Source organism: Numenius arquata, chromosome W (assembly GCF_964106895.1).
Source record: "Numenius arquata chromosome W, bNumArq3.hap1.1, whole genome shotgun sequence".
NCBI classification, from domain to species: Eukaryota; Metazoa; Chordata; class Aves; order Charadriiformes; family Scolopacidae; genus Numenius; species Numenius arquata.
In genome coordinates this window covers 12449693-12593871 of record NC_133615.1, presented here as the reverse complement: position 1 = coordinate 12593871, position 144179 = coordinate 12449693, and the positions used below count along the sequence as shown (strand labels likewise).

Sequence of the window (144179 nt, the reverse complement as noted above, 5' to 3'; positions counted from 1 at the left end):
CAAACTGACCAAAGGGATATTCCATACCATATGATGTCTGCTCAGCAATAAAAGCTAAGAGAGAGAGGGGGCATTCGTTATGACATTTGTCTTCTGGAGCAACTGCTATGCACACTGAAGCCCTGCTTCCTGGGAAGTGGCTACACATTGCCTGCTGATGGGAAGTAGAGAATAAATCTTTTGTTTTCCTTTGCTTCCATGTGGGGCCTTTGCTTCTGGTTTATTAAACCATCCTTATCTCAACCCACATAGAATCATAGAATGGTTAGAGTTGGAAGGGACCTTAAAGATCATCGAGTTCCAACCCCCCTGCCATGGGCAGGGACACCTCCCACTAGAGCAGGTTGCTCAAAGCCCCATCCAGCCTGGCCTTAAACACCTCCAGGGATGGGGCAGCCACAACTTCCCTGGGCAACCTGTTCCAGTGCCTCACCACCCTCACAGTAAAGAATTTCCTCCTAATATCTAATCTAAATCTCCCCTCTTCCAATTTAAAACCATTACCCCTTGTCCTGTCACTACATCTCCTGACAAAGAGCCCCTCTCCGGCTCTCCTGTTGGCTCCCTTCAGATATTGGAAGGCTGCTATGAGGTCTCCCCGGAGCCTTCTCTTCTCCAGGCTGAACAACCCCAGCTCTCTCAGCCTGTCTTCATAGGGGAGGTGCTCCATCCCTCTGATCATCTTCGTGTCCCTCCGCTGGACATGTTCCAACAGGTCCATGTCCTTCCTGTGTCGAGGACTCCAAAGCTGGACACATTATATCTGTATGGATGTATATGTACATATATATATATGACAGGGGAAATTGATGACATTTAATTGGAAACTGTAAGATCTGGGCATGGCATAGATGGTATGGAATAAGGGGTGGATAATGTCCTGGTTCCGGTGGGGATAGGGTTAATTCTCCCCAGGACCTAGCAGGGACACAGGTATTCCATCCCATGTGAGCCATGGCCAGGGGTAGCCGGGAGCTGGCTAGGGGAGGGGGCAGGAAGTCGCTGCTGGGGGGCGGGCTGGGGCATCCTGGGTCCGGTCTGCAAGCGGTGGTATCATAATCGTGGTTGTGTATTCCTCTCTCAGTGTTATTGTTTTTGTTTTCTTGTTCCCTTTCTTGTTCTGTTAAACTGCCTTTGTCTCAACCCATGAGTTTTGCCTTTTTCTTCCGATTCGCTCCTCACAGCTGGGGCGGGGGTAGGGGGGGGTTGGGGAGCGAGAGAGCAGCTGCTACATGGTACCTTGTTGCCATCTGAGGCTAAACCACGACAGGCAATCAGCACACTGAAACTGGATTTATTGTCTTGCGGAACCAAGGCTACATTGATTGTAAGAAAGAGAAAGAGAGGCTAAATGACAGTCTGCACGTAGCAGATTTTTAGAGTTCCAAATGCTGCTGTTATTTCTGCCATTTCTCCTCTCCACAGTTTTTTTTTTATTTAAATTGAGGCAAAATATTTTGGGGAATATTGCAGCTCATGACCTTCAACTATTACATTGAAATGCCTGCTTATCACACTTCTCTCTCCTAAGTTAAAATCTTTCCAACATTTTCTAAGTAAATCTGTCTGCTGTAAAACCTAGAAAAAGGTTCTCGCTATTTAAATTCTTCCAAGAGCTGTTAAAAAATAACTCTTTGGGTAAAGAGAGGTAAAGACACCTAACAGACTAGTGTCTTCTCCCTAAACTTTCAGCAAGACTTTAAAACTAGTATCTGCATATGATCTAATTTGAAGCTGTACCTTGCACTTACACTACCATAGAGTTCTCTTGCTAGTTTCTTCTACATGAGTTTCTAGCAATCAGGCAATCTTCCATGCCAGTCTTTTTGCCTAACTTCTATAGCAGAGCCTTAGCTAAGTGTTCATGTAGCACATTGACATTCTCCATCCCTGTTTTTTTCTAACAATTATGCTTGCATTTGATGCTGCATAGACTTGTCCCTTCTGTGAAAGGAAACACTTCTAAAGAAGTGTTACTAGGGCTTATTTGTTACAACTTGGTTTTATTTTTTAAAAGTCCATCCTCTATAAAACTGTGATCGACTTTATTGGGACAGAGAGCTGATCAAGACACATCACTTGGTTGCCTACTCAGCATTCAAGCATTTTGGATTGAGAGAAACCTGATGGATTATCATCTCAGCTGATCTGAGCACTCCTCGCCACTGTCTGGGGTTGGCATAAACATTGCAAATTCCACAAGTGACAGAAAACTGAGAGAACCAGGACTTGAAGGAATAATATCAAGTCAGTTTCCTTACACAAGATTTTTTAAACACAAGTTTGTCCCGTACCTGCTGACGCGCGGAAACAAACCCTACAACTCGAATAGAGTTATAAAGCAGGCATGTTTATTGCGGCGCTGGGTGCAAGGGGGATTTCTCCTCCTAACTTGCACACTGGCTCGTAAAACAAGCATCTATTTATGATAAAAAGCATACATATTCATTAATGTGGGCTAGGTTATTATAATTAATTCTAAGAAAAGGCGTTACTATTCTAATTATTTCTAGGAACTCATTATCATAAGTCTCCTCCCCTTGCCGCATGCGTACTGTCACCTGGTGGTCGTGGGCCAGGGTCTTCTGGAGGAAGGCTCATAGTCTTCTTCACTGTGTACTTTTACCTTTGGCTTAGAATGCTGGGTTGGCTGGACCCCAAACTGTGAAACTGGTCCCGACCAGATGGACACTTTACCCAGACAATTGGGTTCCTCCTTAGCGTGCAGGCTGTTCCTACTATCTTATACACAAGGCCAGCTCCTTATCTTGGAATGCTGGGCTCCTGGGCTCCGAGCTCTGTTCTTTGCCAAGCTGTACTAAATCTACACTAACGACCTTTAACCATTCATTCTCCGAATCAAGTCCCCCCTTTTCTTTCACCTTTGTAAATTCTTTTACAATTGCCTGTAACACACTTTCCTTCTCCATCTGATTTCTACAATACTTCCCTGACTCCACTCGTTCACGGAGCTGATGCTTCTTTCATTGAATGTATTCATCTTTGGGCCCCCTGGTACAACACATAAGACATCTAGCTACTGCACACACTAAAATTCCTAACACAAGTATTGCTACTAGAAGGATAAACAGTTGTTTAAGCCAAGCCAGGTTAGGTAACCATGAGGTTAACTTTTCCCAAAGGTCTGAAAACTCGAATGTGGTGTCATCTTGCGCAGTCTGATGCAAAATCTGAGTTTTAGCTATGAACTTGCTCCATCCCCAGGCTATTGTCCTATTCACCGGCCCCCTGCGTCTATATTCCCCGTGTTCCCAGGTACAATTGTTACTGCTAATTAACACAACAAGCTCTTCTTTCAACACTTGTAAATCAAATCTGGGTCCTAAGGGGTAGATATTATCATCGTACTCACAATACCTGTTCAACTCATTTCCCCCTCTTGCCCAAAATTTGGGCCAGGTTCCGTTGGCACAGTTCCAATCGCTTGCTGCCACCCCATATAGAGGCAATTTCATTTCTCCTTTGGGTAGGGTAGTACATACCCAACAATCTGACAGATTAGTAGCCCTTACCAATGTTTCCAGATTTCGTGAATATGTATTCATATCCCATGTCCCTCCCCCTGAAATACAAAGTCCTGGCACGTTGATGACTATTAATGTCATTAATGTCCATCTTTTCGTTGGAGGCAAAGTTTCAGGGGTCCGGCCTGCGTTGATGTCCATTGGGGTTCTGGAGCTCTCTTGACTCGAGTCCAATGGATCCAAGCGGCTTGTTCCTTAATCTTTATGGCCGTATGAGTGGTCAGCAGTACCTGGAAGGGACCTTCCCACTTTGGCTTCGGTGGTGAATCTGTAAAAGACTTGACATATACATAATCCCCAGGTTCGATCTCGTGTACTGGTCCATCCAGCCCACGAGCTCTTGTTCCCAGAACCAGTTTTTCTACCCCTCAGAGCTGTTTTTGTAAATTTATCATGTAATCTGTCAATATTTCATTCCCCATCTCTGTGGATGTCCCGTCTTGTACACTATATGGTCTCCCATAGAGTATTTCAAAGGGGCTCAAACCTTCTTTGGTTCTGGGTTTTGTTCTTATCCTGAGAAGGGCTAATGGTAATGACTGAGGCCAGGCCAAGTTAGCTTCCTGGCCTAGCTTCACAATCTGCATTTTGATTAAGTGATTCATCTTTTCTACCCGACCACTCGATCGTGGGTTGTATGGGGTGTGAAGTTGCCAATCTATACCAAATAATCTGCTTACTTTTGAAACAACCTTTGCAGTGAAATGAGATCCTCAGTTCGAGGAAATCATTGCGGGAACCCCAAATCTTGGTATAATTTCTTGCAACAATGCTTTAACCACTTCTCTCGTTTTATTGGTTCGGCAGGGAAACGCCTCTGGCCATCCTGAAAAGGTATCAGTTAATACCAATAGGTATCGAAACCCCCCTTTTCTTGGAAGTTCTGAAAAATCAATTTGCCATTGTTGTCCCGGATAGTTTCCCTTCCCTATTTGGCCAAACTGGACTCTGGGACCTGTCCTAGGGTTGTTCTGTAAACATACCTCACACTGCTGAGTGACTTGTTTGACAGTGGCATATAGATTCCGAGCACATATTAGCCTACTCAGGTATCTGTCCTCTGTTCCCCAATGGGATTTCTTATGTTCTGCCATGACTACAGCCCATAGTAACGAGAAAGGCACTATTATTTTTCCCTGTGGGGTTCTGGCCCATTTCCCTTCAATTTTCCCATTTAAGTCTTTGATCAATTTGTGATCGTCCCTAGAATATCTAGGTTCATCGTCAATTTGTATCTTACCATCTGGGACCAAGGATTGTACCTCTGCATTACCCATCTCTGCTGCTCTTTTGGCTTCTCGGTCTGCCAGTGCGTTGCCCAGTTCCGGAGCGGTATTCCCTTTTTGGTGAGCTTTGCAGTGCACAATAGCCACTTTGGTAGGCAGTAATACTGCATCTAAGAGCTTGAGAATTTCTTCAGCATGTTTTATGTGTTTCCCTTGTGTAGATAAGAGTCCTCTTTCTCTCCAGACCGCCCCGTGAGCATGCAGCACCCCAAAAGCATATTTAGAGTCTGTCCAGATATTTATTCATTTTCCTTTGGCTAGTTCCAGCGCTCGGGTTAGTGCTATTATCTCAGCCTTTTGGGCTGATGTATTTGGGGCCAGGGCTTTGGACTCTATTACCTTCTCTGTGGTGGTTACCGCATAGCCAGCTTTGCGTATCGCCTGTTGAATGAAGCTGCTCCCGTCGGTGAACCAGGAATCCTCTGCATCTTCCAATGGTTCTTCTTTCAGGTCTGGTTGACTGGAGTACACAGCCTCGATTGTTTCCAAGCAGTCATGGGTCACTGATTCTCCTTCGGTTCCGCTGAGGAAAGAGGCTGGATTGACAATGTTAGTTCCTGTTATTTCTACATCATCTTGCTCTATCAGGATAGCCTGGTACTTAAGAAACCTCTGAGGTGAAAGCCAATGCCCCCCTTTTACTTCCAGTACTGCTGAGACGGTATGCGATACCATAACTGTGATTTTCTGGCCTAGTGTGAACTTACGGGCCTCTTGGATGTTTATTACCACTGCTGCCACTGCTCGGAGACAGCTAGGCCACCCTTTACTTACTCCGTCGAGCTGTTTAGAGAAGTATGCCACCGCCCTTCGATAGGGTCCCAGATTCTGAGCTAGGACTCCTAAGGCCATTCCTTGCTTTTCATAGGAAAACAACCAGAAAGGTTTAGTAGTATCGGGTAATCCCAGGGCAGGTGCTTCCATTAACCTCTTTTTTAACTGATGGAAGGCTCTGTCCGCTTCCTTATTCCACACAATATTTTTTGAGTTAGATTTTAATAACTCATATAGCGGCTTTACCAAGAGTCCGTAGTTATATATCCAGAGACGACACCATCCTGTCATTCCTACAAAGGTCCAAAGTTCCTTAGGTGTCTGTGGTCGAGGTGTCTGGCAAATGGCCTCTTTCCTCTCCTTCCCTAGTGTCCGTTGGCCTGCGGTTATTTCATATCTCAGATAGGTCACTTGCTGCTGGGCTATCTGTGAGAAACTTTATAGCCATTAAGTCCAAGAAAATTTAGCAGGCTCACAGTCCATTCTAGGCATGTTTCTCTGGTGTCAGTGGTAATATATTGTCCACATACTGCAATACCACTCCTGTCCCAGGCGGGTGTTTCCACTGTTCTAAGTCTTTGGCTAGCTGATTTCCAAAAAGTGTTGGACTATTTTTAAAGCCCTGTGGTAGCACAGTCCATGTAAGCTGTGTTTTCCTTCCGGATTCTGGGTTTTCCCATTCGAATGCAAATAAAAGTTGGCTCTCTGGGCTCAGAGGCAAGCAGAAAAAGGCATCCTTTAGGTCCAAGACAGTAAACCATGCCAATTCAGGTACCAATTTAGTTAGGAGGGTGTATGGATTTGCTACTACCGGATGTAAATCCTCAACAATTTTGTTGATAGCCCTGAGATCCTGTACTATGCGATAGCTACCATCCGGCTTTTTGACAGGTAATATTGGAGTGTTATACTCTGATTCACATTCTTTCAGCAGCCCATACTCGATGAACTGGTCTATAGTTTGTCGGATCCCCTTCCTATCCTCTATCCTGAGGGGATACTGTTTGACTCTCACCGGTCGTGCTCCTTGTTTGGGTTTTATCACTATAGGGGAAGCACTTTTTGCTCTCCCCGGCACTCCCGAGGCCCATACCCCCGGATAAATTTGGTCTCTAATCTCCTCAGGCACTCCTGGAGTAATGGGAGTTCCTATCAGGGCCAAACTTAATACTTCAATTAGTTGATCTTCTCTTATCCAAAGTTCTATTTTTCCTTTTTTGAATTTAATTTCTGCTCCCAATTGTTCTAATAAATCTCGCCTTAGCAGGGGTTTTGGGGAGCTTGGCATATATAAGAATTTGTGTATCCCCAATTGTTTTCTCAATTTGAACCTAAGAGATTTTAGAAAATATGCCTTTTCATTCTGGCTAGTGGCTCCCTTTACTGTTACAAAATCAGTATCAATAGGGGTCAGGGCTTGATTCAAGACCGAGAACGTTGCTCCTGTATCTACCAAAAATTCTATTTCTTGTTGCTTTTTCCCTAGCCTTAGAGTAACCAGTGGATCCGCTAGGGTAGATTCCCCAGGTCCCCGTCAGTCCCCCTTTGCCTGGACCTGTATCTTTCCCTTCTCAGAGGCCTTTTAGGTCCCATATCTCCAAATCCTTTACTCTCTTGTAGCGCCGCTACTAACTCTCACTTATCTTTCCTTCCGTCTTAACACTCTCCACGCTTCTCTGCTTTCTGCCAGCCTCAACTCTCTCCGGATATCACTTGCTGCAACATCTCTTCAACTTTCCTTTTCCTTCTTTCTTATTACACTGTTGGGTCTTGGGGAGCCACTAGTCCACAGTCCTGCTGATATTTGGTTCCGAAGGGTGAAAAACATGTCCACATATGAAGAATTACTTTACTGAGAGAGTGGTCAAGCACTGGAACAGCCTGCCCAGGGAGGTGGTGGAGTCACCATCCCTGGAGGTATTTAAGAAACGTGTAGACGTGGCTCTTCAGGGCATGCTCTAGTGCCCGGGATTGTTGGTTTGTGGTGGGGTGTTGTGTGTGGGGTTTAGTTGATGGATGCTGCTTTTTTTTTTTTTTTTTTTTTTTTTTTTTTTGGGGGGGGTGTTGTTGTTTGTTTGGTTTTGTGTTGTGTTTTTTTGTTTGTTTGTGTGTTTTTGTTTTTTTTTTTTTTTAATGTGGTTGGACTCGATGATCTCAAAGGTCCCTTCCAACCACTAAGATTCTGTGATTCTGTGATTCTGTGATATGTGACTTCATCCCACTTTCCTTCCCTTCTAAGGAATAGCATTAATTGTAATATAGTATTGTAATTAAGGGTCCCGTTAAAGGGCCATTTCTCCTGATCATCAGTGCAAGCAAAGCACTTTAAGATAAAAATAGGATCACAAACGTTATCCGAATGTCCAAGACACTGCCGCTCAATATCCTCAATATTTGGTTCACACAATGTTTCTTTACAGTCTGTCATATGCTTCGTTCGTCTCCGGCCGCTCTCCTCGCGGAGAACATGGAACCGCGGATCGGAACTCCACACTCGCTCCGCAGCAGTGCCGCGTCTCAATCGCTCATTTCACTCATATAATAATTTCCACCTTATATTAGACAATAACACGGTAGTGGTACCTTATGACAAATACAACAAGTGACAAACAGTATTACAATTCCACACACTGACACAAAAACCAAAACCGAGGGATCCCACACAAGCATAACCCAACCGTTAGCCCAAGCTTGAGCATACCCTGGGGCGAGTATGCCGACTCTTTACCACGTGTAGGATGTCTCCTCACGACTTACAGGTCCCCCTTAAGAAAACCCTAAACATACCTGGTCCGCAATAGATGGTCCTTGTCTGTCCCCGCGGTGATCTGGATGAGTGGGGGAGTCCTCCTGAGAAATCTCGGGGGCGCCCAGAGGAGTCCTGTCCTCAGCAGGTCCCGCAGCCGGACAGAGGGGGTCCCATCTGGGGTGCCAAATTGACGCGCAGAAACAAACCCTACAACTCGAATAGAGTTATAAAGCAGGTATGTTTATTGCGGCGCCGGGTGCAAGGGGGATTTCTCCTCCTAACTTGCACACTGGCTCATAAAACAAGCATCTATTTATGATAAAAAGCATACATATTCATTAATGTGGGCTGGGTTATTATAATTAATTCTAAGAAAAGGCGTTACTATTCTAATTATTTCTAGGAACTCATTATCATAAGTCTCCTCCCTTTGCCGCATGCATACTGTCGCCTGGTGGTCATGGGCCAGGGTCTTCTGGAGGAAGGCTCATAGTCTTCTTCACCGTTGTCGTGGTTTCGGCTGAATTTACCAAAACCGGACCAACAGATAGCCCTTCCCCCCCCTTCCCCCCTCTAAAAGAGGAGAGAGGAGGAGAAAGAGATAAGGAGATTCAGAAGTTTAGAATGAACTAAACTACTTTAATGAAGAATTAATATTGAAATAAAAATAAAGAAGAAAATAATGAAATACAGGTTAGGCGTGGACCTGCTGGAGCCAAGCTCCTAAGAGAAAGATCTGGGAGTCCTGGTAGACAGCAAAATGACAATGAGCAAGCAATGTGCTCTTGTGGCCAGGAAGGCCAACGGAATCCTGGGCTGCATAGGGAAGAGTGTGGCTAGTAGGTCGAGGGAAATCATTCTCCCCCTCTACTCTGCACTGGTGAGGCCAAAACTGGAGTATTGCATCCAGTTCTGGGATCCCCAATTCAAGAGGGATAGGGAACTACTGGAAAGAGTCCAGCGAAGGGCAACAAAGATGATTAAGGGATTGGAGCATCTCCCTTATGAAGAAAGGCTAAGAGAGCTGGGACTCTTTAGTCTGGAGAAGAGAAGGCTGAGGGGAGACCTTATTAATGCCTATAAGTATCTCAAGGGTGGGTTGAAGGAGGAGGGAGCCAGACTCTTTTCAGTGGTTCCCAGTGACAGGACGAGGGGCAATGGGCACAAGTTGGAACATAGGAGGTTCCACTCAAATATGAAAAAGAATTTCTTCACGGTGAGGCTGACAGAGCCCTGGAACAGGCTGCCCAGGGAGGTTGTGGAGTCCCCTTCTTTGGAGATTTTCAAGACCCGCCTGGATGCAGTCCTGAGTAGCATTCTCTAAGCAATCCTGCTTCAGCAGGGGAGTTGGACTAGATGATCTATATGGTCCCTTCCAACTCTAAAATAAAATTCAGTGAAATAGATACAATATATACAAAACCGTATCAAGCTCCCAGGATGACAGTCACATCACCGGCAGGCACTGTGGAAGTCCCAGACTGGACTCAGTGACGAATGGGAACTGGATTCCAGCTCTGGAGTCAGGAACACACGGATCGGGATCAAAGGCAGATGAACAGACAGAGTCCTCTCTGGACGTCGGCCATCGCAGGAAGGGGGCTGACCCTTTGATCCCTCAGCCTTTATACTGAGCATGGGGCAGATGGGATGGAATACCCCAGTTGGTCAGGTTTGGGTCACCTGTCCTGTCCGCTCCTCCCCACCGAGGTGACCCCTCTACGTTTTTTCCGTTTCCAACCCTCTAAGGGGGCAAATAACGAAATTGGCTGACCTTGGTTGTTATAGCAGTAAGTATAAGCAAGGGCCTCCCTGCATACCATTCCTTGGCATGGAGCACAAACATTGGGCTTATCATTCTGAGAACGAGCAGTTTCCTCCACAATATGCCGTTAATTTCAGAGAGTTAGAGGAGGCCTAGCTAGGATGTAAAGTTACAGAACAGAAAATTGGTTCGGTTTTACTTCAAACCGGGACATTCCACCCCTTATTCCATACCATTTGCATCATGCTTAGATTACAACTACTATCATCTCTAAAATCTATACATACATACATATATAGATAGATATATGTAAATCACTCAGTTATAATTTATCTCTATATACAAAAGCTTAAGTCCATTTCACAGCAGATCAGGTTCTCAGGGTAGGAAAGACAGTGTGAAATTCATTGTGGTTCGTGCCCATGGGTAACATGTCCATCTCGGAGAAGTTTTACTAGACGCCACTTGATCAATCCGGCTAGGTTTCATCCTGAAAAACACTTATAGAACACTGTTAGTATTATAAACAACTAACATCATACTCGGAATTAAGTATTCTCACCCAGGGTCAAATTCCCTTGAGGTATACATTGAACTTCTCCATTCTTCAGCATCACCCACCAAGTACATCCAGGTCCTTGAGCAAAAACGGTCCCACGAATGGGTTTGCCTTTGCCCGAGGCAGGAAAAACCCATACAGTTTTCCCTAGCATATTCCTTTCATGCACCACAGGGACTTTATCCCCTTCTACAATATGTAAAAGGTCTGATTGAGCAGGACCACCTCGATTGATGGATCCCCTGGTATTAACTAACCAAGTAGCTTGCGCTAAATGCTTGTCCCAATTTTTAAAGGATCCACCACCCATCGCTTTTAGGGTAGTTTTTAACAATCCATTGCATCGTTCAATTTTTCCAGAAGCTGGTGCATGATAGGGAATATGATATATCCACTCAATACCATGTTCTTTTGCCCAGCTACTTATAAGATTGTTTTTGAAATGAGTTCCATTGTCAGACTCAATTCTTTCTGGAGTACCATGTCGCCACAAGACTTGCTTTTCAAGGCCCAGGATGGTATTCCGGGCAGTGGCATGGGGCACTGTATAGGTTTCCAACCATCCGGTGCTTCCTTCCACCATTGTAAGCACGTAACGCTTACCCTGGCGGGTTTGAGGGAGTATGATATAGTCGATTTGCCAAGCCTCCCCATACTTGTATTTCAACCACCAACCTCCATGCCACAAAGGTTTTAACCTTTTAGCTTGCTTGATTTCGGCGCATGTTTCACAATCGTGGATAACCTGCGCAATAGCGTCCATGGTTAAATCCACCCCTCGGTCACGAGCCCATTTGTACGTTGCATCTCTTCCTTGATGACCTGAAGTGTCATGGGCCCATCGAGCTAAGAACAATTCACCTTTATGTTCCCAGTCTAAATCTGTCTGGAAAATCTTAGCTGCTCGGTCCACTTGCTGATTGTTCCGATGGTCCTCAGTGGCTCGACTCATAGGTACGTGGGCATCTACATGGCGTACTTTCACGACTAGTTTCTCTAGCCGGTCAGCAATATCTTGCCATAATTCAGCAGCCCAAACGGGTTTACCCTTGCGCTGCCAGTTGCTCTGCTTCCATTGTTTTAACCATCCCCACAGAGCATTTGCCACCATCCATGAATCAGTATAAAGATAGAGTATTGGCCACTTTTCTCGCTCAGCAATGTCTAGGGCCAGCTGGATAGCTTTTACCTCTGCAAATTGACTTGATTCACCTTCCCCTTCAGTAGCTTCTGCAACTCGTCGTGTAGGACTCCATACAGCAGCTTTCCATCTTCGATGCTTTCCTACAATATGACAAGATCCACCAGTGAACAGAACATACTGTTTCTCATTATCTGAGAGTTCATTATATGGCGGGGCTTCCTCAGCACGTGTTACCACCTCCTCTGGTGGCATTGTGAAATCTCCGCCTTCAGGCCAGTTTGTGATCACTTCTACAATTCCTGGACGATTTGGATTTCCTATTCGAGCTCGCTGTGTGATTAAGGCAACCCACTTACTCCAGGTAGCATCGGTGGCATGATGAGTAGAACGAACTTTACCTTTGAACATCCAACCCAACACTGGCAATCGGGGTGCCAGGAGGAGCTGTACTTCAGTACCAATTACTTCTGAAGCAGCTCTAACCCCTTCATACGCTGCCAAGATTTCTTTCTCAGTTGGAGTATAGTTGGCCTCAGAGCCTTTATAGCCTTGACTCCAAAATCCCAGGGGTCGACCTCGAGTCTCCCCTGGTCCTTTCTGCCATAGGCTCCAGGTAGGGCCATTATCTCCAGCTGCAGTATACAGCACATTTTTAATGTCCTGTCCTCTTCGGACTGGTCCAAGTGCTACTGCACGCACAATCTCTTGTTTAATTTGCTCAAAGGCTTGTCGTTGCTCAGGACCCCACACAAACTCATTTTTCTTTCGAGTCACTTCATAGAGAGGTTTCACAATCTGACTATAACCTGGAATATGCATTCTCCAGAATCCCACAACGCCTAAGAAGGCTTGTGTTTCCTTTTTGTTAGTAGGTGGGGACATAGCTGTTATTTTGTTAATCACCTCCATTGGGATCTGGCGACGACCATCTTGCCATTTAATTCCCAAGAATTGGATGTTTCGTGCAGGTCCCTTGACCTTACCTCTTTTCACAGCAAAACCTGCTTTCAGAAGAATCTCAATTACTTTCTTACCTTTCTTGAAAACTTCTTTTGCTGTATTACCCCACACAATGATGTCATCAATGTATTGCAGGTGTTCTGGAGCTCCACCCTTCTCTAGTGCAGTCTGGATCAGTCCATGGCAAATAGTAGGGCTGTGTTTCCACCCCTGGGGCAGTCGATTCCAGGTATACTGGACACCCCTCCAGGTGAAAGCAAACTGTGGCCTGCACTCTGCTGCTAAAGGAATAGAGAAAAAGGCATTAGCAATGTCAATTGTAGCATACCATTTGGCTGCCTTCGACTCTAGTTCATATTGCAGTTCTAGCATGTCTGGCACAGCAGCACTCAGTGGGAGTGTGACTTCATTCAGGCCACGATAGTCTACTGTTAGACGCCAGTCACCATCAGACTTGCGCACTGGCCATATCGGGCTGTTAAAGGGTGAGCGAGTCTTGCTGATCACTCCTTGAGTCTCCAGCCGACGAATCAGGTTCTGAATGGGAATCAAAGAATCTCGGTTAGTGCGATACTGTCATCGATGCACCGTGGAAGTAGCAAGTGGTACCTGCTGTTCTTCAACCTTCAGCAATCCTACCACAGAAGGGTCATCTGAAAGGCCAGGTAAGGTAGACAGCTGTGTAACACCCTCAGTCTCTACAGCTGCTATACCAAAAGCCCACCGATACCCTTTCGGGTCTTTGAAATACCCTCTCTTGAGGTAGTCTATGCCAAGGATGCACGGAGCATCCAGGCCAGTCACAATAGGATGCTTTTCCCATTTATTCTTGTTCAAGCTCACTTCGGCCTCCAGTACAGTCAGTTCTTGAGATCCTCCTGTCACTCCTGCAATAGTGACTGATTCTGTCCCTCTATGATTCGATGGCATTAGGGTACACTGTGCACCAGTGTCCACCAGGGCTCTATACTTTCGTGGCTCTAATGTGCCAGGCCATCGAATCCACACAGTCCAATAAACTCGGTTATCCCTCTCCTCCTCCTGGCTGGAGGCAGGGCAACCCTAATGCTGAGGACAGCATCTCCAATTGCAAGGTGAGTTCCTGTCTGGACAGGGGCAGTGCATATTCTGAACTGGAGCAGCCATATTCATGTAACCATCCTTTCTTCTGTTTGCTTTACCTTGCAACTCAAGCACTCGTGACTGCAGGGCTGAAGTAGGTTTTTTATCCCATCTCCTCATGTCCTCTCCATTATTGCAGAGGCAAAGCCACAGGAAACCTTGGAGCGAGTCCTGTTTCCCTTTGGTTGGTCTCATAGGAGGGCGTTTTTTTCTTAATGGCTGCAACTCTGGTCTTAACTGCAGCTTGGGTCTGAGCAGGCACCTCAGTCTGAGCTGCAACTCGGATCTGAGCAGGAACTCGAGCCTGAGCTGCAACTTGAGTCTGAGCTGGAGAAGAGTAAGATTCTCTCCCAATCTCAGCAAGTTTTTCAAGCAGTTTGTGAAAAATTGTCTCGTTTTGCTCAACTATTGCCTTGGTCATTTTCTCCATTGTCTCATTCTGTGTCTTAGTTATGTTCTCAGTTTGTTCAGCCACTTTCTTAGTCAGGTTTTCTATTGCTGCAACACCGATGGGACGAGAGAGACTATCTTCATACTGTCGCACCCTATCAGCAACCTCATTTACAGTTGGTGTATCAGTATCAGATGCTCCCCAGACCATTGTTGACAAAGTGTGGGAATACACTGATGGTGCACTCTGCACAAACTTTTTCAACAAAGGTCGTTGACATGGCATTTCATCAGGATTTATAGTCACTTGCCAATCGCCATAAATCACTTCTCGAATAGCCAGTTCTCTCAGGTATTTAATACCTTTCTCCATGCTGGTCCATTGCCTTGGACGGCATTGGATATCATCTTTAAAGTGATATCTGCTCTTTACAGCTGATAACAGTCGCCTCCAGAGACTGAGAACCTCTGCCTTATTCCCAATCGCTTTATCAATACCTCCCTCTTTGGCCAGATTTCCCAGCTGGTTGGCTTCTCTACCATCTAAGTCTATGGAATTAGCTCCACCGTCCCAGCATCGGAGCAACCAAGAGAGAAGTGGCTCCCCATCATGACGAGTAAAATCCTTCCTCAGATTTCGCAAATCCTTTAAGGACAAAGAGTTAATAATTACATCTACATCTGAGGCATCATCCTGTATCGAGGCTGGCTGAGAAGGACCCTCTCCCCTATCTACCTGAGAAGGAGCTCCCCAACTGGTTGACTGTGTTGTAAGAGGGTGCTTTCCTTTATCTACACCAGACGGACCCTGTCCTGCATCTTCATCAGAGGAACCCTCTCCCGAGCTCTCTAGCTTGGGCATGTCCTTGTCGTAAGGGGCAGGGGACCGAGCCGACCTCTTTTTCTGCTTCCCGGTCACCGGGGCAACTTGTGCCGGTTCTGCTGGCGCTGGGGGAGCGGCAGGGCTCGGTTTGGGAGCTGGAGCAGTAGCAGCGGTGGCTGTCGGGGCCGGAGCGGCCGGTGCAGCTGCGGGCGTGGGAGGGGGCTGGCGATGGAGATGTGGGGGGTGCGGGCGGCGGAGCCACTTTTACCGCCGGCTGCTGAGTGACCGGGGCCGGGACGGGACGGGGCGCGGCTTGGGCCGGGGCCGGAGCCGGAGCCGGTGGGGGGGCGACCGCTGCCGCTGGGGCCGGTGTCGGCGGGGCCAGGGGCGTGGCTTTCGCCGGGGCCGGAGCCTTGGCTTGGGCCGGTGGCTGTGGGGGAGCAGCCGATGCCGTTGGCACCGGTGTCGGCGTGGCCTTGGCCGGTGCCGCTGGCTTGGCTTGGGCCGGGGCCGGGGCTTGGGCTGGAGCTGGAACCAGAGCTGGAGCTGGTTCTGTTTGTGTCTGAGCAGCAATAGTGCATGTCACGCAACGCTCACTTCTGCACTGACATTTCATAGCAAATACTGCCTGCATTACATTCAGTAAAGCCAACAGCACCATTACAATTAAGTGACCGTAACAATAATCACAATCATTCTCCAAAGAGCCCACAGGTTTTTCATCCCCTAATTCCGTTGGTATCACTTTGGGATAATCACTAAGAGGCAAGGTAAACTTTCCCCAGCGAAAATCAAGTGTGGTTAGCAACAGAATCCATCACATGATGCCCAAGATATGCAGGTACCATAGCAATCCAACTGACCACATTATACATCTGGAGGCACATCCACACGAATACAGCACGCTTGACCCACCGCATCCAAACACAAAAAACAAATAAACCTTTCAATATATTCGGCCAGTTTAACACCACTGTGTCAATGAACTTCATACAAAGCTCTCTAAAAATACCATATACAATAATCTGTAGGTACGACATGATGTAAGCTGTCGGTTGTCCCTAAGCAAGCTGGAATTCAAACTATTCAGGCAATCTTATCAAACCACAGTCGTCGCGCCCCACGTTGGGCGCCAATAAATCTGTCGTGGTTTCAGCCGAATTTACCAAAACCAGACCGACAGATGGCCCTTTCCCCCCCTTCTCCCCCCCCCAAAAAGAGGAGAGAGGAGGAGAAAAAGATAAAGGAGATTCAGAAGTTTAGAATGAACTAAACTACTTTAATGAAGAATTAATATTAAAATAAAAATAAAGAAGAAAATAATGAAATAGATACAATATATACAAAACCGTATCAAGCTCCCAGGATGACAGTTACATCACCGGCAGGCACTGTGGAAGTCCCAGACTGGACTCAGTGACGAATGGGAACTAGATTCCAGCTCTGGAGTCAGGAACACACGGATCGGGATCAAAGGCAGATGAACAGACAGAGTCCTCTCTGGACGTCGGCCATCGCAGGAAGGGGGCTGACCCTTTGATCCCTCAGCCTTTATACTGAGCATGGGGCAGATGGGATGGAATACCCCAGTTGGTCAGGTTTGGGTCACCTGTCCTGTCCACTCCTCCCCACCGATGTGACCCCTCTATGTTTTTTCCGTTTCCGACCCTCTAAGGGGGCAAATAACAAAATTGGCTGCCCTTGGTTGTTATAGCAATAAGTATAAGCAAGGGCCTCCCTGCATACCATTCCTTGGCATGGAGCACAAACATTGGGCTTATCATTCTGAGAACGAGCAGTTTCTCCACAATATGCCGTTAATTTCAGAGAGTTAGAGGAGGCCTAGCTAGGATGTAAAGTTACAGAACAGAAAATTGGTTCGGTTTTACTTCAAACCGGGACAACCGTGTACTTTTACCTTTGGCTTAGAATGCTGGGCTGGCTGGACCCCAAACCGCGAAACTGGTCCCGACCAGATGGACACTTTACCCAGACAATTGGGTTCCTCCTTAGCGTGCAGGCTGTTCCTACTATCTTATACACAAGGCCAGCTCCTTATCTTGGAATGCTGGGCTCCTGGGCTCCGAGCTCTGTTCTTTGCCAAGCTGTACTAAATCTACACTAACAACCTTTAACCATTCATTCTCCGAATCACTGCACAAGCTACTCCAGGCTCCACAACAAGGACTGTCACTACTCCAGCTGCTTCAAGAAGTATCACTGCTACTCAGATTCCATCAGAACCGGTACAAGTTGCCCCAGTGACCAGGAAGGAGAAAAGGAGGTCAGCTCGTCCCCCTGCCCCTTACAACAAAGCCTAGCTCGAGCCAGATAGCATGGCAGAGAGTTCTTCTGATGAAGATCCGGGAGAGGGTCCTTCTTGGTCAGCATCAACACAGAAGGAATCAGATGCAGAGATAATAATTAAATCCTTCACTATGAAGGACTGGAGAAATATGAGGAAGGGGAAACACTTATCTCCTGGTTGCTCCAATGCTGGGATAATGGGGCCGATACTACAGACTTAGAAGGTAGAGAAGCTAGGCAGCTGAGAAACCTGGCCAAAGATGGAGGTATCGATAAAGCAATAGGGAAAAAGATAGAATCGTCTAGGTTGGAAGGGACCTTTAAGATCATCTAGTCCAACCATCACCCTAACTCTGATAAAAAAACAAAAGAAAACCATACAAAAAACCCCCCCACATTACTAAACTAAGCACCATGTCAACCCGTCTTTTGAAAACCTCCAGGGATGGTGCCTCAACCACTTCCCTGGGAAGCCCATTCCAATGCTTAATAACCCTTTCAGTGTAAAAATTCTTCCTGATGTCCAATCTGAACCTCCCCTGGTGCAACTTGAGGCCATTTCCTCATTTCCCATCGTCTGTGACTTGGGAGAAAAGACCGACCCCCGCCTCTCTACAACCTCCTTTCAGGTAGTTGTAGAGAGCGATAAGGTCTCCCCTCAGCCTCCTTTTCTCTAGGCTGAACAACCCCAGCTCCCTCAGCCGCTCCTCATAAGACTTACTCTCCAGATCCCTCACCAGCTTCGTTGCCCTTCTCTGGACCCGCTCCAGCACCTCAATGTCTTTTTTGTGGTAAGGGGCCCAAAACTGGACACAGCACTCGAGGTGGGGCCTCACCAGTGCCCAGTACAGGGGGACGATCACCTCTCGAGTCCTACTCACCACACTGTTCCTGATCCAGGCCAGGATACTGTTGGCCTTCTTGGCCACCTGGGCACACTGCTGGCTCATGTTCAGCCGACAGTCGACCAACACCCCTGTCGCGACGGAGGGAAGACAGGGCCACTCAATATGAGTGATCAGCAAGCTTCGTTTATTGATTCACACAGTTGCCTTTTATGTCCTAACATAATTAGCTCATACATATTACAAAAGTTAAGCTCATGATTGGTTAGTTCTTAGAAAGATCAACTCCGCCCTTGGTTCCTTCTTTACAGTTACTTTCATCCTCTTTTCCCATGCCTGAGCAGCTGCAACCTCCCTGTTATCATACAACAATTATAGTCAAGGACAAGGTGTCTTTACCAGCCCAGTAGTTACGGGGGCTGAATCCGATGTTTCTCAAGCTTTTGCTCGGCCAGCTGGATCATGTCTACGTAACCCTTCTCAGCTAGCCATTCTCCCACACACCCCCAGGTCCTTTTCTGCCAGGCAGCTCCAGCCACTCTGCCCCAAGCGCTGCATGGGATTGGTGTGACACAATGGCAGGACCCGGCACTTGGCCTTATTGAACCTCATCCCATTGGCCTCGGCCCATCCATCCAGCCTGTCCAGATCCCTCTGCAAAGCCTTTCTACCCTCCAGCAGGTCGACACTCCCACCCAACTTGGTGTCATCTGCAAACTGACTGAGGGTGCACTCGATCCCCTTGTCCAGATCACTGATAAAGATGTTAAAGAGCACCAGCCCCAGTACCGAGCCCTGGGGGACTCCACTCGTGACCGGCCGCCATCTGGATTTAACTCCATTCACCACCACTCTCTGGGCCTGGCCTCCAGCCAGTTTTTAACCCAGTAGAGAGTACTCCCATCCAAGCCATGGGTAGCCAGTTTCTCCAGGAGGATACTGTGGGAGACTGCATCAAAGGCCTTACTGAAGTCCAGGTAAACAATGTCCACAGCCTTTCCCTCATCCACCAAGCAGGTCACTTTGTCATAGAAGGAGATCAGGTTTGTCAAGCAGGACCTGCCCCTCATGAACCTGGGCTGGCTGGGCCTGATCGCCTGGGCGTCCTTCATGCTCTGCATAATGGCACTCAGGATGATCTGTTCCATGACCTTCCCAGGCACCGAGGTCAGACTGACAGGCCTGGAGTTCCCCAGATCATCCTTCCGACCCTTCTTGTGGATGGGCGTCACATTTGCTAGACGCCAGTCAGCTGGGACCTCCCCAGTTTGCCAGGACTGCTGGTAAATGATGGAAAGTGGCTCAGTGAGCACTTCCACCAGCTCCCTCAGTACCCTTGCGTGGAATAATTCCTGAAATATAATTTTTATTAAAAATATATAGCATTGTTCACACATTAAGGAAAGGTATAAAATCGAAACGTTTCCAGGGTGGAACACAGCAGCAGCTGGTATGCGAGGAATCCGCTACATCTATGACTCCCTGAACAATATTGCTTGCAAAAGCAACACGGAGGATGGAGCGGAGTGAAGATTCCACGGCCAAGCTCTGTGATTACACAGCAGATATGGGAACAAGGTGATCCTATGGAACTGATAAGCGGCATGCTTGCTACCCTGAGCCAACAGTCTGTCAAATTTTGATGAAATGCTGTCCTTTGTGTGAACTTTGCTCATTATAATGTCATTATAATACCAAAACACACCTCCAGCCCGAAGGCTACCCACCTCCAAGGTGCGACCACTCCTCCTTGAGTCTGTGCCCTGAATTTTTCGTAAACTATACCTTTAAATGCGAGGTGAGAGAATTTTACACCAATCATAATAAAGGTATTTATGACTAGAGTCACTCAAACTCCACCTTGAAGGTAAAAAATAATATAAAAATAGCCCGAGAAAGGGGGGATGCTAGGGAAGACACCATCGTGAACAAGTCAGGGAGGACCCCATCATGGACTGCCTCTGACTTCCAGGACCAGTCGAGGGACTGAGCCTTTCTTCCCCCCCATAGGGACGCCTGTGGGTAAGACTTAGACTATACCGAGTGCTTCCGTGGGGAACTTAGAAATCTCTCTAGAGGGTTACCTGTTACATTTATAGCCAGGCTGTATTGTTTGTAACTTTGTCGCGCGCTTTGTACCATTAACGTTTTTTTTTACTTGCAATTGCTTTGCAGACAGTGTATTTATCACCGGCAAACCATAAGAACCTTTATATCTGTTGCTTAAATAAACTGCACTGCTTAAGTAGCTAGCCATTTTGGTTTCTCATTGAACGCGACCAAACACTAGAGTGCGGCCGTGCTAGTTCATGAGCACGACTAGACTGAAGGTGCAGTCCACTATTAGTGTATCCAGAATCGTGATAGTTTAAAATATATTAAACGCGACTGGACTGATCGTGGTGAATTGGGCATCGCTCAGAATTTAAACCCAGCCGCCTCTAGCCTCCCACCTCAGTGAGGAGTGTTAGAACGCAAGGGGGTTTATTTTCTGCCAAAACTATTTTGCCTCTTGATGCAACACCTTGGGTGGATCCCATCTGGCCCCACAGACTTGTTTATATCCAGGTGTTGGAGCAGGTCCCTCACCACCTCCCTTTGGATTGCGGGGGCCTCATTCTGCTCCCCACCCCTATCTGCTAGCTCAGGGGTCTGGGTACTCAGGGAACAACCTACTCTGCTACTAAAGACAGAGGCAAAGAAGGCATTAAGTACCTCAGCCTTCTCCTCATCCTTTGTCACTATGTTACCTCCCACATCCAATAGAGGATGGCGATTCTCCCAAGTCCTCCTCTTGTTACTAATATATTTATAGAAAGTCTTTTTATTGTTTTTAACATCCAAGGCCAGGTTAAGTTCTAGTTGGGCTTTGGCCTTTCTAATCTTTTCCCTACATAGCCTTACAACACCTTTGTAATCTTCCTGAGTGGCCTGCCCCTTTTTCCAAAGGCCATAAACTCTCCTTTTTTCCCTGAGTTGTGACCCTATCTCTTTGTTCAGCCAGGCCGGTCTTTTCCCCCAACGGCTCGCTTCACAGCACACAGGGGCGGCCTGCTCCTGTGCTTTTAAAACTTCCTCCTTGAAAAACGTCCAGCCTTCCTGGACTCCTTTGCCCTTCAGGGCTGCCTCCCAAGGGACTCTGTCAAGCAGGCTCTTGAAAAGACCAGTCTGCCCTCCGGAAGTCCATGGTGGCAGTCCTGCTGGCTGCCCTCCTTGCTTCCCTGAGAATTGAGAACTCTATCATTTCATGGTCACTGTGCCCAAGACGGCCTCCAACCATCACATCCCCCGCAAGTCCTTCTCTATTTACAAACAGCAGATCTATCAGTGCTCCCCCACCAGCTGTGTCAGGAAGTTATCCCCGACACACTCCAGGAACCTCCCAGACTGTTCCCTCTCAGCCATATTGTGTGCCCAGCTGATATCTGGTAGGTTCAAGTCTCCCACCAGGACAAGGGCAAGCAATCTTGAGACCTGTCCCAGCTGCTTATAGAATATTTCATCTACCTCTACATCCTGATTGGGCGGTCTGTAACAGACTCCCACCACGATATCAGCCTTGCTGGCCCTCCCCCTGATTCTTACCCATAGGCACTCGACCCTACTGTTACTCTCAATTAGTTCTCAACATTCATAACCCTCCCTAACATACAGGGCCACCCCTCCTCCTCTCCTTCCTTGCCTGTCCCTTCTGAAGAGTTTGTAGCCATCTATTGCAACACTCCAGTCATGCGAGTCATCCCACCACATTTCTGTGATGGCAACTACATCATAGCTTTGCTGCCGCACAATGGCTTCCGGCTCCTCCTGTTTGTTGCCCATGCTGCGTGCATTAGTGTAAAAGCACTTCAGCTGGGCTACCGGTCCCACCACCTTTTTGGCGTAGGAGACCTTTCGATGAGGCCTGACAACTCCTGTGCAACTTCTTACTTCAACTACCTCAGGAACTGCTGGCTCTTCTCCATAACACTTTGACTGCAGTGCAGTGTCACCAGCATGGCTCAGGGAGCCAGGCTGAAGGCCCTTACTAGCACCCTGTCCCCCTAACCCTGATGTGTTACTGCACAGCTTGCTACAGACAAGCCTGATATTATTAACCCACCCCCCCTCAAATCTAGTTTAAAGGCCTGTCAATCAACCTCGCAGTCTCTTGGGCAAGAACCCCCTTGTCCCAGTTTGAAGTAAAACCGAACCAATTTTCTGTTCTGTAACTTTACATCCTAGCTAGGCCTCCTCTAACTCTCTGAAATTAACGGCATATTGTGGAGAAAACTGCTCGTTCTCAGAATGATAAGCCCAATGTTTGTGCTCCATGCCAAGGAATGGTATGCAGGGGGGCCCTTGCTTATACTTATTGCTATAACAACCAAGGTCAGCCAATTTCGTTATTTGCCCCCTTAGAGGGTCGGAAACGGAAAAAACGTAGAGGGGTCACCTCGGTGGGGAGGAGTGGACAGGACAGGTGACCCAAACCTGACCAACTGGAGTATTCCATCCCATCTGCCCCATGCTCAGTATAAAAGCTGAGGGATCAAAGGGTCAGCTCTCTTCCTGCGATGGCCGACGTCCACAAAGATGGCCGACAGAGGACTCTGTCTGTTCCTCTGCCTTTGATCCCGATCCGTGTGTTCCCGACTCCAGAGCTGGAATCCAGTTCCCATCCGTCGCCGAGTCCAGTCTGGGACTTCCGCAGTGCCTGCCGGTGATGTGACTCTCATCCTGGGAGCTTGATACGGTTTTGTATATATTGTATCTATTTCATTATTTTCTTCTTTATTTTTATTTTAATATTAATTCTTCATTAAAGTAGTTTAGTTCATTCTAAACTTCTAAATCTCCTTATCTCCTTCTCTCCTCTCTCTCTCTTTTTGGGGGGGAAGGGGGGGAAGGGCCATCTGTCAGTCTGGTTTTAGTAAATTCAGCCGAAATCACGACACCCCTTCCCCCTTTGAGACAGGTGTCTCCCACTTGATGTTAACAGACCCGGTGCTGTATAGGCGAATCCGTTCTCAAGGAACCCAAAGTTACGGCAGTGACACCAGCCACGGAGCCACGTATTCACAGAATGGTATGGGGTTGGAAGGGACCTCTGGAGATCATCTAGTCCAACCCCCTGCCAAAGCAGGTCCATCCAGAGCAGGTTGCACAGGAATGTGTCCAGGCGGGTTTTGAATGTCTCCAGAGACAGAGACTCCACCACCTCCCTGGGCAGCCTGTTCCAGGTCTCTGCCACCCTCAAAGTAAAGAAGTTCCTCCTCATGTTCAGGTGGAACTTCTTATGTTCAAGTTTGTGCCCATTTCCTCTTGTCCTGTCACTGGGCACCACTGAAAAAAGACTGGCCCAGTCCTCTTGACACCCACCCTTTAAGTATTTTTAGGCGTTGATCAGATCCCCCCTCAGTCTTCTCTTCTCCAGACTAAAAAGACCCAAGTCCCTCAGCCTCTCCTCATAAGAGAGATGCTCCAGGCCCCTAATCATCTTTGTAGCCCTCTGCTGTACCCTCTCCAGCAGTTCCCTGTCCTTCTTGAACTGGGGAGCCCAGAACCGGACACAGTGCTCCAGATGGGGCCTCACCAGGGCAGAGTAGAGAGGGAGGATGACCTCCCTCGACCTGCTGGTCACACTCTTCCTGATGCACCCCAGGATGCCATTGGCCGCCTTGGCCACAAGGGCACATTGCTGGCTCATGGTCATCCTATTGTCCACCAGGACTCCCAGGTCTTTCTCCTCAGAGCTGCTCTCCAGCAGGTCAGCCCCCAACCTGTACTGGTGCAGGGGGTTATTCCTCCCCAGGTGCAGCACCCTACACTTGCCCTTGTTGAATTTTATCAGGTTCCTCTCTGCCCAACTCTCCAGCCTGTCCAGGTCTCGCTGGATGGCAGCGCAGCCCTCCGGCATGTCAACTACCCCTCCCAGTTTTGTATCGTCAGCAAACTTGCTGAGGGTACACTCCATCCCCTCATCCAGGTCATTGATGAATATATTGACGAGGACTGGACCCAGTACTGACCCCTGGGGGACTCCACATGTTAAAAACCTCCAACTAGATTCTGTGCCCCTAATCACAACCCTCTGAGCTCTGTCTTTCAGCCAGTTTTCAATCCACCTCACTGTCCATTCTTCTAACCCACACTTCCTAAGCTCACCTATGAGGATGCTGTGGGAGACTGTGTCAAAAGCCTTGCTGAAGTCAAGGTAGACAACATCCACCGCCCTCCCCTCATCTATCCATCCAGTCATGCCATCGTAGAAGGCTATCGGGTTAGTCAGACATGACTTCCCCTTGGTGAATCCGTGTTGACTACTTCCGATAGCTTTCTTTTCCTTCATATGCTTTGAGATGATGCCCAGAACGAGTCGTTCCATCATCTTTCCAGGGATGGAGGTGAGGCTGACCGGCCTGTAGTTTCCCGGGTCCTCCTTCTTGCCCTTTTTGAAGACTGGGATGACGTTGGCTTTCCTCCAGTCCTCGGGCACTTCGCCTGATCTCCAGGACCTTTCAAAGATGATGGAGAGAGGCCCAGCAATGACTTCTGCCAGCTCCCTCAGCACTCACAGGTGCATCCATCAGGACCCATGGACTTGTGGGTATCCAGTTCACTTACCTGCTCCTTAACTTGGTCTTCCTCCACCAAGGGAAAGGCTTCCTTTGTCCAGACTTTCTCTGTTTCCTCTAAATTCTGTGGCTCCCAAGGGCTGGCTTGAGCAGTAAAGACTGAAGCAAAGAAAGCATTTAGCAACTCCGCCTTCTCTGCATCCTCTGTCACCATGGCACCTGTCTCATTCAACAGCAGGCCCACATTTTCTCTAGTTGTCCTTTTGCCTCCGATATACTTGAAAAAACCCTTGTTAACTTTGACATCCCTTGCAAATTTTAATTCCAAGGAGGCCTTGGCTTTCCTCATTTCATCCCTGCATACTCTAACTGCATTCTTATAATCTTCCCAAGTGGCCAGTCCCTTCTTCCACACACTATAAACTTCCTTCTTCCACTTGAGCTTTTTCAGAAGCTCCCTGCTCAGCCACGCAGGTCTCCTGCTTCCCTTGCCCGATTTCTTGCTCTTAGGTATGCACCGATCCTGAGCTTGGAGAAAGCGGTGTTTGAATATCGACCAGCTCTCTTGAGCCCCCCTACCTTCCAGAGCCTTATCCCATGGGATTTCTCCTAGCAGTTTCTTGAAAAGGTCAAAGTTAGCCCTCCTGAAATCTAAGGTTTCAGTCCTACTTATTGGTTTGCACATACTGCCCACAATCCTTAACTCTATCTTTCCATGGTCGCTGCAACCAAGGTTGCCCCCAACCTTAATGTCCTCCACCAGTCCCTCTTTGTTTGTCAGCACTAGGTCCAGTAGTGCTTCTCTCCTTGTTGGCTCCTCCACCACCTGAGTCAAGAAGTTATCATCAATACACCAGAGGAACCTCCTGGACTGTACATGCCTGGCTGTGTAGCCTTCCCAGCAGATATCAGGGTGGTTAAAGTCCCCTACAAGAACCAAAGCCTGTAACTGCAATGCTACTTTGAGCTGATTGTAAAAGGCTTCATCAGCTTCCCCATCCTGATCAGGTGGCCTGTAATAAACACTCACAACAGTGTCCCTCACATTGGCCTGCCCCTTAATCCTCACCCACAAGCTCTCAACTCTCTCTTCATCTGACCCCAGGGAGGGCTTTGGGGACATCTCCTCACTCTCTATCCATTCCTTAACATAGAGGGCAACACCTGCACCCCTCCTTCCTCGCCTGTCCCTTCTGAACAGCTTGTAGCCATCAATAGCCACACTCCAGTCATAGGATTCATCCCACCAGGTTTCAGAGATGGCCACTATATCATAGCTTTCCAGCAGCATGGTAGCTTCCATCTCCTCCTGTTTGTTGCCCATGCTGTGTGCATTTGTGTAGAGGCACTTCAGCTGGGCTGCTGGCTGTGCTGCCTTTTTAAGGGAACCTCCCTTGAGGTGTCTCACAGGTGTTTCTCTGTTTATTTCAACTACCTCAGGAGCTGCTGGTTCATCTCCATAAGACTTTGACTGCAGTGCAGTGTCACCAGTATGGCTCAGGGCTACAGGCTGAAGGTCCTTACTAGCACCCTGTCCCCCTAATCCTGATGTGTTATTGCTCAGCTTGCTACAGTCAAGCCTGATACTATTAACCCCCTCCCCCCTCACATCTAGTTTAAAGCTCTTTCAATCGACCCCGCAATCTCCTGCGCTAGAACCTCTTTCCACCTTTTAGAGAGGTGCCTCCCATTTGCTGTTAACAGGCCTGGTGCTGTATGGGTGAATCCACTGTCAAAGAACCCAAAGTTATGTCAGTGGCACCAGCCATGGAGCCACGTATTAATTGACTGTATTTGTCTGTTCCTCCCAGCATCATTGCCCGCAACTGGAAGGAGTGATGAAAAGATAACCTGTGCCCCAGACTCCCTTACCAGCCCTCCCAACTTCCTGAAGTCTCTTTTTATGGATCTTGGGCTGCGAGTCACAGATTCCTCTGTGCCTACATGGAAAACCAGTAATGGATAATAGTCTGAAGGACGTACTAAGCCAGGAAGTTTCCTGGTAACGTCCTTAACCTGAGTTCCAGGAAGAACGCAGACTTCCCTCTGAGGAGGGTCCGCACAGCATACTGGTCCCTCCATCCCCCTTAGGAAGGAGGGATAAACACTCTCAGTCTCTTGAGGTGACTGCTATCAGCCGTAAAGGGCAGGTATTGCCTTGAGGCAATTATTGCTTTCTTTACTGATCCATGCAAAATCAATTGTCTTGTACATGTAGGATTTTTCCTGACTTGTTGATGGAACACCACCATCGCAATGACTGCCAGTGTCAGGATCAGAGTAATGATGTATGTAGAGCCATTAAAGTACATAAAGGTGTTAACATTCTGAGTCAGCCTTCAACAAACCCTAGATACTGTGCCTCAAAGTTAGTCTATGATTATTACATGGGAAAAAAATCACATTTGAATACCAAAGAGTTAATAGGCCAATTTTACTCTCATAGCAATTTCTTTTAGGTAGATTACAGGCTCAACCTCTCTTTTTGCATTTAAATGAAAGTTTAAATAATTTCTTTAGAAAGCATGTAAAGAAATCCAGAATTCACTGGTTTTAAAAGTGTTGCATCAATGTAGACTGTTACTGTTTGACATCAAGTATACAGGATTTCAAAATTCAACAATAGCTCTGAACCAAAGGGTCTTCAGTGCTTCAAACAGCTATTCCCATTTCTTTGCATCATTTGGACCAGGTTCTTCAAACTGCAGTGTCAGCATTTCTGAGGAAGTATTTGAAAAGTCTTTTGAACAGTTCAAAATGGTTGAACATTTCCAAGAAGCTCTTTCAATGTGTCCATCCAATTAAGCAGGATTTTGTGACCATGATTCAAAGCCATACCCTACCTACAGCCCTTGTTGAACCTTTGTACAAGACATCTGAGAAGCCATGCACCTGGCACGCTATTCATCATACCAACGGGAGGAAGGGAATAAGGGAGTAAATTTGTGGTTTACCAAATAAGCCTCAAATATGAAGGCTTTCTCGTTACCTTTGCATGTGCATTTCACTTTCCAGACAAGACAGGTTGTCCTAACCCATTCTGAGGGGCAGGGATGGAGGAAAGGAGAGGCCATGCACCTCCTCCCTTTGGGTACCATCCACACGGTACCGAGTAGCCCCGAGAGAGTGTTACCAAACGGGGCTACTCTAGCCGAGCCGGCGGTTCGGAGCTGCCCGGACGGGTGCCGCTCTCTGAGGGGAGGCATCCTGCTCCCGCCACGGCCGTTGGCAACATACGCACGCGCTTCCCCGTCTGCCACGCTGTTCCTGCCATAGGCATGAAGCCCCGGGCCTCCTTGCCCCCGGCTCCGGACTGGTGCTGACAAGCGAGGGCAGCGGGACAGACCCCTCATTCCTCCCCATCAGCTCAGGCGGTGCGGCGAGGGCGACGGGCGCCCAACAGCCCTCACCACAGCAGGTCTCTAACTCTCACAGCCCACCTCCCCGGGAATGGGCTCATCCAGCTCTCCTCCCTCCCCGCCCCGGGAATGGGCTCTTCCAAGCCCTGCTCCCTCCCTGCCTCCTGCTCGCCTTAGGAGCAGACGTTCCCTTTCTCTTTCAGGGCCGTTCCACCCCTCAACCTCACTTCCGAGGCAGCCATTTTGGGAGGTCGGTGCTCCGTGGCTCGTCGGGAGTGGGTTCGTGCTCAGGTCGCTACGGCTGGTGACAGCGGCGGGGGGCAGCTCGCGAGCTGGCGAGTGTGAGGGGGGGGCTCCAGGGGAAGAGTCGCCGCTTAGCGATCATAGCGCCCACCTGCCTCTGCCATGTCGGATTTCGATAGCAACCCCTTCGCCGATCCGGACCTCAACAACCCCTTCAAGGTGAGGCTGCGGGTGGCGGCCGACGGGGGGCCGCGAGCTGTCCTCGGTGCTGTGGCGGGGACAGAGCGAGCTGCGCGGAGCCGCGGGCGTCCCGGGGGGGGGAGGGGCGGGCGGGCGGGCATCGACCCCGCTGCGTGTGAGAGGGCCGCTCCCAGCTGCGGGAGGTGGGAAAGGGCCAGCGCTGCGCTGTAGCGCTGGCCTCGGGGGGGCTGGGGGGGCGCTGATCGGTAGCGCCATAGGCTCCTGCCTTCCGCGGAGCTTGGGGCACGATGGCTCTTAGGGGGCTTTGAGGATAAGCAGCGCTGTTGGAAGCCCTAGAAACGGGCACAGCCGTTTCACAAGTTCAGGTTTCTGTGTTTCATCTTGCCTTCTGTTGCTAAAATAACAGAAACTGCGTTTCTGGTGCATTATTTTGAAGGGGAAAAAAAGAGTCTCTTGATTTTGGCGGTAATGTATGTTGTTATAATGTGTGCATAATGCTACAATATTTTTTTCCTCCTATTTGACTGACCCAGATAGTTAAGTTTAGTAAATTTACCCCCTTTTTCCTCTCTTGCCTTTTCCCAGCTTCCATCAAGCTTACCTGCTTCTTTACATTATTTCTGAAGCATGCAGGGTACTGATGGCTAGGCATAAGTTTTACCCTGCATCTCAAAATGCTGTGTTGTAATGTATTCTAAAGCTTTTAGTTTTTGTATTAGTGACCTGTCATACAGCTGAGATTTGTTTCTTTACCCACTGTTCTGGCTTCAGTTATCAAGATGAGGTGACCTCCTTGGATGCTTCCCCTCCTTATCTGTTCTTTCTTTGCTATTTGAATCCAATTCAGTAAGTAATTTATTGAGCTACTTTAATAATCTTACAGAACTTTTTTGTGCCTCACTTTTATTTCATGCTGACACTTTAAAACACACACATACTATATGGCAGTGAGTTTAGGATGTCAGCTGGAATAACTAAGCCTTTTAAAAATTGAGCTGTCACACTTCAAGCATGCTTTTGTGCAGGTAGCTGCTGGAAGCATAGTTCAATTATTCATTGGAGTCTGTCTGAAACATTGTTTTAGTTTTTATGGTCATAACATTTAGTAAAGTGTATTCTTTAGGCTAGACACTGTGTTTTTTCTTCATGTTTTACACAGTGCAATGACCTTCTAGATGAACAGCAGCCCTGGTTGAGGTTGCCACCAACAATAGTTTGGACTGGTACCAATGGCAGTGAACACTGTTCTTTTAAATACCTTTTGGCACCAAGTAATGAAAAGGTGTCATTGTTCTAGAATATGTCTTCAGCAACAAAAGTATGTGATGCTTTTCTTTGCTTTTTGTAATAGTGATGAAAATAACATGTAGCAAAATTTGTGTATAGATACGCAGAGTGGTTAGGGGTATTGGAAGCAGTAGAGTTGCCCCTGCATGGCTCATCAGCCCAGGTAACTTGTCCTATGTAGTGTTTCTGTAACCTAAGCTAGGGACCTACCTCGACCATACTTACAGTTTGAAGACATTTCTTAAAGTGCAATTTTTTATTCCAATTTCTCATCAGGGAAAGACTTCTATTTTACCTGTCAGGCAAAATCCACATTCTACTTCTCATCTGCAATGCATTATGATAAAAGGACTCTATAACGACTTCTCTGTAACTTGAAGTTCACTGTTAAACATGGTTCTGGATTTCTTTTACTTGTAGAAATTGTTTTAGGAAAGCTGTATGCTTTTCCTTTTTTTTTGAGCTCTTTTTTTACTACTTTCAATCTCTGCTGACTTCTGTTTCATCCCACTGCCAATAAAAGGTAGTCTTGCATACCTTTACTCATCCACACGTTTACTTGAAGGGGCAGAAGGCCTCATGTATAAGCCAAACCTTGATTCTCATGCCGTTGGCATTACAAATTTGAAATTAGTGAGTATTAATGTGTGTCTGTATTTCAGTTTTGTTTGACTATGTGTTTTAAAATACTTTGTCAGATGGGCCCTGACAACCTAAGTCATGTTGTCTGAACACCTTATTCAAATGTATTTATATTTTTATTTGTGCTTGATAATTTTATATATGATTACTTATTTTCCTTACCTTTGAAGCCACTTCCTGTGCTTGTATAAAATCACACACTGGTATGACAGAGAAAGGAGAGGGGGGCATCACGTGGAAGAGGTATTGCCAAGGTCTAAAGATAGATCCTGCTTTTTCTTAAATATTTTTGTTTTACTAATTGTTTGTGATCTACTTGTGAGGTTTCCTGTGACTATTCTCATGCCTTTTAATTAAAAGATTACAGCAGAGATACTTACCTGATGTTGAATCAAAAAATATATTCTCTGAGAAGATAAAGGGAAAGCAGAAACATCTAGTTTGCTCAGTATTTTGGGTAGTTAATTCCTTTGGAAATCTAAAATTAAATTATGTTTCTGCTTTGCTATCTCCTGGAAGTAAAGGAATTTAGTTTGTAAAATAGGATTTCTTGTTTCAAGTATTTGCTTGCTTGGATTGATCATAAAATGTTGTTGATTTTTTAGATGGTGGCTATTTAATCTCAGCTTTTTTTTTTTTTTTTAATGTGGCCCAAAGGCTGATATGCTTTTGAAGTCATAGTGTTCCTCTGTAAATAGCCATCTTCTGGATGGTGTACCAACCAAACCAAGATGTGTTTTGGTTTGAAAGGCAAGAGGTAATGAAATAGATAAGTAACATTCTAAAGTTAAAAAGCTTTTGATTGCATTGAAGTTGTACAGAAGAAAATACATCCATGTACCATTCAAATGAAGACATGATAATCCTGCTATAATTTAATGTAGTAGCATTGTGAAGAAATACATATTTGGTGCAACCAAATGAATATCACAGATGGAAGTGGGCTAATAATGAAAGTTGTTGTGGTGTTTGTGGTTTTTTTTTTTTATTTATTTAGTTTCACTGAGAAACACTTGTCATAGCTTGTGAGCATGAATTCACGCTTGGTAAAGTTCTCACTGACAAATGGTGCAGTCCCACAGCACCCAAGCAGGGTTAGCAGAGCAGGTCCAGTGATGGTAGCTACATTCAGCCAAGAGTCCAGAGTGTTAGACAAGTCCATAGTGAGAAGGCAGATCCAAGCCCAAGTTAGAGAGTCAAGTCGGGGTCAGGATCAGGCCCAGCAAAAGTAACTAGGATCGGCCAACAGTCTCATGATGACCAGGCAAGTCCTTAGTGATGAGGCGGGTCTGACCACCTAGGAGGGATTTGAGAGTCCTTAAGGCCCTGACAGTTTATTCTTGAATAGACTAAACCAGTATGAAATAAATTTACAAAGGTGAATTTCTAAAGTCAGCTTAAACCTTTTCCTATGTAGCTGCCTCCTTGGTGTTTGTGTGTGTGGCTGCTTTTTTAAAATTTCTTATTTATTTATTTTTTTATTTTTTAAGTCATAGGACAAGGGATAGTTGTAGTCTTCCATCTTGGAAGATGATACAGAGGTTCTGAAACTTCAGTCTCTTGAAATCCAATGTAAGTTTCACTGACTGAAACAATTTGGCAATTCATCTACTCTAAAAATGTGTTGCTGTGTTGTTTTCTTTTTTCTTTTATAAGCAAATTATATTACTACTAAGAGAAGAAATTATTCTTTTTTAAAGTATATTTATGAATTTCACAGGCCTTTGGCTTGGCTGACAGACTGTAAAAGTTTTGGAGGGATGGTTGTTACAGTCATCCAAACATATGAAACTGTTACTTCTGAGTGACTGTGGAATTGTGACTTTAAAAAGTGGATTCTGTGATGAATTCTGTTGGGTTGGTTCCTCTGATGTGATTGGAGCTCTGAGCAGGTGCAGATATTTGATATTATAGAAATTATGATAGGACTGAAAACTAAAATAGATTTGTGTTTAAATGTGAATGGTGACCTTCAGGTAAAAACCAAACCACTAAGTGATATACATGAAGATTTGAACAGAATGCCCTATGTCTGTCTTGTTTAGAGTACAGTGTGGAAGGACATGATTGTGGAAACCCTCAAATGTATGTAATGTTAATTGTATGAGTAGTTTCTTTGGGTGGGATTAGGTATCCAAACAGTGGTTAGTTTTGAGTTGTTGCTCCTAAAAAGACGTGGGTCTTCTGTAGTTCTGTCATGACTGACATTCTTGTGTGGATGTCTGAGGTACTCTTAAGATATCTAAAAATGGTGTTAGGCACCTGAATTGCTCCCACTGAGGTCACAGGATTACTTGAGTCACTAGAGCTAAGTATATGTTAGAACTTAACTTTACTACAGAGGTAGTTACAGTTATAATTTGGGTATTACACTTAATCTGACTCGCATGAGCACAAATTAATTTTCTGTCTGGTTTGGCAGGATCAGGACTCTAATTACTTGAAGTATTTCTGCAGTATTTGTGCTTTAGAATTAAAAAAAAATTGTTGTGTGCCTGTATGCATAACTTATTTTAAATTCTTTTATATAACTATAAAATATACCCAATGAAGTTGTCTGTCTTTAAATTAGTAAAGGACATAAAATACAAATATTTTTCTGACTTAATCTGTTTTCCCTTCATGACTTCAAAATTTATAAATTCCCCAAATCTTGCATAATTTAATGCTGAACATCATGATGTTGGAAATGTTCTTTAGCTGTCCTGCATGCTAGTTAGCTTTTGAGTACACTTCATCAGTGCTATAAATGCACTGTAATCTATTAAAACTGTGAAGTGTTCTAATAGATATTCAGTATCAGTTATAGCTGCATTTTTTTCCCCCCAGATTTTCAGTAAAGTGTTAGCACATATTGCATTAGTATTGCAGTATATATTGAGACTTTAACATAACACACCTTTCAGAGCTGAGGAAGGGGAGAGTTTTGAGAATAGTGATGAGAGAGATGATGCTTTCTTAGCCATCCAGTACTCCGTTGCAAGATGGGACTGGTGGGGGCTTGAGGACAAATTTGGCCTTGTGAGTTTATGAAGTCCTTGGTTTCAGAGGTGGGGAATTTGCCTTGCTCAGTAGCTCAGAACCCTTCATAGCTCTGCGGCTGTCAGATAAAGCGGCCTATAATGGGCACTGCTTGAAAGCCAAGTATAAGAAACCCCAGTTGGCTACTTCTGCACTATCCTATTTAATATTTGTGTCCTGACAGTGATAGGGTGAAAATTTTGAATATCATTCTGTGAGGGGAGTGGGAAATGGCTTATCAGTGAATAAGATGTTAAACTTAAAATTGTAAAAGAACTGTTCTAGTGGTTACTCAGATTTCTTTATTAGAAGTACAGAAATAGTCTTTATTTTGCCTTTAAGTCATTAATTCCTCTGGGTGTTACATGTGTAACCTTTGAGGACAGTTCTTTCTTGTAGTAAGTGGGTTTTAATCATAGGTTAAAATATACTATTGTAGATTCAAGGCATTAAGGCTTGCTTTAACACTGTTAAATGTGAACTGTTTATACTGCTAATGAACTATTAGGATAGTGAAACATGAAATCTCAATTAAGATGCTGTTTGTGAAGTTTCTGTAACTCTACTCCTTCTTGGGCCTGGGATGATATAAATAAAGCATGAAGAACCAGCAGTCTTCGACACTGCATCAAACATGAGTAGCTTCTTGAAACTTCTTTTCCATGTGCAACTGCTTGTGGCATGAAGAGGGAGGAAGTCTTTGGGGAGTTTAGCTGTTTGATTTATACCAAATGTTTACTGAACATGTGTAAATTGCAACCTCAGAGGCTTAATCTGACTGAATGTAGACAGTGTTATGGGACTGAAAAACACATCCTTCATGTGAAGGCTATATTATTTTCTAAGTGTCAAGTCCTAATTTAAAAGCTGAGATCCAACAGTTAATGTGGGAGGAAAAAAAGCTTTGATGTCCATTGGTGGCCAAATGTTTTGGGTTTTCTTTTCCCAATTTTGTTCTCAAAAGCTAAACTTTGTTAGAAATCTTTCCCCCAAAATGCACGAGGGCATATTGAAAGCAAAGGATGAGGAAAAGGTTGAAGTACTTAATGCCTTCTTTGCCTCAGTCTTTAGTAGTGGGATCAGTTGTCCCCTGAGTACCCAGCCCCCTGAGCTAGTAGACAGGGGTGGGGAGCAGAATAAAGCCCCCATGATCCAAGGAGAAATGGTGAGTAACCTGCTACAGCACTTAGGCATACACAAGTCTATAGGGCCAGATGGGATCCACCCAAGGGTTCTGAGGGAGCTGGCAGAAGTGTTCACCAAGCCACTTTCCATCATTTATCAGCAGTCCTGGCAAACTGGGGAGGCCCCAGTTGACTGCAGCCTAGCAAACGTGATGCCCATCCACAAGAAGGGCCAGAAGGAGGATCTGGGGAACTACAGGCCTGTCAGTCTGACCTCGATGCCTGGAAAGGTTATGGAACAGATCATCCTGAGTGCCATTACGTGGCACATACAGGGCAACCAGGTGATCAGACCCAGTCAGCATGGGTTTATGAAAGGCAGGTCCTGCTTGACAAACCTGGTCTCCTTCTATGACAAGGTGACCTGTTTAGTGGATGAGGGAAAGTCTATGGATGTTGTCTACCTAGACTTTAGTAAAGCCTTTGACACCATTTCCCACAGCATTCTCCTGGAGAAACTGGCTGCTCATGGCTTGGATGGGCGTATTCTTCGCTGGGTAAAAACCTGGCTGGAGGGCTGGGCCCAGAGAGTGGTGGTGAATGGAGTTAAATCCAGTTGGTGGCCAGTCACAAGTGCTGTCCCCTAGGGCTCAGTATTGGGGCCGGTTCTCTTTAATATCTTTATCAATGATCTGGATGACCTGACCTCAGGACTGACACTCAGTAAGTTTACAGATGACACTAAGTTGGGCGGGAGTGTTGATCTGCTTGAGGGTAGGATGGCTCTACAGAGGGATCTGAACAGACTGGATTGATGGGCCAAGGACAATTCTGAGATTCAGAAGGCCAAGTGCCGGGTCCTGCATTTCTTTATTCCCTTGGGAGAAGAGGCCAACACCCACCTCTCTACAACCTCCTTTCAGGTAGTTGTAGAGGGCAATGAGGTCCCCCCTCAGCCTCCTCTTCTCCAAACTAAACATGCCCAGTTCCCTCAGCCTCTCCTCATATGACTTGTTCTCTAGACCCCTCACCAGCTTTGCTGCCCTTCTCTGGGCACACTCCAGCACCTCAATGTCCTTCCTGTAGTGAGGGGCCCAGAACTGAACACAGCACTCGAGGTGAGGCCTCACCGGGGCTGAGTACAGAGGCACTATCACTACCCTACTCCTGTTGGCCACGCTATTCCTGATACAGGCCAGGATGCCGTTGGCCTTCTTGGCCACCTGGGCACACTGCCGACTCATGTTAAGCCGGCTGTCCACCAACACCCCCAGGTCCTTTTCTGCTGGGCAGCTTTCCAGCCACTCTTCCCCAAGCCTGTAGCGTTGCCTGGGGTTGTTGTGACCGAAATGCAGGACCCGGCACTTGGCCCTATTAAACCTCATCTCATTGGCCTTGGCCCATTGATCCAACCTGTCCAGATCCCTCTGTAGAGCCTTCCGACCCTCAAGCAGATCAACACTCCCACCTAGTTTGGTGTCATCTGCAAACTTACTGAGGGTGCACTCCATCCCCTTATCTAGATCATCAATAAAGATATTAAACAAGACTGGCCCCAAGACTGAGCCCTGAGGGACACCACTGGTGACCGGCCGCCAACTGGATTTCACTCCATTAATTACAACTCTCTGGGCACGGCCATCCAGCCAGTTTTTTACCCAGTGAAGAGTATACTTGTCTATGCCATGATTTGCCAGCTTCTCCAGGAGAACGCTGTGGGGGACGGTGTCAAAGGTCTTACCAAAGTCCAGGTAGACAACATCCATAGCCTTCCCCGCATTGAGAAGGTGGGTCACATGGTCATAGAAAGAGATCAAGTTGGTTAAGCAGGACCTCCCTTTCATAAACCCATGCTGGCTGGCCCTGATCATTGGCTGTGGTCATTGCCACGGAGACCAGCTTCAGGGCAGGTAAGACTGCGCTGGGGAAGGGATCTGCAGCAAAAAGGGCCAACGAGAAGCTCTTTTGGGGGCTTTTTGAAGCCGGGACAAGCCCTCTGCTTGTACTGGGGCTGTCAGCTGGTGGGCGGTGCTGCTGAAGGAGCCTGGGCGGAGCCACCACCACCCCCGGTTGATCCAGCCACCGGGTTATAAGAAGCCTCAGGGAGTAAGAGCACAGAGTGAGCACCCTGTGTGCGTGTGTGCGTGCGCACGTGCGTGTGTGTGTGCGTGCGTGCGTGCGTGCATGCGTGCCCTGGCAGGTGCCTCAGCAGGCTGCAGTCTGTACGGCAGGGTGGTGAGCCTCTATCAGTGTACGAGGTAAGTTCAATCCCTCTAAGTGGCCAGAGGCTCATCCCCACTGACCCTCGAGTCGCAAGGTGTCAGTTGCTGGTAGAGATCCAGCCATGGTTGCTACCCGGTCGAAGACTGTTGTTAGAAAAGCTGTGGGCACCCAGACAGAGGCCCCACGCAAACATGTGGGCATCCAGGCCTCTGGCTGCAGAGAGTGCCGGAGCCTGGCACTTGCGATGGAGGGTAGTGGGGACAACACCTGTGTCAGATGTGAATGATCTGCTCAGCCTGGTGGCTGAACTGAAGGATGAAGTGGAGAGGTTGAGGAGTATCAGGGAGTGTGAGAGAGAGAGATTGACTGGTGGGCCCGCTCCCTGAGAGTAAGGGAACAGGTTGAGGCCCCACATAAATCAGAGGACCCCCTCCCTTCTTGTCACCAAGCAATAGGAGGAGATCTCAGAGGAGTGGGGGAATGGAAACAGGTCCCTGCTCAGGGAAGCAGGTGAGTCCCCTCCCGGCCCCTCCCACCTTCCCAGTTAGCCTTGCAGAACAGGTACAGAATTCTGCAGGAGGAACTGGCTGTTGGAGAGGAGGATGGTACACCCAGGCTGGAGAAGTCAGAAAGAACAAGTCACCATAGACCCGGTGTCACTGCTAGCTCCAAAAGGAAAAGCAGATGGGTCATTGTTGTGGGTGACTCTCTACTGAGGGGGGCAGAGGGACCAATATGCCGCCCTGACCCACTTCACAGGGAGGTCTGCTGCCTCCCTGGGGCACGGGTTAGGGACGTGTTGGACAAACTTCCTGCCCTGGTAAACCCCTCTGATTATTACCCCCTGTTAGTATTTCAGGTGGGTAGCGAGGAAGTGGGTAGAAGGAGGCCAAAATCAATTAAAAGAGATTTTAGAGCCTTGGGACGGCTGCTTAAGGGATCAGGAACGCAAGTTGTGTTCTCCTCTATCCCTTCAGTGGCAACCACAAATGAGGAAATTAATAGGAAGAGGCAACAGGTCAACTCGTGGCTCTGGGACTGGTGTTATAGGCAGGGCTTTGGGTTTTTTGGGCATAGGCAGCTATACGAGACACCTGGCCTGCTGGGGGCAGGTGGGATGCACCTGTCCCAGAGGAGGAAAAGAATTTTGGGGTAGGAGTTAGCAGGGCTCATTGGTAGGGCTTTAAACTAGATATGAGGGGGGGAGGGGAACTAACTGGGCCTGTCAGGATTAAACCCAAGGGAAGCACACCAAGGCTTGGAGGATGCTGGAATAGTGAGGACTCTCGCTCTGTCGGAGTGGGAGACGGACCCGGAGTAACGATGAGTCTCAATATGAGTATGGTCGTTCTCACTTTATTCAAGTTCACACAGAGTATATAAAGACAGACAAGCAGAGCACGCGCTAGCAACAATTATACGATTGGCTTACAGTCTCTGTTCACGCGCCTAGAGCGCTCACACAATTAGTGCAGACCTCTTGTCCACACGCAGCAGATGTTTCTCTATCTCCCAGAGGCAGTACCGCTTATCACTTACTTATCATGTAGCTACTTCTTCATACTTCTGTTTCTCAAGGACAGTTCACAGCCTCCTCCGGGCTCTCATCCCTATCAAAGACTGGGTTGCTCATTGTAATCAAGTCATGCCCTTTTTCACTCAGCCATTCCTCCACAATTCCCCCTTTTTGTTTTTGAGCAATCCAGGCTTGGTTTACTACTTTTAACATAGCTCTCTTAATACAACTAAGCACTAAACATAAGCATAGACCTATAATCACAAGAGTTATTATAATGCGCAAGCCTTCAACAAGCAAGCCTACTAACCATTGTGGCATATTCCCAAACAAGTTAGTCAGCCACCCATCTAAAAACCCATGGTTTTGATGAATTTTGTTTGCATGCTCTTTTAACCACTGCAACTGCTTATGAATTGATTCGCTGTGATCGGACAAATTCATACAGCACATGCCTTCAAAATCCTCGCAACCATGACCTTGAGCTAATAGCAAAAAGTCAATTGCCACTCTATTCTGCAAAATTGCGTGGCGTAAGCTATTTTGATCTCCTAACAGAGTTTCTATTACCTCAGTGGTGACTTTAGCTTGTTTTTCAGCCCAACAAGCTAACCGTCCTATCTCCTTCAAAGCTCTGCCTGCTGCTGCCCCAGGTACAAACATGGATAAAAACACTCTCTCAGTGGGATTGAGTAAGGTAACTTCATCATTGCAATTTGGTGGGAGACCCGTGACCGCCCGTTTTGTACGTGCGGCGTTTTCTCCCTTGGTCACATTTTTCCACCAGTTTTGATTTGGGGCTAACAACGTTAATTTGCCAAGATACCATGGACCACCTATCGCATTTTTCGGAATTCCCTGCCATGCCCTGTCACCACATATCAAAAACACGTCTGGCGGCAAGGCTTTCGGGGTGCCATTGTTCCAAATTTGTTGTTCCCCTTTTGTTCCAACCCCAAGGGCTCCCAATCCTTGTTTTGATGTGTCATTTGTGCCACAAAATGCACCTTTATGTCTATAGTCATAGTAGTTTGCTTTCGGTGTGACGTTTGTCCACCCCATCCAATTAAATGATCGATAATAATTTACGCCAGTAAAGGCAGGTCCTCCAAAAAATATGCAGGTTTGAGTCCAGTTCTGGGAGGCATTTCCAATTCTCATTGATCCTAACAGTTCTAATTCTTGAGGGTCCCAAGGCAGCGTAACATTCAGGCTATTAAGGAGCGTGGCACTACAGTTACTAACACTCTGAGAATTAATACAGTTCTGCTTACTATACTTGCTAAAGTCTTCTACCTTAAAACCAGGCACTCCTATCAAACATGTCCGAAAAGGCTCTGTAGCAGAAGCAAGCGATAGACAAAAGGCTTGTTGTCCTGTCTTATTCGCCCAGGTAACCCACATGTTTTCCCTAGGTTCAATCTTGTGGAGGGTCATTACGCCGGAATCAATATCCCCAGGGTCAGGATCTTGAACATCTTGGTTGTCAGGCGGATCATGTCGAGTCAGAGCAGGTTTTACAGCTCGACTAGGTACCCACACTGGACCGCAATCTGTGGAGACACATATAACCTCGACCATTAAATATAACAGGAACAGGCCCCATCCAAATTCCAGAGACTGGATCTCTATACATCACTTTGAGTTGCGGGAGTATTGTTGAACTATTGAACTTAAGGTTTTGATGGTGAATCATCACTGGCGGTTCCTCTCGATCACCCATGAGACAGAGAAAGTTCAACGTAAAGAGCACACGATGTAGCCTTTGCTGAGCATCTGTCTCTACTCCCTTTTGTTTACCTAGATAGTCCTTCAATACTTGATGAGTGCGTTCCACTAATCCTTGTCCCGTAGGCGAATGTGGGATCCCTGTCGTGTGATCGACTCCCCATCTTAGCAAGAACTTTCTAACCTTTTGACTAACATAAGCAGGCCCATTATCAGTTTTAATGCGTTCAGGCACTCCTAATACAGCAAAGCAAGCAAGCAAGTGTTTACATACATGATGTGCCTTTTCTCCGGGCAATGCGGTTGCCCAGATCATTTTTGAAAATGTATCAATGGTCACATGTACATACTTCAAGCGACCAAACTCTGGGATATGTGTGACATCCATCTGCCATAACTCTAACGCCTTTAATCCTTTTGGGTTCACTCCTAACCCTATTCCTGGGCCATGGCTCCCACATTTCGGGCAGGCTTGGATAATGCCTCGAGCCTCATTTTCTGTTAAATTAAATTGTCTTTTTAGCCCTTTTGCATTTTGGTGAAAATTCTCATGACTCTGCCTAGCTTGTTGAAATTTATCCATAGGAGGCACATGACACACTGGACTAACCAGGCTGTCAGCAAGTTGATTGCCCTGGCCTAATCCAAGGTCTAGCTGATGACTACAAATACGGATAACGCAACAGGCAGCTGTTCTTTGGTCAAGTATAGATCGCAACCGAATAAATAAACTCCCCAGCCTAGGATTAGCTGTCTCTCTAAGTAGAGCGTCTTCCAGGCGTGGCACTATTCCAGCCACATATAATGAGTCTGTTACTACATTCAAGGGAGTGCTTAGCCAATTGTTCAAGGCCCAAACTACTACGGTTAGTTCCAATGTTTGAAGGGAATCTCGAGGTTGTCCCTCTATGATATGCTGACACCATTGACCTTTTTCCTGCCAAACACAGGCTGCACGCCGCAAGCGTTTGCCTGCATCTGTATACACAGTGATACCATCTGACAATGGGTCTCTCTGTACCTTGGGTCTTTCTAGCCATTGATTTCTTTTTAGAACTTGCCATAATTTCCCTTGTGGCTGTTGTGAATGCACTCTCCCACTGTAGCCTAACAAGGCTTCTTGCATGGCAGCGTCATTGCGCAGCCACCATTCTAAATCTACAGCCTTAACAGGTATGCTAATATCCTCTGGTTCTTTACCACTGATTTCTATGATTCGTGATCTTCCTTTTCGTATCAATTCACCTACTGCTTCAGTTCGCGTTTGAATGCTCGTTTTTGGTTGTACACTTAAGAATACCCATTCTAAGACATTGAACACATTCTCTTTTGTTACCTTCCCTTCGCATTTGTCAGTGGCATCACCAAAGAAGGAGAAGAGAGTAGCAAGTTCCCCCTTTTTGTTTTGCCATTGACAAATGACTGCATATGGTGAATCTTTCCCATTACATATTATCAGAGACACTGGCAACATTAAAATGCGTCGAGATGACCACGTCGATTGCAGTTTTTGTGCAATTTGTTGTAGTGCTGCTTGCTGCATCACTGTCAGAGTAATGCTGTCGGCTGGATGATTGCTTCTCAATAATTCTGTTAAGGGTGCAATGTCAGTATTGGAAATACCAACACAGTTCCGCACCCATTGAATGTCTCCAAGCAGGGTTTGGACATCAGTCAGTGTGCGCAATTGAGTTGCGAGCTCGGTTTTTTGTGGTCGAATCTTGGAGTCTATGATAGACCATCCGAGATATTTCCAGGGAGCTGTGCGCTGCACCTTTTCGGGTGCGATAACAAGGCCTTTTCTTGATAATACGTCGGTTAATTGCTGCAAAGACTCTTCAGTGAAAGGCTCCTTTTGGTAGACTGGCTAGAATTTGCTTGGTGGTCTTATTGGCATTGTCAAAAGCCAATACTTTGAACATCTGTTGTTTACCGCTGTCATCTAAATCAGGGTGATTCATGATTGCTTCCCACAGTCAGTCAACAAAGTTACTATATTTTTCTGTAGTTCCTTGCATCATGGTACCAAATGACGGAATAGTAGATCCTGGGAGGCCGAGAAACGCCTCTAGGGCAAGTTGCACCGATCGCTGTAATAGGTTTGCTGGAAACGTCAATTGTACTTCCAAGTCACTAAATTTTCCGTGCCCTGTGAACATCTCTGCCGTGACTCCACGGAGGGGGTCTCCCTCCCCTTGTCTTCGAGATGCTTCATTCATAGCTCGTTGTTGCCAGGAGGATTCCCACAACAAATATTGTGTTGGAGTAAGCAACAGTCTCATCAGGTTACGACAATCATATGGACACATCAGATCAGCAGAAAAAATCCAGCTGACAATTTGTCGGGTAGCCTCAGATTTTACTCCATAAGTTGAGATGGTGGTGCGAGCTTGTTGTAAAATTTTCCAATCATGTGGTTCCCATTTGCCAGTATTGTTTACATGTACAACGGGACACGCGAGAGGTGGAGTTCCGCCCAAACTAGCGGCTGCTCCCCACTGTCCTTCTAGTATAGCGTCTCTAATAATGCCATTCCAGCGTGCAGTTCTCGGAGGTGTTGAGGGATTCACTAGCCATGGAGGCATGTTATCATCCTTCCTCGCCACACGTAAATCTAACTCGTCGAGCCACCTTAAAACTGTCTGTAGCAGTTTGTCTGTGGACAGTTTACGACTCTTGTCCGGGGGTGGAGTTGGCGGACCAGACGAGTCACTGGAGGGGGGTAGCGGTGGATACAAGGGAGGCGGAGTTGCTGGAGGCGGTGCTGTGGGCGGAGGGCGACACGCTGCTCCTCCCAAATCGATGAGATCAGTAGACGTTTCAGGCCCCTCCCCTGCTGGAGTTTTCTGAGGAGGCGCTTCCGCATTTGCATTACTTTTCTGTTCTGGTTTCGCATCGGTCACTTCCGCTTTTCCCGAGTTTTGCAAGGGGTTCAGCGGCAAGTCTTTACTTTTCTCAGGAGGGTCAGAGTCCTCATTAGCTCGAATTTCAGCAACAGTTTTACACACAGTCCCGGTCATTCCCTTTACCGCGGGCAGCCCAAAGAACCGCGCAATAGGTCCAGGCTTACTTTCAGGTTTTAAGGCGGCCGCTCCTGGACCTAACATTTGAGCAGCTGCACAGGCTACTTCCCGCTCCGCTTTCATCGCTTTTAAAGTCTCTAGCACAGTATGCCACAACCCACGGACGGCTTTTATCTCTTTCTCCTCTTTTTCATCCCCCTCGATTGTTTTTTGCCACATCGTCCCTCCAAAATCTCGCCATTCCGAAACAGAAAACAGCATAGGTGTGTCAGAAAAATGACCCCATCGCTGTCCTAATTTAATTAACTTTATCAACAGTTTCGCCGGTACTTCATTATCTCTCTTAGAGAGGATTCCAGCGAGTAGCATGGAACTTATCAACAGTTTCGCCGGTATTTCACTCCCTCTCTTAGAGAGGATTCCAGCAGGTAGCGTGGCCGCAGCTTCTACTTGCATCACTGCGCCTGGGAGGCGAGAGGCCACCTCGCACCGTTGTCTGCTCCCGCCTTTGCGCCCGAGCAGCACTTCTCCCAGCCGTGGTTTCCCACTCCCCTCCTCTAGCTGCTTACCGCAGACTCGGAGAACTCAGTCCCGCTGAGCTATGGATCTCTGTGCATCCTCTGCTACCAGATGTCGGAGTGGGAGACGGACCCGGAGTAACGATGAGTCTCAATATGAGTATGGTCGTTCTCACTTTATTCAAGTTCACACAGAGTATATAAAGACAGACAAGCAGAGCACGCGCTAGCAACAGCTATACGATTGGCTTATAGTCTCTGTTCACGCGCCTAGAGCGCTCACACAATTAGTGCAGACCTCTTGTCCACGCGCAGCAGATGTTTCTCTATCTCCCAGAGGCAGTACCGCTTATCACTTACTTATCATGTAGCTACTTCTTCATACTTCTGTTTCTCAAGGACAGTTCACAGCCTCCTCCGGGCTCTCATCCCTATCAAAGACTGGGTTGCTCATTGTAATCAAGTCATGCCCTTTTTCACTCAGCCATTCCTCCACATCGCTCTGTCATTTCATTTGAGAAAAGGGATAGATGTTTAGAAACTTCTGCTTGTGAACAATGGGAAAACCCTATCCCGAAAGGGGAAAAGGTTACTAGGCCAGGAGTTAGCAAGGCTCATGGGCAGGGCTTTAAACTAGAAGGGAAGGGGATAAAACCAGGCCCACTGATAATGAGCCTGGGGGTAAAGGGCCAAGGATGGGGGTGAAATCGGGAGCCCAGCTCAAGTGCATCTACGCTAATGCACGTAGCATGGGCAACAAACAGGATGAGCTGGAAGCCATGGTGCAGCAGGACAGCTATGACGTAGTCGCCATCACAGAAATGTGGTGGGATGACGGTCACGACTGGAATGCTGCGATGGATGGCTATAAGCTCTTCAGGAGGGATAGGCAAGGAAGGAGAGGCGGGGGTGTGGCTCTGTACATTCGGGAGTGTTTTGACTATATAGAGCTAGATTCCAGTGATGATAAAGTTGAGTGTTTATTGGTAAGGATGAAGGGGAAGGCTAACAAGGGGGATTTTGTGCTGGGAGTCTGCTATAGACCGCCCAACCAGGACGAGGAGGCTGATGAAGTATTCTATAAGCGGCTGGCTGAAGTCTCGCAATCGCCAGCCCTTGTTCTGGTTGGGGACTTCAACCTGCTGGATATCTGCTGGAAATCTAACACAGCAGAGAGCAGGCAGGCTAGGAGGTTCCTTGAGTGTATGGAAGATAACTTCCTGACACAACTGGTAGGAGAGCCTACCAGGGGAGGCGCCTCGCTAGACCTACTTTTCACAGAGAAGGACTAGTGGGAGATGTGGAGGTCGGAGGCTGTCTTGGGCTTAGCAATCATGAAATGGTCAAGTTTTCAATTCTTAGTGAGGTAAGGAAGGGGGTTAGCAAAACCTCCACCTTGGACTTCCAGAGGGCGGACTTTAGCCTGTTCAGAACCCTGGTTGGGAGGGTCCCTTGGGAGATAGTCCTGCAGGGCAAAGGGGTCCAGGAAGGCTGGACGTTCTTCAAGAAGGAAATCTTAAAGGCCCAGGAGCAGGCTGTCCCCATGAGGCGCAAAATTAATGGGAGGGGAAAATGGCTGGCCTGGTTGAACAAAGAGCTTTTGATGGGACTTAGGGGAAAAAAGGAAGGTTTACTGCCTTTGGATGAAGGGACAGGCAACTCGGGAGGAGTACAGAGATCTTGTTAGGTTATACAGATTAAAAATTAGGAAGGCAAAAGCCCAGCTGGAACTCAACCTGGCCATTAATATAAGGGACAACAAAAAAAGTTTTTAGAAATACGTCAACAAAAAGAGAGTCAGGGAGAATCTCCATCCCTTACTAGATGCAGGGGGGGAACATTGTGACCAAGGACGAGGAGAAGGCTGAGATACTTAATGCCTTCTTTGCCTCTGTCTTCAATAGTCGGACCAGCTATCCCCAGGGTGTTCAGCCTCCTGGGCTGGAAGATAAGGATGGAGAGCAGAACAACCCCCCCATAATTCAGTAGGGTAGTGATGGTGCCTCTGTACTCAGCCCCGGTGAGGCCTCACCTCGAGTGCTGTGTTCAGTTCTGGGCCCTCACTACAGGAAGGACATTGAGCTGCTGGAGCGTGTCCAGAGGAGAGCCACCAAGCTGGTGAGGTGTCTAGAGAACAAGTCATATGAGGAGAGGCTGAGGGAACTGGGCATGTTTAGTTTGGAGAAGAGGAGGCTGAGGGGAGACCTCATTGCCCTCTACAACTACCTGAAAGGAGGTTGTAGAGAGGTGGGTGTTGGCCTCTTCTCCCAAGGGAATAAAGACAGGACCAGAGGAAATGGTCTGGAGTTGCGGCAGGGGAGGTTTAGATTAGATATTAGGAAGAATTACTTTACTGAGAGAGTGGTCAGGCACTGGAACAGCCTGCCCAGGGAGGTGGTGGAGTCACCATCCCTGGAGGTATTTAAGAAGCGTGTAGATGTGGCACTTCAGGGCATGCTCTAGTGGCTGAGATTGTTGGGTTGTGTGTGTTTGTAGGTGGGTGTGGTGTGTGGTTGTGGGAGTTTTTGTGTGGATTTTTTTGTTTTAATTTTGTTTTTGGTGTTTGGCTTTTTTGGTGGGTTTTTTTTTTTTTGTGGGTGTGGTGTTTTTTTTTTTTTTTTTTGTGGATGGACTCAATGATCTCAAAGGTCCCTTCCAACCAAGAAGACTCTGTGATTCTGTGATCCCTTGGCTGCCCTGCACTTGCTGTGAGAGCTCACTCAAGATGGTCCTCTCCATGATCTTTCCCAGTACCGAGGTCAGACTGACAGGCCTATAGTTCCCTGGATCCTCCTTCCAGCCCTTCTTGTAGATGGGCGTCACGTTGGCCACCCTCCAGTCATCTGGTACCTCTCCTGTTGACCAGGATTGTTGATATATAATGGCTTGAAGAACCTGGGAACAGTTTGCCCAGAGAAGCTGTGGCTGCCCCATCCCTTCAAGTGTTCAAGGCCAGGCTGGATGGGGCTTCGAGCAACCTGGTCTAGTGGTAGGTGTCCCTGCCCATGGCAGGGGGTTGGAACTAAATGATCTTTAAGGTCCCTTCCAACCTAAATCATTCTATGATTCTATGTGTTGACTTGTTGCTTGTATACATATGCATATATTTGCAGAACTTTTTTATTTTCTAGGATCCTTCTGTTACGCAAGTGACAAGAAATGTTCCTCCAGGGCTTGATGAGTACAATCCTTTCTCTGATTCAAGAACAGTAAGCACATTTATTTATTAATAATGCTGTTAATCTTTTTAGGTAAGATTTGTGGAGTTTGGGACTGATGTAAAACATACAGCTTGGGGGACAAGAGACAGGAGATCAGCCCCACAGAAAAAGATCTGGGGGTTTGGGTTGATGGCAAGTTGAATATGAGTCAACAGTGTGCCCTGGCAGCCAAAAGGGCCAACCGGGTCCTGGGATGCATCAAGCACAGCATAGCTAGCTGGTCCAGGGAAGTGATTGTCCCACTCTATACCACGCTGGTGCGGCCTCACCTCGAGTACTGTGTGCAGTTTTGGGTGCCTCGATATGAGAAGGACATCAGTCTACTAGAGTGTGTCAAGAGGAGGGTGACCAAGATTGTGAAAGGTCTTGAGGGCAAGACTTAGAAGGAGCAGCTGAGATCACTTGGCTTGTTCAGAATCTAGTTGGAGGTTTTTAACATGTGGAGTCCCCCAGGGGTCAGTACTGGGTCCAGTCCTCGTCAATATATTCATCAATGACCTGGATGAAGGGATGGAATGTACCCTCAGCAAGTTTGCTGATGAGACAAAACTGGGAGGGGTGGCTGACACACCAGAAGGCTGTGCCACCATACAGCGAGACCTGGACAGGCTGGAGAGTTGGGCAGAGAGGAACCTGATAAAATTCAATAAGGGCAAGTGTAGGGTGCTGCACCTGGGGAGGAATAACCCCCTGCACCAGTACAGGTTGGGGGCTGACCTGCTGGAGCTCTGAGGAGAAAGACCTGGGAGTCCTGGTGGACAATAGGATGACCATGAGCCAGCAATGTGCCCTTGTGGCCAAGGCGGCCAATGGCATCCTGGGGTGCATCAGGAAGAGTGTGACCAGCAGGTCGAGGGAGGTCATCCTCCCTCTCTACTCTGCTCTGGTGAGGCCCCATCTGGAGCACTGTGTCCGGTTCTGGGCTCCCCAGTTCAAGAAGGACAGGGAACTGCTGGAGAGGGTACAGCAGAGGGCTACAAAGATGATTAGGGGCCTGGAGCATCTCTCTTATGAGGAGAGGCTGAGGGACTTGGGTCTTTTTAGTCTGGAGAAGAGAAGACTGAGGGGGGATCTGATCAATGCTTATAAATACTTAAAGGGTGGGTGTCAAGAGGACTGGGCCAGTCTTTTTTCAGTGTTGGAAAATTGCATTCCTCATCTGAGTAGATTGGTCTGCAAGAAGGTCAAGAGCCTCAGATGTCTGGTTAGTTATAATTTCAAAAACAGCTTGTAATCTATTTATCCTATTTAAATTATAAATGGGGTCTCTTGCTCCAGAAATCACCCCGTGGGGATTCCATGTTGCTGGTCCATAATATTATATAATTCGTTCAGGTGGCCATTCATCTTTTCCCCATGATTGGGAACCCCCTTTAGTTAGGGGTTTATCAACTGATTGTCGTTCTCTTATCAAATCATCATACACATTAACCCCTAACTCGTTTCCTTGAACTTGTGGTAATAAGAAAAATAATGGTCTAATATATCCTATATAACATATCCCTGAGCACTTTGAAGGTAACCTTCGGTAGGCGTGTTGCCCACAAATCCAGTAATGGCCCTTCAAAGCCCAAGTCCCGTTAGCAAATGGGCCTTCCCATGTTTCATTATCCTGTGGTATTTCATAGTATAGGGTTTCTTTTGATCCCAATGGTCCTACTGCTATACTGAAATCGCCATAGGAATCGCAATAATCACATTCCAAGGCTCCCGCATCTGGGTGCCGTTTACAGTTACATCCCCTATCGTTCTTAGTTCGATTTGTAGCTGACCAAAATTTTCTAAAATAGGTCCTAGTTCCATTTGAGTTTTGCAAGCCCCATTGATAAACCCTTATTACATGATTTTTGCTAATGGTATTGTCCCGCTGACAAGCCAGGAATAAAGAATCTCTAAATCCCCTTTTCGCGTAATTTCTCTCGCAACTGCTTTACATCCACTGTGCCAAGGTTCTTTGAAAGAGCACTTTACCCAGGTGCCATCTATAAGCTTTACATGTGTTTGGTTCCATCTTCCTCGGTGTCTAAAGCAATTATAAGGTCTACAATAAGGATCATAACAACCCATTCCTGGTGACAATGTCCACCCACATCCACTTTTACCTACATTTTTCCCTCCCAGCTTGGTTCTGTTCAGACAGTAATTTCCTTTTCCTGGGTACTGTATTTTCCATGTACCTCCTTCTTCCTTCCAGAACCCAGTTCCATTATGCACTATACTTAAGTCACTCACCCACCATTTAGGCTGGACAGGCTGGGCTACCCATGGCCAATCTTCAGCTCCTCCTGGACCTCCATGGACCCAGCAATTACTGAGGTTAAAAGCCTTGGCTACCTCTTCCCCTAGAGTCAAAAATTGGTTTCCCCATCCCAGACTTCGATTTTGCCAATAATATAGAAACGTGATCATTACTAAAAATTTCATTTTGAGCTTATCTTTCTACGCTTGATGTGGCAAGTGAATATACGGAAACAACTCAGTGTCTGCTCACCAGTTGCTGGAAGTTCAAATAAGGGAACTCCTTTCCTTATGGATCTGTACTGTAGACCCTTTGGGTAAACACACGGAATTCCTCCTGAGGTCTACCCAATTGCTACTGGTCTGATCCACTCTTTATAAGAGTTAGTTTTTGTCTCCCACCGTAGACTAGGACAAATTTATTTATTTTTTCAAATCAAGGTCTGGTATGGCATGTGCTTCCACTGCTCAATGCCTATTGGGTTGCAGCCAGTAGCGGAGTTCAGAATTTCTTGTTGTGGCAAACACAGAGATCAATCTGATCTTGCCCTTGATTTTAACTTATCAAATACTACTAATCGGGTCTTTTTCTATGGAAGGTTAGCCGCAGTTTCCCCTTCTCTTTCTCTAGCTCTGAAGTCCAGTTTTCCGGGGCCTTGGACGTCTTGACTCGAGTATGATGAGTCCACCCGTGTTTGGCAGTCTTAACTGCTGTTTCCATGGTTAATAACGCTTGGTACGGTCCCTGCCACTTTGCCACCAGTGGTGCTTCTTTCCATTCTTTAATTAGGACCCAATCTCCTGGTTGGATGCTGTGGACAGCAAAGTCCAAAGGCAGGGTCTGTGCCAGCTGAGCTTCCCATCGAAGAGATTTCACAAGAGACAGTATCCTGGCCAGATTTTGTTTCAAGTAGACGTCACTTATTTCTACCTCCCCACTAGGTCGAGAGTTAGCAGAGTAAGGGATTCCAAACATTAATTCAAAGGGGGATAATTGAATGTCTCCTCTGGGTTTGGCCTGTATTCTAGCTAAAGCTAATGGTAGAAGATGTATCCATGGCATTTTGGTTTCCAAAACTAATTTTAAAAGATACTTCTTAATCTCCCCATTCATCTTCTCTACTTTCCCTGAACTCTGAGGCTTCCACAGAGTATGGAAATCCCATTGTATTCCTAAGGCCACCATAACCCCTTGAAGAATTTTTCCAGTAAAATGAGTTCCTCTATCTGAGTCTGTTGCCTCTACCATTCCATATCTAGGAATTATTTGTTCTAAAAGTACTTTACTAACTGATCCTGCAGTTGCTGAAGCAACTGGAAATGCTTCTGGCCACGCGGTTAGCTGGCATACTATTACCAAAAGATACTTAAGTCTTCCTGCTTGGGGCATTTCAGTAAAATCCACCTGACATCATTGGAATGGGTGTACAGCCCAAGGTCATCCTCCTCTAGCAGCTTCCCTTGTAATGCGATTATTGACCTTAGCACAAATTAAACCACCCTCAATTCCTCTTTTTGCTAAAACAAAAAGACCCAAGGCAGCGTATGTTTCGAGGAAGGCTTCTGCTAACCCTCGAGAACCCCAATGACTCCCCTCATGGAGTTGTTTTAATATTTGCAGGGCCAAGGCCTTTGGTACCCATTGTTTACTGTTCTTTGTAAACCAATTATTCTCTCTTTTTTCTGCTCCACTATTTTTAATTCTCTCCAGCTCCTCAGGTGGAAAACACATCTTCTCTGGCAGTGGTGGAGTCACTGGGAGCAAAGGGAGGATCCTAGATACTTCTGGCAAAAGTGCTGCTTTTCGAGCTTCTTCATCTGCCAATCGATTACCTATTGCCTCCTCCGAGTATCCTGTCTGATGTCCCCTGACATGTACTATAGCCACTTTCTTTGGTAAATTCACCACCTCCAATAGGCGAGTAATTAAACCTTCATGAGCTAATGTTTTTCCTCTACAGGTTAATAACCCTCTTTCCTCCCATAATTTTCCAAATGCATGAGCCACCCCATATGCATATTTTGAATCTGTAAATATGTTTACTGTTTTTCTTTGGTACAATTCACAGGCTCTTATTAATGCATACAATTCTGCAGTCTGTGCTGACCATGTGGAGGGTAGCTTCCCCCTTCTCGCAGTTCTCTTCCTTTTACCACAGCATATCCTGTAACTCGTTTTCCTTTTATTACCCTTGAGGATCCGTCAATAAACACATTTTCCCCATTTGGCCAAGGGGTATCCCTTATTTCTTCCCTAGCCTGTGTTTGAAGATCTATTACTTGAACACAGTCATGCATTTCCTCTGGATCTCCTCCCTCAGGACCAGCTAAACAGGAGGCCGGATTAAACCCTTCCCCGCTTCTTAATTCTAAATCCTCTTGTTCCATTAAACAAGTTTCATACTGTAATAACCTAGCACTGGTCATCCATTTAGAAGCTCTTTCAGTTAACAAAGCTTTAATTTGGTGTGGTACTTTAACAATGAGAGCTCCTCCTGCTGTCAGTTTTCGAGCCTCCATTACCATTAAAGCCGTGGCTGCACTATTTTGTAAACAATGGGGCCACCTCCTGGCCACAGGATCTAACATTTTAGAAAAATAGGCCACTGGTCTTCAACTGCCCCCGTGTTCTTGCACTAGAATCCCTTTAGCATGGCTTTGTTTAACATCCACATATAATTCAAATTCTTTTTCCCGGTCTGGAAGGGCTAGAGCCGGAGCTTTGGTTAACTTATTCTTTAACATTTCAAAGCTCTGCTTCCCTTCTGGTGTCCATACTACAACACTGGGGCTGTCTTGCGTTAAGAGATCATACAGGGGTCTGCCTAAAGCAGAAAAGTCCTCAATCCAGATCCTGCAATATCCTATTAGTCCCAAAAATTGTCACAGCTCCTTTTTAGTTTTAGGTAATGGCACCTCTACAACCCCTTGAATTCTTTCTGGATCAACACACCGCAAACCTTCAGTCAAAATATGTCCCAAATATTTAACCTTCTGTTCCACTAGTTGTGCCTTCTTTTCAGATACTCTAAGCCCTTTCTTAGCTAGAAAACTAAGCAATTCCACGGTGATCTCTTCCACTGCCTCCTCTTGTTCTCCTGACAGGAGTAAATCATCTACATATTGTAACAACCTAATCCCTGGGGTGGAGTAAATTCTCCCAATATTTCTTGTAAAGCTTGCCCAAACAGAACCGGTGCTTCTGTGTATCCCTGCAGAAGGACTGTTCACATCAATTGTTGCTTCACTAATTTCCCCGCTTCTTCCTGTTTCCACTCAAAGGCAAAATATTGTTTACTATCATCTGTAAGTGGGCATCCCCAAAAAGCATCTTTTAAGTCGAGCACTGAATAATAGTGGTGTGAGGTGGGAATTTGGTTCAGGATAGTATAAGGATCTGGAACCGTAGGATGCCTTGGCTTAATAATCTTATTTATTATTCTTAAATCTTGTACCATTCTATAGGTACCGTCAGGTTTCTTAGCTGGCAGGACGGGAGTATTATAGGGAGACATACACGGCTCCAAAAGACCTGCCTTTAGTAAGGACTCAATAATGGGTTGCAGTCCCTTTTTTCCGTCTCTTGAAATAGGGTATTGCTTTTTAGAGACCACTTGACCAGGCTGTTTTAAAGTAACCTGAAGAGGTTCCATATCTAGTTTTCCATATTTCCCTGGGACTGCCCACACCTCTGGGTTTATTTTAGCATAAGCTTTCTCAGACAATTTGCACAAAGTCACAACAGTACTTGCTTCTTCGTCACCCTTTATGATGTTAATCTGCATCCCCAATTTAGCCATCAGGTCCCTCCCCAATAAATTGCAATCACAATTAGGAACAAACAAAAATTCATGCATCTCAAACTTATCTCCTATATCTATTAATAGCAGCTGGATGAAATGTACCCATTCATCCTTTCCACTTACTCCTTGGATAATTAAAGATTCTCTTGACAACTGTCCCCCCTTAGGCACAAAGTTTAAAGTAGATCGAGAAGCTCCGGTATCCACTAGAAAGTGTACCTCCTCCCGATTTGGACCCACCCGACAGGTTATTAAGGGCTCCAAGGTGGTGGCTCCCTGGAATAGTGGGAGCCCCTGACACCCCTAACAATCCATTTCCATCAACCAGTGGACTTCCTCCTCATTAGGATCCACCTGCCTCTATGGGCACTCCCTCTTCCAATGTCCTTTTTTCTTACAAATAGCACACTGATTTCTTCCCAGCTGAGGCCTGGGCTGACCCCTCCCCACCAAGGAAGACAATCCTGACAGTTACCCCTCCCCTTCAACCCTGGGGGTCTCGGCATTTTTTCCTTAGGAGGCTGTAAAAGCTGTGCCATCACCCTTGTCTTTGTTTTTGCTCTCTCTTCATCCCTTCTTACATACACCTGCTGTGCCTTTCTAACCAACTCGTCCAAAGGCCTGTTTTGCCAATCCTCGTCCTTCTGTATTCTCCTCCTTATGTCAGGCCAGGACTTGGTGACAAATTGTACCCTCAACAGTATGTCAAAGGCCGGTCCCTCGGGGTCCAACCCTCTCTGTTTTCTTAAGGCATTCCTGGTCCTTTCCAACCAGTGAGAGGGACTCTCGTCTCTCTCCTGTTCTAGGGACATAGCCTTTGTCATATTGTTAGTTCTGGGAACTGCTGTCTTAATTGCTCTTATCAAATAGGCTCTGTAATCCCAAAGGCGGATTAGGTTAGCCTGATTGTTTAGATCCCAGTTGGGGTCCACCTGGGGGATTGCATCATCAACCACGGGTGCATTCTGCCCTGCATTCCCTGCTGCCTGTGGGTGTTCATCTTCCCACAACTGACGGGCTTTTTGCAAAATCATTCGTTTTTCCTGTGGCCCAAATAAAATTCCCAGAAGAAAATCCCAGTCCTTCCAGGTATAATCTGCATTCCCTAGATATTCATCTACCTTTTCCCCCACCCCTAGGGGGTCATCCAGATATGGGGGTAATTCCTTTTTCAACCCTCTTATGTCCTGAGTTGTAAGGGGTACAATTACAAACCCAAATCCCCCCCCTTGTCTGCCCAAAGGGACCTGGCAAAGAGGCATCTGATGAATGCCTGCCTCCTGGGTTTTAGGCACCCTTGGTGCTTCATATTGTGTTCCCCTTCTAGTTCTAGATGGGGACATAATCTCTTGCTCATCCTTCCCTCCACTGTTGTCCTCTTTAAGAGGAGCTGTAGGGATGGTTTCTCCCTGATTTTCTTGATCTGGGATTTGGGGGTATAAAGGCCCAGCAGCTACTCCTGGGGGACCTGGAGGGGCTCGGTGATAGGGCGGGGGAAGACACTGAAGAACATCCCATGTCTCCTTCTCTATCCCCTTCCCCCCCCACCCCATTTTCTGACTCTCCCTTATTTCTTCTCCCTCTGACCACATAAATTCCTGTCGGTGGCGCTCTTAACCATATTTCCCCACATGCTTTTTCAAGAAGTCCTTTCTCAGCATCATTCAAATACAAGCATAAACATTGACAAAGACTAACATCATCTGACCCAAGAGGAGGCCATCTAAAACCTTTTTGCAAATTATATTCAGGCCAGATAAAATAACAAAACTTTACCATTGTTTCCTTAGTTACTTCTGGGTGAATGTGTAGATCTCCCCAAGATCTTAACATTCTCCCCAAGGGACTTTCCGGGGGTATTTCGGGATCATCATCCCGGTTGTTGAGACCCATTCTCGACTTTCCCTTACTGCCCTCCCTGGGCATCCTCCCTCTTTTACTCCCCGAATTTCCCATAGTACTCACCAGTGAGGTTTCCAACGGTCTCTCCCTGCAGACCTCTTCACGGACCCCTGTGGTCCATTGCTTGTCTGTCTCCTGAACAGTCTCGGGTACCAAATCAGTCGTCCAGTGCCAGCAGCCGTCGAAGGGAACTGATCACTGAAATTCTGGTGAGGCGTGCCGTCAGCTCTGTTCGTCGTCTGCCATCCCTGGAAGGTGGAAGGATCCTGGACGAGCCCCTACTTGTGCAGAAAATCCTGTAGCCAGAGGTCGATGTTCATAAAGGAGACAGAGGAGTCCTGCAAAGACTTTATTCGAATAAAGGGAGAGTCCACTGGGGCATTCCCCCGTGGGCTCTCTCGATTTTCCGGAGGACGCAGCCTCCATTTTATCCTAATTCCCCAGCTGCATGTAACCCTCTTCCTTTTCCCATTGGCTGAGATACTTGGAAGGTACACACTTCCCAATCCGCCTATTACATAAAAGCTTAACTTTTGTGGTTTTATAGTTGTCTAACTTTTGCATTTTCAGTTAATTCCCCTATTTTTTGGTTATCTCACTCCTGCAGTTTCAATTAACTCTCCTATTCTTTTGGCTATCTCACTCCGGTAATTTCATTTAACTTCCCTGTTTGTGGAGACACTCTTATCCGTATTTTATCACCTGTTTGCGAAGACACTCTTATCCCTATCTTATCCCCCCCATACTCCTGGTGAATAAACTACTTCACACACATGGGAAAAATCTATTCAAGAAAGAACTTCTTTTGAGCATTTATCTTCAGCCAACCTCCTCTCTTCAGGAGAGGTCATACTAATTTGCTTTTTCTCCTAGCATGGCTGTGACAGCAAGGCATGAAATAAAAAGATCTATACCAGAAGTATCATTTGGGGTAGGGACAAAAAGGGGTGCTGTAGAGAAAGGTTGGTTGAATTTCAAGATATAAGTATCGTATCATAATCTGTGTCCCGGTTTGAAGTAAAACCGAACCAATTTTCTGTTCTGTAACTTTACATCCTAGCTAGGCCTCCTCTAACTCTCTGAAATTAACGGCGTATTGTGGAGAAAACTGCTCGTTCTCAGAATGATAAGCCCAATGTTTGTGCTCCATGCCAAGGAATGGTATGCAGGGAGGCTCTTGCTTATATTTACTGCCATAACAACCAAGGTCAGCCAATTTTGTTATTTGCTCCCTTAGAGGGTCGGAAACGGAAAAAACGTAGAGGGGTCACCTCGGTGGGGAGGAGCGGACGGGACAGGTGACCCAAACCTGACCAACTGGGGTATTCCATCCCATCTGCCCCATGCTCAGTATAAAGGCTGAGGGATCAAAGGGTCAGCCCCCTTCCTGCGATGGCCGACGTCCAGAGAGGACTCTGTTCATCTGCCTTTGATCCCGATCCATGTGTTCCTGACTCCAGAGCTGGAATCCAGTTCCCATTCGTCGCTGAGTCCAGTCTGGGACTTCCCCAGTGCCTGCCGGTGATGTGACTCTCATCCTGGGAGCTTGATACGGTTTTGTATATATTGTATCTATTTCATTATTTTCTTCTTTATTTTTATTTTAATATTAATTCTTCATTAAAGTAGTTTAGTTCATTCTAAACTTCTGAATCTCCTTATCTCTTTCTCCTCCTCTCTCTCTCTTTTTGGGGGGGAAGGGGGGGGGGAAGGGCCATCTGTCGGTCTGGTTTTGGTAAATTAGGCCAAAACCATGACAGTCTGTCACTGAGGGTCAAGGACCATGTATCTGTGAAGTAAAGTCTCTCTAAAAAAGTCGACTTGGTTCCTCTGGCCAAATGTGGGTGGTATATCATGATATGATATGATATGATATGATATGATATTATGCACTGATGCCTAGAGGTTATTGCAGTCCTCACAATGCAAGTCTGAGTAATTAGTGTTAGAGTTGGAGTTGGACTAGATGATCTATATGGTCCCTTCCAACTCTAAAAAAATTCAGTGAAATTCAGAGTTACACCCTTAAAAAAACCAGAATTGCTAACCATCTGTCTTGCTGCGAATGTCTTGTCAGTCTTATCTAGGTTGTAAGTCAGTCAGGTATCTCTCTTCCATACCCAAATCCCTAAGCTACCAACAGCACTTGGACAGGCAACCAACACCCCATTGCCAGACATGTATGACAAAAATAAGTGTCAAGTCATAGGTTGCAAGGGACCTCTGGAGGTCATCTTTTTCAATCCCCGCTATTCAAAGTTGGTCACTAAGTTGCATTGTGCAGCATCTTGTCCTGGTGAGTTTTGAATATATCCAGGGATGAAGATCCTGTGACCTCACTGGGCAACCTGTCCCAGTGTTTGGCAGTTCTTGCAGTCAATTTCCCCCCCCCCCCCCAATATCGAATTAGTTTGCTGTGTTCCAACAAGTGCTGTGTAATAAAAGCAGCAGCATCTTTTCCCGGCAATCCCATGCGTATGCTGATGAATAAGGGAGTTCAGAAATGAAAGAGATACATTTTATATATAGTAAATTATGTATCAATTAGGGCAGAATTCTACAGCATTAGTCTGATATGTGGATAAGCCAGACTGCTTCAGTATGAGATTAGGAAATGAAAGAATTCATATAGGGTGACTGTGACACTCTTCTCAGGTAAGAAACACTGATCAAGTCTTATTTTAAAATTTTCATTATGCCTGATGTGGGGCCAAGTCTTCTAGGTTCCAGAAGGATGGACTGAACTGTTAAATTTGAGAGGAGAAGGGAGAGGCTTGATTTCTGCTGCCCTGAAGCCACCTGAGAAGCCTATGTCTATGCATCTACTGTGCCTTCTTTTGTCTCAGTTTTTGGGATGCTCTGGTATGAACTGCATAAGGTGCTCATCAAGCTTAAAGGAGTTACCTGGCAAATGCCATATTCACTGGTTTCTTTCAAAGCTGCCTCAGCAATTTTTATTCCTAGAAATCCTATGTCAATAAAAATCTAAATAACAGAGACAAAAGTATACTGAACGATGAGAATTCCTGTTCTGCTTATTTAATAGTTCTAAATCTCAGTGTCTTTATGAAATGTCCATTACTTCTCAAAAGTGGTTCCTGCAGTTACCTAGTTTGACATCTTCAGGATTTTGATAGTTATTGTGACTCTCTCCCACTTGCATCTTTTGTGCTGATAAAACATTTGAGGTGACCTTTAGAAAGTGGATGTTTGCTTTTGGTTCTTAACAACAAATCAATTGCTCCTATAACTAGCTCTAATCTGACCACTTGGTAATACTATTTCCTCAAAGATTTACATTTACACTTACTATATACAATTTTTGTCTGTATTAAATTGATGTCCTTTGCCAACCTTTTAAAAATGTAAATCTGAGCTATTGCTTTCCAGGATGGCTTAAAAATGCCTCCAATTTTAGACTACTTACATCTTCTACAGCAGCACTTACGCCACTTCAGACAATTTTTCAATACAACAGCTTTCAAATACTTCTCCATTTCAGACTGTGAAGAACCTACTGTATGGTAGCTAACATACCAAGAAGGATTTTTACTGGAATTGTTTTGGAGGTATTTTTATGAAGCTAGCTTAATTCTTAATTATGAAGTTAGGTTAATTCTTAATTGAGCTAACTTCAGAGATGACAATTAGAGCAAACCTATGCTTATGGTATATTTCGCATTTGTGAGACACTTGTGCAAATGAACTTCTGGAATTTTGCTTTATATTACCTTTTTAATTGTACAAAGAACCATCTGCCTTACTGTTTGTCTACTAGCCAATAAATTATTATCTCTGACTTTTATTGAGTATGTTTTAATTGCATGTATGAAGCAACATTTATTTCAAGTAACCTGTTTGCATTAAGGCTTAGCATAACCTCTACTCTCCCTGGTTCTTGTTTATTTGCCTTGTATGCGTTTTTATTGAACTTCTGTGATTTTTCCAGTGATTGCTGAATACTGGGAAATATATTTATAGGACAAAATAAATTATTTGTGCCTTTATGAAGAAATAGTTTCTGACAAAATGTTATCACAAATAACTTTTTTCCTGTACCCTTCCCTTACTACCTATGTCAGTCCAATAATAATCAATCTTATGTGTTAGCTGGACTCTCTTTAAGTCCAGGCAGTTATCCAGATCTGCTGTACAATGCTAGAGCTTGAAGATGTACCACCTTTGATTTCTCTTGAGTACTTCTTGCTTCTAGGAAAATCCCAAACTGTATTGCTATGGGTTTTTTGGTGGGGTTTTGTGTGGTTTTTTTTGGTTGACGCGCGGAAACAAACCCTACAACTCGCAGAGAGTTATAAAGCAGGTATGTTTATTGCGGCGCCGGGTGCAAGGGGATCGCTCCTCCAAACTTGCACACCGGTTTGTAAAACAAGCGTCTATTTATGATGAAAAGCATACATATTCATTAATGCGGGCTGGGTTGTTATAATTGATTCTAAGAAAAGGCGTTACTATTCTAATTATTTCTAGGAACTCATTATCATAAGTCTCCTCCCCTTGCCGCATGCGTACTGTCGCCTGGTGGTCGTGGGCCGGGGTCTTCCGGAGGAAGGCTCGCAGTCTTCTTCACCGTGTACTTTTACCTTTGGCTTAGAATGCTGGGTTGGCTGGACCCCAAACCGCAAAACTGGTCCCGACCAGATGGACACTTTACCCAGACAGTTAGGTTCCTCCTTAGCATGCAGGCTGTTCCCGCTATCTTATACACAAGGCCATTTCTTTATCTTGGAATGCTGGGCTCCTGGGCTCCGAGCTCTGTTCTTTGCCAGGCTGTACTAAATCCACACTAACAACCTTTAACCATTCATTCTCTGAATCACCACTGAAAAAAGACTGGCCCCATTTTGCAGATAATGAGGCAAAGGTCATTCATCTGGCACAGTAGCCTTTCGAAGAAACAGAGAACTACGAACTACACAGATTCCTGTTATCTTGTCCTTGCCGAAGAAAAGCAGAGCTGTCCTGTTTCTGTAGATTCATCATCCAGGCGTCTTAAGTTTTCTCTCACATGAATCACACAAGAGGTAAGCAGGTGTTAGCCTTATCAGTTCCTTGAGCAGAAGGCCTGGTACTTGCTAGTGTTTGAGACATTCCTCAGGAAGGCTTAGAGGGCCTCCTCCCCCTCCTTTATCTCTCACCATTTGTGTCATGCTTCCCTCAGGCTACTTCTCTCAGTCTTTGTTTAGGGGAAATTACAGGTCATCTCTTACACTAGCCAAATCTGGAAACAGGAAAAGCAGCAGCTCTATCTGTAAGCCTGGGACAGAGCCCTCAGAGGGTCTGAAGGTGTGCTGGACTAGGCTCCAGCAGCTGGAAAGGTCCCCAGGTCTGAGTCTGCTGGAAAAGGTAGCTTTTATAACATCTCTTAACAGCTTTTGTCTCCCAGCCCCTCTTGAGTTCCTTAGGATTCCAGGATGCACAGCCCCTGCTAGAAATTACTGTTTTAGTTTCTCTTCTTCCAGGGAGCACATGCTCTTACCTAGGCATGTGCATAGTGGACAGCAATTCTAACACTGTATAGATGGCCAGCTAGCATATAGTGGAACCTAAACAATGCAGAAATCTGAATCCAAAGAATCTTATACATAATTAGTTCCTTATATTACTGTCATCTATCATATATGCTGTTGGCTAGCATCTTTAGCTAATGAGCTTTCTGATCAGTTCCTTTGTTCATAAGCATATATGCATGTTCCAGTCATTAGCAGCACTGCAGGCTGTTTGGACCACGTGTCTTTCAAGGATAAGTATCTTTGAATTAATTGTTCAAATATTTTCTAGTCTGCCAATCCAACTTTAAACATTATTACAGGTGTCTGTGAAGGGCTACTGGAGTCCTTACTCTGGAGATTGTGGGCAGTCTTGCTCATTAGTCTAGCAGGGAGCTGCTTAGCAGTTATGCTTTCAAAGCTATTGTTATTTAGCCACAGAGCTACAATAATCAGACTTTTGGGGGGGGGGTTGTAGCATTGCTCTGGCCTACAATGCATAATGCATAGAGTTTTTGTTCAGTAGCTATTTGTTACTCTGGTGCAGGGTTTGTATCTTATGTTTGAAGCAGATGATAAGACTCTTGATGGTTGTCTAGTTTTTGTAAGAGTTCTTGTACAAGAGACCTTTGTCCTTATCACAGAATGCTCTGGCATAAGGAATAGCAGTACTAACTTAATAGGAACAAGTGGTTGTAACCGGTTCTTTTAGAGAGATTCCAACATACAAACAAGAGCTCACATGAAAACAAAATGTTAACTCAGCTTTATTGTGAAGCCTTGATAAGCAATTCCCAAATGTCCCAAAAGTTACTTAGGAGAGTCTTACCAACCCAAAGACAGTAGCAGCACCGCTGAGCAGCAGGATGGCGAGGAGCCACATCGGTATGGCCAGGGGAGGTAGGCACAGCACCTTCAGGGCGTCCCCTGTAATTTCAAAGTGCGCTCATGTCTCTCTCTCTCTCCGCTCCAAGACACCCCCCCTTATATCCTGCACCAGAGTGAGTGGGAAAGTACTAGCTAGGGTCGCTGCACATGTGGCCAGCGCATGCAGCGAGCCTCACCAGACTCATGCTCCAGCTTGGCTAACAGCAGCTGCCTGAGACGTGACCACATTGTTGCACCCCCTTCTTGTTGTTTTCCTTCTTTGAAGGTCAGGTTCTCATGGGTACACACATAGTTTTGCAACAACAGTACTGAGTTCCCTTGTTTTTCTCAGCGCGTATACTGGACTTAGTTTAACTAGTAAGTTTCACGGAATCACGGAATTGTTGGAGTTGGAAGGGACCTCCAGAGATCATCTAGTCCAACTCCCCTGCTAAAGCAGGGTTGCCCAGAGCACATCACTCAGGGCTGCATCTAGGCAGGTCTTGAAGATCTCCAGAGAAGGGGACTCCACGACCTCCCTGGGCAGCCTGTTCCAGGGCTCTGCCACCCTCACCGAAAAGAAGTTTTTCCTCATATTTGAATTGAACTTCCTATGTTCCAGCTTGTGCCCGTTGCCCCTCGTCCTATCACTGGGAACCACTGAAAAGAGTATGGCTCCATCATCCTTCAACCCACCCTTTAGGTACTTGTAAACATAGATAAGGTCTCCCCTCAGCCTTCTCTTCTCCAGGCTAAAGAGCCCCAGCTCTCTCAGCCTTTCCTCATAAGGGAGATGCTCCAATCCCTTAATCATCTTAGTTGCCCTATGCTGGACTCTCTCCAGTAGTTCCCTGTCTCTCTTGAACTGGGGAGCCCAGAACTGGACGCAGTATTCCAGTTGTGGCCTCACCAGTGCAGAGTACAGGGGGAGAATTTCTATCGTGTCTCACTCAGACCATCCTCTATTATCCCTTACACAGTGGTTCTCTGTCTTAAAAGATCACAGAATAGGGAAGTCTTTCACAATGCAAGCTCTACACAAAGAAAGATGCAAATTGTAGTTTTCTCCCAAGCATATTTAAGTATAAAATAACATCATAGTAGGGCTATACTGGTCTGCTTTGGTAAAGTTCAGTTGATAACTTCAGTCTAGGCAGTAGTAATTTCCTTGTTTTGATAGATACTGGTTAACATTGTGTATGATAGAGAGATGTGGAGAAAGTCAGAGGAGATGACAAACAGGAATAAGCAGGTGAGGATTTTGGGAAAAAACAAACAAACAAAAAGAAAAAAAAAAAAAGACCCCACAAAATTGAAAAAAACTGAGCTACTAAAATCTTCTTGTAAGATGTGTTCTTACAGGTAATGACTAAGTGACCGAATTGCTACTGGTAAAACTAGATACTACAGTACATACTGGTGGAATAGTTAAGTAATAGATTGTGGATACTCAGTTGGAAAATTTAATATGGTACATTGCTTCTCTAGTTAACCAGGTGATATAAGCCTTTGTTAAGTAGAAAGCTCTGGAAGAAATTACTAATAAATTACATCATGTTTGAGAATATGAATAGATCACTATTAAATTCTGCAGTTCTCTTAAACAGTAACTGTCCTTATTCATATTCCTGTCTGAACAAAATTAAAATTCTATTTACTTTCTACTGATCCATAAAATTCCATGTGTGTTTATAGCAAGTAGTGCAGTGTAAAAATAAACAAGCAGAACGCTGCACCACAGAATATAGTTATCTTCTTTTTCCTGAAGGTTATAAATATTGCAGGCAGCATATCAGATTTTCAGTTTATCAGCAACACTTCCTTTAAAACAACTGGATTAGTTCTTACAGAGTTAATGAAAAGATGTTTATTAGAATAGGAGACTGTTTCCCTATAAAATGTCTCTTGTTTTCTTAGCCTCCTCCGGGAAATGTGAAAATGCCTAATGTACCCAGTACCCAGCCAGCAATAATGAAACCAACAGAAGAAACACCTGCTTACACACAAATTGCAAAGGTTTGTCTATAACTTTCAGGCACTAGGTTATATAATCATATAAATAGACTTCTGGAATAGTGTCTTGTATAAATAAGCATTGCTTTCCTGATGATTTATGAAAATTAATACTGCCTTTAAGTAATCAGTTACTGCATGAATTCGTGTACTATTAGGTCAGTCTTCATTCATAACTGGAGATGCTTAATTATGGAAAATAGAATGTTTAATTTTTGTTTGTTTTTTTTTTTTTATCAATATCTAATGATGCTTGTTTTGTTCAGGAGCATGCCTTGGCCCAGGCAGAACTGCTAAAGCGTCAAGAAGAACTGGAAAGAAAAGCAGCTGAACTAGATCGCAGAGAAAGAGAAATACAGTGTATCAATCAACAGGGGGGTATGCATGAAAAAATACTTCTTTAAATTGCAGAAACCACTTTTTCTTAGAAACTGTTTTAGTTTTACAGTGACATTGTGAAACAGATAAAAGAGGATTTTTTATAGTATCTTCAGGAAAAGAAAATTCATCTCCTTTGGGACAATGTAAACAGTGAATAAAAACTGGTCTGGCCTGTGCAAATTTTCACAGCAAAAATTTTAAATGTGACCTATGTTACATGTTACTCTCTGCTATCAGCTATTTGTATTCTAGGTTAATATCCAAGTAATGCTATTGAATAGAAATGGAGCAGTTTGAGAAGTAAAAGTAGCTTCAGAAGTAACATCTCTGATTTCTCTTTTGTAAGTATTTATAGCTGTAGGAGAACTTTCCTGTTTTGAAACATTTTCTTATCTTTTGCTATGTTACAGACACAATATTCTGTGCAAATATCAGAAAGATTTATTTTTTTATTAATCTTTTATTGTTTTTTCATATAATACTTTGGAACCCATAGTCAAGATCCGTATATCATTTTGCACAAACTGTGTGTTGTGAGAAACTATCAGTTTTCTTACTGCAGTTTCACAAATGAGATGATTTACATCCTCTTAACTGAAGATACTTTGCTAGAAGTAGATCTATGGGAATATTCCTTTTCAAAAGGAAGAACTTCAGACTGAAGTTAGAAAAACAAAACAAAACAAAAAACCCAAAACACTGTGTGCAAGGTTGACTTTGTGTGATCTTTTCACTTCTATCTAGAATTCTGACTGTTGTATTTCCACTGTGCTGTTGTTTTTTTTCTCCTGTGGAAATTGGAATACAGAGCAGTACAATTCCAGATTGCATAATCACTTAGTAATTCAAATTCTTAGGGAACTTTATGCCAGTCATATGCTGGGATCTCGGAATGAGGAATTGCTATTCTTCTTCTAAGAAAAAGAATCATGGTGATATTGTCCTTACATTAAACCATTTTTATTTTCTCAGTATTTATTCTTTTCAATCTCTTTATTAAATCTCTGTACCTCTTCTCCCAGACAATGATTTTTTTGGCTGTTTTTTCATTTCCTTCTCCACATGTTGCTCTTCATCTAATTTTGCTAACTTATATTGATGGTCTGGATTGATTACTTGTCTCTTCCAGGCTTCAGAGACAGTTTTGTTCATCTATATGGTAGGGAACACAACTGACTCCCCATGCATGTTTCAGGATATTTCTAAACTGGGTATTTACTGTGTTATTAGGTTACAGTTGTTCACATCAAAGTTCTTGAAGAGTCCATGAAGTATCTAAAAGATTCTTTAGGAAGGCTGAATGGAGACGAGAGCGCTTTTAAAGCTTTAAAGAGGATATTGGGTTTTTGCCAAATGACTGTGTAAAAGATGCTGCAAATTAGAAATTGTATGTTGTGACTGAGGAGAACAATATTCTTTTCCTTCTGGCTTTTTTTTTTTTTCTTTTGCACACTCATTCAAACTCCTTTGGAAACACTGTAGAGAATTTTTGATTGGAGGGCAAGGTCTTTTGCAACAATACTCTAGCTATTTGTATTCAATTTAGGATGCTGGCTGCACATCTAGGACACTGTCGTCATATGCAATTGACTGCAGTGCAAAGATCAAACATGCAGCCACCCAGGTCTCACGCTGCAAGGAGTGCCCACAACCTTACACAGCTAATGGACAGTAGTAGGGGTGTGAAGTGTGACCAGGTGGACAATCTGCTTAGCCTGGTGGTAGAGCTAAGAGAGGAAGTAGAAAGGCTAAGGAGGATCAGGGAGTGCAAGAAAGAAATAGATTGGTGGAATCATAGTCTGACCTCTCTGAGAAACAGGGACAGACACCAGAAAAAAACCAAGATGAAGGGGATCCCGTATCCTCCCCCTGTCAGGCTGAAGGCGGAGGCCAAATGGAGAGCTGTGAATGGAGGCAAGTCTGTGCTAGGGGCGGCAAGCAAACCCCCTCCTTGCCCACCTCCCCTACCCAGATGCCTCTGTACAATAGGTATGAGGCTCTGGATGAGATAGGCCAGCCTCATGGATGATGTAGAAGACAATCCAACTACACCAGAGGAGTTGACAGGACCGGAAAGGCTTACCCCTTCTTTAACGACCACCTCCACAAGGAAGAAAAGACGGGTTGTAGCTGTGGGTGACTCCCTTCTGAGGGAAACAGAGGGTCCAATATGCCAGCCAGACCCTCCTCTTAGGGAAGTCTGCTGACTCCCTGGGGCTCGGGTTAGGGACATCACTAGGAAACTTCCTAGCCTGGTACGGCCCTTGGACTATTACCCACTGTTACTCTTCCATGTGGGTGGCGATGAAGTGGCAACACATAGCCCAAGGGTGATTAAAAGAGACTTCAGGGCCTTGGGACAGTTAGTAAGGGAATCTGGGGCACACGTTATCTTTTCTTCTCTTCTTCCAGTTATAGGCAGTAACATTGGAAGAAGCAGATGTGCTCAGTCTGTCAATACATGGCTCTGTGTCTGGTGTCACTGCCACAATTTTGAATTTTTTGACAATGGGATGGCCTACATGGCACTATACCTTCTGTATGCTCCCTCTGTAAATCCCCTGCTCTAAAAGCCTTGATAAAAAATGTTCAGTGGAAGAGGCAGAAAAATTAACAGATATTTAGTGCCTTGGATCTGTTTGGACAGAACTGTCAGCTTCATCTTGTCTGAGTGGGGAAAGAAATAATAAATAATGCCAAGTGTGTAAGCTTTGCAAGTTTTCTGTTCTTACCAGATGAACTGCTAATAAAGATACGGTTGAAGATAGAAATTGCAAGCAAAACCTTGTCAGAATTTCAAATAAAGGTGCCTTTAGGTTAGTCTTGGCTCCACTTTTGGAATATGGTATCTCTTGCATCCAGAATTTGAAATGCTATGATAAAGGTTTGTTGTAGTTATCTCAGTTGAATCTCTGAGTCTATGCTTGGTATGACTTTTGTTTGGCAGAATGTGTGCTCTAGTCTGTGAGCAGATCAGCATACAGGAAATCCAAGTGTCTGATACTGCGTTGTCCTTTGTGGTGTCCTCACTCTGTCACACAACTGCAACAAAATATATTGATGCTGTCGGGCATCTTCTTGTAACAAAAAAGTAGTTTAGACCATTTTAAATAGCTGCCTTTCTTTAGGCTTAGGGGCTTTTAGGTAAGGCTTTGACTGTAAACTGTATTGGGAACTTGTTCAAAGTGTTAGAGATATCCAGGTGTTACAAATATCAGGATTCTGAGAACGGAGAATGCTTTTCAGTCCTCAGTCTTTGTGTTCCACAAAGTATGAGAATATGGTGGAAATGTGCATTTAAAAGTCAAGAAACTCTGAGAAATTATTTTGTGAAGAGTTCTCTTTTCTCATTACTTTATAGGAACTGTCAGATACCTGCTTAGTCTTTTGCATAGATAAAATATTGTACTTTCCTTGATCTGTCTGCACTTCATTGTATTTTATTTCTGAAGTTTATTTTCAGTATTGTGTGAGGATTGCTAATAAAATTCTTGGGTTTTGGTAGCCCAAGTTTTCCATACACTTATGAAACTTTTGCATAAAACAATTTGAACAAGTCCAAATTCATATCTCTTTCTAGTATACAGAGATTAAAACTGTATTATTAACTGTATTTTCTTTTTTTTTCGTTTTCTTCTGATTTGCAGGTAGAAAAAATAACTGGCCACCTCTTCCTGAGAATTTTCCGGTGGGTCCATGTTTCTACCAGGACTTTTCTGTAGACATTCCTGTAGAATTCCAGAAGACAGTAAAGATTATGTACTATTTGTGGATGTGTAAGTATTTAAAAAAACCCAACACAAAACAAAAAAACAGAACAACAAAAAATAAACACAACCCCCCCCAAAAAAAACCCCAAAGTGCCTGTTCGAACCTGGTAATACATACCTGCTACTTTGGCTTTTGCAACATCTGTAACGAGAAATTGTAAATCCAGAAGTCAAATGTTGAAGTTAAATCTTTTTGTTAGCTTAAATTTTAAAAGTATTGGGTTATTTTATAGAAAATTCTGTAGAATAAAAAGGGGAGGGGATTACTCTAAGGCCCCAAACCCTAAGTTTGGTTATAGTATATTGTAGTTTTCTTTTTTAAATATCCCTGTTGTTGTAAAATGAACTTTGACCATTTATTACCTTAGAAATAATTTTACTGTTTTTTAAAAATGCTGGATGAACCAAATGTACAAATGCCATGATGTTTGCTTCTTCTGCCTTGTCCAGTGTGATGGGAGCCTAACAAATACTCTGAGACTGATGAAATTCCAAAGATTTAGGTGCTTTGATGCTGTTGAAGAAGAGTTCAGGAAGACCCTCCTGCCAAGTCATGAAGTTCAGGCTGGACCCCCTTGCTCTCTAAACTCCTTCTCAGAGAGAAGTCTAGGTGCAGCTGGATCCAGTCTTAGGCTCCGACTGTAGAAAAAAAGTTTAGACCCTAGGTTCTGTCATAGAGTCGGTTTAACACAGCTCAAGCTGGGTGCCTCCAAAGAGGTACCCCCTTGGTTATTTTCCTGTGCTTTTTAAAGCCTCACAATCTGTTACATAAGCTGTTCATGCACCTGTTCACATGACAAGTGTGTGTCTTTTGTCCAATTGAATTATTCAGTGGTCATGTGTCCTCTTCGATGACTGGCATTTTGGTGCAGGCTCCTTTACCTTCTTACACAGTTTCATGATTTTTGTCCCATCTGCACCTGGATTTCATCTGTCTTCTGACTCTGGGTAGAATGGTCCCTTTCTTAGTTTCCTTTCCTTTGATCATAACGGTCTCTCTAATTCATATTGCTAAGCATAATGCAATATGAATCGTTAATATTACTTATGCAATTTCATTATGTTAGTTAAGTTATAATATATCAAAGTAATGCAAAACTACTAGCCACTCTTCTTGGACTAAGAAAGAGTTCAGCCTAAATTCACTGTGTTGCTAGGTTACAGCTTGTGGTCTAAGGCTTCACCGGTCTATCTACTCATGCTAAGCAAAGCACATGATTTGAATAATCAAGTTTAAGATTACTTCAGTTCCCAACAGATGCCATTAATATATTTTTAGTGGACTAAGGGAATGTGAGTTTCAGAACTTTTCTGTAATTTTTTCAAGGCTCCAGATTTAGTTAGCAAATCTGCATAATTTTACCTGTTAATCTGGACATTTTATTACTGTGATTGAACCATGTAATTGAAATACGTAAAATGAGCAGTCAGCATTGAATCAAGTGAATTCCACTTCATTGTAATCCACAGCTTTCTGTATTCATTGTTGGGTCATTAATCTTTAAATAGGTAACTAAATCCACTGTAGAAGGTGGGACTCGTCACACTCATAAATCTGACAGACAAGATTTAAATGAAATCTAAGATCAAGTACTCCAAAATTTTAAGACAGTTACTAATTCTGGCCATTTGCAGGACTGAGTTCTAAAAGTGCCGTATGTTTCAAGCAGAAGGTGAAGTTGGACAGTGAGAATGGGAATATTAACTCTGTTTTTCTTTTTCCTTCTTATGGCAATAAATAAAGGAAGCAGCGACATTATAGTATTTCAAAATGTATATGAGCTGTGCTCTTATACTAACATGACAGATTTTCTTCTAGGTAGACCGAGATTTTAACTGAGTCCTTTTGCTCTTTTCCTTCTTTAGCTCTTGTACTCTTTGACTTAGGGATTACTCAGGAAGGAAGGAAAAAGGCATAATAATGGAAAAGAAAGACAAAAATCTATTTCGGGCTTATAAAACAAAAAAAAAAAGATTGAGTACAGAACTTTGTGCCTTAGGGCTGGCTGTTGAATCAGTCCTTGTGACTCTTCTTTCTGTCCTGGTTTGGGCCTGACTGGCCACTGAAATGAACGACAGATGCTGTCCCCCATCTCTCCCTGAACAGAGTGGAGGAAGAGAGAGACTTATGAGTTGAAAAGAAATTAAACTACTTTCATGAAATATTAATAATAAAATGATAAAAAGAAAATATAATAATAAGAAAATAATTAAATATATACAAAACAATATCAAGCTCCCAGGATGACAATCATGTCACCAGCAGGCACTGGGGAAGTCCCAGACTGGACTCAGTGATGGACGGAAACTGGATTCCAGATCTGGATTCAGGAACACACAGATCAGGATCAAAAGCAGAGTCCTCCTTGGATGCCAGCCACTGAAGAAAAAGAGGAGTGACCCTTTGATCCCTCAGCTTTTATACTGAGCATGAGGCAAATGGGATGGAATACCCCTGTTGGTCAGTTTTGGGTCACCTGCCCTGTCCGCTCCTCCCTGCAGGTGGCACCCCTCTATGCTTTTCTGCTTCCAACCCTCCAACAGGACTGTCGTGGTTTCGGCTGAGTTTACCAAAACCGGACTGACAGATGGCCCTTCCCCCCCCCCTTCCCCCCCCTAAAAGAGGAGAGAGGAGGAGAAAGAGATAAAGTAGATTCAGAAGTTTAGAATGAACTAAACTACTTTAATGAAGAATTAATATTAAAATAAAAATAAAGAAGAAAATAATGAAATAGATACAATATATACAAAACCGTATCAAGCTCCCAGGATGAGAGTCACATCACCGGCAGGCACTGGGGAAGTCCCAGACTGGACTCAGTGACGAATGGGAACTGGATTCCAGCTCTGGAGTCAGGAACACACGGATCGGGATCAAAGGCAGATGAACAGACAGAGTCCTCTCTGGACGTCGGCCATCGCAGGAAGGGGGCTGACCCTTTGATCCCTCAGCCTTTATACTGAGCATGGGGCAGATGGGATGGAATACCCCAGTTGGTCAGGTTTGGGTCACCTGTCCTGTCCGCTCCTCCCCACCGATGTGACCCCTCTACGTTTTTTCCGTTTCTGACCCTCTAAGGGGGCAAATAACGAAATTGGCTGACCTTGGTTGTTATAGCAGTAAGTATAAGCAAGGGCCTCCCTGCATACCATTCCTTGGCATGGAGCACAAACATTGGGCTTATCATTCTGAGAACGAGCAGTTTTCTCCACAATATGCCGTTAATTTCAGAGAGTTAGAGGAGGCCTAGCTAGGATGTAAAGTTACAGAACAGAAAATTGGTTCGGTTTTACTTCAAACCGGGACATTCCACCCCTTATTCCATACCATTTGCATCATGCTTAGATTACAACTACTATCATCTCTAAAATCTATACATATATACATATATAGATAGATATGTGTAAATCACTCAGTTATAATTTATCTCTATATACAAAAGCTTAAGTCCATTTCACAGCAGATCAGGTTCTCAGGGTAGGAAAGACAGTGTGAAATTCATTGTGGTTCGTGCCCATGGGTAACACGTCCATCTCGGAGAAGTTTTACTAGATGCCACTTGATCAATCCGGCTAGGTTTCATCCTGAAAAACACTTATAGAACACTGTTAGTATTATAAACAACTAACATCATACTCGGAATTAAGTATTCTCACCCAGGGTCAAATTCCCTTGAGGTACACATTGAACTTCTCCATTCTTCAGCATCACCCACCAAGTATATCCAGGTCCTTGAGCAAAAACAGTCCCACGAATGGGTTTGCCTTTGCCCGAGGCAGGAAAAACCCATACAGTTTTCCCTAGCATATTCCTTTCATGCACCACAGGGACTTTATCCCCTTCTACAATATGTAAAAGGTTTGATTGAGCAGGACCACCTCGATTGATGGATCCCCTGGTATTAACTAACCAAGTAGCGTGAGCTAAATGCTTGTCCCAATTTTTAAAGGATCCACCACCCATCGCTTTTAGGGTAGTTTTTAACAATCCATTGTATCATTCAATTTTTCCAGAAGCTGGTGCATGATAGGGAATATGATATATCAACTCAATACCATGTTCTTTTGCCCAGCTACTTATAAGATTGTTTTTGAAATGAGTTCCATTGTCAGACTCAATTCTTTCTGGAGTACCATGTCGCCACAAGACTTGCTTTTCAAGGCCCAGGATGGTATTCCGGGCAGTGGCATGGGGCACGGCATAGGTTTCCAACCATCCGGTGCTTCCTTCCACCATTGTAAGCACGTAACGCTTACCCTGGCGGGTTTGAGGGAGTGTGATGTAGTCTATTTGCCAAGCCTCCCCATACTTGTATTTCAACCACCAACCTCCATGCCACAAAGGTTTTAACCTTTTAGCTTGCTTGATTTCGGCGCATGTTTCACAATCGTGGATAACCTGCGCAATAGCGTCCATGGTTAAATCCACCCCTCGGTCACGAGCCCATTTGTACGTTGCATCTCTTCCTTGATGACCTGAAGTGTCATGGGCCCATCGAGCTAAGAACAATTCACCTTTATGTTCCCAGTCTAAATCTGTCTGGAAAATCTTAGCTGCTCGGTCCACTTGCTGATTGTTCCGATGGTCCTCAGTGGCTCGACTCATAGGTACGTGGGCATCTACATGGCGTACTTTCACGACTAGTTTCTCTAGCCGGTCAGCAATATCTTGCCATAATTCAGCAGCCCAAACGGGTTTACCCTTGCGCTGCCAGTTGCTCTGCTTCCATTGTTTTAACCATCCCCACAGAGCATTTGCCACCATCCATGAATCAGTATAAAGATAGAGTATTGGCCACTTTTCTCGCTCAGCAATGTCTAGGGCCAGCTGGATAGCTTTTACCTCTGCAAATTGACTTGATTCACCTTCCCCTTCAGTAGCTTCTGCAACTCGTCATGTAGGACTCCATACAGCAGCTTTCCATCTTCGATGCTTTCCTACAATACGACAAGATCCATCAGTGAACAAAACATACTGTTTCTCATTATCTGAGAGTTCATTATATGGCGGGGCTTCCTCAGCACGTGTTACCACCTCCTCTGGTGGCATTGTGAAATCTCCGCCTTCAGGCCAGTTTGTGATCACTTCTACAATTCCTGGACGATTTGGATTTCCTATTCGAGCTCGCTGTGTGATTAAGGCAATCCACTTACTCCAGGTAGCATCGGTGGCATGATGAGTAGAACGAACTTTACCTTTGAACATCCAGCCCAACACTGGCAATCGGGGCGCCAGGAGGAGCTGTACTTCAGTACCAATTACTTCTGAAGCAGCTCTAACTCCTTCATACGCTGCCAAGATTTCTTTCTCGGAGTATAGTTGGCCTCGGAGCCTTTATAGCCTCGACTCCAAAATCCCAGGGGTCGACCTCGAGTCTCCCCTGGTCCTTTCTGCCATAGGCTCCCGGTAGGGCCATTATCTCCAGCTGCAGTATACAGCACATTTTTAATGTCCTGTCCTCTTCGGACTGGTCCAAGTGCTACTGCACGCACAATCTCTTGTTTAATTTGTTCAAAGGCTTGTCGTTGCTCAGGACCCCACACAAACTCATTTTTCTTTCGAGTCACTTCATAGAGAGGTTTCACAATCTGACTATAACCTGGAATATGCATTCTCCAGAATCCCACAACGCCTAAGAAGGCTTGTGTTTCCTTTTTGTTAGTAGGTGGGGACATAGCTGTTATTTTGTTAATCACCTCCATTGGGATCTGGCGACGACCATCTTGCCATTTAATTCCCAAGAATTGGATGTTTCGTGCAGGTCCCTTGACCTTACCTCTTTTCACAGCAAAACCTGCTTTCAGAAGAATCTCAATTACTTTCTTACCTTTCTTGAAAACTTCTTTTGCTGTATTACCCCACACAATGATGTCATCAATGTATTGCAGGTGTTCTGGAGCTCCACCCTTCTCCAGTGCAGTCTGGATCAGTCCATGGCAAATAGTAGGGCTGTGTTTCCACCCCTGGGGCAGTCGATTCCAGGTATACTGGACACCCCTCCAGGTGAAAGCAAACTGTGGCCTGCACTCTGCTGCTAAAGGAATAGAGAAAAAGGCATTAGCAATGTCAATTGTAGCATACCATTTGGCTGCCTTCGACTCTAGTTCATATTGCAGTTCTAGCATGTCTGGCACAGCAGCACTCAGTGGGAGTGTGACTTCATTCAGGCCACGATAGTCTACTGTTAGACGCCAGTCACGCCAGTCACCATCAGACTTGCGCACTGGCCATATCGGGCTGTTAAAGGGTGAGCGAGTCTTGCTGATCACTCCTTGAGTCTCCAGCCGACGAATCAGGTTCTGAATGGGAATCAAAGAATCTCGGTTAGTGCGATACTGTCATCGATGCACCGTGGAAGTAGCAAGTGGCACCTGCTGTTCTTCAACCTTCAGCAATCCTACCACAGAAGGGTCATCTGAAAGGCCAGGTAAGGTAGACAGCTGTGTAACACCCTCAGTCTCTACAGCTGCTATACCAAAAGCCCACCGATACCCTTTCGGGTCTTTGAAATACCCTCTCTTGAGGTAGTCTATGCCAAGGATGCACGGAGCATCCAGGCCAGTCACAATAGGATGCTTTTCCCATTTATTCTTGTTCAAGCTCACTTCGGCCTCCAGTACAGTCAGTTCTTGAGATCCTCCTGTCACTCCTGCAATAGTGACTGATTCTGTCCCTCTATGATTCGATGGCATTAGGGTACACTGTGCACCAGTGTCCACCAGGGCTCTATACTTTCGTGGCTCTAATGTGCCAGGCCATCGAATCCACACAGTCCAATAAACTTGGTTATCCCTCTCCTCCTCCTGGCTGGAGGCAGGGCAACCCTAATGCTGAGGACAGCATCTCCAGTTGCAAGGTGAGTTCCTGTCTGGACAGGGGCAGAGCATATTCTGAACTGGAGCAGCCATATTCATGTAACCATCCTTTCTTCTGTTTGCTTTACCTTGCAACTCAAGCACTCGTGACTGCAGGGCTGAAGTAGGTTTTTTATCCCATCTCCTCATGTCCTCTCCATAATTGCAGAGGCAAAGCCACAGGAAACCTTGGAGTGAGTCCTGTTTCCCTTTGGTTGGTCTCATAGGAGGGCGTTTTTTCTTAATGGCTGCAACTCTGGTCTTAACTGCAGCTTGGGTCTGAGCAGGCACCTCAGTCTGAGCTGCAACTCGGATCTGAGCAGGAACTCGAGCCTGAGCTGCAACTTGAGCCTGAGCTGGAGAAGAGTAAGATTCTCTCCCAATCTCAGCAAGTTTTTCAAGCAGTTTGTGAAAAATTGTCTCGTTTTGCTCAACTATTGCCTTGATCATTTTCTCCATTGTCTCATTCTGTGTCTTAGCTATATTCTCTATTGCCTCAGTCTGTGTTTTATTTTGTTCAGTCACTTTCTTAGTCAGGTTTTCTATTGCTGCAACACCAATGGGATGAGAGAGACTATCTTCATACTGTTGTACCCTATCAGCGACCTCATTTACAGTTGGTGTATCAGTATCAGATGCTCCCCAGACCATTGTTGACAAAGTGTGGGAATACACTGATGGTGCACTCTGCACAAACTTTTTCAACAAAGGTCGTTGACATGGCATTTCATCAGGATTTATAGTCACTTGCCAATCGCCATAAATCACTTCTCGAATAGCCAGTTCTCTCAGGTATTTAATACCTTTCTCCATGCTGGTCCATTGCCTTGGACGGCATTGGATATCATCCTTAAAGTGATATCTGCTCCTTACAGCTGACAACAGTCGCCTCCAGAGACTGAGTACGTCTGCCCTATTCCCAATCGCTTTATCAATACCTCCCTCTTTGGCCAGATTTCCCAGCTGGCTGGCTTCTCTACCATCTAAGTCTATGGAATTAGCTCCACTGTCCCAGCATCGGAGCAACCAAGAGAGAAGTGGCTCCCCATCATGACGAGTAAAATCCTTCCTTAGATTTCGCAAATCCTTTAAGGACAAAGAGTTAATAATTACATCTACATCTGAGGCATCATCCTGTATCGAGGCTGGCTGAGAAGGACCCTCTCCCCTATCTACCTGAGAAGGGGCTGCCCAACTAGTTGGCTGTGTTGTAAGGGCGTGCTTTTCTTTACCCCCATCAGAAGGACCCTGTCCTGGGTCTTCATCAGAGGAGCCTTCTCCCTTGCTGTCTGGCTTGGGCACGTCTTTGTCGTAAGGGGCAGGGGACCGAGCCGACCTCTTTTTCTGCTTCCCGGTCACCGGGGCAACTTGTGCCGGTTCTGCTGGCGCTGGGGGAGCGGCAGGGCTCGGTTTGGGAGCTGGAGCAGTAGCAGCGGTGGCTGTCGGGGCCGGAGCGGCCGGTGCAGCTGCGGGCGTGGGAGGGGGCTGGCGATGGAGATGTGGGGGGTGCGGGCGGCGGAGTCACTTTTACCGCCGGCTGCTGAGTGACCGGGCCGGGACGGGACGGGGCGCGGCTTGGGCCGGGGCCGGAGCCGGAGCCGGAGCCGGTGGGAGGGCGACCGCTGCCGCTGGGGCCGGTGTCGGCGGGGCCAGGGGCGTGGTTTTCGCCGGGGCCGGAGCCTTGGCTTGGGCCGGTGGCTGTGGGGGAGCAGCCGATGCCGTTGGCACCGGTGTCGGCGTGGCCTTGGCCGGTGCCGCTGGCTTGGCTTGGGCCGGGGCCGGGGCTTGGGCTGGTCCTGTTTGTGTCTGCACTGAGACTCTCGCTGGGGCTGGGGCAGCAACTGTTTGTGTCCCTGCTACGATTGTTGCTGGGGCTGGGGGAGCAACTGTTTGTTTCTCCGTTGTTTGAGTAGCAAGGTTGCCTATCACACAATGTTCATTCTGATACTCCTCAAATCTAATAACATCTAACGCCTGCAGCACATTCAGTGTCATAAGTATCAAAATCAGGCCCACACGACAGAGACAATCATAACAATCATTCTCTGTCCAGCCCGTAGGTTTTCCACCCCTTAGTTCAATTGGTAACATTTTGAAATAATCACGAACAGGCAAAGTAAACTTTCCCCAGGTAAAATCAAAAGTGTAATTAGCGGCAGAATCTATTATACGATGCCCGAAACATGAAGATACCCTACCAATTGCAAATCTCAGATTATACACCTGAGCACCAGCCCACACCAACAAAGCACGCCTAGGCCACCGCATCCAAACACAGAACCAATATAAACCTATCTCAATACAACAAGTCAATATGTCCAACCAGTTAAGCACCACTAGATCAAACAACTTCATACAAAAGTCTCTAAAAATATCATATACCATATCCTGTAGGTACAACATGGTGAAAGCTATCGGTTCTCCCTGAGCAAACTGGAATTCAAACTATTCAGGCAATCTTAACAGACCACAGTCGTCGAGCCCCACGTTGGGCGCCAATAAATCTGTCGTGGTTTCGGCCGAGTTTACCAAAACCGGACTGACAGATGGCCCTTCCCCCCCCCCTTCCCCCCCCCAAAAAGAGGAGAGAGGAGGAGAAAGAGATAAAGTAGATTCAGAAGTTTAGAATGAACTAAACTACTTTAATGAAGAATTAATATTAAAATAAAAATAAAGAAGAAAATAATGAAATAGATACAATATATACAAAACCATATCAAGCTCCCAGGATGACAGTCACATCACCGGCAGGCACTGGGGAAGTCCCAGACTGGACTCAGCGACGAATGGGAACTGGATTCCAGCTCTGGAGTCAGGAACACACGGATCGGGATCAAAGGCAGATGAACAGACAGAGTCCTCTCTGGACGTCGGCCATCGCAGGAAGGGGGCTGACCCTTTGATCCCTCAGCCTTTATACTGAGCATGGGGCAGATGGGATGGAATACCCCAGTTGGTCAGGTTTGGGTCACCTGTCCTGTCCACTCCTCCCCACCGATGTGACCCCTCTACGTTTTTTCCGTTTCCGACCCTCTAAGGGGGCAAATAACGAAATTGGCTGACCTTGGTTGTTATAGCAGTAAGTATAAGCAAGGGCCTCCCTGCATACCATTCCTTGGCATGGAGCACAAACATTGGGCTTATCATTCTGAGAACGAGCAGTTTTCTCCACAATATGCCGTTAATTTCAGAGAGTTAGAGGAGGCCTAGCTAGGATGTAAAGTTACAGAACAGAAAATTGGTTCGGTTTTACTTCAAACCGGGACAAGGACATATAACAAAGTTAGCTGACCTTGGTTGTTATAGCAAAAAGTATAAGCAAGAGCCTCTCTGCATACCATTCCTTGGCATAAATTATAAACAATCAGGTCTTATCTCTCTGGGAGTGGACTACTGTCTTAAAAATAACAGAATCACAGAATGGTAAGGGTTGGAAGGGACCTTTGGAGATCATCTAGTCCAACCCCCCCTGCCAAAGCAGGTTCACCTAGAGCAGGCTGGACAGGAACGCATCCAGGCAGGGTTTGAATGTCTCCAGAGAAGGAGATGCCACAACCTCTCTGGGCAGCCTGTTCCAGTGCTCTGTTACCCTCAAAGTAAAGAAGGTTTTCTTCATGTTGAGATGGAATTTCCTGTGTTCCAGTTTGTGCCCGTTTCCTCTTGTCCTGTCACTGGGCACCATTGCCCTTTGTCCTGTCACCCGGCACCACTGAAGAGTCTGGCCCCATCCTCTTGACATCCACCTGACTTCTGTCTGAGGATACAACCAATAGTACATATAACAATCTGTGGTGATGCTCATTTTGCCTGTTCCCGAGAGCCTCCAAGGATGGACACTTCATAAACTCCCCCCAAGCCTGTTCTAGTGTGTTGCTGTCTTTATCCTTAGAAAGTGTTTCCAAGTATGTAATTTAATAGTCCCCTCCTGTGATTGATCTTCCCTGTTCTGTCCACTGTTGTTATGGAGAATACATTTATCCCCATTAGTCATCTTTTTTTTGGCTAAATTAGCATAGTTCACTCAGCCTTTCTTTGTAGGTCATGTAGGTTTCATGATTCTTTTGTTGCTCTCTTACAGATTTGCTACTTGGTCTACTCCATATTATTATGGGATTTTTAGTGTGTAGCATTGAGAATTGGACAGCATGGACTGTGTCCAGTATTTTAGTTGAAGTCTTAATGTACTATGTAGAGGAAAAAATACTTTCACATTTTTTGTAGTATGTGCTTGTGTTCATTGCTGATCTAAGCCTGTTTTAGAATATATTTTTTCCTATGGAAAATACTTCTGTTATTTGTAAGGTGTGTTTGCAAATGTCTCACCCTCCCCACAAAGAGCAGAACTGACAAGGAACAAAAGCCTAAACTACATTTGAAACCACTCTGATGTGCTCCAAGGTTGTGCGCGATCAAACTTCACCAGCTTTGTCCTCACTTGCCAGTTGCCTTGTGGGTTTCCTATACCATCAATAAAACATTACTGAAATGAAACTTATTACAAAAATCTGTGTTCATACAGTCCCAAACAGGACTGCAAAATAATAATCTCAATAATGTAGATGCCAAATAGCATCAGTTCAACTTGCGGTCTTTATCTAAAATTCACTTTCAAACATTAATGGATGATAAAGTGTAGTTATTTAAGACAGAGAATGTATATTTAAGTAGAGTTCTTTTATACAAGGAAGTTTACACTAATAAAAATGAAGTTGATTCAGAATATTAAATTAATATAATTTCCCATTGTTCACTCTTATTTTGGCATGAGTGCCTTTTTTTTTTTTTACCTCACCTGCTTCCACAGCTAAACTAGGAGAAGGCTTTCTTAGATCACTTCACAGAGTGCTGTATTGGTATAGCTGTGAAGTTATTGTCATATAGACATTGTATGATGCAGACTTCTGCCAAAGCCTTAGGTCATTTCAGCTCTCAGGTGGTCATTATCTTCTAATAATTTGTATCATGGTTGAATTTGAAGAGGCAAGTAGGTGAAAGGTACTTAAAACCATTACCTTGAACATTAAAACACCTGTGTACTCATACAACAGCAAAGCTTATCTAGGTCACTTAATGAAGGTATTGGATGAAAGAACAAATGCCTCTACCTTGCAGCAGACATAGAGAAGGGCAAGTGGAGCAAAGGGAGAATTGTCAGTGAAGCCCAGTGTCTTCATCTGTAGCTTTCTGATACTCATTTTTTACAGCTGAGATTCTCTGTGACAGCAGTGAAGTAGACCCCTATGTTGCCAGTTCTGTTGTGCTAGCAAGTATCAGTAGTGAGTGTGATGTTTCAACCCTCTTCTGCAGTGATGGTATTCTTTTAAAACTTGTCCTGTTATCATAACTGCAATTACCCAAAAAAGTAATAATTTTGGAAAGCTCAAACTCCACCAGAATGTGGACTTTTCTGGTAATCTAGGGGGTCTCCCTGTTTTCCAGTACTGACTAGAAAAAGAAAGAATACCCCTTAGTAAGCTTTCTCATATTCATCAAAGGAAGGTAGGAATTTGGATTTGTATCCTTTGTTGTGCTTTATGAGGCATACACATACAAATTCTGAAATTAGTTTCTTTGGTAACCTCTTGGAACAGTGCTAAGATGTGTAGATGCATTAAATGTTCTTTATTTAAAAGTACAAAGTTTTCTGTTTCTGGTGATGCTTGGAGGAAAATATGATTTGTTTGAGGGAAATGTGTTTTGAGTTCTTTCAGGCCTTTATGCACTGACATGGCAACACATAGCCCAAGGGTGATTAAAAGAGACTTCAGGGCCTTGGGACAGTTAGAAAGGGAATCTGGGGCGCAGGTTATCTTTTCTTCTCTCCTTCTAGTTACAGGCAGTGACATTGGAAGAAACAGACGCACTCAGTCTGTTAATACATGGTTCCGTGGCTGGTGTTGCCATAATTTTGTTTTTTTTGAAAATAGGATGGCCTACATGGCACCAAGCTTGCCGGCATTGGATGGGGTTCATCTTTCTCAAATGGGGAAGAGGGTCTTTGCTCATGAGCTAGTGGGACTCATTGACCAAGCTTTAAACTAGACTTGATGGGGGGGTATTATCAAGCTTGCCTGTTACAAGCCGTGGGATGACACACCAAGGTTTGAGGGATGGGTTGCTAGTGAGGGCCCTCAGCCTGTTGCTCCGAGATGTGCTGTGTACACTGCACCACACTCAAAGTCTTATGGAGGCGAGCCAGGGACTCCTGAGGCAACAGGAGCCAATGGGGAAACACAGATAAAACACTTCAAAGGAAGGCCACCCTGAGAGCAGCATGAAGGAAATGCAGCCACTCCAGCCAATGTCAGCTTCAATGGGATCCAGCTTAAGTGTCTCCAGGGCTGTGGTCTCATTGGCATCACAGAGACATAGTGGGATGGCTCCTGTGACTGGAGTGTTGGAAAGGAAGGATACAGACTCTTTAGGAAGGACAGGCAGGGGAGACAAGGAGGGGATGTTGCTCTCTGTCAATGAACAGCTGGAGTGCATGGATCTCCACCTGTGGATGGATGAAGAGCTGACCAAGAGCTTATGGGTCAGGATTAAAGGGAGGGCAGGGGCAGATATTACATTGGGGGTCTGCTACAGGCCACCTGACCAGGATGACAGAGCGGATGAGGCCCTCTACAGATAGGAGCATCATCGCGTTCACAGACCCTGGTTCTCATGAGGGACTTCGACCACCCCGATATCTGTTGGAGGGACAATACAGCAGGGCACAAGCAATCCAGGCAGTTCCTGGAATGTGTTGATGCCAACTTCCTTCTTCGAGTGGTAGAGGAGCCAACGAGGAGAGGTGCCATGCTGGACCTTGTCCTTAGCAACAAGGAAGGGATGATGGGGAACGTGAAGCTCAAGGGCAGCCTTGGCTGCAGTGACCATGAGATGGTGGAGTTCATGATCCTTAGGGCAGTGAGGAGGATGCACAGCAAGCTCACTACCCTGGACTTCAGGAGAGCAGACTGTGGCCTCTTGAGGGATCTGCTTGGTAGAGTACGGTGGGATAAAGCCCTGGAGGGGAGAGGGGCTCAAGGAAGCTGGTTAGTATTCAAGGATCACCTCTTCCAAGCTCAGGAGTGATACATCCCAACAAAGAGGAAGTCAAGGCAAAAAAGCCAGGAGGCCTGCATGGATGAACAAGGAGGCCTCACTCAAAGGCAAGGACAAACTCAAAAGCAAAAAGGAGGCCTACAGAGGGTGGAAGCAAGAATGGGCAGACTTGGAGGAATACAAAGAAACTGTCCGAGCAGACAGGAATCAGGTTAGGAAAGCTAAAGCCCAGGTAGAATTAAATCTGGCCAGGGACATCAAGGATAACAAGAAAAACTTCTATAAATATGTCAATGATAAAATGAAAATGAAAGAAGATGTGGGCCCTCTCCAGAAGGAAATGGGAGACCTGGTCACCAAGGATATGGAGAAAGCTGAAGTACTGAATGACTTTTTTGCCTTGTTCTTCATCGGCAAGGACTCTAACCACACTGCCCAAGTCACAGAAGGCAAAGGCAGGGGCTATGAGAATGAAGAACCACCCACTGTAGGTGAAGATCAAGTACAAGACCATCTAAGGAACCTGAACGTACACAAGTCCATGGAACCTGATGAAATCCATCCATGGGTCCTGAGGGAGCTGGCAGATGAAGTTGCTAAGCCGCTTTCCATTATATTTGAAAAATCGTGTCTGTCTGGTAAAGTTCCCGCTGACTGGAAAAGGGGAAATGTAACCCCCCTTCTCAGAAAAGGAAAAAAGGAAGACCTGGGGAACTATAGGCCAGTCAGTCTCACCTCTGTGCCTGGCAAGATCATGGAGCAGATCCTCCTGGAATCTCTGCTAAGGCATGTGGAAAATAGGGAGGTGATTGGTGACAGCCAACATGGCTTCACCAAGGGCAAGTCACGCCTGACAAATTTGGTGACCTTCTGTGATGGGATTTACAGTTGGTGGATAAGGGGAGAGCAACAGACGTCATCTACCTGGACTTATGCAAAGCATTTGACACTGTCCCGCACAACATCCTGGTCTTTAAATTTGAGAGACACGAATTTGATGGATGGACCACTCAGTGGATAAGGAACTGGCTGGATGGCTGCACTCATTGCAGTCAATGGCTCAATGTCCAAGTGGAAGCCATTGATGAGTGGCGTTCCTCAGGGGTTGGTACTGGGACTGGTGCTGTTAAACATTTTTGTCAGAAACATGGACAGTGGGATTGAGTTGACGACACCAAGCTGTGTGGCATGGTCGACATACTGGAAGGAAGGGATGCCATCCAGAGGGACCTGGACAGGCTTGAGAGCTGGGCCCCAGCAAACCTCATGAAGTTCAACAAGGCCAAGCGTGAGGTTCTGCATGTGAGTTGGGGCAATCCCAAGCCCAAATACAGGCTGGGTGGAGAATGGCTGGAGAGCAGCCCTGAGGAGAAGGACTTGGGGGTATTGGTGGATGAGAAGCTCAACATGAGCCAGCAGTGTGCACTTGCAGCCCAGAAGTCTGACCGTACCCTGGGCTTCATCGAAGGAAACATGGCTAGCAGGTTGCGGGAGGGGATTCTGCCCCTCTATTCTGCTCTCGTGAGACTCCACCTGGAGTACTGTGTCCAGTTTTGGAGCCCTCAGCACAAGAAGGACATGGACCTGTTGGAACGGGTCCAGAGGAGGGCCACAAAGATGATCAGGGGACTGGAGCACCTCTCCTATGAGGACAGGCTGAGAGAGTTGGGGTTGTTCAGCCTGGAGAAGAGGAGGCTCCAGAGAGACCTTATAGCAGCCCTCTAGTAATTAAAGGGGGCCTACAAGAAAGAAGGAGATGGACTTTTTACAAGGGCATGTAGTGAAAGGACGAGGGGTAATGGTTTAAACTGAAAGAGGGGAGATTTAGATTGGGTGGTGAGGCACTGGAACAGGTTGCCCAGGGAAGCTGTGGATGCCCCATCCCTGGCAGTGTTCAAGACCAGGCTGGATGGGGCTTTGAGCAACCTGCTCTAGTGGGAGGTGTCCCTGCCCATGGCAGGGGGGTTGGAACTAGATGATCTTTAAGGTCCCTTCCAACATAAACCATTCTATGATTCTAAGATTTTGCTTGAAGATTTTTTGCTTCCTGGTCACAGGGGCAGCTCGTACAGATGGAATTGGAGTAGCGGCAGTGGTTGTTGTCAGAGTTGGAGTAGTAGTAGTACTCATTGTCGGAACTGGAGTAGTGGCAGTGCATATTGTATTACACCTACTCCTGCATCGCTGTCTAATATAAAACCACCCCTGTAACACATGCAGGAGAATCGATAATAAAATAATTTGATAGTAACAATCATTTTTGCAATCCCCAAACTCTAGTGGAGTCAGCTTGGCATAAAAGGGAGAAGTAAACTTTCCAAAGGTAAAACTGAAAGTGTAATTAGTGACAAAATCCACTAGGTCTCGCCCAAGGTGTGTGGGTATAGTTGTTACCAAACTTATCCCACCATAAATCAGCGTTAAACACCATAGCATCACGGCATGTGTTGCTCAGCACTCAGGACCAAACCACCACAAATAAACATAAAGAACAAATGAACAATAACACAACACACGTGGCAGGTTAGGCAGCATTGCATCAACTAACTTTAAACAAAACTCTATAAAGGCACTGTCAAGTCCCAGTCAGAAAAGAGGGGGGGTAAGTGACTCAGATTAGCAAATCCCCAGCGGCATGGACTAAAGTGAGACAAATCTCAAGGTCCATATAGAAACATTATTAGGTTAGTAACCAGATCTTAACTAGGTCCATGATAATCAGTTAGGTATATAACAAATTATGGCAAGTGGTACTTAATAACAGATATGCAATGAATTATGGCAAGCGGTACGGTATGCCTTGCTTTACTTCTTTGAAAGGAAAGAGAAAAGGAAAAGGAAAAGAAAAAGAAAAGGAAAGAAAAAAAAAAGAGAGGGAGAGGAAGAATGAGAGAGAGATAAAGAAATCACCAGTCCTGGTTCCAGCATTAAGCGCTCCTCTGTGTAAAATCTCTTCAGGGTTTCTTCAGGGAAAAATCTTCCCAGGTAAAAATCTTCTTTCTTCAGGGAAAGTCTTCCTCCTTTTATGTTCACCCACTCCCAGGGGCAGTTTTGTCTCAGGTTTCTCCCTCCCCCCCAGGTGATGTACAGCATGATTTGAGTGGGGAGATGAGAACTTTGGGAGCTTTCTGGAGAAATGTCTTGTCCTTCACAGGATAAAAAACAGGGCTGTTCTGTTTCTTTAAAACTGGTTGTTCGGGCACCAGTTTTCTTTCTCATGAGTCATACCAGAGATAACCAGGTGTTATCAGTTCCTTGAGCAGAAGGCCTGGTACTGTGAGTGTTTGAGACATTAAAAATCTCTTCAGGCTGGTTTGCTTAGGAGAAATTACGAGTCATCTCTTACACCACCCCGTGGCTCAAACACTCGAAATGGAAATTACAGGTTTTCTCTTACAGGCATAATATAATATTTCGCTCAAGAACAACATGATGTGAGCTGTCTGTTTTAATTTCCAACTCGTCAGGACTCTCAAAGGAAAAATCTGATACTCTCTCAACTGAGCAAACCAGAATTCGAACTATTCAGGCAATCTGTCAGAGCCCTGGTCGAGCCCCAATTATTATTGGGCACCAATTAATCTGTTGAAGTGTTCGGCTGGGCTGGCCACTAAATGAACGACAGATGTACTCTGTTAGCCCCTCTTCCTTCCCAGAAGGGCAATCCAGAAGGGAAGGAAGAGAGAATAAGGGAGAGAGACTTATGGGTTGAAAAAACCTAAACCAGCTTTAATGAAATATTAACAATTAAAAATATAATAATAATATTAATAAGAAAATAATGAAATATATACAAAACCAATATCGAGCTCCCAGGATGATGATCATGTCACCAGCAGGCAGTGGGAAAATCCCAGACTGGACTCAGCAGCAGATGGAAACTGGATTCAGGAACACATGGACTGGAGTCCTCCTCAGACACTGGCCGTTGAAGAGAGAGGCTGACCCCTTTGACCCCTCAGCTTTATACTGAGCACGATGCAGGAATACCCTGTTGGTCAAGTTTGGGTCACCTGTCCTGTCTGCTTCTCCCCGCAGGCGGGACCCCTCTACTCTTTTGCGCTTCCAACCCTCCAATGGGGCAAATAACAAAGTTAGCTGACCTTGGTTGTTATAGCAATAAGTATAAGCAAGGGCCTCTCTGCACACCATTCCTTGGTATTAACTATAAACATCAGTCATTATCACTGCTAGAAGCAGAGACTGTCTGAAAAACATGCCGTTAATTTCAGAGAGTACAATCAGTTAGAAGAGACTTAACTGAAAAGTAAAATTACTGAAAAGAAAATTGTTTCTGTTCTACCTCAAACCCAGACAGATATGTAGATGCATTAAATACTCTTTATTTAAAAGTACAAAGTTTTCTGTTTCTGGTGACTCTTGGAGGAAAATATGATTTGTTTGAAGGAAATGTGTTTTGAGTTCCTTCAGTCCTTTATGCATTGATGTGGGCATTTTTCTTGAAGATTTTTTTCCACTAAGTTGATTTAGGGCTTATTTAAGTACTAGTTAAGGGGGGAGCAAAGATCTTTTAAGTCTTTTTCAGAATCTTTATTACCTTGCTAGTCCTTTACAGTCAAAGCTGAGGCAAGCTGCTCTGGAGCCAAGGCAGATCTTGTTGTACAGGAGGGTTTCCTGAGGCAGGGAAACAGCAGGGCAGCGAAGAGCCCCGCTAGGAGCCAGCAGCTCTCGTGAGAGATGCTGATGAGGCCTGGGTATTGCCAGAGTAACTGTGGCCACCCCCACACCTATAGAAAGCAGCCTAGAAAGGGCTAGTGACCAGAGCATGGCATGGCAGTTTGTGTGACAGTTTGTGTGGAAGGACACACAGGAAGGGCGTCATCACCCTCCCAGCTGAAAAGGTGAGTCCAGTTAGTGGTCATCACCCTCCCATAAGGAGCTTAAGCTATGGTATCCACCCGGCAGAAAGCTATGTCTTCTGCATTCACCAGAACTAATGTGGCAACCCAGACAGAGCTCCCACAAAAACATGCAGCCACCGAGGTCTCAGGCTGCAGGGAGTGCCAGAGCCTTTCATTGGTAACAGATGGCAGTAGTGAGAATACCTGTGTGAGGTGTAACCAAATACACTATTGGCTCAGCCTGGTGGCAGAGCTATGAGAAGTAGTAGAAAGGTTAAGGACCATCAGGGAGCCTGAGAAAAAGATAGACTGGTGGAACCATGCTCTGCCCTCCCTGAGACAGAAACAGGAACATCCACCAGAAAAAAAAACAAGATCAAGGGGATCCTGTATCTTCCCCCCTGACAGGCTGAAGGCAGAAACTTAAAGGAAAGGAGTGAATGGAGGCAAGACTACACTCAGGGCAGCAGGTGAACCCCCTGTCTGCCTACCTTACGTTCCCAGATGCCTCTGTACAACAGGTATGAGGCTCTGGATGTGGAAGGTCAGTCAACTGATGATGTGGATGATGGTCCATCTACACCAGAGGTGTTGCCAAGGTCAGAAAGGCATACTCCCTGTACCACGACCACCTCCACAAGGAAGAAAAGACAGGTTATAGTTGTAGGTGACTCCCTTCTGCTGCCTCCCTGGGGCTTGGGTTAAGGAAACTAGGTTCACTAGGAAACTTCCTAGCCTGGTATGGCCCTCAGACTATTATCAGTCCAAGGGTGATCAAAAGAGACTTCAGAGCCTTGGGATGGTTGATAAGGAAATCCAGAGCACAGGTAATTTTTTCCTCTCTCCTTCCACTTGCAGGCAGCAATATTGGAAGAAACAGACGGACCTAGTCTATTGATACATGGCTTCATGGCTGGTGTCACCACCAGAATTTTGGGGGTTTTGATAATGGAATGGCCTACACGGCACCAGGCCTGCTGTCATCAGATGAGATTCATCTTTCTGAAAGGGGGAAGAGGGTCTTTGCTTATGAGCTAATGGGGCTGATTGACAGAGCTTTAAACTAGACTTGAAGGGGGAGGGGAATAATATCAGGCTTGCCCATGACAAGCCGTGGGATGACACACCAAGGTTTGAGGGACTGGGTGCTAGCGAGGAACCTCAGCTTGTTGCTCTGAGACTTGCTGGCTACACTGCAGCACATTTGAAGTCTTATGGAGATGAGACAGGGGCTCCTGAGGTAATAGGAGCCAACAGGGAAACACAGTGAAATACCTCAAAAGAATTATGGGATGTTCCTCTAAGAAGGTGACATGGCTGACAGCCCAGCTGAAGAGCCTCTATGCCAATGCACACAGCATGAGCAACAAACAGGAGGAGATGGAAGCTACCATGCTGCTGGAAAGCTATGATGTAGTGGCCATCACTGAAACCTGGTGGGACGAATCCTATGACTGGAGTGTGGCTATTGATGGCTACAAGCTGTTCAGAAGGGACAGGCAAGGGAGGAGGGGCAGAGGTGTTGCCCTCTATGTTAAGGAATGGATAGAGTGTGAAGACATGTCCCTAAAGAATAGCTAAGAGGAAGTCAAAAGCTTATGGGTAGGACTTGGAGACCAAGGCAAGAAGAACCTTGTGGTTGGTGTCTACTACAGGCTGCCTAATCAAGGGGAGCCTACTGATGAAGCCTTCTTACTCCAACTACAGGAGGCATCACGCTCGAAGGCTCTCGTCCTGCTGGGGGATTTCAACCACCCTGACATCTGCTGGAAAAACAGCATGGTGAGCTGTAGACAATGCAGGAGGTTCCTGGAGTGCCTCAATGATAACTTCTTAAGACAGGAAATAGCCCTACCCGAGGGGATGCGATACTGGACCTGATAGTCACCAATGCAAGTGAGCTCATCAGGGATGTCAAGATTGGAGGCAGCCTGGGCTGCAGTGATCACACAATTTTAGGAAAGCAAACCTCCAGCTATTCAAGGAGTTAGTCAAAAGAACCCCCTGGGAAAGGATCCTCAGGGACAAGGGGGCAGAACAGAGCTGGCAGATTTTTAAGGATGCTTTCCATAGAGCATCAGAGCTCTTGATCCCCAGGTGTAAGAAATCAAGCAAGAAAGGCAAGAGACTGGCATGGGTGAGTCAGGACCTGCTGGTCAAAATAAAAGGCAAGAAGGAACTGCACAGGCAATTCAAGCAGGGACAGGTATCCTGGGAAGGGTATAGGGACACTGCCCGGTTGTGTAGGGATGGGGTCAGGAAGGTCAAGGCGTGACTGGAGCTGAACTTGGCAAGGGATGCTAAGAATAACAAGAAGGGCTTCTACAGGTATGTCAACCAGAAAAGGAAGATAAAAGAAAGTGTACACACACACCCCCCCCCCCCCGAAGAACACGACTGGCAAACTGGTAACAACAGACAAGGAGAAGGCTAAGGTACTCAACAACATTTTTGCCTCGGTCTTCACTAGCAACACCTCTTGAGTGGATGGACCTGAAGGCAGGGACTAGGGGAGCAAAGTCCCTCCCACTGTAAAAGATCAGGTTCGTGACCACCTGAGGAAACTGAACGTACAGAAGCCTATGGGATCTGACAAGATGCATCCCAGAGTCCTGAGGGAATTGACTGATGTAGTTGCCAAGCCACTCTCCATGATATTTGAAAAGTCATGGCAGTCAGGTGAAGACCCTGGTGACTGGAAAAAAAGGGAACATTGCACCCATTTTTAAAAAGGGTGAAAAGGAGGACCCTGGGAACTACCGACCTGTCAGCCTCACCTCTGTGCCTGGGAAGATCATGGAACAGATCCTCCTGGAGGCTATGCTAAGGCACATGGAGGACAGGGAGGTGATTCGAGACAGCCAGCGTGGCTCCACCAAGGGCAAGTCCTGCCTGACCAACCTAGTGGCCTTCTATGCTGGAGTGACTACATCAGTGGACAAGGGAAGAGCAATAGATATCATCTCTCTGGACTTCTGTAAGGCCCTTTGACACCGTCTCCCCCAACATCCTTCTCTGTAAGTTGGAGAGATATGGATTTCATGGGTAGACTGTTCGGTGGATGAGGAACTGGCTGGATGGTTGTATCCAGAGGGTAGTAGTCAACGGCTCAATGTCCGGATGGACATCAGTGACAAGTGGTGTCCCTCAGGGATCTGTACTGGGACCAGTACTGTTTAATATCTTCATCAACAACATAGTGGGATCGAGTGCACGCTCAGCAAATTTGTGGATGACACCAAGCTGAGTGGTGCAGTTGACACACCTGAGGGACAGGACGGCATCCAGAGGGACCTGGACAAGATTGAGAAGTGGGCCCCTGTGAACCTCATGAGGTTCAACAAGGCCAAGTTCAGGGTCCTGCACCTGGGTTGGGGTAACCCCCAGTATCAATACAGACTGGGGGATGAAGGAGTCGAGAGAAGCCCTGCTGAGGACTTGGGGGTACTGGTGGATGAAAAGCTGGACATGAGCTGACAATGTGCACTCACAGCCCAGAAAGCCAACCACATCCTGGGCTGCATCAAAAGAAGCATTGCCAGCAGGTTGAGGGAAGTGATTCTACCCCTCTACTCAGCTCTCGTGAGACCCCACCTGGAGTACTCTGTCCAGCTCGTGTCCTCAGTACAGGAAAGACATGGACCAGTTGGAGTGGGTCCAGAGGATGGTCACAAAAATTATCAGAGGGTAGAACACCTCTCCTATGAGAAAATATTTAGAGAGTTAGGGTTGTTCAGCCTAGAGAAGAGAAGGCTCTGAGGACACCTTATTGGGGCCTTTCAGCACTTAAAGGGGGCTTATAAGAAAGATGTGGGACAGACTTTTTAGCAGGGCCTGTAGCGATAGGACAAGGGGTAATGGTTTTAAGCTAAAAGAGGATAGATTAAGACTAGGTATAAGGAAGACATTTTTTACAATAAGGGTGATGAAACACTGGAACAGGTTGCCCATTGAGGTTGTATATGTCCCATCCCTGGAAACATTCAAGGTCAGGTTGGATGGGGCTCTGAGCAACCTGATATAGTTGAAGATGTCCCTGCTCATTGCAGAGAGGTTGGACTAGACGTCCCTTCCAACCCAAACCATTCTATGATTCTATGACTCTTCTGTTAACCTTACTTTTCAGTAGAATGACTAGAATGTTTCTTTGGACTTAAATAAAAAAATCATTGCTGTAAGGAGCTGCTTGTACTCTCTCAGTTTTAAATATTCTCCTTTATCCTGGTCCACAAGGATAGAAACTGTGCTCTGAGACAGCAAAATCACTCCTGAATCAGAACAAAGATAGAAATTCATGTTCATCTTTTAAGTTTGACACAACTAACTTCTGTGCCAGACAGTATGAAGGTAGTAGTTGTAATGTTTCTTACTACTGCTGTATCTTTTTCTGTTCCAAGAACTAAATATATTTGAAATAAACTATGAAATTGTAATGCCGATGCATTTCTTTAGTAGAAATTCAGTAGTTAACCTGTAACAATATCTACCAATGAGAAAATGTCAGTATTGAGCAAACTGAACACTAAAAAGGCAGATGTTTAAGACCAATGTTATAAGAAATATTTGAATATGCAGCATGTATTAGAGGATCTAGAACAGCTTCTTGCAGATCATGTTTTAATGAGAAACATTTTTACTAGGTAGGATTTTTTTGCTTTACTAAATGTAAGACAAAGAGCTTTTCATTAAAAGATTTTTTTTAAAAAAAAATTCCCTTTCAAATGAGAATGTGTACAGTGCTACATTTATGATGTATTTTATATAATTTATAAGCTTTTCTCTAAAAAAAAATCCAATATTTTTCTATTGTAATATTAAGGCTGACAGTCCTACACTCATTTACTTGCCTGATTGTAAGAGAAAATAAATAACCAGGATGTTAAAAAATGTGCAAATATCTATATGCAGTAATTACTGTAGAAGTATCAAATATTGCAGTTGTCGAAACTTTTTTTCATCATTTTAGGTTTGAAAATATTTTGTGATGGATTTTTTTTTCTTCACTATACACCTTATACTACTTGAATTTTCATCTTCAGTACTTTCACTTGTGAATACTGGCTTTAACCTGAAAGTTAGAAAATAATAAAAATCAGCTTATTGCTGAGAGAGGATATTGATTTATTGTCAGCATGCTTATGTTTTGTTTAAAAATGCATGGTTTGGGTATTACTTTAATAGCTGTAATAATTTATTGTATGAACATAATTTCATTAGGACTTTTTTGCTTTTGCCTCTACAGTCCATACAGTGACACTGTTTCTTAATATCTTTGGATGTTTGGCCTGGTTTTACATTGACACTACACGAGGAGTTGATTTTGGATTGAGTATCCTCTGGTTCTTGCTTTTTACCCCTTGTTCTTTTGTCTGCTGGTACAGACCACTTTACGGAGCTTTCAGGTAAGAACTTCAGTTTGACTTAAGACATTTTTAAAAAATGCTACACTTGTTGAAATGCATTAACATTCTAGAATTTGCTTGTTTATCATGATAATCCTTTAATACGATTTCATTAGAAACAAGTAAAATGTTTGCCATTAATTCAGTTGCTTTATCTGAAATGTTGATGGCAACAGTTAGAAATATCTTTAAAAATATTTGCTCCTGGGAGCACAGAAGTTTCGGGGGCACATCTGAAATGCTTGTACACCAACACACGCAGTATGAGAAACAAGCAGGATTAACTGGAAGCACTGATCAGTTCCCAGAGCTATGATATCATTGGTATTAGCAAGACTTGGTGGAATGAGTCCCACAACTGGAGTGCTGGGGTGGAGGGCTACAGGCTGTTCAGGAGGGATAGGCAGGGCAGGTGATGTGGATGAGTCGCACCGGATGTAAGGAAGAGGTTCGATTGTACAGCCCTTACAGTTAGTGATGATGTGGTTGAAAGCCTCTGGGTGAGGATTAGGGGGATGGAAAACAAAGGAGATGTCATAGTGGGTGTCTACTACCTATTGCCCAGCCAGGATGTAAGAACCGATGAGTTATTCTATAGGCAATTAGGAGAAATTTCAGGATCAGTAGCCCTTGTCCTTATGGGAGATTTCAACTTCCCAGACATCAACTGGGAATACTATACTGCTGTGACGAGCAGGTCCTGGAAAGTCCTGAAGTTTGTGGAAGATAACTTCTTGACACAAGTACTCAGGGAGCCAACCAGGAAAGAGATGCCCTCCTAGACTTGCTATTTGTGAATAGAGAAGGACTCGTGGGAGATGTGATGTTAGGTGGCTGTCTTGGCTGCAGTGATCACAAAATGTTTGAGTTTAAAATTTTCAGTGTAATGAGAAAAAAGGTCAGCAGAGTTGCTACCCTGGACTTCAGGAGAGTAAACTTTAAGCTATTCAGGGAGCTACTTAGCAGAGTACCCTGGGAATCTGCTTTTGGGGGCTTAGGAGTCCATGAGTGCTGGTCAGCTTTTAAGAACCACCTTTTAAAAAGCATAGAAGCAGGCAATCCCATTGTGTCACAAGTCAAGCAAGCGGGGCAGAAGACCAGCTTGTTTGAACAGCTGATGGAACTCAAGAGGAAAAAGAAATTGTATGATCTCAGGAAGCAAGGTCAGGCTTTGCAGGAGGATTGCTGAGCTGTGGCTTGCATGTGCAGGGAGAAGACATGAAAGGCCAAAGCTGAACTAGAGTTGAAACTGGCCAGTGTTGTGTCAGTCAACAAGAGGGAGGTGGTGAGGGACCTGCTCCAACACCTAGATACAAACAAGTCTATGGGGCCAGATGGGATCCACCCAAGGGTACTGAGGGAGCTGGCAGAATCACAGAATCTTCTTGGTTGGAAGGGACCTTTGAGATCATCGAGTCCAACCAACAACAAAAAAACCCAAACACCAAAACCAAACCAAAACCAAAACAAACACCCACAACCACACACCACACCCACCCACAAACAGACGCAAACCAACAATCTCAGGCAGAAGTGCTTGCAGAGCCACTTTCCATCATTTACCAGCAGTCCTGGCAAACTGGGGAGGTCCCAGCTGACTGGCGTCTAGCAAATGTGACGCCCATCCACAAGAAGGGTCGGAAGGATGATCTGGGGAACTCCAGGCCTGTCAGTCTGACCTCGGTGCCTGGGAAGGTCATGGAACAGATCATCCTGAGTGCCATTATGCAGAGCATAAAGGACGCCCAGGCGATCAGGCCCAGCCAGCCCAGGTTCATGAGGGGCAGGTCCTGCTTGACAAACCTGATCTCCTTCTATGACAAAGTGACCTGCTTGGTGGATGAGGGAAAGGCTGTGGACATTGTTTACCTGGACTTCAGTAAGGCCTTTGATGCAGTCTCCCACAGTATCCTCCTGGAGAAACTGGCTACCCATGGCTTGGATGGGAGTACTCTCTACTGGGTTAAAAACTGGCTGGAGGCCAGGCCCAGAGAGTGGTGGTGAATGGAGTTAAATCCAGATGGCGGCCGGTCACGAGTGGAGTCCCCCAGGGCTCGGTACTGGGGCTGGTTCTCTTCAACATCTTTATCAGTGATCTGGACAAGGGGATCGAGTGCACCCTCAGTCAGTTTGCAGATGACACCAAGTTGGGTGGGAGTGTCGACCTGCTGGAGGGTAGAAAGGCTTTGCAGAGGGATCTGGACAGGCTGGATCGATGGGCTGAGGCCAATGGGATGAGGTTCAATAAGGCCAAGTGCCGGGTCCTGCCATTGTGTCACACCAATGCCATGCAGCGCTACAGGCTTGGGGCAGAGTGGCTGGAGCTGCCTGGCAGAAAAGGACCTGGGGGTGTTGGTCGACTGTCGGCTGAACATGAGCCAGCAGTGTGCCCAGGTGGCCAAGAAGGCCAACAGTATCTTGGCCTGTGTCAGGAACAGTGTGGTGAGTAGGACTCGAGAGGTGAGCGTCCCCCTGTACTGGGCACTGGTGAGGCCCCACCTCGAGTGCTGTGTCCAGTTTTGGGCCCCTTACCACAAAAAAGACATTGAGGTGCTGGAGCAGGTCCAGAGAAGGGCAACGAAGCTGGTGAGGGGTCTGGAGAGTAAGTCTTATGAGGAGCGGCTGAGGGAGCTGGGGTTGTTCAGCCTGGAGAAAAGGAGGCTGAGGGGAGACCTTATCGCTCTCTACAACTACCTGAAAGGAGGTTGTAGAGAGGCGGGGGTCGGTCTTTTCTCCCAAGTCAGAGGTGATAGGACAAGAGGAAACGGCCTCAAGTTGCACCAGGGGAGGTTCAGGTTGAATATTAGGAAGAATTTTTACACTGAAAGGATTATCAAGCATTGGAATGGGCTGCCCAGAGAAGTGGGCACCCTGGCGACACCTCTGTAGACAGCGAATTACCCTTCCCATCATGATTGGGTTCCCTTTGGAGAGCCTCATATTTGTTTTTTAAAGGTACCTGGGGAGGTGGGGGAGTTCCTGGGGAGACACGCCTGCTTCGTTGGGCAGGAACTTATTCCCACAGCCCCCTATCCTCTAAGTTACCATCTTCAGCCTGGCAGAGAGAGGACAGAGAGTTCTCTGTAGAAGGGACTCTGCCTGCCTGCTTGATTTCTGTTATGGGAGGCAGGGTGCAACTCTGGCAGTCCTTCTCCCTCTCGCATTCCTTGATTTTCCTCAACTTACTTACCTCCTTCCTGAGCTCCATCACTAATCAGAGGAGCTCTTCTACCTGGGCCCATCTCCCACAGACGTGCCCACCAATGCCATCTGACACTGGCATAAGAGCAGGGCACACACCCTGCAGCCCGATGTCTGAGTGGCAGCATGTTCCCACAGGAGCTCCGGCTGGGAAGCTGCTTCAGAAGTGGTGCGTGCAGAGCGCACAGGCGCCATGGTCCTCTGCCATGTGGAAAGGAGAAGATCATACTGGGCACTATTGAAAGGCATTTAAAGAACAATGCAATCATCAGGCACAGTCAACGTGAGTTCACAAATGGAAAGTCCTGTTTAACTAATTTGATGTCCTTCTTGATGTCCCGGTGCTCAATTCTAGGGCCAGTTCTGTTCAATGTTTATATCAATGATCTGGATGCAGGAGTTGAATGCACCATTAGCAAGTTTGCCGATGATACTAAACTGGGAGGTGCTTTTGACTCTCTTGAGGGACAAGATGCCTTGCAGAGGCATCTAAGTAGATTGGAGCATTGGGCAATCATCAGTGGCATTAAATTTAACAAGTCCAAATGCCGGATCCTGCACCTGGGACAGAGTAACACTGGACACAAGTATAAATTGGGAGAAGAGTGGCTGGAGAGCAGCCCTGCAGAAAGGGGGTGCTGGTTGACAGCAGGCTCAATATGAGCCAGCAGTGTGCCCTGACAGCCAAGAGGGCAAACTGCTTCCTGGGGTGCATCAAACGCAGTATAACCAGCTGGTCAAGAGAGGTGATTATCCCACTGTATTCAGCATTGGTGCGGCCTTACCTTAAGTACTGTGTGCAGTTCTGGGCCCCACAATTTAAGAAGGATGTTCAGGTACTTGAATGCATCCAGAGGAGGGCAACAAAGCTGGTGAAAGGGCTGGAAGGAATGTCCTATGAGGAGCGGCTAAGGACTCTGGGGTTGTCTAGTTTGGAGAAAAGGAGGCTGAGGGGTGACCTCATTGCTCTCTGCAGCTTCCTGAGGAGGGGAAGTGGAGAGGGAGGTGCTGATCGGTGCTGGTGAGAACGGTTCAAAGCTGCATCAAGGGAGGTTCAGAGTTGACATTAGGAAGCATTTCTTTACTGAGAGGGTGGTCAAACACTGGAACAGGCTTCCTAGAGAGGTGATCAATGCCTTAATTTATCCATGCTTTAACTTTCGGTCTCTCCCCTCCCCTCCCCTTCCCTTTATAGCTTCTACCATTGGCATAATAGTTGTAGGAAATATTTAACTTTGTACTGGGGTGATAACAATTTTAAGGAAAATTCCCATTAAATCTATCCCTTCACAAGCAGATTAATAGTTAAGGGTGTCTTCAATTTTTGGCTTCCTGAATGAACTTCATAAAACTCTACACTTAAAAAATCTTATATTCTTAATTGACCTGCAGTGTCTGTAATTGAAGTAGAATGAGATTCTTAAGAATGAGTAGACCAGGTATATAGTAATCAAACTCCAGTATTTTTCCTAGCTTTTAGCAATCTGGATTTTTCAGATTTCACAAGCTTGAGGTGTGATATCTTAGTCTTTAAAAATAGAATGCTTAGTTTGCATGCAAAATTGAACTTTTTTGGGGTGAAAATCAGTGTGTAGAGATTCTAAATTCCTGCACTCTTACAGTATTTCTTGGGAATTATTTTTGTTTACATTGAAATGAATCAGGAGTGTCTCAGTTTAAATGTACTAATTTTTGTAGGGAAAGATTGATAGCCATAAGTTGCAGTTGAGCATAACCTTTAGACTAAATGAGATGTTTCTTTTTGCTAACCAAGGAGATACTGCTGTACCCACACATCCTTGAGGAATCATATATGCATTTGCTCATACGCTAAATTCTTGCATCCTTAAGGCTAAAAAATGAGAAGAGTATTTTTCATTTACTAGTTTAACTTTTGTTCATGACTTGGGTTACAATGTGGGTGCAAATTGAGATAAATTAAAAATACAGAGATTTGCCAGTATTTTAAAATGATAGCTTTCATTAACTAATTATAAATCTTACACACCCTCTCTTAGTAGTGTTGTTTTATATGAAATTATTATTCCTGATTTGGTGGAGTTCAGTGTCATGTTATATTTCAGGGTTTAAGATCTAGTAAATCCTTAGCGTTTCTTAGTGAATGTTTATTGTTTGGAAAAGGAAAACTACTACTTGCATATTCAATTTTAAATCGTTTGTTCAGCTGAAAATGAAATAGTTATTGAACTGAACTGGTTGAATAAATAGAAATGAACAAATTCTGTTTTGCAGAAAGAGGTATTACTGGCAAAATCTGGTTCTGTGACTTGAGTGATTTTTACTTCCTTTAGAAATTTGGTAGGAAGCATATCGTACGATCATTAGTTTTGATAGTAATGCGTTGAGGTCTTTGTTGAGATTTTGCCTGTATGTTTATATTTGTGTTTTTGACAGGCTTTTAACACTTTCAACCTTTGTCAGGCTGACATTTTAGTAATTTAAACAGCAACCATATTTTATATATTTTGTTTTTAAACAACAGCTGCTTCAGTATCCTGATCTGCATTATGTTTCAGTAATTCCATATTAGATTTTATTTCCTCTTACAAGTAAAATATTTTCTTCCCATCCTGCCAGCGCTGAGAACTTCAGTCTGAAAGTGGAGCAGACTTCTGTTCTTCATGCATTGTAGCAAAAGTTTTATGTTTAGTCTAAGAGGCCCTGCTGTGTGCTCAACAGAACACTAAGGATCAGTGTATTGCTGCTATTCTCACCTCTGTTAGAGGTGCAAGTGGCAAAATATTATCTTAAAGAAAAAGCAGCAACTCTTATAAATAAACACTCTACAAAACCACAGAATTACTGGTATTTCAAGTCACCATCAATAAATCAAAGCACTTTTCCTCTAGTTAATGCAGAAAAAAAAATTAATTTGGTATTTGTAAAAAGTCGTATATTTCCTGGCTGCTTTAATTTTTCCCCCCCTCTTTCAGGAGTGACAGTTCATTCAGGTTCTTTGTGTTCTTCTTTGTATATATCTGTCAGTTTGCTGTACATGTACTTCAAGCTGCAGGATTTCAAAGATGGGGAAACTGGTGAGTATTCCATTTTCTGTAGCATTGTACTAGTCTGTAAGAAAAATTCACATATTTGATATAGCAACTGCAATACAGTCTGTTTGGTTTTTTTAAAAAAAACCCTTGTGTAACTGGAATTGTTACATTTAACACTCAAAAAAGTGTTTTTGGAGTGCTCTTAACTAGGAAAAGTGTGTGAAACATATCCCAAGAGTGTTAGGTACTTCTGTTATTAGGCTGGTCAAAATTTTATCTTTCATTGTAAGCCACTTTGAACTACTCTTTTATACATTATTTTAGTGGTGTGTGGAGATGTTATTTGTTCTATATTTAGGATAAAGAAATAAGCAAAACTTAGAGAAAATGAGAATAAATTAGGCTGTAATAATATACTGTTTGGATATTATTTTGTATAATTAATCTCTAATTATATTAATATACTTGCTAATTAAATTTATGGCTAAAATTTGAAGAATGAGTCAACGTTGTATTTGGGTGAATATAGTGGTATACCTTTGATATTATTTGAAAAGCTCATTTGTCCGAGTCAGCTCCTCATTAGATTTTTCATTTTCATGCTTAAAAGTATATAAGCTTTTACTTGAAGCTTTTATGTATATATAGCTTTTATTTGAAGCTTCAAGGTCTAATATTTAGATTTTACAAGGAACTATTTACTACTGGGAATCAGTCACCCTTGGAAAAAAAGCCCAACAAACTTGAATTAACAAAAAGCATGGTTGTAGTAGCCAGCTGATAGCATGGAGAGCTATGACTGGCAATAGTGTACCTGGGTAATGGCATTTCTGTATATCAGTGGTTTTCTGCTAACATCCAAATGTACATAAGGCAGATAAAACATCATTGCTTTAGAACTGGAATGTAAGGGAAAAATCCTAGTTTATTATTTTTGCTCTCAAATACAATATTTTGCTTTTTGATAGATACCTTGATTGACATGAACAAAGTAAAAAAGTAATTTTAGAGGGCCAACTGTCCAAGTATGTGGAGTCTGCTTTTAAGGATACTTGGGGAAGGGGTATGAAAAGTAGCCAGATCATCAGAAAATGCTAATTAGAGTTTTGGAGTTCTGTGGTAGAGCCCAGTTGGACACAGGGGATATCAAAGCGATTTGAAACAAGTAGAGGAAAGTTTTAAGGTTGATTGCATTTACAGAAAATTTTTGTTCTTTTCAGTGAAAGAATCTTTTCTGCCTTAATGTTTTATTTTTCTTAAGGCAACCTGCTTTTTGTGGCTTCAAGTTTGATATTGTACTTTTATGTTGGTGTTTCAATTTTGAAGAATGGGGAAATATTCGAATACTGATATAGCAATCTTTTCTCTTAATTAATCTGACACTATCTACTTAAGAAAAAAATTAATTATATTAACCCCAATTGAGAAAGCATCACTGTGGATACAAGTAAACGAGTGTCCTGGTTTGGCATCAGACGGCAACAAAGAACCACGTGGCAGCCTCTCTCTCGGGCTCCCCCCACGGCGTGAGGGGAGAATGGGAAGAAAAAGGCAAAACTCGTGGGTTGGGACAAAGGCAGTTTAACAGAACAAGAAAGGGAACAAGAAACAACAATAACACTGAGAGAGGAACGACGATTATGATAGCACCGCTTGCGGACTGGACCCAGGACGCCCCAGCCCGCTCCCCAGCAGCGACTTCCTGCCCCCTCCCCTGGCCAGCTCCCAGCTACCCCTGGCCATGGCTCACATGGGATGGAATACCTGTGTCCCTGCTAGGTCCTGGGGAGAATTAACCCTATCCCCGCCAGAACCAAGACATTATCCACCCCTTATTCCATACCATTTCATGCCATGCCCAGATCTTACAGTTTCCAATTAAATGTCATCACTTTCCCCTGTCATATATGTATATACATGTACATATATATCCATACAGGTATAATCTCCTTAGTCTGTGGGCCATCACTCTAAAATGTCCGTTGAGTTCATTTAATCCATGACTTCGAGCGCCATCTGTTAGAACAGTCCCTCAGGGCATGCAAGATGATGTGTGTGGGGCTGGACTGTTGCATGCTGTATTTTTGGGGCTTGTGGCTGATGTATCCGGTGCAGCTCATGCCCATGGTCCATGGGTTGAAGATGTCGATCTCAATGAAGTTGCTGGACGCCAGCTGCTGAGGTCAGTTCTGGTCCCTTTGCTGCTGCACTTTACTCGGTTTTTCATCAGAGTCCATCCGTCATTAATTTGGGTGATTCTTACTATAGTGCAACCAATAGCAGTTACAGAAATGAGATGGACAGTGGCAGGGTCATTTAGCAATTAACATCATGCAGTTTCATTCATTGGCTATTCTCACCCAAAATCAGGTCCTGTGTGGTACACATCGAACTTCCCCATCCTTCCACATCACCCACCAATTGCACCCAGGTCCTTGAGCAAAGGCAATCCCACAGACGGGTTTGCCCTTGCCTGAGGCAGGACTAACCCAGACGTTCTTCCCTGACATATTCTTCATGTGCACTATGGGGACTTTATCTCCTTCCACAGTACGTGGAAGTTTTGACTGGGCAGGGCCAGCTCAGTTGGTAGATCCCCTGGTGTTAACTAGCCAGGTGGCCTTTGCCAAATGTGTATCCCAATGTTTTAAAGTCCCACCATCCCTTGCTCTCAGTGCAGTTTTTAACAGTCCATTGTAACGTTCTATCTTCCTAGAGACTGGTGCGTGATAGGGAATGTGATAGACCCATTCAATACCGTGCTCTTTGGCCCAGGTGTCAATGAGGCTGTTCCGGAAATGAGTCCCGTTGTCCGACTCAATTCTCTTTGGGTCACCACAGGACTTGCTTTTCAAGGCCCAGGATGGTGTTCTGGGCGGTGGCATGGGGCACAGGGTTTGTTTCCAGCTTGCTTGATTGCAGCGCATGTCTCTCATTCATGAATAACCTGTGCAATAGTGTCCATGGTCAGATCCACCCCTTGGTCACGAGCCCATCTATATGTGGCCTCTCTTCCTTGATGGCATGAGGAGTCATGGGCCCATCAAGTTATCAATAGTTCACCCTTATGTTGCCAGTCCAGATCCACCTGAGCCACTTGATCGAGCAGCCCGATCCACCTGCTGGTTGTTCTGATGTTCCTCAGTGGCCCGGCTCTTGGGTACATGGGCATCTACGTGACGTACTTTCACAACCAGATTCTCTATCTGGGCAGCAATATCTTGCCACAGTTCAGCAGCCCAGATGGATTTGCCTCTGCGCTGCCAGTTGCTTCCACTGCCGTAACCACCCCCACAGGGCATTTGCCACCATCCATGAATCGGTGTAGAGATAAAGTACCGGCCATTTTTCCCACTCGGCAATGTCTAAAGCCAGCTGAATTGCTTTCACTTCTGCAAACTGGTTCGATTCACCTTGTCCTTCAGTGGCTTCTGCAACTTCTCTTGGAGGACTTCACACAGCAGCCTTCGCCTTTCGATGCTTTCCTGCAATTCAGCAGGACCCATTAGAGAACAGGGCATATTTCGTCTCCTTTTCTGGTAGATTATTATATGGCGTGGCCTCTTCTGCACGTGTCACTTCCTCCTCCGGTGACATTCCTAAATCCTTGCCTTCTGGTCAGTCCATGATCACTTCCAGAATTCCTGGGCAACTGGGGTTTCCCATTCGAGTTCGCTGCGTTATCAGTGCGATCCACTTACTCCATGTAGCATCCCTTGCATGATGTGTGGCAGGGACTCTTTCTTTGAACATCCAGCCCATTATCTCTGGTTCTGCCTCTTCCTCCCGTTCTTGTGATGACCCTGGTTCATCATCATCCCTTACTAAACAAAGTGATTTCTTAGTGTATTTCTTCTTCTGTATAGGGGCAACTGATACGTGCACAGGTTGGATTTCTGGTTCAGTTGCAGTGCCTGCCACTGGGGTTGGAATAGCCGCAGTGCCTGTCGGCCGGGTTTCCCTCTCCTTCTCCTGAGGATGCTGCACAATATTAGGCAGTGTCTGGTAGATGCTGGACAGGGCCCAGCACAGTGTGGTGAGTTTTGCCTCTCTGGAATCAGAGAATCATAGAATGGTTAGAGTTGGAAGTGACCTTAAAGATCATCGAGTTCCAACCCCCCTGCCCTGGGCAGGGACACCTCCCACTAGACCAGGTTGCTCAAAGCCCCATCCAGCCTGGCCTTAAACACCTCCAGGGATGGGGCATCCACAACTTCCCTGGGCAACCTGTTCCAGTGCCTCACCACCCTCACAGTAAAGAATTTCCTCCTAATATCTAATCTAAATCTCCCCTCTTCCAATTTAAAACCATTACCCCTTGTCCTGTCACTACATCTCCTGACAAAGAGCCCCTCTCCAGCTCTCCTGTAGGCTCCCTTCAGATATTGGAAGGCTGCTATGAGGTCTCCCCGGAGCCTTCTCTTCTCCAGGCTGAACAACCCCAGCTCTCTCAGCCTGTCTTCATAGGGGAGGTGCTCCATCCCTCTGATCATCTTCATGGCCCTCCGCTGGACCCGTTCCAACAGGTCCATGTCCTTCCTGTGTTGAGGACTCCAAAGCTGGACACAGTACTCCAGGTGGGGTCTCACGAGAGCAGAGTAGAGGGGTAGAATCACCTCCCGTGACCTGCTGGCCACACTTCTCTTGATGCAGCCCAGGATGCGGTTGGCTTTCTGGGCTGCCAGTGCACACTGCTGCCTCATGTTGAGCTTCCCATCCACCAACACCCCCAAGTCCTTCTCCTCAGGGCTGCTCTCCAGCCATTCTCCATCCAACCTGTATTTGTGCCTGGGATTGCCATGTCCCAGGTGCAGGACCCTGCATTTGGCCTGATTGAACTTCATGAGGTTTGCACTAGCCCACTTCTCAAGCCTGTCCAGGTCCCTCTGGATGGCATCCCTTCCCTCCAGCGTGTCGATCAAGCCACCGAGCTTGGTGTCGTCGGCAAACTTGCTGAGGGTGCACTCTATCCCACTGTCCATGTCACCGACAAAGATGTTAAATAGCACTGGTCCCAGTACCGACCCCTGAGGAACTCCACTCGTCACTGGCCGCCAATTGGACATTGAGCCGTTGACCACAACCCTTTGAGTGCGGCCATCCAGCCAGTTCCTTATCCACCGAGTGGTCCATCCATCGAATCCATGAGTTTCCAATTTTGAGACCAGGATGTCGTGCAGGACAGTGTCAAACACTTTGCATAAGTCCAGGTAGATGATGTCTGTTGCTCTGCCCTTGTCTACCAAATCTGTGGCAGTATTGTAAAAGGCCACCAAATTAGTCAGGCACAATTTGCCCTTGGTGAAGCCATGTTGGCTGTCTCCAATCACCTCCCTATTTTCCATGTGCCTTAGCAGAGATTCCAGGAGGATCTGCTCCATGATTTTGCCAGGCACAGAGGTGAGGCTGACTGGCCTATAGTTCCCTGGGTTTTTTGAATATTGGGGTTATGTTCCCCTTTTTCCAGTCAGTGGGAACTTCACCAGATTGCCACGATTTCTCAAATATGATGGAAAGCGGCTTAGCAACTTTGTCTGCCAGCTCCCTCAGGACCCGTGGATGGATTTCGTCAGGTCCCATGGACTTATGCACCTTCAGGTTCCTTAGATGGTCTCGAACCTGATCTTCTCCTACTGTGGGCAGTTCTTCATTCACAGAGCCCCTGTTTTTGCCTTCAGTGACTTGGGCAGTGTGGTTAGAGCCCTTGCCAGTGAAGACTGAGGCAAAAAAGTCATTCAGTAGCTCAGCCTTATCCATATCCTGGGAGGCCAGGTCTCCCGTTTCCTTCCGGAGAGGGCCCACAACTTCCCTAGTCTTGCCTTTATCCCAACATATCTATAGAAGTTTTTCTTATTGTCTTTGATGTCTCTGGCTAGATTTAGTTCTGCCTGGGCTTTTGCTTGCCTGATCTGGCCCCTGGCCACTCGGACAGTTTCTCTATATTCTGCCCATTCTACCCCTCCCTACTTCCACCCTCTATAGGCCTCCTTTTTGGTCCTGAGCTTCTCCAGCAGTTCCTTGTTCATCCACGCAGGCCTGCTGGCTATTTTGCCTGACTACTTCTTTTTTGGGGTGCACCTCTCCTGAGGTGCTTGGAGGAGGCGATCCTTGAATACCAACCAGCTTTCTTGGGCCCCTCTCCCCTCCAGTTCTTTCTCCCATGCTACCCTGCCAATCAGATCTCTCAGGAGACCAAAGTCTGCTCTTCTGAAGTCCAGGGTAGCAAGCTTGCTGCACACCCTCCTCACTTTCCTATGAATCTTGAATTCTACCATTTCGTGGTCGCTGCAGCTGAGGCTACCCTTGAACTTGACATTCCCCATCAGCCCCTCCTTGTTGGTAAGGACAAGGTCCAGCACAGCTCCTCTCCTTGTTGGCTCCTCAATCATTTGAAGAAGAAAGTTATCATCAATGCATTCCAAGAACTTCCTGGATTTCTTGTGCCCTGCTGTGTTGTCCTTCCAACAGATATCAGGGTGGTTGAAGTCCCCCATGAGGACCAGGGTGTGCGAGTGCGATGCTGCTCCTATCTGTCTATAGAGGGCCTCATCCTCCCTGTCACTCTGATCTGGTGGTCTGTAGCAGACCCCTACTGTAACATCACCTGACCCTGTTCTCCCTTTAATCCTGACCCATAAGCTCTCTGTTGGGTCTTCATCCATCCCCAGGTGGAGCTCCACACACTCCAGCTGGTCATTGACATAGAGGGCAACACCCCCTCCCTGTCTGCCCAGCCTGTCCTTCCTGAAGAGTCTGTATCCCTCCATTCCAACACTCCAGTCATAAGAGCCATCCCACCACGTCTCAGTAATGCCAATAAGATCGTAGCCCTGGAGGCGTGCGTACGTCTCTAACTCCTCTTGCTTGTTCCCCATGCTGCGTGCATTTGTGTAAAGGCCCTTCAGCTGGGTGCCCAATGGGGCTGACTTATTAGCTGGAATGGCTCCATTTCCTTCGTGTTGCTCTTCAGGTGGCCTTCCTTTGTGGTGCTTTATCTGTGTTTCCCGGATTCCTTTTGCCTCAGGAGCCTCGAGGACAGGCCTGATGTTATTACCCCCCTCCCCCTTCACATCTAGTTTAAAGACCTGAATAGCCACCACATTTTCCTTTCAAATATTCTATCATTTTATCAGGGTCCTGTAGTTGTTCGGGGGTGAAGTCCCAAACCATTGGAGGTGAAGAAGCTCTCTAGCTACCTGCCCATTTTCGCCCACATCCCATGCTACCCATGACTGTCCAGCCTCGGGGCAGATCCCTGGGTGATAGTCTTAAATAGTTGTTTGACCTTAAACAAGATGTGGAACACATTCAGGAGACATAACAATAGGACCAGGCTGGTTTCAGCATCCCAAGGATATTCAAAATTCTCAAAAACTGGCATACCCAGCACAAAATAGAAAAGGGAGGTGAAAGAGCTGGGGAGAGTATCCCCCCCTGTTTCCCCCATAGGTTGGGTGTGATTATTAATAAATTCCTAGAGACAGCCCCCAAGGTACGGGAAGGACAACAATACCACATAAACACCCTCCCATAACCGTCTGAACAGTGATGCTATCATATCATAAATTGATATTACAGAGGACAGCAAAATTATAATCCTGATCCCTCTCTCTGAGGTGATAAACAGCATCGCGGGGAGTACATAAACCATATAGGAATTTACATAGCAGAGCCACGAGAACAAATAAAGCAACATGGTGTCTGGCGGCTATTCAACTAATACAATAAAGGCACTCAACAAATTCGTTTTAACAAGCTCTGGTCTCTTTGTTGTTATCGTCTTTATCTCAGCCCTCTGAGTGCCCCACGTTGGGCACCAAAAAGGACTGTGTGGTTTGGCCTCAGATGGCAACAAAGAACCAGGTGGCAGCCGTTTGCTCAGACCAGACCGCCCACCGCCACCACAGCCGTGAGGGAAGAATGGGAAGAAAAAGGCAAAACTCGTGGGTTGGGACAAAGGCAATTTAACAGAACAGCAAAGGGAACAAGAAACAACAACAATAACACTGAGAGAGAGGAATATACAACCACAAGTATGAAACCACTGCTCCCTAACCACACCCAGGATGCTGTGACTTCCTGCCCCCTCCCCCGGCCAGCTCCCAGCTACCCCCTGGGCATGGCTCCTATGGGATGGAATACCTGTGTCCCTGCTAGATCCTGGGGAGAATTAACCCTATCCCCACCAGAACCAGGACAATGAGTTTTCCCACTGTGTTGCATGTTTTTGTTTTATTTTTGAAGAAGTTAAAAGCTATCTTTTTTGGGACATTTTCTCTTCCATGAAGTCATGTAGTCTTAAATTATTCTGAAATGACAGTATGACCAAAAAAACCCAAAAAGTTGATGATCAACTCTCTAATGTCTCTCTTAATTTCTTCTCAACTCTCCTGATGGATAATTATCTTTGTTAAAATTTTCCTTATAGTTTTACTGCATGCATTGGGAAAATGGCAACTAAGCTGTAAAAGCTTATTATAGAACAGAAATATGGTCATGTATAATTTTCATGACTTAAAAAATATTCAGTTGATCTGAACCAGGAGGTTATAAAGCTTCCCTTAATGTGGATACCTGTGGTTGAATGGTTCATGTGCTGTGCTAATTAAGTTTGTATTTTCTTTTTCCTTCAGTGGATGGATTTCATCTCTTACTGGTCTCAATAAGAGTATCCCTGTTGGCATTATGATGATAATCATAGCTGCACTTTTCACAGCATCTGCTGTTATTTCATTAGTTATGTTTAAAAAGGTAAGTTACTTATTATTCCCTTCTTATGTTTCCTATGTTTGATCTGTATTTTGCTTTCCTGCTTGAAAGGTACTCTCTCACAAAGTAATGGGGATTAAATGATATTCTTGGGTCTGTGCCTTACCTTTTAACAACTGTGCTTCTATAGTATTTTTTGGTTATACTGTCATGGAGTTATGAAATGCTGTTTTTACAGTGCACTTATTTCTGCAAACTAAAATGGGGAAGGATAGCTTGGAATAAGAGAAGCTGGGAGGTAAGCCCACAATGAAAGGGTAGGTGAATGCATGGACACTAAGGTAGGACCTGTAGATGCCAGGTTGCAATTTTCAAATATGTGGGGATTCGTCAGGTTGAATGAAGCATGATTCAAATTATTGTTAAGTTTCAGCTCTTATCAAAATCGTTCCCATTAAAATCAATAGAAGAGGGAGATGCCTAGCACCTCAGAAAAGGATTTTTATTTCTCTGCTTATATTATTTTAACATTTTGCTGTCAATTGATTGTGTAGCATAAAAGCTCAAAGAAAGCAAAGCTGCTTTTCTCCCTTAGTTCCTTTTTGTGAATTTCCATCCAGAAGGCCTAAGTTTAGATACTAATGTGCTAGTAAGTTTTTTATGCTGTTTTGATTAAATGTAACTGAGAATTCTGCTGCTGATGTTTTGGTAATGCTAATAATTCAACCTCAGTTACAGTTAAGTTTAAAAGTTTTCACATACCCAAATTCTTGTGGCCTGTTTACAGTAAACTAGAAATTTTAAGCATAGCCTGGAGTTATCCCTTCTCCTTATTTGTTTTCTGCATAAATACTCGGGTACAGGAGAAAGAATCAAGCAAGAAAAATGCATGGCGAGCATTTTTTTACATTCCTTCTACCACATGCATCTAGATTCTGTTAAAAAAACATGCATATTCATATATGACCTGGTGTTGTGGTTTTGGCTGGATTGACCAATCAGAATGACAGATGGCCCCTCCCTCCCCCCTCTAAAAAAGAGAGGAGAGGAAGAGATAAAGAGATTTATGAGTTTAGAAAAAAAATAAACTACATGAAAATAATAATAAATAATGAAATAATAAATAATAAGAAGAAAAGAAAAAAAGAAAAAAGTATACAGTATATAAAAAACCGTATCAAGCTCCCAGGATGACGATCATGTCACCAGCAGGCACAGGGAAAAAAAGTCCCAGACTGGACGCGGTGATGGACAGGAGCTGGATTCTGGCTCTGGAGTCAGGAATGCTTGAATCGGGATCAAAGGCAGACGAACAGACAGGGTCCTCCTCAGACGTTGGCCATTGAAGAAAGAGAGTTGACCCTTTGATCCCTCAGCTTTTACACTGAGCGTGAGGCGATGGGATGGAATACCCTGTTGGTCAGGTTTGGGTCACCTGTCCAGTCTGCTCCTCCCTACAGGTGTGACCCCTCTATGCTTTTCCGCTTCCGACCCTCCAATGGGGAAAATAACAGATTTACCTGACCTTGGTTGTTATAGCAATAAGTATAAGCAAGGGCCTCTCTACATACCATTCCTTGGTATAATCAGGTCTTATCACTGTGAGAGTGAACAGTTTCTGAACAATATGCCGTTAATTTCAGAGTTTAGTTAGTTAGAAGAGGCCTAGCTAAAAAGTAAAATTACTGAACAGAAAATTAGTTGTTTTACCTCAAACCAGGACACCTGGTGTATCTTTATAGAATCATACAATCATAGAATTGTCTGGGTTGGAAGGGACCTTTAAGATTATCTAATCCAACCATCAACCTAACTCTGATAAAAACCCCCCAAAACTCCCAAAAAACCACATCACTAAACCATGTCACTAAGCACTATGTCAATTCATCTTTTGACTACCCCAAGGGATGGTGCCTCAACCACTTCCCTGGGCAGCCCATTCCAATGCTTAATAACCCTTTCAGTGTAAAAATTTTTCCTGATGTCCAATCTGAACCTCCCCTGGTGCAACTTGAGGCCATTTCCTCATTTCCTATCGCCTGTGACTTGGGAGAAAAGACCGACCCCCGCCTCTCTACAACCTCCTTTCAGGTAGTTGTAGAGGTCTCCCCTCAGCCTCCTTTTCTCTAGGCTGAACAACCCCAGCTCCCTCAGCCGCTCCTCATAAGACTTACTCTCCAGACCCCTCACCAGCTTCGTTGCCCTTCTCTGGACCCACTCCAGCACCTCAATGTCTTTTTTGTGGTAAGGGGCCCAAAACTGGACACAGCACTCAAGGTGGGGCCTCACCAGTGCCCAGTACAGGGGGACGCTCACCTCTCGAGTCCTACTCACCACACTGTTCCTGACACAGGCCAAGATACTGTTGGCCTTCTTGGCCACCTGGGCACACTGCTGGCTCATGTTCAGCCGACAGTCGACCAACACCCCCAGGTCCTTTTCTGCCAGGCAGCTCCAGCCACTCTGCCCCAAGCCTGTAGCGCTGCATGGCATTGGTGTGACACAATGGCAGGACCCGGCACTTGGCCTTATTGAACCTCATCCCATTGGCCTCGGCCCATCCATCCAGCCTGTCCAGATCCCTCTGCAAAGCCTTTCTACCCTCCAGCAGGTCGACACTCCCACCCAACTTGGTGTCATCTGCAAACTGACTGAGGGTGCACTCGATCCCCTTGTCCAGATCACTGATAAAGATGTTAAAGAGAACCAGCCCCAGTACCGAGCCCTGGGGGACTCCACTCGTGACCGGCCGCCATCTGGATTTAACTCCATTCACCACCACTCTCTGGGCCTGGCCTCCAGCCAGTTTTTAACCCAGTAGAGAGTACTCCCATCCAAGCCATGGGTAGCCAGTTTCTCCAGGAGGATACTGTGGGAGACTGCATCAAAGGCCTTACTGAAGTCCAGGTAAACAATGTCCACAGCCTTTCCCTCATCCACCAAGCAGGTCACTGTCATAGAAGGAGATCAGGTTTGTCAAGCAGGACCTGCCCCTCATGAACCTGGGCTGGCTGGGCCTGATCACCTGGGCGTCCTTTATGCTCTGCATAATGGCACTCAGGATGATCTGTTCCATGACCTTCCCAGGCACCGAGGTCAGACTGACAGGCCTGGAGTTCTCCAGATCATCCTTCTGACCCTTCTTGTGGATGGGCGTCACATTTGCTAGACGCCAGTCAGCTGGGACCTCCCCAGTTTGCCAGGACTGTTGGTAAATGATGGAAAGTGGCTCAGTGAGCACTTCCACCAGCTCCCTCAGTACCCTTGGGTGGAGCCCATCTGGCCCCACAGACTTGTTTATATCCAGGTGTTGGAGCAGGTCCCTCACCACCTCCCTTTGGATTGCGGAGGGGGCTTCATTCTGCTCCCTGACCCTATCTGCTAGCTCAGGGGTCTGGGTGCTCAGGGAACAACCTACTCTACTACTAAAGACAGAGGCAAAGGCGGCGTTAAGTACCTCAGCCTTCTCCTCATCCTTTGTCACTAAATGATGATTATGAATGAGAAATAGTCACATTTATAACAAAGAAAAATGTTACAACATGAATTTTCCTGCTACAATTGAATGAAAATCTCTTCCTAATATTGACAACTTTATCATGACTTGTTTGAATATGAATCAGAAATAGTATTTTACTTTTAATACTCAGGTACTTGGAAGTTACTCAGGTTTTGGTTTTTTTTTGGTTGTACTAGAGATTAAGCGATATCGGTTAATACCTTTGCTTATTATGCAGAGCAATTTGTCATCACACTAGTTTAGCAGATATTTATCTGCAGTATTGGGATATTTTATACTTTTTAATGTTCTGTCATTGCTTAGCCTAATAGGTTCTTGTAACCATGTCAACCAGAATGTTATTGACACACTAGATTCAAAAATACTTTTTTAGTTTTGTTTCCTGCTGTTTCTTTTAGCATGCACACTTATAAACGCTTTTAATGAGTACACCAAGTTGTATACAAATTGAGACAGAAGATGCTTCTGCAGGCTATGGGTCCTGCGTTATGCTAAGGATGCAGCCTGTTTGTGTATTTAAATATGTTATTTCAGACAGTAGATACCACACACATTTTAGTGAAGACCCCTCTGAACTTGCAAAAAGTTACAGGTATCCCTACAGTCAAACTGTGCATGCACAGCAGGGAAATCAAAAGTTGTAGGATTTGTGGAAAAAAAAAAGTCTGTTTACTCATTTCCGGATCCTTCCAAACATATGAGCAAACCATATTTCTCCACCACACAGCTCTGCTTCATGTTTGAGACTTTGCTGTTACTCTACCAAGAAATGGAAGGCTCAGCACACTTTTTTCATTGTTTTCCTTCTCTCTAGGTGCATGGTCTCTACCGCACAACTGGTGCTAGTTTTGAGAAAGCGCAACAGGAGTTTGCAACGGGAGTGATGTCCAACAAAACCGTACAAACTGCTGCAGCCAACGCCGCATCAACAGCAGTAACCAGTGCAGCTCAAAATGCATTCAAGGATAACTGAATGTAGAACAATACAAAAAGTCACGACGGTTCTCTTTGATTGTACTTTATTTTCCAGTCACTTATTATATTCCCTAAAAGCATAGATCAAAATACACACAGCATGTTTGTCTCTTCTGCAGCTGTGCATGGGTAAAATGGGAAATGTTTGTTTTATTTTATAATAAATTTACTTATTTTAAAAAGAAAGATAACAATTCTTTGCCCTTCTTTAAAATGTTGCATTCTAGAATATAAAGCCTTCCATATTTTATGGAGGATAAATAATTTCAACAATTGACCTTAGAATGATTTGTGGTATATAATGATCAAATAAAATATATTAAGAATTTGGAGGGTTTTTTAGTGGTTCACTCTGGTATTTTTTTTAACTTCAGGAAAGCACTTTGGATCAATTTTTTTCTTCTTTGTAAGAACTGTTTTCCCTATTTCTTCTATAAGAAGTGGGGTAGACTGAGAGATGTAGAAAGTTAGGTTTATCTACTACTTTTTCAATTCCAGCAGCTGCTGGAGGACCAATACAAGTAGGATAGATATTATAAATTCTTTTCTTGGGTTTTTTTAGGATATGTCTTTTGATATAAATCTGTAAGTTTGCATGAATACTGTTATCTGATCTTCTTTAAATAGTGTTTTGGTCCAGAATTTACCTGGGCCACTTTTTATAATTATAGCATTTGTTTGTATCTGTTTTCATGGTGTATTCTCTACCTATGGGAAATTACTGTGGTGCAAATAGAATAATAGAATGTGTAATGCAGTGTACAGCTTAAGGAAGTTAACTGATGGCTTCAATCACAAAGCTAAATGATTATATATTTGCTATTTTTAATTTCAGTATTCATGTCTTGGGGAAACCATTTTGCTGGAAAAGAAACAAATATTGACCTTTAGAACACTAGTTTCATGTCCCCATTCCCTCTTACATGCAGTGATATTTTTGTTGTGTTTGGGATTTTTTATTTAGTGTAGATTTGTGTTTAACAGTGGTACTAAATCTCTAGCCTTGTCAGTCACTGTTTACTGCTTGTCCAAAAATCTAAATATACAGTATTTAATTTTCTACCAGGAATACTGTCTAAATTCAAGCTTTTTAAGCAATGGCATTTAGCAGATGCATGATTTAATTTTAACATAACTCAGCTGTCTCTGAGATTTTATTTAAGCTGGGGAAAAAAGCTTTTAAACTATTTTGAGTTGAAAAAGTGAGAAATCTTCATCTTTTGAAAAGTTAAATTTTAACTCATTGAACTGGAGGCCTAATAGGTTAAATTGGTGCTGTGGAAGTGAACAATCCATAATGGATTCAAAATGGAACAATCCATAATGTACATCAAAATATTCTAGAATATAATCGTGTCTTACGATAAAGTGATGTTTCTCTCCTTTGAAGGCTACTTGATAGTCTTGGATTGCCTCATGAGTCTTATGCACAATACTTGGGCTTTTTTTTTTAAACTCTGTTTTAGAAAAATAAAATAGGAAGGGAACACATCCCACAACCTGTATAAGTACACACTGTGGTTGAAATGAATTCAGTTCTTAAGGTGAATTACCTTTAGTAAGACTGAAGTATTTACTTTAGTAAGTACTTTAGTAATTCTGAGCCCCCTCCACATTCTGAATGTGGACACTTTCATAGATTAATTCTTTTTCACTACAGTGTATTCATAATAACATAAGAGCATTACAAAAAAATAAAACCCTTAACTTAATCCCTGGATCAGTATTGTACTGTTAGCATAAAGTCCTTATTAGTCTCCTTTCTTTTACCAATTTCTTTAAATCCAACTTGAATTTGGATAAATATAGTAGTTTCACCTATGCTGAAAATCACATTAATGAATATACTTGCTTCTAAATATTCTCTGCATCATGAAGTTAAACGTAATTTAAATATTCTGTATAATAGGAGCTCTAAAATTCTATACTACTGGACATACTAGCATTGAACTTAAATTTGTGTGGAATGTTATTAAAAGCTTTCCAGACAAAAGCCAAAATTTTCTGTTGAGATCAGGCATCACACTTCTAGCAGTTGTATATCAAGTTTGTTCTTTTCATAATCTTTTTAATTTAACTTGAGGGTTGTATCTAGGAATTCTACTATGGATTACCTCTAAATCTAAATTTAAGCAATTTTCTTTGATATCTCTTGGATATGAATCCTAGGGACATCATCCCAGCAATTTAATTTAAGTTTTAAGATTGCATAATAACATATATTACAGAATTAGGAATAAAACCTGAATTCGGCAGGTAGATTTTTTTTTTTCCCCAGATGTTTAACTGCTCTTTGAGGAAACATTTAATATTCTCTTGCATGGGGATTGTTGATTTGTATTGTCATGGATCGAATGTACAGATTTAAACATCCTAAGTGAAATTCAAGATTCAGATACACATGAAATGTTTAAACCAGAAATTTCTGACGCTTTGCAGCCCAAAAGGGAGGGAGATCATTGAGTTTAGCTTTGACAACAGAAGGCTGATATTTGTTAAAATATTTTGTACCTAACTAAAACTAGATTTTACAGTCTCTTATTAATTAGAGTATGGCACCCACTTAAGTTGTCATTTTGTAGTATGTGGCAAATTGAGTACAAAGTATGAAGTTTAAACACTGAAATGTCTGTAGTCCTTGATCTGTAATTTAGGAGTTGGTTTTATTTATCTGGGGGATATTTGTATATTTTGTAAATTACTAACAATGCTCTGCCATCCTGGTGAATGTCATGGTTCTCTACAAATGCACTTCTTCTGTCCCGCTGTTGTATGTCTGAGTAGTTCAGAAGTTTTGTATATTTATTGAATTAACACAGTGTCATAGAATAAAAAACCCCACTTTTTTCCTGGATGTTTGCTCTATATAGTTTTGAACAATATAGGGATTTTTATTTTAAAGGTCAGGATAACATGCAGGGTGTCTGATCTATGTAAAAGTCTCACTTGGTTTTTATAGTTGTGTATATAAATGCTGTAATTCTGCTGAAATGGGGAAGCAAAATGTCCACTAGCAAAACAATACATTAGGGTAACGAGAATTAGTCTACTCAGCTGTTATGAAGAAGATTCTTAAACACTTGCAGCCCTCTTTCTTGTACTGTAAAATTAAGAGGGTTAAAATCTAAACATGTTCTGTCACTACTGAATGAAATTCTACAGGTATTAAGTGAATCCTAAAACACTGAAAGTAAAAGGAATTTGTTGAAAACAGTGTTGCTTTGGTACTGATTATTTTCCTAATTTCTGTTGATGAATTGACACTTCTGTATGACTGCTGTGTCTTGCTTTTTTTTTGGCGACACTATAACAGTCTGTTGATTTTTTTTTCATACCATATCAACTGTAACACCTGCTCTCTAGTACTGAATTTATTATCAGGTTTTATTTGAAGGGAAAAATGAGTTCATCTAGACCACTGTGATATAGTTATATTTGCAAATACACAATACAGAGACCAATGTTCAGTCAGGATTATTTTGGGGAGATAGCAGATATGAGTTTTTGAAGACACCTGCGCATGCATGCATCTTTTAGTAGTGAAATTCTTCATCAATGTGATCTGGTTTTTTGTAAATTACAGATCTAGGGTGGCAGTGGCAGCAGACTAAATAGTTTTTGAACTTTCTTGTAAATGGTAAGTATAATTGTGCAGCATGATACAGCCATGTTTTATGATTAAAATTATTGCACAATTTAAGTGTTATTGTGGGGAGATGATTCCCCTGATTTGCACAGGCTAGTTGTAAGCACCAAGTTGGGAAAGTAAGCACACACAGAGAAGACAGCGCAGGGAAGAGAACTGTGATTTTAAATGTTCACATTTTAATTGAAATTTAGATTAAAAATAACACATTAGGTACATAATTTATGCTAACAAATGCACATAGTGGTGACTTAAGAACAAAATAACAGTACCACAAATAAACCATGGCTCAAAATCTACTCTAGCTAGATTGCCACATCCTCTCTTCCTATTCGAGATGGCTGTGGTGTATACGTTGCTGCCATGCTCTGCTTTTGTTGGGCTCTGTCCATTCCTTGTGGAAGGCACCAGTGCCCGCTTCTTTCAAGGAAGACTTGAACTCTTCTCCATTTACCACTAGGACGTGGGATAACAATGCAAAATGGAAATGATTTGGCTGAAAAAAAAATATCTCAGAATCCAGAGAACTTTATTGAGTAAAATAGATACAAAGGTGATATAGACAACCCAGAAATAGCTCAATAGGAATGTTTTTTGCAGTGCCACATTATAAATAAAGCACATCAAGAAAACTTGCTGAGCCTTTTCAGCTTTTAGATTGTATATTGTCAGAGATGGATACAGCTTCACATTTTAATTGTCTGTATTATATAGATCTGAGTATTTCAAATCAATCTAGAAGAGGTTTCCATTTAATTCTTTAAGCTACTATTACTACTGTTTTATTCATCTTCAAAATTAGTGATTTTTTTTTGTTGTTGTTGTTGCATTAGTCTATGCTTATTTTGTCCACACCATCAAAACTCCAGCCACTTCTTCCCTGGGAAGTCGCTTTTCAAGTATCTTGTTTAAAACCAAACCCATAAAAAATAAACAACCCCCCCAAACAAATAAACCCCCCCAAACAAAACCCATTCCTGTTATTAAAAAAATGCTACAATTTTTATAAAAAGGTCTATGGCACTTTACAAAATATAAGTTTACAAAGTTGATCAAACCACAGATGTTTGAATAATTCTTCAATACCACAAAACCAATTAGCACACAGGTTTTAAAGAATCCACAGCGAGTTCTTCTAAATCTTATGCAGTGTATGTACATTAAGAAGTAGTTACTTTTAAAAGCTGTCAAATTTAACCAGTACACCCTGCACCCAAATACGCAATATATACCACCTTATCACTTGCTAGAAAAACAGAACCCTAAGAAAAAGAAATTCTAATATTTTTTCTGTATTTTTTTCCCAGCCTGTCTTCTATCTGTGCTGTGTGATGAACATGGATATTCTTGCAAGTTAGTTGATTACACTGTTGCAGAGCAAGTTGATCATATACTAGCAACAAGCAGAAAAGCTGGTTCTTCTTGGTTACAAATGCAAACAAAAGCAAAACATGCCACTGAGAATACTTCCTTTGTACTTAAAAACACTACTTTTAAATTTTTCTAAGTGTTCTGTAGATCACAGTAGAGGCTGGTAACGTATATGAAGGTTGGTCATTGTTTACTTCTAATCCAAAGCAAAGCTGAGCTAGTGCCCCAACCTCTGTAGCACACATTCCAGTAGGGGGCTCAGGACAAACATCAGAAGGATGGTTTGAATCACCTTGCAGCTGTGCTGGACAAGCCAAGTGCATGCTCTTCAGAAGGTATGTTTGTGTGTTATAGGAGAAAAAAACCCAAGAAGAAAAACACAGAAGTGGACAGGACACACTGGCTGTGATTTTTGTCCTCAGATACTGCTTTGTGCTAGTAATTTTGATTTGTTAAAGATACTTCGCTTTGTGCAAGCAGTTAGCATAAATGGTTCCAGTCCATCATAACTTTGCTTTTTAATTAAATAAATGCTGAGATGCATCCACAGGTCCTGATGGAATTGGTGGATGAAGTTGCCAAGACACTATCCATCATATTTGAAAAGTCGTGGCAGTCCAGTGAAGTTCCCACTGACTGGAAAAGGGGAAACATAACCCCCATTTTCAAAAAGGGAAAAAAGGAAGACCTGGGGAACTACAGGCCCTTTGGTCTCACCTCTGTGCCTGGCAAGACCATGGAGCAGATCCTCCTGGAAACTGCCAAGGCACATGGAAAATAAGGAGGTGATCAGTGACAGCCAACATGGCTTCACTAAGGGCCAATTGTGCCTGACAAATTTGGTGACCTTCTATGATGGGGTTACAGCACTGGTGGATAAGGGAAGAGCAACTGACATCATCTACCCGGATTTGTGCAAAGCATTTGATACTGTCCCGCACGACATCCTTGTTTCTAAATTGGAGAAATTTCTAAATTTTTCTAAAAATTTAGAAAATTCTAAGTCTTTTAATATCTATAAATAACTAATGGCACACTTCAATGGACTGACCAGGCATAAATGAGAATCTCTTCTCTGTATTATACAGTGAAGTGATGGAGAACACTGGCATTGGATGATGTTAAACATTACCAAGAAGTAAGAAGAGTCTAAAATTCACTTAATATTTCATTGCAATTACTTCTCAAATTAATTCTTCCCAGTGCTCCTAAGCCACAGTTCTGTAATTCCTTTTTTTTAATACCTTTTAAATTTGCTTTCAGAAATAGTTCTAGTAAGCAATGCGACACCACAAGTAATACAACCAACTGCCTTTGAGAAAGGAATGTCATTTTTGGCAAGGTCTGTTTTATATCTGCTGATTTAGTTGGAAAAGGGTCCATACTACATGCAGTTAAAAAAAATGAGAAAAGATCTTCCCACTCATTTAGAATTTGGCATGACTTCCTGAAAAAATTTACATTTCTTAAGGACTCAGCTGGCTCTGGGACATGACACATACTGATCTGTAGACTAGGAATGAAGTTTCACTAGCAAGAGAAAGAATAATACTGTTAAAGTCCAATGTGTGATCTATATTTGTAGGAGAGGCTAAAGCCCAGGCCAGGCTGTTGGCATTCACAACATAATGCCCAGATGTGCTATGGGGAGTGGGCATCTGTTTGGGATTTCAGGAGTTTCTAATAAAGGCTGTAGAAATATTTCTAACAATGGGATTTCTAACAATTTTATCAGAATCAGGTGAAAGCCAGTGTAACAACAGCTTCTTTTCCCAGTCAATTAAACCAGAATCATTTACCTGCTAAGTAACAAGTGGCACAAACCTTGCACTATAAGTTTCAAGACAAAGAAACCTGGCAGGGTCTCAACTTTAACTGCTTCAAGATTGGTGTAAATGGTGTCATACCAACTTTGCTCTCTCCATCATATACTTACTATCCAAGAAGGCACTGTACTTTAAGGAAGTTCAGTATCAAAAAGCAGCTCAATGAAAAGTATGGTACCAAATCAGGTGGTGGTGAAATATTCACAGGTGAGGGGAGCCCTTGGAAACAAAGCCTAATTAAAATAGGCTTCTCCTTTGTATAAGAAAAAAAAAAAAAGTGCTGACTTTTATTGTTTTAAATACAAATTCTTCAGAGAGACCAAAGTAGGTAAGCCAATCAATTAGAATTTGTCAGTTATAACAACATCATTCCTGCTATATACACATGGTGTTTGGTTGGGGTTTTTTCTTTTTGTGGTTGGACTCCATGATCTCAAAGGTCCCTTCCAACCAAGAAGATTCTGTGATTCTGTGACATGATTCTGCATCTCTCCAATCAGATTAATAAATTCCACTGTGTCCTGATAATAGAATGAAACTAAAAAATTCCCAAGTATTTGCATTCTGCTTTCTTGGGATCCTTTGATCCTCATTGCCCAGCAAGGAAGAAAGACCATTTCAGTAGCTCAGGGCTGGAATACATGGGGCTCAATCACACAAATGGTGGAAACAGGTAAGCGGATCTGCTTGTCCAGTCAGTGGAAAGCAAATTAAGATCCATGTGCTGGCGTTTTTCCCACTGGAGTTGAAAGAGGCAGATAAGGTTTTTTCCTTCTTCTATTTCTTCTTGCACTTTGTCACTGGATGTGACTATTTCAGCTTATGCTGAGAAGACTGCTCAGATGAACATCAGAATAGTGCCACCGATAGCTGTGTAGAAAGCCCAGCCCAAGGAGCAGTCTCCTAGTTTGTAAGCAGAAGCATAAGGTCCACAATAGCTTAATGCTTTATGGCACCCCCAACCTGTGGGGTAAAGTGTCAAGCCTAAAATAAGGAAGAGGCCTAGAAATAAAAACAGAAAGAAAAGAGAAGTTTAACAAATGATCAGTTTAACACCAAACACAGCACATGCAGTAATGGTTATCATGGTGACTACTCATAAGTACCAGGATCGGGAGATGACTCTTCCCTATCCATCCTTCCTTTACTGATTGTTCCCTAGTATATGCCATGCAGTGTTTTATCTAAACTTGGAGCTATCCTATGATTTTTTTCTTATGAAAGGTTTATTTCATATGATAATGACTTTGCTCTTAATTTTAATCCCTGTATTCCTTCTACATCCTTTGTTTTCACAGATTATTGCTAGGTATACAGAGCTTGCAAAACATTTGAGCATCTCTACCTACTGTTTTTACTTGCTCTTTTAAAATACTTAGGAATGTTTGCATCCACTTTTGAATTTGCATTTAGCCCTCTTTCAGCCTTATTTTGTCATTCATCACAAACATTTTTGCTTTTTCCTCTGGATTTTTCCTACCTTGATTTTCTTGCCTGGAAAAAAAAAATAATCTCAAACTGCATTTGCTTATTTGGCTACAGTAGGGCATAGTAGACAAATAATACAGCCAGTTCAATAAACTGCTTTTGCAATGAAAGGATTATGGAGTCAGGCACAAACTAATGGAACAAAGTATCCACCGCCAGTGCATAGGTAACACCGGGATCCTCTAAACAGGTGATCAACTACTGCAGAAGGAAATCACATTTCTAGTGATGCATGAGCAAAAGCATCAACTCCTGATCTTGCTAAACCACCTGAACACCCTGCTGTGTCTCAGCCTGGAAGTAAATAGCTCAAACTAGTGGTTTTGCCCATCTGATTCTCTTTCATATTGATAGTTTTCTCTCCTATGAGGACCAGTCTGTATCTAAGCAGTGAAGGGCTTTATTAAGGAAATGAAAAGTCATGTTAGAGTCCCTGTACACATGATATGTCTTAGTACAAAGGTGAGAGATTTAATCAAAATGCCTAATATGCGAGTAGCTACAGTGCTTTCATATGAGCCCTGTGTATTGGGTTTGCGTGTCAAGATTTTGGTAGCAGGGAGGCTACAGGGGTGGCTTCTGTGAGACACAATGAGCTAAAACCAGATCTCGTTCCTAAAAAGGTATGTAACTAAACATCAGGACAGCTCATAGGTATCAAAATATTCTGTTTTCTTTAAAATTTATTTTTGTAAGAAGAGGAATAATTATGCAAAATAGTTTTTGCTTAAACACAACCAGTTTATCCAGAAAATGAATACAGCCTTCCAGATCCCATAAACTAAATCAGTGCACAACTAAATCAGATTCCCGATATAGTTGTTCTGCACTGTAAAGCCCTTTATTCAACCTGGCACCTTGAGGAAAATAGCTGGTAAAGGTGTTATCATCTTCTAGAAGTGGGCTGAAAGTTGCACTTTTTATGTACGGCACTGGTTCATCCATAGATTTCATCCAATCCCAAAATTTCTACTAAGTAATAAAACAGTTGTCTTTTCTACCCTATACTAGCAAGTTACCAAGAACAGCTGTAAAGACTTGTTTGCATCTTCTTCAATTCAGTTAGACTAGCCCATTCTGCAGTATGTTAGGGTTTCTTAATTGTTTGTTTAAAGGAATTCAGCAAGATCAAAAAAAAACTTCCTCATTGAGAAAGAAAAACTATATCCTAGCTAGTAAGCAGTTAATATACACAAAAAGCAAAAACCATCATCCAACTGTCTAAAACTAATGTCACAGAATCTTCGTGGTTGCAAGGGACCTTTGAGATCATCGAGTCCAACCACAAAAAAAAAACACCACACCAAAGAAACAAAAAAACACCACACACCACACCCACTCACAAACAGATGCAAACCAACAATCTTGGGCACTAGAGCATTCCCTGAAGTGCCACGTCTACACGTTTCTTAAATACCTCCAGGGATGGTGACTCCACCACCTCCCTGGGCAGGCTATTCCAGTGCCTGACCACTTTCACAGTAAAGTAATTATTCCTAATATCTAATCTAAACCTCCCCTGCCCCAACTTCAGACCATTTCCTATGGTCCTGTCATTATTCCCTTGGGAGAAGAGGCCAACACCCACCTCTCTACACCCTCCTTTCAGGTAGTTGTAGAGGGCAATGAGGTCTCCCCTCAGCCTCCTCTTCTCCAAACTAAACATGCCCAGTTCCCTCAGCCTCTCCTCATATGACTTGTTCTCTAGACCCCTCACCAGCTTGGTGGCTCTCCTCTGGACACGCTCCAGCACTTCAGTGTCCTTCCTGTAGCGAGGGGCCCAGAACTGAACACAGTACTCGAGGTGAGGCCTCACCAGGGCCAGGTACAGAGGCACGATCACTTCCCTACTCCTGCTGGCCACACTATTCCTGATACAGGCCAGGATGCTGTTGGCTTTCTTGTCCACCTGGGCACACTGCCGACTCATGTTAAGCCGGCTGTCCACCAACACTCCCAGGTCCTTTTCTGCTGGGCAGCTTTCCAGCCACTCTTCCCCAAGCATGTAGCATTGCCTGTGGTTGTTGTGACCGAAATGCAGGACCCGGCACTTGGCCTTATTGAACCTCATACAATTGGCTTTGGCCCATTGATCCAACCTGTCCAGGTCCCTCTGTAGAGCCTGCCGACCCTCAAGCAGATCAACACTCCCACCTAGTTTGGTGTCATCTGCAAACTTACTGAGGGTGCACTCAATCCCCTCATCCAGATCATCAATAACGATATTAAACAAGACTGGCCCCAAGACTGAGCCCTGAGGGACACCACTGGTGACCGGCTGCCAACTGGATTTCATCCCATTAATCACAACTCTCTGGGCACAGCCATCCAGCCAGTTTTTTACCCAGTGAAGAGTACACTTGTCTATGCCATGATTCGCCAGCTTCTCCAGGAGAACGCTGTGGGGGACGGTGTCAAAGGCCTTACCAAGGTCCAGGTAGACAACGTCCACAGCCTTCCCCGCATCGAGAAGGCAGGTCACATGGTCATAGAAAGAGATCAAGTTGGTCAAGCAGGACCTCCCTTTCATAAACCCATGCTGGCTGGCCCTGATCCCTTGGCTGCCCTGCACTTGCCGTGAGACCTCGCTCAAGATGATCCTCTCCATGATCTTTCCTGGTACCAAGGTCAGGCTGACAGGCCTATAGTTTCCTGGATCCTCCTTCTGGCCCTTCTTGTAGATGGGCATCACATTGGCCACCCTCCAGTCATCTGGTACCTCTCCTGTTGACCAGGATTGTTGATAGATAATGGAGGGAGGCTTGGTGAGTTCTCCCGCCAGCTCCCTGAGGACCCTTGGGTGAATCCCATCTGGCCCCATAGACTTATGTGTGTCCAGGTGCATAAGCAAATCATTAACTACTTCCTCCTGGACTATGGGGGGGTTGTTCTGCTCTCCATCCTTATCTTCCAGCCCAGGAGGCTGAACACCCTGGGGATAGCTGGTCTGACTATTGAAGACAGAGGCAAAGAAGGCATTAAGTATCTCAGCCTTCTCCTTGTCCTTGGTCACAATGTTCCCCCCCCTGCATCCAGTAAGGGATGGAGATTCTCCCGACTCTCTTTTTGTTGACGTATTTCTAAAAACTTTTTTTGGTTGTCCTTTATATTAATGGCCAGGTTGAGTTCCAGCTGGGCTTTTGCCTTCCTAATTTCTTCTCTGTATAACCTAACAAGATCTCTGTACTCCTCCCGAGTTGCCTGTCCCTTCATCCAAAGGCAGTAAACCTTCCTTTTTTCCCCTAAGTCCCATCAAAAGCTCTTTGTTCAACCAGGCCAGCCATTTTCCCCTCCCATTAATTTTGCGCCTCATGGGGACAGCCTGCTCCTGGGCCTTTAAGATTTCCTTCTTGAAGAACGTCCAGCCTTCCTGGACCCCTTTGCCCTTCAGGACTATCTCCCAAGGGACCCTCCCAACCAGGGTTCTGAACAGGCTAAAGTCCGCCCTCTGGAAGTCCAAGGTGGAGGTTTTGCTAACCCCCTTCCTTACTTCACTAAGAATTGAAAACTTGACCATTTCATGATCGCTAAGCCCAAGACAGCCTCCAACCACCACATCTCCCACTAGTCCCTCTCTGTTTGTGAACAGCAGGTCTAGCGAGGTGCCTCCCCTGGTAGGCTCTCCTACCAGTTGTGTCAGGAAGTTATCTTCCATACACTCAAGGAACCTCCTAGCCTGCCTGCTCTCTGCTGTGTTAGATTTCCAGTAGGTTGAAGTCCCCAACCAGAACAAGGGCTGGCGATTGCGAGACTTCAGCCAGCCGCTTATAGAATACTTCATCAGCCTCCTCGTCCTGGTTGGGCGGTCTATAGCAGACTCCCAGCACAAAATCCCCCTTGTTAGCCTTCCCCTTCATCCTTACCAATAAACACTCAACTTTATCATCACTGGAATCTAGCTCTATATAGTCAAAACACTCCCTAACATACAGAGCCACACCCCCGCCTCTCCTTCCTTGCCTATCCCTCCTGAAGAGCTTATAGCCATCCATCGCAGCATTCCAGTCGTGACCGTCATCCCACCACATTTCTGTGATGGCGACTACGTCATAGCTGTCCTGCTGCACCATGGCTTCCAGCTCATCCTGTTTGTTGCCCATGCTACGTGCATTAGCGTAGATGCACTTGAGCTGGGCTCCCGATTTCACCCCCATCCTTGGCCCTTTACCCCCAGGCTCATTATCAGTGGGCCTGGTTTTATCCCCTTCCCTTCTAGTTTAAAGCCCTGCCCATGAGCCTTGCTAACTCCTGGCCTAGTAACCTTTTCCCCTTTCGGGATAGGGTTTTCCCATTGTTCGCAAGCAGAAGTTTCTAAACATCTATCCCTTTTCTCAAATGAAATGACAGAGCGAGAGTCCTCACTATTCCAGCATCCTCCAAGCCTTGGTGTGCTTCCCTTGGGTTTAATCCTGACAGGCCCAGTTAGTTCCCCTCCCCCCCTCTTATCTAGTTTAAAGCCCTACCAATGAGCCCTGCTAACTCCTACCCCAAAATTCTTTTCCTCCTCTGGGACAGGTGCATCCCACCTGCCCCCAGCAGGCCAGGTGTCTCGTATAGCTGCCTATGCCCAAAAAACCCAAAGCCCTGCCTATAACACCAGTCCCAGAGCCACGAGTTGACCTGTTGCCTCTTCCTATTAATTTCCTCATTTGTGGTTGCCACTGAAGGGATAGAGGAGAACACAACTTGCGTTCCTGATCCCTTAAGCAGCCGTCCCAAGGCTCTAAAATCTCTTTTAATTGATTTTGGCCTCCTTCTACCCACTTCCTCGCTACCCACCTGAAATACTAACAGGGGGTAATAATCAGAGGGGTTTACCAGGGCAGGAAGTTTGTCCAACACGTCCCTAACCCGTGCCCCAGGGAGGCAGCAGACCTCCCTGTGAAGTGGGTCAGGGCGGCATATTGGTCCCTCTGCCCCCCTCAGTAGAGAGTCACCCACAACAATGACCCATCTGCTTTTCCTTTTGGAGCTAGCAGTGACACCGGGTCTATGGTGACTTGTTCTTTCTGACTTCTCCAGCCTGGGTGTACCATCCTCCTCTCCAACAGCCAGTTCCTCCTGCAGAATTCTGTACCTGTTCTGCAAGGCTAACTGGGAAGGTGGGAGGGGCCGGGAGGGGACTCACCTGCTTCCCTGAGCAGGGACCTGTTTCCATTCCCCCACTCCTCTGAGATCTCCTCCTATTGCTTGGTGACAAGAAGGGAGGGGGTCCTCTGATTTATGTGGGGCCTCAACCTGTTCCCTTACTCTCAGGGAGCGGGCCCACCAGTCAATCTCTCTCTCTCACACTCCCTGATACTCCTCAACCTCTCCACTTCATCCTTCAGTTCAGCCACCAGGCTGAGCAGATCATTCACATCTGACACAGGTGTTGTCCCCACTACCCTCCATCGCAAGTGCCAGGCTCCGGCACTCTCTGCAGCCAGAGGCCTGGATGCCCACATGTTTGCGTGGGGCCTCTGTCTGGGTGCCCACAGCTTTTCTAACAACAGTCTTCGACCGGGTAGCAACCATGGCTGGATCTCTACCAGCAACTGACACCTTGCGACTCGAGGGTCAGTGGGGATGAGCCTCTGGCCACTTAGAGGGATTGAACTTACCTCGTACACTGATAGAGGCTCACCACCCTGCCGTACAGACTGCAGCCTGCTGAGGCACCTGCCAGGGCACGCATGCACACACGCACGCACACACGCACACACGCACACACGTGCGCACGCACACACACGCGCACTGGGTGCTCACTCTGTGCTCTTACTCCCTGAGGCTTCTTATAACCCGGTGGCTGGATCAACCGGGGGTGGTGGTGGCTCCGCTCAGGCTCCCTCAGCAGCACCGCCCACCAGCTGACAGCCCCAGTACAAGCAGAGGGCTTGTCCCGGCTTCAAAAAGCCCCCAAAAGAGCTTCTCGTTGGCCCTTTTTGCTGCAGATCCCTTCCCCAGTGCAGTCTTACCTGCCCTGAAGCTGGTCTCCGTGGCAATGCCAGATAGTTCACAAAAGAAAAACCTTCCTCCAGTGTTTTTCTAATGGTGACACAACACCATGGGCATGAATGAACTAAATGTCATTATTCGTTGCAGCAAAATTCATTAATGAGTGATATCCATTCTCTGTGAAGGGATTTCATCACTGCTTACATTTAAGAACCAATGACAAAATTTATGCAGTGTTTCCTGGCTGATTGGCCAAACTACATTAAGTATAAAGTATTGCTTTATCTTGGACAGACCTGAATAAGCTGTTTTCATCCTGCTAAGCCCAGCAGCTGTTTCAGACTAAAAAACAGCAGTTCCTTCTCCTCTCTTCATCACTAGTTTCCTGTTCTGTGCAACCACCATGACTACACAATGTATTTTTCTGACTATACATTGGTATGGTCCAGTTGCCATTTTTCTTTAATGATCACAAGCCCTATGGTAGTTAAAAATTACCATCACTGAAGTAAGAAACCATATCTGAAATGTCAATATAGCTGCTGCCACCAAGGAAGCTTTTAAAGTTTACCCCCTCATCACTAACAGACTTAGAGAGCCTGTGTTTAACTGAAAACCTGGCTTATGCTTGAGTCACAAGTGGGACCGAGAAGTTACATCCATCTCTTTTTGCCAAAAACAGAGCACTGAACAACTCCTGAAAGCTACTGGTTCATGGTATGTATGCCCCAAGCTGAAAAGCCATTACTCAGCCCCCTCAAAAGGCTACAGCACTGTCAAGTGTATTCATTCTGGAGAAATATTGACTGCAGCCCACAATTTGATAAACTACAGCTGTTTTCTCACAGTTGAAAACAAAATAGGAGAAAAGTCTTAATTATGGACTGTGAATACAGTCAGATTCTCACCTGGTTTTTTTCTTCCTTTAGATAGCTAATTTTGTGAGTCCTATACTGACCTAGCATAATAAAAGAAAAAAAAAAGTAATGTTTTCACTACTGTCGTGGTTTTGGCTGAATTTACCAAAACCGGACCGACAGATGGCCCTTTCCCCCCCTTCCCCCCCCAAAAAGAGGAGAGAGGAGGAGAAAGAGATAAGGAGATTCAGAAGTTTAGAATGAACTAAACTACTTTAATGAAAAATTAATATTAAAATAAAAATAAAGAAGAAAATAATGAAATAGATACAATATATACAAAACCGTATCAAGCTCCCAGGATGTCAGTTACATCACCGGCAGGCACTGGGAAAGTCCCAGACTGGACTCAGTGACGAATGGGAACTGGATTCCAGCTCTGGAGTCAGGAACACACGGATCGGGATCAAAGGCAGATGAACAGACAGAGTCCTCTCTGGACGTCGGCCATCGCAGGAAGGGGCTGACCCTTTGATCCCTCAGCCTTTATACTGAGCATGGGGCAGATGGGATGGAATACCCCAGTTGGTCAGGTTTGGGTCACCTGTCCTGTCCACTCCTCCCCACTGATGTGACCCCTCTACGTTTTTTCCGTTTCCGACCCTCTAAGGGGGCAAATAACAAAATTGGCTGACCTTGGTTGTTATAGCAATAAGTATAAGCAAGGGCCTCCCTGCATACCATTCCTTGGCATGGAGCATAAACATTGGGCTTATCATTCTGAGAACAAGCAGTTTTCTCCACAATATGCCGTTAATTTCAGAGAGTTAGAGGAGGCCTAGCTAGGATGTAAAGTTACAGAACAGAAAATTGGTTCGGTTTTACTTCAAACCGGGACAACTACCAAACCTACCTTCTACTCCATTTTAGTGCAGACAGAAAGTTTCTCAGGACACGCACCTCTTCTCACTATCACTAATATTTATCATCATTTTTCATTTCATTAATACCTGGTTCCTACTTGCTAGGAAAAGTGAATAAAGATGATTCAATTAAGACAATTCAACATACCCACAACAGAAATGACACTTTTTGGCTTTCATGCTGACTAACAGCAAGTGAAGAGGCACAGACTCCACACATTCAGCTCAAAGCTCCAGTACCCAGCACAATGGCTGAGCTGCGCAGGGTACAAAGATCCCTTCCTGACTCTCCCTCCCTGCCCAAAAAGGGGTGCTCGTGTATAAAGATCAGGAAGAGCTTTGCCTTCTGCTTTCTAGTAACTACAAAAGAGCTACATTTCAATGATTACTGCAGCTTAAACAAAATACACAAGATGCTTTACCAATCACCAACAGAGCAAACTGTGGGCTAAAGCAGAAGACAGCAATCCAAAGCACTTAACTGTCCAACTACCTGTAATCAGAACAGCAGTTTCCAGAGACCCAAAAAAAAGAACCACCTCTGTGCTCCTGGGAACATGGATGCAGAGGGAAAGAAAAATGCCTGTGTGGAAAGAACAAGGTAAGATATAGCGGGGTAGCAAGGGCGGGAGAGGTTATGATGCTGCTTGAAAAAGCAAGGTCTGCTTTTAAATAGGTAAAATGGTTAAATGTGATACAAATAGCTCAGCAGTCTATGCTTTTCCACCTCTGACCTAAGGAGCACCACACAACCATATTTGCATTACCACAGAGCCCGGCAGCTCTGCTCACAGTTTCTGACTCCAATAGCTGACAACTAGTCACACAGAGTGCAAAGCAGAAGCGAGATAAACCCAACCAGCACACCGGCAATAGTTTCATCACATCCATAGCCCGATGATTACCAAGCTTGTCTTTTAGAGCCTTTGCAACAAGACAATAAAAATGTCTATATTGGGTTTGCATGGCAAGGTTTTGGTAGTGGGGGGGTGTGGGGTGTGTGTGTGCGCTACAGGGGTGGCTTCTGTGAGAAGATGCCAGAAGCTTCCCCTATGTCCAACAGAGCTAATTTCAGCTGGCTCCAAGAAGGACTCGCTGCTAGCCAAGGCCAAGCCAATCTGTGGTGGTGGTAGCGCCTCTGTAATAACATATTTAAGAAGGGGAAAAAAACTGCTGTGCAACAGCAGCCAGAAGAGAGGAGCGAGAATATGTGAGAGAAACAACTCTGCAGACACCAAGGTCAATGAAGAAGGAGGGAGAGGAGGTGCTCCAGGTGCCAGAGCAGAGATTCCCCTGCAGCCCATGATGAAGACCATGGTGAGGCAGGCTGTCCCACCTGCTGGGAGGAACAAATTAATTTTGAAAACATTACAGGCTGTTTTCCACTGTTCTCCTCTATAGGTTTGCAGAGCTCCCATTTATTTAAAACAGTACGATAACTTTTCATAATTACATTTTCCTTCTTGTTGTTTCCACCTCTCAGTTACCTTTTCTCTTAGGATTCCTTAAAACAGAGGTCTGAAAGACTGCTACACAATGCTGCCAGATGCCTAGGAACGACAACAGAAAACTATTTAAATTACTTTTTTTATCCAGAGACCTCATCTAAAACTCTTTGGTATAAGTCTGTCAGCAGAGAACATTTTCCCATGTTTCACTGAAGGCATTTTGCCCACATAACTTTTTATTATCAATCCCTAATTACCTACTTTCAAAGAGAAACAAAAAAATTTAGATTAGGTTTAATTTTATTTGGATTATTACACTAAAATTATTAATTAGATTTCCCGATTACAACACAGACAACCTATTAAACATCAGCCCTTCTATATTCAAATGATGTATAAGCAACTCCTTTCTCCTAAAACACCCAAGTAAAACAACCAAGAACTTTTCCCCTTCTAAGGGCCTGCAACTGCAGGAAGCAATTGCTCCTCTTCAGTTTTATACACTGTAGTAGTGCTGCTAGGCTAACATCACGGAAAAACAACAGACTGATCTATTGTTATGGGCATTTGTATGCCACATTATAGGCTGATCACTGCTAGGGTCATATGCGAGTAAAAACTTTTTCATTCCATCCTTGGAAACAACCCTTGGGACAGCAGTTAGGCAGATGCTTGTTTAGATAAGTCAGTTTTGACAGTCTCCTGAACAGTCAGCTGCTGTTGTGCAATATTAAACAGCAGCATATACTAACAAAGCCAATTTCCATTGCAAAGCCTGAAACTGTCTTCTCATTTCCTAGCAAAATAGCAAAAAAGCTTTTAAGTGCTGCTGAAGAAAGAAGAAATTAAACAGCTGTGATCAATGAGGTAGCTCCCATGGAGCAGCATAACCGAGCAACATTTTAAGAGACGAAGAGAAAAAAGGGTAGAGGCAAGGAGGGATTAGCCTTGCCCAACACCACGCAGGCAGCGCAGGCAGGTCACTTCCTCAGTGGCAGCAATCCTGATCATTCGCATCTTCTGCACAACCACAAGAGATTAATGCTTCAGCCCAAGGTCATTGCACCAGCCAGGCAAAATAAACCTGCCTTTATTGCTCATATTTCCAAATGTGTCAATATGCTACCTGAATAATTTCATGCTTAAAATATTTGTACAAATGCACTATGCTAGCTTAACCCAAGGAGGCTTTCACATACACAAACTTTCCCTGACAAACCCCTACCCAGCAGGAATACCCCCAGGTCACCATTCATGTGATTTTGACTGCTTCATCCACTGACAGACAACCAAAGCGACAACCTCCTACTCAGCAGCTGTATAACAGATGCCTTCAGCCCTGTGAAATGTAATCCCATTTTAATCAGATCAGAGCTAACAAGGCAGGCTCAGGCCAACTGACATGGTGGTCACAGCGCTCCACACTAGTTATAGGAAAAGGGGTGACGGTAGTGCCAAGGCACTGAAGGGAGCACCAGTTAGGGTACCTGCAGCATGGTGCTCAAGACTTGCCTCTGCAGCTGCTCTTCATCCACCTGGATGACTTGTAGGCCCCACAGAACACAAGCAGCTGACCAGAGACAAGAAGGTCTTTGCACAAAAAGAAAGGGGAGAGTCTGCAAGCAGGGCACTCCTTCGGCACCATGCCAGACACACCGAAGAGAGGAACTAAGCATCAGTTAGCCCCCCCCCCATCTTGAAAGAGCCACTTTCATATTTTTTCTTACTTTTGAGTGAAAACACAGCCTTTGTTGAATTTAAATATTCTCCTAGTGTTTGCAACCTATATATAACAGCAGCATTAGTCTTGGCTCTGAGGCCTGGAAGCAAAAATCAAAGCAAAAGGAAGCTCTGCTACTCTCCCACTATTCCCCCCCCCGACACCTCCTTTTGAGGCCAGGATATGTTTAGATTACAGTGAAGTACCAAAGCCCAAATAAGGCTTGCAAATATATATGCAACTATCCTATATCCATACCAAGATATGTCAATAGAGGATCAGCAATTATTTACTTCCTATAACTAGATGATTACTGTGAAAATTTACTCTGAATTGGTTCTTATCAGCTACCATATACTAACATACTGCTTCTTCTAGCCTCTGCATTTCCAGTGATTCACAGACTAAAACCAGAATACTTTCCTGAAAAAGATGTTAAAATAAAAGTCTGCCTGGCCTTCTTGCTGCTGGGTAGTAATTATCCATTTAATTACATGGCTCCATTATTTGCACTCTCTATTGCAGAGAAAAGATGCTTTTCCAGATGAAACAATCCTCAAACATTTCCAAAACCAGGGCCAATGATTGCTGTTTCTACAACTCCAGAATGAAAGACCCTGCAGTCTGAAAATAAGTGGTAGAAAGTCTTGTTCTATAACAAAGGAGTTACAGGAGTTTAAAACAAGAGTAATATTTTCTTCCTTTATAGCTTAGTATTTCTAATTTTCTTCCACAAAAAACCCTACCCTCTGTGGACCAGATATGTGTATGGCTCATTCCCGTTGACCTAAATGAGAGCTTGCATGTTTCTCCAAGGGCTGTAGCAGAAGAGATGTGGCTGTGTTCTGTAATTTCACCAGAGCACAACCAATGTTGCTGGAATGAAAAGATATATCCAGTACCTGTTATTGTTTTTTCATTATGAATTATGGAAATAAATTAACTTGCTGTATGTTCTTAATTATATCAAATCTCCACAGCAAAGATATAGAGATTTTAAATTAGATTAAGTCTGCAAGATCCTGAGTTCCTGTAGATGACTACCGTGGGTGCATCTCATCTTTGAAAATTAGATGTTTGACGTACTTGAAAATATTGGACTGATATAGGCTGATAAACAACATGACTTTGTGAATTCTTCTCCTCTGCTTACTAAAAAAACATAATCGTTCATGCTTGAAAGAATCACAGAATGATATGGGGTTGGAAGGGACATCTGGAGATCATCTAGTCCAACCCCCTGCCAAAGCAGGTCCATCCAGAGCAGGTTGCACAGGAATGTGTCCAGGTGGGTTTTGAATGTCTCCAGAGAAGGAGACTCCACCACCTCCCTGGGCAGCCTGTTCCAGGGCTCTGCCACCCTCAAAGTAAAGAAGTTCCTCCTCATGTTTAGGTGGAACTTCTTATGTTCAAGTTTGTGCCCATTTCCTCTTGTCCCGTCACTAGGCACCACTGAAAAAAGACTGGCCCCATCCTCTTGACACCCACCCTTTAAGTATTTGTAGGCATTGATCAGATCCCCCCTCAGTCTTCTCTTCTCCAGACTAAAAAGGCCCAAGTCCCTCAGCCTCTCCTCTTAAGAGAGATGCTCCAGGCCCCTAATCATCTTTGTAGCCCTCTGCTGTACCCTCTCCAGCAGTTCCCTGTCCTTCTTGAACTGGGGAGCCCAGAACCGGACACAGTGCTCCAGATGGGGCCTCACCAGGGCAGAGTAGAGGGGGAGGATGACCTCTCTCGACCTGCTGGTCACACTCTTCCTGATGCACCCCAGGATGCCATTGGCCGCCTTGGCCACAAGGGCACATTGTCAGCTCATGGTCATCCTATTGTCCACCAGGACTCCCAGGTCTTTCTCCTCAGAGCTGCTCTCCAGCAGGTCAGCCCCCAACCTGTACTGGTGCAGGGGGTTATTTCATCAGGTTCCTCTCTGCCCAACTCTCCAGCCTGTCCAGGTCTCGCTGGATGGCAGCACAGCCCTCCAGCATGTCAACTACCCCTCCCAGTTTTGTATCGTCAGCAAACTTACTGAGGGTACATTTCATTCCCTCATCAAGGTCATTGATGAATATATTGAAGAGGACTGGACCCAGTACTGACCCCTGGGGAACACCACTTGTTACGGACTTCCAACTAGATTCTGTGCCACTAATCACAACCCTCTGAGCTCTGTCTTTCAGCCAGTTTTCAATCCACCTCACTGTCCATTCTTCTAACCCACACTTCCTAAGCTCACCTATGAGGATGCTGTGGGAGGCTGTGTCAAAAGCCTTGCTGAAGTCAAGGTAGACAACATCCACTGCCCTCCCCCTCATCTATCCATCCAGTCATGCCACCATAGAAGGCTATCAGGTTAGTCAGACATGATTTCCCCTTGGTGAATCCGTGTTGACTACTTCTGATGGCTTTCCTTTCCTCCACATGCTTTGAGATGATGCCCAGAATGAGTCGCTCCATCATCTTTCCAGGGATGGAGGTGAGGCTGACCGGCCTGTAGTTTCCCAGGTCCTCCTTCTTGCCCTTTTTGAAGACTGGGATGACATTGGCTTTCCTCCAGTCCTCGGGCACCTCGCCTGATCTCCAGGACCTTTCAAAGATGATGGAGAGAAGCCCAGCAATGACTTCTGCCAGTTCCCTCAGCACTCGCAGGTGCATCCCATCAGGACCCATGGACTTGCGGATATACAGTTTAGGTAACTGATCTCTAACTTGGTCTTCCTCCACCAAGGGAAAGGCTTCCTTTGTCCAGACTTTCTCTGTTTCCTCTGAAGTCTGGGACTCCTGAGGACTGGCCTGAGCATGAAAGACTGAAGCCAAGAAGACATTCAGCAATTCCACCTTCTCTGCATCCTCTGTCACCATGGCACCTGTCTCATTCAACAGCAGGCCCACATTTTCTCTAGTTGTCCTTTTGCCTCCGATATACTTGAAAAAAAACAAACCTTCCTTTTGACCTTGGCATCCCTTGCAAATTTTAATTCCAAGGAGGCCTTGGCTTTCCTCATTTCATCCCTGCATACTCTAACTGCATTCTTATAATCTTCCCAAGTGGCCTGTCCCTTCTTCCACACACTGTAAACTTCCTTCTTCCACTTGAGCTTTTTCAGAAGCTCCCTGTTCAACCATGCAGATCTCCTTCTTCCCTTGCCCGATTTCTTGCTCTTAGGGATGCACCGATCCTGAGCTTGGAGAAAGCGGTGTTTGAATATCGACCAGCTCTCTTGAGCACCCCTACCTTCCAGAGCCCTATCCCATGGGATTTCTCCAAGCGGTTTCTTGAAGAGGTCGAAGTTAGCCCTCCTGCAATCCAAGGTTTCAGTCCTACTTGGTTTTTTTTTGTGCATACTACCTGTGATCCTGAACTCTATCTTTTCATGATCGGTACAGCTAAGGCTGCCCCCAATCTTAGTGTCCTCCACCAGTCCTTCTTTGTTTGTCAGCACTAGGTCCAGTAGTGCTTCTCTCCTTGTTGGCTCCTCCACCACCTGAGTCAAGAAGTTATCATCAATTCACCGGAGGAACCTCCTGGACTGTACATGCCTGGCTGTGTAGCCTTCCCAGCAAATATCAGGGTGGTTGAAGTCCCCCATGAGAACCAAGGCCTGTGATTGTGAGGCTACTTTGAGCTGATTGTAAAAGGCTTCATCAGCTTCCCCATCCTGATCAGGTGGCCTGTAATAAACACTCACAACAGTGTCCCTCATATTGGCCTGCCCCTTAATCCTCACCCCCAAGCTCTCAACTCTCTCTTCATCTGACCCCAGGGAGGGCTTTGGGGACATCTCCTCACTCTCTATCTATTCCTTAACATAGAGGGCAACACCTCCACCCCTCCTTCCTCGCCTGTCCCTTCTGAACAGCTTGTAGCCATCAATAGCCACACTCCAGTCATAGGATTCATCCCACCAGGTTTCAGAGATGGCCACTATATCATAGCTTTCCAGCAGCATGGTAGCTTCCATCTCCTCCTGTTTGTTGCCCATGCTGTGTGCATTTGTGCAGAGGCACTTCAGCTGGGCTGCTGGCTGTGCTGCCTTTTTAAGGGACCCTCCCTTGTGGTGTCTCACAGGTGTTTCTCTGTTTATTTCAACTACCTCAGGAGCTGCTGGTTCATCTCCATAAGACTTTGACTGCAGTGCAGTGTCACCAGTATGGCTCAGGGCTACAGGCTGAAGGCCCTTACTAGCACCCCGTCCCTCTAACCCTGGTGAGATACCCCACAGCTCGTTGCAGACAAGCCTGATATTATTAACCCCCTCCCCCTTCACATCTAGTTTAAAGCCCTGTCAATCAACCCCGCAGTCTCTTGTGCAAGAACCCTCTTCCCCCTTTGAGAGAGGTGTCTCCCATAAGAATGATCTGATGCTTAAGACAATTAAGGCTGGGTTGTGTCTTGTTCTCTGGTCAGGGCATTAGTCTAGCTATCATAATCTTTGTATGGGTTAACCACGCCAACAACTGTCCTTCTTGAACAAATTGCTTAAGCATTTTCCAAAACTGAAGAACTGAGAAAGTTGAATTTAACAGCTGTGATAAGTCATAAGGAAAATACTTTCAACTAATTAAGCAGATGCTTCAATGCTACTGGCACAAAAATAACAGTGGACCCAATAAAATTAATCTCGAGAAAACGAGTTGCTAGCCACAAGACGCCTTGCTGCAAATACTGGCGGGCATACTTCTCATAGCAATGGTTTCAGTAATGTGACCTATCAATTATCCAGTTTCATGCTGTGTCATTATTTGTTTGAATTATAAGGGAAGTGCTTCTATCCTCTGTACAGCTCAAAAAAGGACTGATCTATCTCCTAAGATGTAAGAAATGCTTTGTTTACCATATTGTTCAGTACTTGAGGCCACAAGTCCCTTTACAGGGACATCTGGTTTGATAGGGGTTGGACTAGATGACCTTTAAAGGTCCCTTCCAACCCAAACTGTTCTATGATTCTATGATAATAAAACATAGAACTGCCTTTGCACATATTTTCTCACAAATATGTGGTCTCCAGCACAGTTTTCTAAGATACAAGAATCTACTTCCTGCTAATCTTGATGTTTGACTAGATATTTTGAGATGGTATCAGAGCTGTAAGGTTATCTTTTCAATAGACCCAAGTCTGACGTGCCAAGCATCTACTTATGCTGCTAACCAATCTCTCCCATGCAAATACAATTCCAACAGAAAAGAAGTAATATCATCTCTTGAAAATCAGGTTTCATGGATTATTTCTGAAGTACAGGGTAAGAAAGCAAGGAGATAAAACCTTCTCCTGGCTCTAATCTGCACTGCAGAGCTGCTTACTCATCGCACTGGTTCTGGCAAATCCTGTAAACCAGGAGTGACTACAGCAAAACCTGTAATTTTTATCTAAAGGATAAATCAGATAACCATACAATTAATCTGCTAATTGTATGCCATCGTCTGAACAGAAGCATCTTGAGCCATCTTAGGGATCTAATTCTGCCCCAGAAGCATGAATCTTACGTTGAGAGTGATGCGAAATAAGCAGTATGCTTATATACTGAAATTGCATGAAATGGAGGATGGTGAGAGTCACTGCGCCAGTGCTTTAGGAGCCAGCATCAGCTGGTCCCTGTGGCCCGTGCTGCTGGCTCCAGAGGGCTGCAGTGGGCACCAAGTTCAGTTTTTGCCTACTTCCCCACGAGTGTTCAGAATAAGATTAATTTAGGCCTCAGCTAAGCAAATGAAACCAACCAGCTTCATAAAGGTTAGAACACCTACCATTACACCTCTCGTCTAGGTACGGCCACTGCAGATGTGTTTGGTTGCCTCAGTAGAGGTGAGGAAGGGGGAAACCAGATTCTCATTTTGAGCAAACAGGTTAAAACTCCTAATTTTTATTGTAATGGAACCATTTTATGAACTGAAAACATCTGCTAAAAAGCATCACCAAGAGGGAAAGAGGAGGAGGCCCTGTTCATTCCTTCCCTCCTCGCAGGTCTCTGAGGGCTGCCAGAGGTAGGGCAGAAGACCACCCTCCTCCTCCAGACGGCCACACTCACACAGCACAAAAGACGAAATCTCCTCATGTCCTCTCCATTATTGCAGAGGCAAAGCCACAGGAAACCTCGGAGTGAGTCCTGTTTCCCTTTGGTTGGTCTCATAGGAGGGTGTTTTTTCTTAATGGCTGCAACTCTGGTCTTAACTGCAACTTGGGTCTGAGCAGGAGCTTGAGCCTGAGCTGGAGAAGAGTAAGATTCTTTCCCAATCTCAGCAAGTTTTTCAAGCAGTTTGTGAAAAATTGTCTCGTTTTGCTCAACTATTGCCTTGGTCATTTTCTCCATTGTCTCATTCTGTGTCTTAGTTATGTTCTCAGTTTGTTCAGCCACTTTCTTAGTCAGGTTTTCTATTGCTGCAACACCGATGGGATGAGAGAGACTATCTTCATACTGTCGCACCCTATCAGCAACCTCATTTACAGTTGGTGTATCAGTATCAGATGCTCCCCAGACCATTGTTGACAAAGTGTGGGAATACACTGATGGTGCACTCTGCACAAACTTTTTCAACAAAGGTCGTTGACATGGCATCTCATCAGGATTTATAGTCACTTGCCAATCGCCATAAATCACTTCTCGAATAGCCAGTTCTCTCAGGTATTTAATACCTTTCTCCATGCTGGTCCATTGCCTTGGACGGCATTGGATATCATCCTTAAAGTGATATCTGCTCTTTACGGCTGATAACAGTCGCCTCCAGAGACTGAGAACCTCTGCCTTATTCCCAATCGCTTTATCAATACCTCCCTCTTTGGCCAGATTTCCCAGCTGGTTGGCTTCTCTACCATCTAAGTCTATGGAATTAGCTCCACCGTCCCAGCATCGGAGCAACCAAGAGAGAAGTGGCTCCCCATCATGACGAGTAAAATCCTTCCTCAGATTTCGCAAATCCTTTAAGGACAAAGAGTTAATAATTACATCTACATCTGAGGCATCATCCTGTACCGAGGCTGGCTGAGAAGGACCCTCTCCCCTATCTACCTGAGAAGGGGCTGCCCAACTGGTTGACTGTGTTGTAAGGGGGTGCTTTCCTTTATCTACACCAGAAGGACCCTCTCCTGGATCTTCATCAGAGGAACCCTCCCCCGAGCTCTCTAGCTTGGGCATGTCCTTGTCGTAAGGGGCAGGGGACCGAGCCGACCTCTTTTTCTGCTTCCCGGTCACCGGGGCAACTTGTGCCGGTTCTGCCGGCGCTGGGGGAGCGGCAGGGCTCGGTTTGGGAGCTGGAGCAGTAGCAGCGGTGGCTGTCGGGGCCGGAGCGGCCGGTGCAGCTGCGGGCGTGGGAGGGGCTGGCGATGGAGATGTGGGGGGTGCGGGCGGCGGAGTCACTTTTACCGCCGGCTGCTGAGTGACCAGGGCCGGGACGGGGCGCGGCTTGTGCCGAAGCCGGAGCCGGAGCCGGTGGGGGGGCGACCGCTGCCGCTGGGGTCGGTGTCGGCGGGGCCAGGGGCGTGGCTGTCGCCGGGGCCGGAGCCTTGGCTTGTGCCGATGGCTGTGGGGGAGCAGCCGATGCCGTTGGCACCGGTGTCGGCGTGGCCTTGGCCGGTGCCGCTGGCTTGGCTTGGGCCGGGGCCGAGGCTGGGGCTGGTTCTGTTTGTGTCTGAGCAGCAATAGTGCATGTCACACAACGCTCACTTCTGCACTGACATTTCATAGCAAATACTGCCTGCATTACATTCAGTGAAATCGACAGCACTATTACAATTAAGTGACCGTAACAATAATCACAATCATTCTCCAAAGAGCCCACAGGTTTCTCATCCCCTAATTCTGTTGGTATCACTTTGGGGTAATCACTAAGATGCAAGGTAAATTTTCCCCAGCGAAAATCGAAAGTGTGATTAGCAACAGAATCCATCACATGATGCCCAAGATATGCAGGTACCATAGCAATCCAACTGACCACATTATACATCTGGAGGCACATCCACACGAATACAGCACGCTCGAATAGGAAATCCAAATCGTCCAGGAATTGTAGAAGTGATCACAAACTGGCCTGAAGGCAGAGATTTCACAATGCCACCAGAGGAGGTGGTAACACGTGCTGAGGAAGCCCCACCATATAATGAACTCTCAGATAATGAGAAACAGTATGTTCTGTTCACTGGTGGATCTTGTCGTATTGTAGGAAAGCATCGAAGATGGAAAGCTGCTGTATGGAGTCCCACACGACAAGTTGCAGAAGCTACTGAAGGAGAAGGTGAATCAAGTCAATTTGCAGAGGTAAAAGCTATCCAGCTGGCCCTAGACATTGCTGAGCGAGAAAAGTGGCCAATACTCAATCTTTATACTGACTAATGGATGGTGGCAAATGCTCTGTGGGGATGGTTAAAACAATGGAAGCAGAGCAACTGGCAGCGCAAGGGTAAACCCATTTGGGCTGCTGAATTATGGCAAGATATTGCTGACCGGCTAGAGAAACTAGTCGTGAAAGTACGCCATGTAGATGCCCACGTACCTATGAGTCGAGCCACTGAGGAACATCGGAACAATCAGCAAGTGGACCGAGCAGCTAAGATTTTCCAGACAGATTTAGACTGGGAACATAAAGGTGAATTGTTCTTAGCTCGATGGGCCCATGACACTTCAGGTCATCAAGGAAGAGATGCAACGTACAAATGGGCTCGTGACCGAGGGGTGGATTTAACCATGGACGCTATTGCGCAGGTTATCCACGATTGTGAAACATGCGCCGAAATCAAGCAAGCTAAAAGGTTAAAACCTTTGTGGCATGGAGGTCGGTGGTTGAAATACAAGTATGGGGAGGCTTGGCAAATAGACTACATCACACTCCCTCAAACCCGCCAGGGTAAGCATTACGTGCTTACAATGGTGGAAGGAAGCACCGGATGGTTGGAAACCTATGCTGTGCCCCATGCCACGGCCCGGAATACCATCCTGGGCCTTGAAAAGCAAGTCTTGTGGCGACATGGTACTCCAGAAAGAATTGAGTCTGACAATGGAACTCATTTCAAAAACAATCTTATAAGTAGCTGGGCAAAAGAACATGGTATTGAGTGGATATATCATATTCCCTATCATGCACCAGCTTCTGGAAAAATTGAACGATGCAATGGATTGTTAAAAACTACCCTAAAAGCGATGGGTGGTGGATCCTTTAAAAATTGGGACAAGCATTTAGCGCAAGCTACTTGGTTAGTTAATACCAGGGGATCCATCAATCGAGGTGGTCCTGCTCAATCAGACCTTTTACATATTGTAGAAGGGGATAAAGTCCCTGTGGTGCATGAAAGGAATATGCTAGGGAAAACTGTATGGGTTTTTCCTGCCTCGGGCAAAGGCAAACCCATTCGTGGGACTGTTTTTGCTCAAGGACCTGGATGTACTTGGTGGGTGATGCTGAAGAATGGAGAAGTTCAATGTATACCTCAAGGGAATTTGACCCTGGGTGAGAATACTTAATTCCGAGTATGATGTTAGTTGTTTATAATACTAACAGTGTTCTATAAGTGTTTTCCAGGATGAAACCTAGCCGGATTGATCAAGTGGCGTCTAGTAAAACTTCTCCGAGATGGACATGTTACCCATGGGCATGAACCGCAATGAATTTCACACTGTCTTTCCTACCCTGAGAACCTGATCTGCTGTGAAATGGACTTAGCTTTTGTATATACAGATAAATCATAACTGAGTGACTTACATATATCTATCTATATATGTATGTGTGTATAGATTTTATAGATGATAGTAGTTGTAATCTAAGCATGATGCAAATGGTATGGAATAAGGGGTGGAATGTCCCGGTTTGAAGTAAAACTGAACCAATTTTCTGTTCTGTAACTTTACATCCTAGCTAGGCCTCCTCTAACTCTCTGAAATTAACGGCATATTGTGGAGAAAACTGCTTGTTCTCAGAATGATAAGACCAATGTTTGTGCTCCATGCCAAGGAATGGTATGCAGGGAGGCCCTTGCTTATACTTATTGCTATAACAACCAAGGTCAGCCAATTTTGTTATTTGCCCCCTTAGAGGGTCGGAAACGGAAAAAACGTAGAGGGGTCACATCAGTGGGGAGGAGTGGACAGGACAGGTGACCCAAACCTGACCAACTGGGGTATTCCATCCCATCTGCCCCATGCTCAGTATAAAAGCTGAGGGATCAAAGGGTCAGCCCCCTTCCTGCGATGGCCGACGTCCAGAGAGGACTCTGTCTGTTCATCTGCCTTTGATCCCGATCCGTGTGTTCCTGACTCCAGAGCTGGAATCCAGTTCCCATTCGTCACTGAGTCCAGTCTGGGACTTCCCCAGTGCCTGCCGGCGATGTGACTGTCATCCTGGGAGCTTGATACGGTTTTGTATATATTGTATCTATTTCATTATTTTCTTCTTTATTTTTATTTTAATATTAATTCTTCATTAAAGTAGTTTAGTTCATTCTAAACTTCTTAATCTCCTTATCTCTTTCTCCTCCTCTCTCCTCTTTTTGGGGGGGAAGGGGGGGGGGAAGGGCCATCTGTCGGTCTGGTTTTGGTAAATTAGGCCGAAACCACGACACCGTGTACAGGACAGGTTCTCCCCACAGCTCACTGGTGAATAAAGAAAGCCAAATACTGCTCTAACTAGGGCTGTCCAGTGTTGGTTTACATAACAGTCACTTAATCTCTGTAAAATCCACGGGTTTTAGCAGAAACACTAAATCTCTAGAACCAATTCATCGTTTCAGGCAAAGCACAGCTGAAACCTGGATGGTGAAGAGATAAGCTCACTGGGCTGTGTAATTGCAGCTGGCTAAAGGAAGGGTTTATTGTAAGGTATCACTTGTCACGCTCACAGCCTTGAAGAAGGCTGCTTAGCATGAAACCATGGGTGTGCAACTGTAGGCTGTTCTTATCCCTAGGGTGGTATTTGCTCTCACCCCAGTCATGAAGTGTCTGAGACACTGAGACAACTGTCTTCGATCCATGGAAAAATTACTAAAGTAGCGAGAGGGAGATAAACTGCCTTAACAAGAGTATTAACTTTGCTCTCTGCTGGTAACAAAGGAGAGAAAATTTTGTTTGAAATTCAGAGGGGAAAAAACTGAACAGCAAACAAAAGAAACACCAGTCGGTTCATTTTGGCACATACCAGGCTGCAATTCTGCTGCCAATGTCAATGTATTATATGCTGTGTAGCTATACATTTCAGTTGTGTTTGAATAAACATCAGCATATAGAACTGCTTTGGGTTTGCCTAACACAGTCTATTTGTAGACAGGACAGAATCACTATATTTCTTCAGCTGAATGGCACAAAATTTAAAATCTTTAGCTGCTCTTAAAGTACACGTACCTGGAACCTCTTGTAGCAGCCCACAGACATTAAAAATGCTTTTCTTCATAATACTCTGCACACACATAGTAAAGACAGACAGAAACGCCACGATACAGAGAATCATGATTCCCAAGGCTAGGAAAATAGCGGTTGTCTGCCAGAACCCACTGGCAATCTCATTGAAGTTTTCTGCATAAGGACCACAAAGTGTGTCTCATCTAGAAAGCTGCATGTGGGAGATTCTGGTGCGGTGCCCATAGATGCTCAGTGTCAGATAGTAGGGCTCCTGCGACCCCCCTGTTCTGTTGTCCATGTCCTCAGAGCTCAAAGGCTTTGCTTTACCAATCAGCCAGTCTGCACTCATGAAAGCAGTGAGCTCTGTGAAAGCCATGGCAAAACTCAGGAGTGTCCATAGCATTGACCAACATGTTACAATGACATGACACATATTGATGTCCAGTGCTTGTGATCAGGGCAGCTGACAGTCTTAGCATGAGGGGAAAAAAATTAAATGAAGAAAGAAAAAAAGGACCCTAAGAAAATCACTGTGGCTGCTCTGCTTGCTCTTTCAGCTCTCTCACAATGGCCAAGACAAAATTTCTCAGGAGAAAAAGTGAATGGCCTCAAGTTTTGCAAGCAATACAGTAATTTGTTCTCTCCATTTAGTTCATCCTTTTTTCTTTCTGTGATGCTGAGCTCTGAAGCATGCTTTTCTTTCTTAACATTCATACTGGCACATGACGCTGCAGGCTGGTGGGGGAGGCTGCAAGGACTGCCCACTATTTGACATCACACATCTACAAGAAAAAGAAGAGACAACAGCTCAGCAGTGAGAAAAGTTTTCATTTCTATCCCCACAACAAACCGAGATCTCGCACAGATCCATATCAATATGCAAAAGCTCTAACGAGGGCCTGTCAAACAGAGTCTGCTGGAAACGTCCTGGCTTCATCCCAAGGGAGCGATTAATCTCCCTCTGCCTGGGAGTACTTACGGTATCTGCTCTGCCCCAATCCATTGCGAGTGTTTGTCAAGTACTTTGCAAGCAAAGGTCTCAGTGGTCTGACCCACTCCTACCCACACACACCCATCATCTTCCTCTGGTCAAAATTACCAAGGTTGCTGGCCGTTACCCAGCAAAATGTTCATACACATTTAAGCAGTTTCACAGATGTGCAGCTCAGCGGGCTTGCTGCCCTGCCTTCAGTTCAGGGAGGCAGCATGGCATGCGTTCAGAAAGGAAGCCGGGCACAGCTCCATATGCCACAGGCACCCGGGTGTGTGGGGCAATGAAGGAACTGCCTTCCAACCTGCAGTGCAAGGAACTCCTGCAACCTTCTGGGCTTCTCCTGACTGCAGCTGACCCAGTCCCAGCCTTGAGAGGAGGCAAACAGGATTACAGCTTGGGACAGCCCACCCCGCAACATGGTGACCACAGTCCATCCCTTTGAAGCCTGGGTTTTGCAGAACCGGTGCTTCCCTGGGTTCTGTATCCAGCTTTACACTAGCTTTTTGGAAAAACAATCTGCCCGCAGGTATGTCACACCTCATCTTGAAATGATGCTGACAGCAGCAACCTCCAGGTGACCTATGCCACTGTAAATAGGAATTTGTGGAAAAACGTCCCAGTCGCTGGCAAGCAGCCAAGAGCCCTGGTGAGAGGAGTTGCCAGTCAGCCATGAGCTTCCTCACTCCCCTCAATCCACCCCCCCCCCCCCCTTCGACAGCCCTCTGCAAGCTGGGACTGCAGCAAAATATTCCCCAGGGCTTTCCCCTTTATGCTGCCTTTGAACAGTAGCTGATGACATTCCCAGAGTTACACTTAGTACAAGAGGCAATCAGAGATTGCTATACTTCTAACTTGTATCCAAATATTTGCCTTAAAATAACAAACAGGTCATGGCACATGCCTCTGCACTTGAACTGAAACCATGTCACTTGAAAGCAGGGGAGGGGGAGCAGGAAATGCCTTCATGTTACCCCTTCAGTGATGAGAATGTAGCACTTCCAAGTTTTCCTCACAAAAAATGATACCAACATTCAACTAGAGGCAAAAGAGTTGAGAACCAAATCTGGACCTCACTGCTGCACTGCTGCCAAACACAAAGGGGTCAGTAGATGCCAGAAAAACAGACATCCCTGTTCGTGTCTCAATTTTTTTTGGTCATGGAGCTGGTATTTAATTTCTTAGGAGTTCTGAGCCCAGTTGTTGAATCCTAGTCCCACTGAATGCAAAATGAAAAACACACCATCTTCAACACATTCAGAATTATCTTCCAGCAATTTCTACTCTCTCCTATACTATTTGTAGTGAATCATCCACAAGTTTTTATCTGCATTACTCTTCTTCCTCATCTAGATCTGCAGACTCCTCTGATACTGACAGCTACACGGACTTAAGCTGCCGTGCCAACAACTTAATTTTGTCTCCCTTAGTTTGATGTTACAGCATTGCCTTAAGAAAAGGCAAAACATATTAAATCGTGCAGTACTGAGACAATAGTTCAGCTCATTTTCCATTTTTTTCAGGAAAAGCATTACGTTTTCAAGCAACCTGACATACTGTTGACTTGAATACACTCTTTGTAGTAACAGAGTTGAAGTATCAGCCTTCCAAAAAAAATTTAATTCTCTCAGTATTTCCACTTTAAATAAGTCCACTACAAG

The 144179-nt window shown here is 45.0% G+C and overlaps 1 protein-coding gene and 2 pseudogenes across 2 annotated transcripts; 1 reads left to right on the top strand and 2 right to left on the bottom strand.

The window, feature by feature from the left end:
- The first annotated feature begins 28430 nt into the window (after nucleotides 1-28430).
- On the top strand, nucleotides 28431-110999 carry LOC141476564 (secretory carrier-associated membrane protein 1-like). 2 transcript variants are annotated; one of them, XM_074165257.1, is made up of 9 exons: nucleotides 28431-28647; nucleotides 46843-46920; nucleotides 63167-63265; nucleotides 63529-63640; nucleotides 67291-67419; nucleotides 91423-91582; nucleotides 97738-97839; nucleotides 106431-106548; nucleotides 110841-110999. In XM_074165257.1, exons 1-9 carry the CDS (start codon nucleotides 28591-28593, stop codon nucleotides 110997-110999), a joined length of 1014 nt encoding a protein of 337 aa, XP_074021358.1. In that variant the 5' UTR covers nucleotides 28431-28590. The 2 variants fall into 2 exon arrangements, with proteins under 2 accessions (XP_074021358.1, XP_074021359.1); XM_074165258.1 differs by lacking the exon at nucleotides 46843-46920 and having other exon boundaries at nucleotides 28591-28647.
- A 6168-nt stretch (nucleotides 111000-117167) lies between these two features.
- On the bottom strand, nucleotides 117168-117943 carry LOC141476778 (uncharacterized; annotated as a pseudogene).
- A 553-nt stretch (nucleotides 117944-118496) lies between these two features.
- LOC141476777 (LHFPL tetraspan subfamily member 2 protein-like) lies at nucleotides 118497-141960 on the bottom strand (annotated as a pseudogene).
- Nucleotides 141961-144179: the final 2219 nt, after the last annotated feature.

Coding starts and splice junctions, on each gene's coding strand:
- LOC141476564 (XM_074165257.1), top strand. CDS start 28,591: ATGTCGGATTTCGATAGCAACCCCTTCGCCGATCCGGACCTCAACAAC. Junction 63,641..67,290: donor GTGTATCAATCAACAGGGGG/GTATGCATGAAA, acceptor TCTGATTTGCAG/GTAGAAAAAATAACTGGCCA. Junction 91,583..97,737: donor CCACTTTACGGAGCTTTCAG/GTAAGAACTTCA, acceptor CCCCTCTTTCAG/GAGTGACAGTTCATTCAGGT.